Source organism: Opisthocomus hoazin, chromosome 7 (assembly GCF_030867145.1).
Source record: "Opisthocomus hoazin isolate bOpiHoa1 chromosome 7, bOpiHoa1.hap1, whole genome shotgun sequence".
In the NCBI taxonomy this organism is placed as follows: Eukaryota; Metazoa; Chordata; class Aves; order Opisthocomiformes; family Opisthocomidae; genus Opisthocomus; species Opisthocomus hoazin.
In genome coordinates, this window is record NC_134420.1 from 43,263,190 (window position 1) to 43,407,368 (window position 144,179).

Here is a 144,179-nt window from a genome sequence, read left to right on the forward strand (position 1 = left end):
CCTAATGTCAAGTCCAGAAATGACATTAATGCTTGCCATACTGTTTTCACTTACCTTAAGCCAATTTAGCCTCTGAATGGATTTAGCACTGTAATGTTAGACTGACTGTAAACCTTAGCTGGTTAAATGAAGTTTCAGATGGGCACAGAGATGCTATTTCCATTGCATTATCCAGGAAGCTCACTTCCTTGCTTGTTTTCACTGTTCCTACACCCACTGGAAATGTGGAGTGTCTTCATCATTTTCAGGAACTTATAGACAGCATCATGCAAGGACATATGTTGAAGACTGAGATAATAAAGCATACAGCAAAGATTTCAGTTTCTGACCTCTGGGCTACTTCCAAGCTAGCTTTCATCTGAGATGTGTTTTTATTTTTTTAGTTCATTAAATTAACTGACAGTTTATTTCCTGGTGGTAACAAGATCATATTTATAAACAACATGTATCCTGTATATCCTACTTTGCAACCACAGATTTTTAGTAGGAAAACTTGACTATTTCTGGTGGGTGGAAGAAATTAGTCTGGGAGGATCATAGAAACACAGAATGTTTGAGGTTGGAAGGGACCTCTGGAGGTCATTGGTCCCACCCCTTGCTCAGGTAAGGTGAGCTTAGAGCAGGTTGCTGGGGACCATGTCCAGTCAGATGTTGCTTATTTCCACAACCTCAGCACACTAACACACCCGCATTGAAGTTAACTTATATTTATTTCTACATTTTATTTCCTTCTTGAAATGCCTAAGAGTCCTCCATGCTAAATAGTTATACCATTATAATATATCAGGGATTAATATTCATCAGTTTTCATCAACCTCTAACCTACTTCTAGGACAACTACTTTCCTAAGTCGAATGCAAATTAAACACAGTACCTTCCAAATCTGATAATCCTGTAAAACAATAGAAGAAGCAGATCAAAAACTTATAAAATGAAAATCCCAATGATTTTGACTGAATTCAGTTCCTGTTTTTACAGCTTTTCATGCACTGTACAGATTCAAACTCTATAGTCTGCATTTTCTACTCAGGCGCTGAGCCTGCAAACATGTAATGCATGCTTAAACTTAGTGGATTTTATCTCCATTAAATTCCAAAGCATTAGTTTTCCATGTTGTGAAGTTTCCATGTTTCACATGGTTGTTCTGCCATTGCAGAAGAGCTGGTGTTTGTGGTCCGAGAACTGTTTTCTGCAGTTTTGTTGAATATCATCTGTTCTTCCTGAAAATCAAACTTTTGAGCACTTATAATGTATAACCACTTATAAATTGACAATATTCTTGTAATTGTGAAGGGTTGCCAGTTAGTTTCTTTTCAAAGTCTAATATATTTTCCAAGTTGTCATTGGGGAAACTGTTTGGCATGCCTCTTCCATTATTGCTCTAGGCAGGTTTCCTGAAAGATAATGCTTTTGTTACCATTTACTATCTTTTGCTCAAGAACAGATTGAAATTGGGTAATAAAGTGTATGTTCTTATTCCTATATATCTGAGAATTATTGATTCTGATGAAATAGTGTGAAAGATACTGCATTAGTTCAGCAGAAGGTTGGGGAGAATAAAGAGGTAGCAAAGCCTGTTTCTAACTAACACAGGTAACCTCCCTGCATTCAAAATTCATCATTGCCTTTATAGCTATATACTCAGACTTCTCAGTCAGTCAGAGGTAGTACAGGACAGGGGGTACATGTGTGAAGTGTAGGGGTATGGTGAGTTGTGGACTTTGTAATAAAGGAAGGTGAGTTTTCAGTGACAGGAAAAGTTTTCATCTTGGAAGGGAATGTAGGAAAGGAAAGAGAGAAGAGTAGTACCCTGAGCCTCAAAGTATCAGGAGATGGAAATTTCAGCACTGAAGTTTTGGTCCTGAGTGCAAAATGATCAAACAGGAGGAAGAAGAAACTGTAACACAAAATGAGGGAGTATTTCTGAACAGAGAGCTTAAGTTCTCTTAAAGATCTTAAGCTGATGTCTTGAAAATTAGGGGAGATTCTGAGCTAAGAATGGTTGAGTTGTGTTGTCGAAACTGAGTGCAGAAAAAGCAAAATAAATCATGTACAGAATTGGTGGTGTGCATGTTGGCATAAGAGGGCAAGACTTGAGCTAGATTTGAATGAATGAAATCAAGAGGGGAGACGGGAAAGAGGTGACACAGTGATAAAAATTTGTCCCAACCTGTCCTCACCACAAAGTGTCCTAGTTTTCTGTCTTTGCACTGAAAGTGAGAGTAAGAGTGCCCCTTTTTCTTTTCTTTCTTATTTTTTTTTCCTGAATTCCTGGCCAGCTTTCCTTTCCCTGTGCCAGAATGTTTCCCTGAGAACCCCTGAACACAACACCCCAGTTTTTCACTTTAAAAATACTATCGGTCTGCAAGGAGATAGAAAGAATCCACAGATTGCTACTGACTTACCAGTTATTTTGGCATCATTTTCCACATGACCTATCTTGGGAGATATTTTAACTCACATTGTGAGTGACATTTCCGAATGGAAACCTGAGTCTTCAGTGGTTGATTTTGCAGCACCAGCCAGTCTCATAATTTTAATCTGAATTATAGAAGTAACATATTGGTCCGATGTTTATCATATTTGCTGTCTTTGCTTCCAGCTACACCAGTATTCTGTATACTAGTATTCAGCTAAGTGTCTCAGTGAATTGTATAATTCATTCTGAATTTTGGTCTACTGAATCATGAGGGACAGTAGAGGTTCAAAATACTCACCAACTTTCTAGAGTGTAGTTAACCTTTTGGTAACCAGCCACCTTCATTAGCTGAGTTAACATTTAGTACACTTTTCTGACAAATAATTACTGATTTTCAGGCAAAGTGATTCCAAATATCCGTCATCACAGCTAGATTTCTAGAATCTCACCAAAAGTCTCTGGATGTAAAAGCAGATTTGATGGTTTTAGGTTAGAAGAGGTTGGTCAGAAAGTGAAATAAAACAATTGATCTTTGACAGAAAATAGAAACTAAATTCTGACTTCCTCATCCCAACTTATCTAGGAATGACTTGGGAATTCTCTTTCAGCATAAGTTCAGTGGGCAGGAAACAACACAATCTGCATTCTCTTGGATTCTCAAACATTTGCCATCCTACTGGGATGGCGATGCTTCTCCCTCTCTGTGGCAATGGAGGAAAAGGAAGAGAACTTTCCTCATCCGCTTGTGTCAGAGAATATGTTCCACTACCATTTAAAATGCAGTTTTCCCCCCTAATGAGTAAGCCGTAGTATTTAGCTTCCTAAAACAGCCTCTGGATGGAAGTGCAATGTGTTCCAATACAGTTTGCTTTCACATGTGCAATTTGTTTGTGACTCATGAATCCCCATCAATATGCCTTCTGTAGAAGACGTTATAAATGCCATCAGTCCTTTATTTGTATTTGAATCACATGTATAAGGCACTGAGATTTCATAAGATACCAAGCAGATTTTGAGAGGTCAGCAGTTTTCATCTCCAGAACAAAAAAAAAATCATTTATGTGCAAGATTTTAGTGAAAAGTCAATGTGAAAGAGCAACAGAAATTCCTGACAAAGCTTCCCCCCCTTCAATCCCTCCCACTGCCTCTCACTTGCCATCCTTCTTAGCTATCACCTCTCCTTTCCATCAGGACTGGCACTCAAAGATACCAGATGGCAGCCTCAAGATTGTAGCACCCTTTAGTGTCTACCCTTTACTGTCTGGCAAAAGTGTTGACATTTCTGCCTTGAATGAGAACTGAAAACATTTAAAAATATATTCAACATGAACAGTCAGTGTCTAAGATGTTGTTTACACACTGCTAATGGGCTTTGACTTTAATAGAATGCTTCTTAGGTCTGCAGAACCCACAGTCAGGTGTGAACTGGATATTTTCTTCTGTTATTTCCATTACATTAGAGAAATAACCAGCTTTGCTGCCCATGGACATAAGAGTTGCGCATACTATTTATGTCAGCAAATATGAAGGCACTGTGGCAGGTTTTCTTGCAAGCATCAAGCCAGTTATGAGCGTACAATGTCCTCGAACAGCCCCCAGGGAGCTCTGCTTCCTCCTCTGGGAGGAGTTCTTACGTGGGTAGGAGCAGGAAGAGATCAGGCTCGTAAGTTTAAGCGGCAGAAATAAGAAGTTCATGTGCTATTAAACACTGGAGTCTTGAGCAGTTATTGAATTCTAATACTCACCGTCACAGGTTTTGTCTTTAGTTGCGCATTCATGTTCAGGAGGTAAATTGTACAAACACCTCCTCGTCGCTGAAAGTTAAATTAGATTATTTGATTGGCTGAACTGGGTGCAGAAATAATGGATGGAATTGTTCATTTTCAAGAGTAAGTTTCAGGGAAATCTCTGGAATTCTTTTTTCTGAAGGACTCAAAATAGGGACCTGAATCCATCAGAGGACAGGTCTTTTCTGTAAAATGCTAAACAGTCTCACTTTACAGTAGAGCCGAGTTACAAGAAACTCTGAGTATGTCCTGGTATTGGGCACTGGCCGAATGCACCCCTGACACTTGTGAAGAGAGCACTGGTAGTGTGCTGTCTCTCTCCTGCAACTCACCCATAGCACAGTATTATTTATGATGGACATTAAAAAAACTATTTGTCCCCTCTTCATCACAAGCTATCAGGTTGCTCTTACTATAACGTTTTTGAGACAGCATTTCATGTTTTGCGTATTTGCAGAGTTTTCTTTTTTGTTGTTGTTCAATTTGTCTTTAAATTATTCCCAGTTGTTAACAGGCAGAAATTTCCCACTAAAAAGATATGTGGCCCTTTAATTCTCAAATATGTGGAACAATTAAAGGCATATGGGTGACAAAATATGGGACATAATTTACCAACAAATCCCTCGGATTAATGTATACTGCTTAAAGATTTATCACAGAAGGACTACACATGTCTGGGAAATGAATACTGCTTTCTGCTTGCAAACCCTGTGTTTTGACAGGCCATATTGTCTTGAGATAGAACATTAGAAAAAGAATGAATAATTTAATCAGAAATAATTGAGACAAATAGTATATGGGACAGGACATGCATTTCCTCCTTGAAAGCTGAAGTCTATGCATGCTTCACACGACGGGCCAACCATTCCATAGTAAATGGTGAGTTGATCAGAAGCAGGTTTCTTCCTGTTAGTTTCTACTGAGATTGCTAGCAGATGCAGCGAGTTGTTCTGTGGATTTAAGGAGGCACATAGCTTTTATTAAAAGTCCGTAAGGTCATTTTAAGGTTAAGATTGTTACCTGGTTGATCTGAATTTTTTAAATCATTTTTTTTGTTCAACAAAACAAGTAATAGAGTAGGGTTTATTTCCATAAAAATATTTCTTAGATTTACCTTCTGCATCAAAGCTTTTATCTGGAATAATATTCTATACGATTTGTGTGTCTGAAAAAATTAAATACCATTGCACTTCATTAGACACCTCCCTTCTCTTCCTCAGCAGCATGAAGAACTGTAGGACAAGGTTATTTTTAGATGGATTGAGCAGAATGAGAAAATCTGTCTTATTTAGGAAAAAATACGTATATTAAGAACTAAATATGAATGGTCTTTTTTGATCAAGAGGTAGAATAAGCATGTGGGACAAACACAGCTTATGTCAAGGCGTGCTGTTCCTGCATTTCCTCACTGTTCTTTCATATTTTAAATGTTGTTTTATTTCGTCTTCACATTAGAATACGCTGATAGGGTTAGAGAGATCTAGTGGTTTTAGATAAACTCTGTTTATTGGTATTTTGATGACATCTAGTGGTAGTAAAGCCGTTAGCCCATTTTATGCCCTATGCTGATGTAGCAGGATCATTGCATTAAGAAGAATGCTTGTAACCGTGGGTGCAAGGCTAGCATTTCGTAGGCTGCAGAATAAAAGACTCAGCAACAGTTCTCTCTTCTGCTTTCACTGCCTAATCATAGGGAACAGCGAATTTCTGGCACTTTCAAATACAAAGAAACTGTTATTCTTGTAGATTTTAAGATTTCAATGTCAGGTTCCACTGATATTGTCAGGAGCAGTAGCAAAATAGACTACGACCGGGATTAGACAATGCCACAGCAAAACCTTGATAGCCAGTCTGTTCTTCAGTCTCCACCCACTGCCAACAACATAAAAATATTGTGTGCAAATTGTAAGTGCTTATATGTGATATGCCTGGCGCTGACAGAAAGCTGCAGAAAACATGGTGGGTTTACATGTGTCTAAACGAGAGTGAACAAATCTCTGCTGCCCTGCATGTGAATATCAAACCAGTTTTACACATTAGGTGGTTGCCTTTGTTAGAATTCACATCCATATCTGCGAAATCAGTCTCAGGCCCAGTGTATGCAATAAAGTAAAAAGGAAATCAAGCTGTGAGAATTCTCTTTTCTCTCCCTCAAAGAATTAGTCTTGAATGGAGATACTTTGGTTGAACAGCACTATTTTCCACAACACAAACATTTTATTTTTAATAAATATTTATGAGGAGTTGGCAGGGGAGGAAGAGGTTATATTTTGTTGATTAGGAAAAACAGTGATTCAATAAATGACATTAAGCTACTGGCTTTTCTGCTTTTGTTTCAATACTATGAATATGTAATGAGAGAGTGTGTGAGAGAGAGAGTGTGTGTCTGTGTGTCTGTGTGTCTGTGGCTGAAAGAGAGAAAGAGTGTGTGAGACAGGTGGCAGTGGGGTTGCTATAGCAATTACTTGTCACTAATGATAGGAGGGTAATTACTGCAGCAAATTCCCACATAGCTATTCAGCATACAAGTTAGACTATTTCCCATCCTAAAATATTCTTTCTGTTTTTGCAAGATTACCTTTTTCACCAGATGGCTACAGGTTACATATCTCAAATTTACAATAGTGTAAAAACCCAAGTTCATTGATTACGCTGTCACTGGAATCAGAATTTAGTCACCCCGTTAATTTTGAAACAGGCAGTGAAGTTCTGTCTTTTGGGATCTACTTTTCTTGAGACCCAATATAAAATTTTGTTTTTCAGAAAGCTTTTTATAAGTTCAATGTCAAAAACATATTGAGGTCACCTTCAGTGTTGCATTCAAGTAATCGAGATCAGTATGTGATTGAGTCTGACTCATTACTTAATTGCACAAGATGTAAATCAGGTTTTTCTGCAGTGAACTAATAAAATTAAACTATTAATAACTGTGTAAACAACTACAAATCAGGCCATGTTTGAAGGAAAATAGACTCAGGCACTGAGAGGGTCATTGAGAGCACTTCATTGCAACATGCTCTTTAGTATATTCTTTGTTTCCTCTCTTTCCGTTATTTGTAGCTTAACAGTGGCTTATCACCTCATGCAAATCAGAAAAAAATCTACATTGCCTCTCATCTTCAGGCTGGTTCATTCTGCAGTGTTTAAAGTATTTCTAAAGGAATAAATACAGATGCAACTTCTTTGCTGATATGTATAATGAAAATTTTTGTTTCGTGTAATCATCACTAATAAAATGGGCTCAGAAGGTGTGTTTCTCATTTCCAGAAAAACATGGTGTCACCTTGGCTACACTATTTCTTAATGATTCTCTTTTCCGTACTGATTTTCTTTATCCTTTTACCTGTCTTTTACTAATGAAAATATGGGTTACAGACATTACTTTTTAATTAACTGGTGGCAAATATGTGGAATTACAAGCTGCTTTAAAGAGTTCATCTTTTCCCCCCAGCTGGCTGAAATGTGCTGGTTTGAGGGAATACACAACAATTTTTGTCCTTTCAAGAAGACGAAGTAATGGATTTCACAACTACAGGCTGGAAATGTAGCACCTAGGCTTCCTAGGTGGATGAGACTGTTTGCCATGCCATAATTAACAAATGTTTGATGCACTCCAACTTAAGTGTATTTCTTTCTGACTCGTTATAAAATTTAAAACTGTGCATCTCTCTGGTTACTGGTATTAAAAATAGTACAAGTCTGCTTACCTGGGCTTATTTCACTTTCCATCCTTCAGCCAATTCACTGATAAATTCATTTTTCTCACTTTTGTTTCTCTAACACTGCATTTTATTAATGTAAAAAAAAAAACCCACTGTTATTTGGTGTACTAATATTGCTAAAAGAAACCCTTATAAAATGCAACTGTTTGAAGTTCTTTTTCAGTAGAACTGCGTCATTTCAATTCATAGATAAAAACTGGTTAATATGCTGGAAGTTAAAATCCACTTGCCAGCTGGTGACCTTGTACAGTAATTAAAATAATACTTGCTATAACAACATGAATAATTGTATGTTTAAATAAGGTTTTTCACAATTTCCTTTCCTTTGTTTATCCCTCAGGTGAACATTTTGTAAATGGGAAGGTTGATTTATAATCTGCTTTTGATGTGTGAATCAGTAAATCTTATGAATCAGTTTCTCCTCAAAGACAGCACTTGAATTCCCAAGGATTTCATGAAAAGCACTTCCCATTTTTCTCACTAAAAATATATAGCTTGATGCCAATTAAAATTCAGTGCACAGTGTATCCAGTAACCCTGATAATCAGTAAAAACATGTCAGAGAGCAAGATGGTTTCTCCAACTGAAAGGAAATCTCAACAAGCAGTTAACCTACAATAGGAAGAAACTCATTACTGGGATAGCTTGCTGCCTTATAGCACTTGAAAAGCTGATTAAAGAAATAATGACGTGAAACTATATAAGTCCTGGCAAAAGCAGTAGGGAGGGAAATGACAGATATTTCAGCTTGCATCAATACTTATTTTGGCTCAGAACAACAAAAAAAATATTGATCGGACTGCTACATTTTACGTTAATGTACAAGAATGACAATTTCTTCCCCCAAACCCCACATTGTTTTTATTGTTCCAGCTCTTTGACTCTTGATAACTTGAGTTCAAGTCCCAGACGGACTTCTGATCAGCAGGGTAGCTGATTTCAGAATAAAGAGAGAGAAAATGTGTAAACTTGGTGAAGTGCTCCACAAGCTCCAGCTTGCAAACCTCACAGAGACTGCAGCCCATCCAGCTGACAGACTCTCACCTAATACAACATGTTGTAAGTTGTGAAGAAATGTGTTTAAGTGTAAATAGTCTCTACTGGCTTCAGGAAGTAAAACTGTTCCCTTAGTTTAGTCAACACATTGCTTGCTGGGGAAGCTGAGAGGCCAATGTCCTAGACTCACCAGTGATTTCTCCCTGTAAAATGAAAGTTAGCAATAATTGTGTGTATAATATTGTCTATTAGGTAGCACATAAAGGCTTGCATTGTATGTACATACTGTAGTTGTATAGAAAACATTACAGAGTGAGCCTGCTTTTAGCTTGATGCCTCATACAGTGGTAATTAAGGAGAACAGTCTTTTGATTTGCTACTATTTGCAGTTCTGCAGGAAAAACTGAGTTTAGGCTATCTTATGCTGTGCATTGTTGCCATGTTTAATCTTCTGATTCGCTAGGAACAATTACATGCGACACCTATGGGGAATTTAATTGCTTAGCTCCTGCCTCTACAGCAATTGTAATTATGGCGCAGTACTATATGAAGGAAAAAAAAAAAAAAGAGAGAGAGGAAAAAGAAGTGTGGAGTTTTTTAGAACATAGCACTGAATAATACCAAGGTTAGATTTATACAACAGCATAGCTCCAAGAATTAGCTTCCAGAATTAACCCTGTGTTTCTTTTGATGAGAGGCCAGACAAAATAAAGCATTGGTTGTTGTAAATATCCTCATGTAAAGCTTTCCATTCAAGCCTATCAAATGCATTTATCCTCCCAATATATGTGGGAGTTAGCACAGCTTCTTTTTTTTCCTCTCCTTCTCCAGCTGAGGAAACTAAGGCACAGAAATGTGCTGCCTGATTTGTCTTTATGAAAAATCCAAAGGAGAGAAAATTAGTATGTGAGAAATTTTGAATTTCTAGCATTTCCAAGCTCCTTTTACTTTTCATGGATGCAGCTTTGAAAGAAACATAATGGGCAAAAGACGTGTCTTTTTAAGCGATAAGACCTTAAAAAATTCTGTAAAATGGAACATAATAAATAAATGAATAAATGTTGCGATGCCCTATTCTGCTGATAATTCCTGTAGAGCAGAACTGAAGATGTCATTGTCTGAATCATCCTGCACAATCCCAACCAAAGGAAGTTGTAGGCAGGATTATCCCATTGCATTCTGAAGCAAATTTTAAAGAGAATCCAAAGAGCACCACTGTATTAGAATTTCTTTTATTCCTTATAGAAAAGAAAGAACAATCACTGTTCGTTTGCAGTAAGGCATTTTTATTTCTTTCATCATCTAGATGATTTTCAGAACTGATCTTGATGGCAACTGAGCTAGAAATTAAACTCTCATCGGGAAGTCCTCCAGTAGCTTCACGACTTAACACTCTTTAGAAGTGGTGTACAGATCAAAATCAGCACCAATACTCCACAGAACAGAGCCCCTTCCAGCTGAAGAACTCATAACATTTAATAATAAGGGTGAGGTTTATTTGTCTCAAATAAACACTAATCATACAGAAGTGAAATTCACTCACAATTTTCTCTGAGTTACTTGTTCACCTTCAACATCTGCTATAGTCCCCTTTAAATGATATACAACATGGCCAAACATGTGACCTATAGATAGCAAGAAGGCAGCCCACTCCTTTGGTATAATTATACTGTACAAGAAATACACGTTTAAGATAACTACTAGGTTTTTATCTTTGCAGCCTATCAAACATAAGTTTAGTCATGCCAGAGAAGGTATAATGCTATAATTGCCTGTATGAATCTTGATAGCATTTAGACAATGTGCTGCAAAAGTGAAGGTGCAAGGTACATGCCCCTGCAGATGTGCTGCTGTGATTAACCTGAGAAATTTTGTATGAGAAAGAAAGCAAGTAAGAGAAATGTGTTTTCTTCAGATAATTATTAACTTCTTTTGGTACTGACATTAACAGAACTGACAAGATCTCTTTGAAAGTCAAGATTACCTTTCTGGAAGTTTTGCATTCTTTGTCATTAAAAGAAAAAATACTTGCACTGACATTTTAAGCTTTTCCCAAGTTTCATATCAAAAAAGCAATGGATTTGATGGAAGATCCTTTGAAAGCCAAAGGGAACAAATCTCATACAAGATCCACTATAACTTTTTCCACACAGTATATATATATATATATTTTTTTTTTCAGTTAGTAACTCTAACTATATATAGTTATGACAACAGCTAGTCATTTGACTGAGTTAGCAGTTCTGTGTGTGAACTAGCCATATCCATTCTCCTCACCTTTTATCATGTTCTAAAAGACTTCTTCTGGACTGGTACAAGACTGGTCAGGTTTTCCGCTCAGAATATAATCTGTGTGTTCAAAGCCAATATGGTAATCTCACTGAGAAGTCAGTACATGGGATCTCTCATTTGATGACCTGCATTTTGCCACCGTCTGGCCAAACAACATTGGATAAATCACTTGAAGTCTTTGTTCTTTGAATTTATGATCCGTAAAGCAAAGATATTATCAACCAATATTTGCATATTGTTTTGTAAATTCTGTTGTAGGTTTAAAGTCATTCTTGTCTTTACTGTACCTTAAAACCATGTTCTGGCTTTGTTTCCTCCAAATTTACATACCTAACCCTCAACCAACCTCACACTGCACCCCGCATTTTATAATGTGAACAGTGCAGGCATAAGACAGAAGAGAAGAGACTCCAGTGAATCTGAATGCACTTTTAAACATGCTTTTCCACTGCAGATATTTGCAAATGAAACCCTGTGATGCAGCATTTAATTCCCACGAAACGTGCTATTCTCATTATATCTTCTGTCTGTATACAAGATTCTGCTGTGTTACTTGTATTGCCATTTTCAGCAGGGACTCAGAAGAGAGAAAGGATAGGAACTCAGACAGAATTGCTAAACTGTAACACAAAGATAATGAACTCTAATGCAATAGGACAGCAAATTAAAAGACTGGGAAGTTGTTAGCCCATGTAAAAATAGGGAGAAAAAGAGCTTTATTCCATACTTTTGAAGCATTCTTCAAAGCTCAGAGAGCCTGCTAAACGAAGCAGTCCAGTTAATCTGCCTAGAGCTCCTCAGTTCAGCTCTCTTTACAAAAGAAATCCAACCAGACATTTTTAAGAGCAATTATTTTTTTATGAAAAGGAAATAACTAAGACCTAGAAAGGCACATTAGGGGCTAGAAGACACACCAATCAGGAAATGGTTTAAGATCCCCATTCAGCTCAATTTGTTTTAAAGTATTTCAAACCCTCTGAATACAGAAAATTCTGCAAATAGCCAAGTGGCTGGGAGATGTAGTGAATATTGCCAAACAGATTTAAATGCAGAACCAAGACTCTTGTTTCCCAAAGCTGTGGAGGGTGATTATAACACTGTCTAGTCTTAAGGCACGGCTAGTCTCCTCTGTTTTTATGTATTTCCCTACCAAGATTCCTGATGTTCCACTTCTGTGCAAATATACCAACAGAAGAACAAAACCACGCAGAAATTTGGTAGTTCCAAAAATGGCAAGGATAGGGCAATATCATGCCCTGGTTCACAACATTATCAACCACAAGCATTCAAGCACCATAAAACACTCCCCAACTTTTGCTTTGGGACCAAAATCACAATAATTTTAGAATATGCATTAATGATACGTTTTATTTTTCATGTATAACTCTTGTGAAATCCTAAATCATATGTTAATTTTTTTTGAGAAACATGAAGTCTAGAAATGTATGTTTTTATTAAACAAATCCCCAGGTTCTCCTCTATCCAAATAATTTTAGCAGCTGAAACATACAGAAATGCACCAAATATCACAAGACCATGATAAAATCTGAAACACGACAACGCTGGATCCATGCACTGCAGTTTAGTTTTGCTGCTCCAGAAGTTGATGGCTACTGTCACATGAAAGGGTAGAAACCTATTGTAATCCTGATCTATTCAAGTAACTGGCATTCTGCAAATGTTCTGGCACTTCCAATTTATGGAATTGGGTAAATTTTCTGTTTTCTGGGGAAAAAAAAAAAAGCCATCTGAAACTCTTAGTCTGAATAGGAACGTGAGAACTGAAAGAAATAAAGGCAATATTTCCAGATTTTTGTGAAAAAAAACCACTGCCACTCAGGAAATCAGATATTCAACTGTGTCTGGAGCTTATAGAACGCTACGACATAATCTTTCAGCAGAATAAGAGAGACTTGCAAAAAGTCCTTCGCAAGCCTTGCAAGACAGAATAATTCAGAATATTTCTAACAAGACTATTGATTGCAAAAGCATGTTTTCTCTCCACTTACCCATATTTCTGATTTTAAAGGCCTGCATAATAATGGTGAAGTATATGGAGCTGAAAAACCAGTAAAAGCTGCGTACAGAATCCCTGATACCTGGTCGAAGACAAGCTATTTGAGAAATTTCCTAAGCAATTATTTGAAAGATAAATTAAAACAATCTACTGAGAGATAATATGTGAAATATTTTCTATCAAATAAAAATTAATAAATGAGCATTAAACCAGAATATAAATATAGTCAAATGGCAAATACCAGATTTGTTCCTAAGACACATGGAAACAATTTCAGAGATTTTCAGCAAAGCGGCACTGTGTCAGGCACGCAGTGAAAGCAATTGGTTTCCGCGTTTCAGCACAAGTTGCACCACACAATGCAAAGAAAAGCAGAAGTATATTATTAAGCATGTAACTAGAAGGCAAAGCTGTTCTGGCGACCACAGTCATGCAGAAGAAGATTCTTTCTTGGATCTCACAAAAATGCACAAGACAAAAGTTTGTTTCAGATGGCGTATTTGTGATATCAGACACAAATTAACATTAAAGAAGGATTAGGAATTATGATGACCTGGTGGAAAAAAGTATGAATTATGCCTCTTTGATGCATAGGTGCATGTTGCAAATTCACAGTGGCACATTTCTAGAATACTAGCCATCCTTCAGATCGTGAGACAAAAGTTTCCAAACACAAAACTCAAAGGGGGGTTCTCATTATCTGAACAAAAAAATGGAAAAAAAATCCTTAACTAACTTAATGACATCTATAAGTTATGATATATCATAGGTATAATACTGAAAACCCTGTGAAACACCTGTATTATATGTAAGATCTCACAACCATTCAGACTAAGTAAAAGCTGACCATGATGGAGTTCTCTGTCCTGTGACTGGAATGTCAGTGTTTACCACAATAAAGCAAAACTATTTAAGAAGCATTATAGAATAAGAGCTTTAAGCAGGCGAACACAATTCATCTCAGCAGAAGCACTGCTATTAAAGATAAGAGAATAAAACTTCCACCCCAAGAGGTAGAACAAAGTTGCAAGACACTGGTGTGAAAACAGAACTATGGCAAGAACGACAATTGCATGTAGGAGTAATGACCTCAGCCTTTCAAAGTAATGGTTAAGTGAGTCGTTCCATGGTCATGATAGCTATTCTTGCAGATCACATTGCTCACGCTCATTGCTGAGGATTGTTCCAGCAAAAACATCAAAGCTAAAGAAAAACTAAGGCTAACACAGTTTCAGGTTCTTTTGGGATACTCAAAATACAACCATCTACGTTTCTTCACTAATGGGTTCTAATCACTAATCACGAAATTCATTGCACGCACGGCAAACAAATGCTATGATAGAAGCCCAGCTGAATGAATCGTTTGGCTAATAAAGCCCCGGGATTCAATATTTAAATCCTATGAGCAATTGTCCAGTGAGCCAATGTCCAGTGAGCAATTGTCCAGTGAGAATCACCTCAGCTACAAATTTGTCTGTCTCCCAGAGTGTGCTACTAAGCGATTTTATTTGGTATTTGTTGTTATTTTTATTTGGCATTATGTTTTGGTTTCATTTGCATTAAATGGTGAGCAAAATGAAGTCTCAACTTCAATGTTCAATTAGTTTTATTTAAGCATTAAAATAATTCATGGACTCAAGCTTCATTTGAGCCAGATTTTATATCCTTTTTGTCATTATCTTTTCCTATCCTTCAAAGAATGTTTCAAGAAAAATGTTTATAAAAACCTCTTTTTGTTCTGCTAACCCTGCAAACTAAACATGTTCCATTTATTTTTAAATTAAGTGAAAATTAGCCAGGTGTGATAGATAAGCTTTCTATACACAGGTCTAAATATTGACAAAAGGAGACGTGTCACTGGAAAAATCATCAGTCTAGCAATTATCACGTTAGCATGTTAAGTGGAAAAAGATGTGAAACTTCCAAATGTGTCAATACAGATTATTTCATTTCCACCAGCTATCAGCTATACTGTGAACATCAGTGCCTTAATGTATACTCAGCAGCAGGTCGGCTTTTGCAAGAAAATCACATTAATGTGCCATCCAGAATTGTCAGATCTGTGGCAAAATCATGATATCCCCTTCAGAAATGTGCTGCCAAGCAAATATTAGACATTTCTAGCAGGCCAGGCAGTACAGGGACAGAGCCAGAGGACCAGGACAGGAAAAAGCAGTCACCAAGGATTGTCTTTTGCCCAGATGTGGCAGTGACTTTCAGGTCCAAACCCGGGTGGACATGGAACAGAGGGGAAGGAGCTGGTCACCATTTCTCCAGAGAAGAAGCAGCAGCAGAGAACAAAACATGTTAAAGCCCTTTGTAATAGTGGGTCCAGAAACCAGCTGTGATTTTAACAGTTGGTTCTGCCAGACTAAATCCAGTCTCCTTCAGTACAGTCCTGATTCTTATACAATTCCCTGCCCAAAACTGAAACAGGATTGGTAGTTGAAAATGAAAGCCTTTTCCTCACTTTCTTCCAACCTCTGTTACACATTTTAGATCCCTATATATTAATAACTTCTCAGATAAGGAATGTAGTTGTCATTTTCATAATCTAGTCAATGTCACATTACTTGCAAGTCAGTCAACATTTTCTATTGCTGCTGTCCAACAAAGAATTTCTCAAGAAGTTAAACTAAGGTGCCTTCATCAATGAGTAGCAGACAAAGCGAGGAAGACAGAATAATGATCCATGTAGTTGAAAAGGGTGCATTTAAAACATGTATTTTTCTTTGCAATGTAAATAATTTAATTCATTCCAAGAGCCCTGAGCGGACTAGTGCCTACACTAGGTTTGAAGTCTTTCTCTGGTGAATAATAGCACTGGCAATTTTGTGGCAGCTTATGAGAGCCAGAATCACAGGATAATAGCTCTCAGGATATATTATTCTGGAGGGGGAACCTATAGAACATTCTCACCCCCGTGTGACCTAACAGCATGAGACAAATGCCCTTGAGACCAATTAAACTTTCTTTCAAGGATTTCATATAACCTAAGATTTTTTAATACAATTTAAAAATCTTTTATAAAACCACCGTTACATTATGTGTGCTCAAAACATGAGACGCTTTTGGTAGTGATTAATCCGATACATATCAATAAAAGGTTAGCAGCATGGGCAGTGCCTCAAACAAAGCCTGGGGACGTCTGTAGAGAGAATCCCACTGATTTCAGTGACTTCGGATCAGACCATTACTGAAAGACTCTAGGCCACATTGTGAAATTTATATGGGTAGTTTTCTCATGAGCTACAGTATACGACTATTGTATCCTGCCTAAATTATGTCCCACCTTTGCAAACTCCTCCAGGAGGCACTGTAGAAGGCACATGGACAAGACAGAATTTATGATGCAGCTTGATCATAGAAATCCAGGTGCTGAACTTGTTGATAGCAGCATTCACTGTACCGTGGTCTAATGGACCTTTTTATTTGCACTGATTTTTCCTTAGAAGCATCCTTATTTTATATTTTAAGCCTCTTTTACCTCAGAAGTGCATTATGCAGGCTGCTGGTGGGATAGGGCAAACACTATTCAAAGCTTGAAATCACTCTTCCACAGAAACAAATCTGCATACACTAATTTTTAATAAGCACTGCAGATTGCTAAGATGTATTACCTTCCCATCTATTTCCCTCAAGAATTTTACTATTCTTCAACGTACAAGCAAGAATTCCCAAGCACATAAAACAGTGACAAAAGATGTCGTTCGGATAAATACCACAATTTTTATGTAAAACGCCTCTATGAACAAACAGATTTTTCCTATTTTTAATTGCAAATAGTTTGTACGGTATTAAATTTAAGATATCGCAATCACTCCATTCGTCCCTTTTTCAGTGCCCTCAAGGAGTCTATGGCTTGCAATCTTCTGAAACAAATAAGAAGTATTTCAAGATAAAATTCCAAAAGCTAGCAAGAAGGATATTTTAAGATTTCCTTTATGTCTTTTTTTACTCTCCCTTGGTGCTCAGCATCATGCAAGATTTGGCCCCAAGTCATGGAGATTTTAGGCAATAGTTTCCCCATGCTTAAATTTTAAAAGTAGTTGCCATAGCAACTGCCAGACACAGCATATGGTGTGTCTGTTACCTCCAAGATAACAGAGCAATTTCTAAAGAATTTTCTTTACAATATGTTACGAACCTTTGTACTTTTTACAATTTTTCAGAGTGCAGTATAAGGTACTGTTGTTCCCTGACATTCTCTTCAAGTTGAATGCTCATTTTGTAACTCTCTCTTTCATATTAGGCAAATATTTCCCTCTCTTCCTTGTCTTTTTATTCTCCCAATATTCAGCAAAACATGAAAGAACAAAGTGAGAAAAAGAAGACATCTATTAATTTTTATCTAAAGATTTTACTGGTTTTGCTACACTGTTACCTTTCCTTCACAGTGACAATCCAAAAGACAAAAATACAGAAAAAGACAGAATGCAGAAAAAGACAGAACTCTTATTAAAACTTCTTCAAGATATAGGGGCTGGGCAGTCAGGCATATTGCAGAACTATATGCAGCCTTCATCTCTTTGACTCCCAGACTTGCCCAGCTTCTCATCTCCAATGAAGAATTCATATCTGTGCAAAGTGGCCTCAAACAAGACGAACTGAGAGCACACCTGTCACCTCTTCTTTGGTAGGCAGCACAATCTCCTTGAATAGCAAAGATCTGTGTTGCAGACCCTCTTCCGAAAGGGCTTGGCTCTCCCATGTGTAGCTCCTGAAAAGAAACCCCCTGGGAGAGCTTGCGAGCGGGATGACGCTACCTACCTTCCTCCACACACCCGAGCAGATCCCACTGCCCAGTAGAGCTCCCGATAGTTAAGCATTTCCATGCTTGCCTTGCTTTGGAGAATCACATGCAGGTTCGGGAAATAAGGGAAATAGGCCTTCATTCCTCCTTCTGCCCCTCTGTGGTTGTACAGGCTGAGACAGGATTAAAAGAATAGTTACTAGGATACATAATAATGTTCTGCTCTGTAATTCTCTGTCCCCCGAGTCCTTCATTCAGACAACTTTCTGCAGTTAAGGCACCTTCTGCATAAATCTTCTGAAAAATTAAAAAAAAAACCTCCACCAAAACAGGATGTATGAGTGCACATTGAATTCTCCCCCTGAGGAGAAGCTAAGAAAGAGAATGAACCATTTGTTATACACTTAGCTTAGTGCACAATTACAAGGTGCTGACACTACCCTGATGAAGATAGAAGATAGTGTAAGAACAGAATAAAATATTTTAAAGGGGACTTTGCATTTTTGGCATTTATTTCCTTTATTTATTCTTCATTTACCATGGTTACTTCTCAGGGAAGGGGTAATCATTCTGTAATTGGAATTGTATGTGATTACCTTAAAGAAATACTTGGCCAAATGTTTTGCAAAGAAATGCTTATATTTAATTAACATGTTGCATGGTTCATTGCAGCAATTTATAGTGTATATCTATTTTTTGAAATTCTCTTTTGCTGCCTAGGCAAGGGGAGAAAGAGACCAACGAGCATAGCGACAGGTACTATTTCTGGGCAAGCGTAGCTTTCAGTAAAGGCTGAATGACTGCGCTGTGGGAAAAACAGGAGAAATTTTTGCTGCTAAAAGAGACTAGTGACAGCATTTTTTTCCTAGTAATAGCAGTTGAAGTTAACTAATAACCATAGCTACAGGAAAAGCAATGGTAGTAACTTCAGGTTTTAGCTGCTAAATGGCATGTAACAGAAGGAGAGGGAGGGTCATGTGTGAGTTTTACCTCATCTTAGTCATGCATTATCATTTTATTAGCCTGGAGCATTTAGGAGAAGAAAATTACTTACAGTGTCCTGCTTGATTGAAGGATGGTGAGTAAATATGATCAATATGTTAAATTAATAAAAAACACAGTATATTTATTGCATATAATGTAAAAGTTTGGATAGAATGAAAATTCTAGAATGTAGGAAGATATAGTTGTCATATACCATGCCTCACTTTTATTTATGCTGTAGATAGTGTCATAGTACATAAGTAGCTCATGAGTTAAGATCACTTCAATACCCACAAATCTAATGTTTCTCTCAAATCGCAATTTCATAGGTTCTTATGGCTTAGTTTTCCTTGGCAGCTCATGGATGGCATTAGCTGTTGCATTAGACATGCACTTGACATTAGGGACTTCACAAGTCCCTAAAGGAACAGTTGATCTCTCTCCTACTTAGTCACTCCTGCTTCTGAAACAACCTCTTTCCACTTAATCCCGAATTTTTGTAGTTCTGCTCTTAGCAATCAACCACAACCTCCATGGACATTGGTTGTCCGTACCAGCCAGCCACCAGGACACATGGGCTACAAGAAGGGGCTGAAAGAAGTGGACTCATTCAGTCTTAAGAATAAGCAAAGGGGAGATCTTACTGATCTTACTGCTATCTTCAGCTACCTGCTAGGAGGGCATGGAAGAACAGAGCCAAACTCCTTCTAGGGTGCACAATGATAGGGTGAGAGGTGGTGGACACAAACTGCAGCATGAGAAATTCCAATTAGATGTTAGGAAAAATATTTTCACCATAGTCAAACAGTGGAACAGGTTTTCCAGAGAAGCTGTGACACCACCACCACACAAAACTCAATCAGGCAAGGTACTGAGTAACCTATTTAAGTTGGTGTTGCTTTGAGTGGGGCCAGATGACCTCAAAAGGTCTCTTCCAACCTAAATTATGTGGTGATTATGCGATTCTATTCAACTCCAGGAAAGCTCAGCAGGCAGCGTTTGTCATTGAAGAAACTACTCTAATTGAAAATTTGAGTATGCCTAAAAGAATAGGTCCCTCTTCTAAGTGAAAGGGTGTGATTTATCCAAAAGTAGTTTGTGCCACAGAGGGAGGGGGTTGGTATTGTTCTCTTTTGGATGTATTTTTTCTATATTGGCATAGAGCATGTTGAATTTAGCAGAGTTATTCTTGATGAAAATATAAATAGCACAGAATCAACTCCTAAACACAAATGCACCAAAAATGAAATAACTGGTAAGTTTCCTTTCAGTATTACTTATTCTATTTCAGGAAACATAGAACCCTATAAGCTATTTTCAAAGTCTCTCTACAATTAAGTGTAAGTGAAGTATATCGCTACAGTGTATTGGTGACTCCACGTAAACATATTTTCCTCCTGAACAGTTATAAACAGGCACACCATAACCTCATTTTTAGCTTTTTTCCACATTATAAATTCATTTTTCTCTTTGCAAAATGTCTCTTTCTTTCCAGCAGGTTAATCCCAGGAGGTCTGGTAACTACAATTACTCCATTTAAATATACCACATATCTGTCAAGACTCAAAAGAATTCTGTAGTGTCAGTTTAAATATAAATATATATAATTCTAGTTAATAATCATCACTTCAAGTCTGTTATGAAAACTGTATTACTCATTCAGAGTGTGTGTGATGTTGTGTACGTATGCAACATTTGTTGCAGCATTTTCATTGATTTATTGGTTAAAAACACAACTATACTAACTGCAACACATCAATGATCTCATGCAGAAAGTAACGCTCTTCAAAGGTAAACTTCTCTATAAGTTTTTAGTCTAATTCTTTAAGGAAGAAGCATCAGAAATTTCCTAGCTTTTTACACAGAGAAAGCCTAAAATGTATATGACCCTGTAAAAGCAAATGGTAGCAAAACAGATTTGATGCTTTTTATTTCTATATCAATTCCATCTAAAGAGAACCTTTCATTTACCAATGACCAGAACTTTTTTTTTTCTTGTTAGCAGGCACTAGGAGTTTAATGAGTTTAGGGGAGTTGTTAATTTTCTGTCACCTTATAAATGGCCTGAAACACTACAGAATGAAAAGCCAAGCATCCTAATGGCTTAGAAACCAAAACTGTTATGTTGATCAAAAATAGATCACAGTTTATTTTCCTTAAATTGAATGTGCTCATCAGGTCTTTATTTACTTAACTTGCTCAAATAGCCTTTGCAATACAGGTAAAGGTGTAACTGTCTTCACAATGAAAGTTTGAAAGTAGCAGAATGAATATCCTTCTGCCCAGCAAACACAACTAATACCAATGAATAGCATTTCAAAGCTTTTAATCTCCATGACAACCCACCTCAGATTCTTCAATAAAATGCTACTTTACATGCACACAAACATACTCATTTATGCACACCTACCATGTGTTCATAAATATCACCAGTGCTGTGCATCTTAAAACCACGTATTATACCATTGATATCTTTCTCTGGGAAAACTAATCAGTCAGCACTCCAACTAAAAACTTAATTTGTATCCTTCTGCTTATATTAACTGTTGAATAAACAAAAGACAGATACATACAAAATATGGCTCTAACATATAAGGACATACCTTGAGTTTTGGCAAGCATCAGAAGAAATACCTGATATATAAATAAATCGGAAGAAACACTTCAAAGACCTACAAAACAGAATCACAAATTGCATAGCAGAATTATTCACAGTACTTTTTCTGTCTCAGAAAGGAAACAGTTGACTTATAATATTATAAGCAGAGCACTCACGAAGCTGTGTGAGTAAGGATCTAATTATTGATATGAGTCATGTACTGATGTAAATGTGGCTCAAACCCATTGCTAGAAAAATCACGACAAACGGTCCCAAGACCAAAGTTCACTTTAAGCCACTCCAGGAAATGGGACATTACAGAGATCTGCCCACATAAAGGAAACAGATATTTGTTGCCATTTGCCCAGTTTGTGATGTTGTATTCACAAGATTCACTAATTACAGTCCGTTATAGTGGCTGTTTTCTGGTTTTAGGGCTGGTTCCCTGGACTAGCTGTGCTGCCACAGCTGTAACGGACCTGCTGGGGGATGCATCGCATCAGTGCAGAATGCAGTACTGTCATAAACGAAACAGAAATGTATGCTCAGGCCTGGCAGCGGGCCTGCCAAACTTTCACGTGCATGACCTGAACAGATCACCACAGCTGCAACTCATCCTCCTCCAGCCTGTGGCTTCAAAAGGCAGCACAGCCCTCGCCCCAGCCCTCTGGAGCCTCCACTCCAGGAAACCTTGGCAGCATTTCTAAATAACCTGTTTTAACAGTCTCTCATATCTAACGCCCCTATGCAATCACAACGGGTTTTATTAGTCAAGGTTAATTGCACACAGGTTTCAAGTACTATTTGTACCTGTTACGCTACTCTGCAAGGTAATAGCCGACACACTGAGCCTTCTCCCAGGGTGTGTCAAAGGGTAGCCTAGCCATCAGCATCAATTTTGGGAAAAGCACTTTTCTCCCCACATGCACGAAAAGAGAAGAAAGAGTCAGAAGCAGCTTTCAGCTGTGGGAATAGCCTTCTCTGTAGCATCACAGCCCATCCCTCACTTTCTCATCAGTCTGCTCATCACAAGACCTTTTATCCCAGTTAGTATGGTCAGTGCGCAGCAGATGACATAAAACACCTGTGAATCTCACTGCCAGCCTGGAAGCACAGGTGAGAGACTCAGCAGAGAGAACTTTGAAATACCATCAGGAATCTTTTGTGATAGACAGGAACAGAAATTCTCAGCGTTCTCCTTCTTGCCTGTTTCTTTGCACCATCCCTGCACTGACCTCTACTGCAGAATAGCACTATACCCGCGTTTATGGAGGAACAAAGGCCACTTCAGCATACCTCTGTTTGCATGGTATGTCGCAGGACCTTAAGGGCTTAGGAAGGGCTCTCTCTCCAGGGTATGTTGAATGCCTTCCGTGTGTATATGAATGGCCTGGCCCTTAGAAGAGTCTCAGAAGGCATTATGGATGCAGGTTAGCTGGCTCACATACTTTGCTAAAAGATGCGTAACAGGACTGTGTTTCAGAAAATGTGAGGGGGCAGGGCAGGGGGGGCACTCTGCAGGCTTGGAGTAAGCCATGCTGCGCTGTCTGGCTAGTCTGCAGGCATCCTCAAGCAGCAATCTATCAGATGTGTTAACTCTGCCTATTCATTTAAGATTGGCTGTGAAGTCTGTAATAAAAGTGCCAGCTTTAATATCAGCACTAACTTTTGCTGTTGCCTTAGGCGTCCAGGCAAAAAAAAAAAAGAAGCTTCCTGCAGTCCAAGTACATCTCCCATGATGTATCAATACTAATCACATTGTCTGTCCCAAAAGCCTCCATTGTGGCCACCCCTCTTCCTACGACTCTATCAATAATGAAGATACAATGTGCATTCTAAAATGGCATTGCATTATACTACAAAATAAATGTAACTTGCTTAAGTTTTGTGCATAAATGCTGAATTAAATTTATTTTCAAACTTCAGTACATAAACTCTGCAGTCCATTTCACTGCAAGCCAACAAAATGGTCTGTCAAGATGTATTCCTCAAAATTTACTGCTCTGCTCTGTAACTTCTTCATATAATACTTTCCCTGCTTGAGAAACTTCGGTATAAATTCTTATTGAGACAGAAACTCATCTGCTTTTTAATTAGACACTTATGCTCCTTCTGAATCTGGCAAAAGGACAGAAAGTCTAAAAGGCCAAAAATGAATTCTTTCCCCCTAACTTAAAATCTTTTCTCATAGTAAAAAAGTAGAGTTCCAAGGTGACAGACGTATATACAAGAGTTTACAAGGCAAAACAAAACCTTCCTGAAAAAAAATATCCTGAGGTGCTTCCTCTTCTAGCCTTTCTTCACTGATGGCCAGTTTTATCACCTCTAAGTTTTCATTATCCTCGCTCCATTAAAATGACCACCTAAGTCACCAAAAGACAATGTATGGTACATATAATCTCCTCTGACGCATGCTGAAGGCTACACGCAGCCTCGAAATACTAATGCTTGATTGCACTGTCTGTATAGACTGAACATCTCAATTTCATGCCTAGAGCTTCCCTGAAATGCTTTGTTTTGTGAGCTAGTGTTCATGGTGCCAAAAAGAGCTCAGCTACACTATCTAGGTACTCATTACTCAAACACAACAAAAGGTAGAGTTCCTTTTATCTGTATTTCTGAGAGATAGAGAGCCCAAGGTTGGCCTGTCCACCTCTAGAGCACCAATCATTGCAGAACACAAACCTGTAGAGATTAACCTTACAGTTTTCCCACTATTTCTTTAGGGCACTGTTAAAATCAAATAAAAACACAGTGAGTTGGACTTTTCATGGTATCTGGATATAGTTTAGGGTAGATTAAGAAAGTCACAAGTTCAGAGACACTAATTCTTATTAATCATAATTGTATTATTTACACTATACCTACTGCATTGGTAACAGCTTCATTTCAGATAAAGCACCCTGTGAACAGGTAGCAAAAGACTTTCATTGCCACCTGTGTCTCTAATGGAAATCTCATATAGGGACCACAGGTTTTACATGGAATTAGCAGGGCTTTTTTGCTGTCAAGACCCAATGCAGGTTATCAGAAGACACAGCCATGCAACTCAAGTACCTTCTTCCTACTGAATAAGTTTAAGTGTTAAACTAATGCTTCACTTGCAAAAAAAGTTTTATATGTTCATTTTATAACTACTGCATTACGCAGGTGATTCTCAAGTCAAAAATACTGTTTATCTAGGATCCTAGTGACATTTACAGGGCCTCCAATTAAATAAACAAATGATACTTTACCATCTCTCAGTGTCTCATCCCTGTAAAAATGACATACTGTACTTCTACAGAAGCGTATCTTTTCTTCTGCTTAGTTTATAACCTACAGAGAAAAAGTTTTAGGTCTCTTTTTATGTCTTATAGCTGTAGTCTCTAAACTATATGCAATTACTTTCAATAAAAAAGAAAACTATAATGGGAACTGTTTTATTGTCATATTTTTACTAGTGGGTGTGAGAAGTGATTTAACTTACAGGTACTGATTATTTAATTGTATTGATATAGAGCATACAGCCTGCCATGACTAGTGAATCATTCAGACTGACAAGAGGAGGTGTAAAAACTCTTCTTGCTTCTATTCTGCCACATCCTTCCAGTTTTACAAAAGAAAAAGCTTTATTCACAGGTGGGGGTTAGTAAGCCATTAAAGTTCTTGGTAACAGCTATGACTGCACAAAGCAAACACATCCAATCCATACAGTATAATTCTGAAATGAATTGGATAGAGAAACAAACTATTCCAAGAGATGACTATATCATCAGATACACAATATAGCTGACTCTGAGCCTACACATGGTTTTAAAATAATCTTTGTAAAGTTTACAAATCTAAGCTTATATATAAACTGCTTATTCTAATGTGTTCCATTTCATTTGTTAGTGTGTGACCTTTATTCAACACAATTGTTGCATAAACCCACTACTTGTTTAGATGTGAAAAGACACCACAAACTATTAAAGTCTTAGCTACATCATAATGTATGAAAGTAATTGTACTATATATTTTTAAAGCTATGGCCCTTCAGCAGTAGCTGATTAAAAGAACATGAATTTAGTCTGCAAAATAATTGTGTTTTGGACAATATCTGACCAAAAATAATTAGCAGAATTTAGATAAATTCTCACTCTGATTTTCAGCAACCTGAATAGAAAAGGTTACCTATATGTAGGCTTGAATATGACCGAGTTCTATAGTAATATTCTAGAGGAATAATAGGGCTCAGATTTTAGATATACAAAAAAGCAAAAGCTTTTGGCTCAAAAAAAGTCAGTTTTTATTTTCTTCCTCATCAGTTTTATTTATATTTTTCACTAAACACAAGAGGACAACAAGCAACTAATGGATTCACATACATCTCTTAATTTCTTTTCAGTATCACTTTATGACAACGATAATCAAAAATAACTTGCAAGGCACCTGTTTTCTTTAAACAGTTATAATTTTGTATAGTTACAGCAAACAATAGATTTTGAAGTTATACTTTCCTCATTGTTTTTCCTATAGTATTTAATTAATACATATAATTCTGTTTGTGTGTTTTTTTCACTATGGAGTATACATATCCAAAATTGTTATCTTCTATTTTCAGCATCATTAATAATTCTTTTATTAGTATAAATGAATATTCTAAGATGCTGGGTAAAAGTAATATCCTGAAAGCATTAACTAATTTGTCTAGTAACAGAAACATGAAGTGTAAGATGGATATTTCTTTTTATTACTTTTTATATGTTATTAACAGAAGAAACAAAATAAGAGCTGTGTTAGAAAAGATCCAACACTAGTAAAAGAGTTCTGAACTAATGATTATATTCGCTATATAGTAAAAGAGTTGCTTTTAAGTACTGCCACGTGCTTGTTTTGCCACAGATGAAGTGGTTTTCTTCAACAATTTACTAAAAATCTGCCTGGTACTTGTAGTCCAAGAAGAGAAATGTTGTTGAAGGGAAATCTTTTCCCCCTTTTTTGTTCTGTACAAAAGACAACCACAATGGGTCTGCCTGCAGGGCAAATATCTCAGAAAACGAAAAAGTTGAGAACGGCTGTATATTCTGACACATTTGTAATGGCCCATGTGAAGAAAGCTGGCACATCTGGCCAACTCTTTGGTGAAAACAAGTTGTATATTATAGAATAAAAACAAATTACATTTTTGGCAGGCTAGCTATCTTCAGATAAGGAAGCTAGACTATTCTAAGTAATGCATCATGAAAAAAATATTACCGTTTCACTTGGATGACACTTGAAATGAAAATAATCCTGGTCTAAGGTGAAGTCTGCAGATCCTGACAGAAGAATCTTTGTGCTGGTAAATTTAGCACAGCTTACTTTAACAACTGCAATGTCATGACTGTTGACAATTACCGAGTTGTTTTTCAGAACAGCGCATAACTATTTTTATTTAAACATGAATTAAAAATTGTAAGTATGGCAATTCACCCTATTTATCAGTTTATAATTAGTAAAAAGGATGAAACCACTAGAGTAAAACTTACCTTTTGAAATTATAGGATTGAAGAGAATCATAAGAATAACATAGAGACCTGAATAGGGAATGTGAGCATTGATACAGGACGTTGTAAAGTCTGATAAAGAATTCTATTAAAATATTTTTATTCGGCATCAAATTGTAAAAAATATTTTTAGATGAGGTGAAAAATCATAGAATTGTAAAGCTTAAGGAACAGATAATGCAATTATAACAAGATACAGGTGAGCTACTTAAATTATCATATTCCACTTAAAAACTCAGTGATCATAATCATTTTAGAACTCTATTATATCCAGAGCTATGAAGAATAAATTAGAAAATCATTGACTCCATCTAGTGGTGATTTTCTGTGACTTTCACTTGCAACTCTGCTTCAGTAGGGAACTCTATTCCAAGCTTTGATTCTAACTTGTTACACTTCGAGAAACAACAACAGCAATCCACCTGATTGATACATGAAACGTTTTCAGTCTTTTTATGGTATCGAAGTCAATCAGTTTCAAAACCTATGCTTAAGAATTTAAATTTTAATCTTAGGAAAATGAATTAGTAATATAATACCCATATCTCTTCCAAGAATGGTTCTCAAAATGTCTTGCAAAGAAAGTCAACATCATTTTTCATACTCTTGACAAAGGGGGTGTCTCTCAGCTTGGGAGGCTGAGACAGGGGGAAATGAGACAGTTCCAGCCAGTGCCAAAATGCAGAAAATAACCTGTGCTTCCCCAGCCACTCAGCTCAGGGCTCCCCGCAGGGAACCAGGACGAGGGAGGCAGAGTCTGTCTCCTTGGATGTTTTTGGCTCAGATCAAGGACAAAATGGTGGTGACTGGCACTCCGTGATGACGTGACATGAAATGATATTTTTTCATGTTATGACTTTGAAGAGGGAGCCACATCACTGCAGCCACCACCTTAGCCATTACAAGTAAGCACGTCTGCAGCCTGCTGAGACAATATAAAACTCGTTAGACTCCAGAATCTGAGCTGCTTACACAGTCCTCTCTACTGTACAACTGAATCAAAGTGGCAAAATGGCATAAGGAAACTTACACTACCACTCCCAAATGATCTACCTTATTCTATAGAAATAAAAAAAAAAGCAATGTCAAGTCCCCAGGGCAATAATTGTCATTTGTCAAAAGCATTTAATCCAGATGAAGTCATTCTGGATATTCTTGTTTATATAACAACTAAAACATAAGCCTGCTTGCAACGTTTGAGAGGCTTGGAAAGCAGTATGCACCATGCTTCCGCATGTTTATTCAGTGTCAACAAAAGGAAAATGTAGTCCATAGTGATCAGAATTAAAGAAACTACAGACAAAAGTGACTTTAACATTGCAAATGCTGGGGCTTTGGGGGAGCATGGACATCAAACAAGGTTAATTCTTCTTTCTATTTTTACAACAGCACTATTCAAGCAACATGGTGGACCTCAGGAAGGAGGCTGAGTATTCATCTCCAGAGTTTCCATGACAGCATGTCATGGTTTAACCCAGCAGCCAGCAACTCAGCAGCTGGCAGCCGCTCGCCCACCCCTCCTGCTCCCCCCCAGTGGGATGGGGAGGAGAAATGGACAAAAGGGGAAACTCATGGGTTGAGATAAAGACAGTTTCGTAAGACAATGAAGGAAATACTAATAGTACTACTAGTAATAATATTGAATATGCAAAATGAGCTATACACAATAAAATTTTTTCTCACCACCCGGTGACCAGTTGTGTAGCCAGTCCCCAAGCAGTGATCGTGGAACCGGGAACTTGCAGATTTCACGAAACTTTTGAAAAAGACCGAACTCACAGAACCGTTCGAACTCATGGAAAAAGAGAACAGTTAAAACTCTCAGAAAAGAGAAAGAAAAAAAAAAAAAAAGAGGATTTCCTGCCCCCTAGCCAATCCCATTTATAAAGTGAGCATGACAGCTATGGTATGGAATATTTCCATCGGCCAGCTTGGGCTCGCTGCCTGGCTGTGCTCCCTCCCAGCTCCTGCACACCTGCTCATTAGCTGAATATGGGAAACTGGAAAAAGTCCTTGATTTCTCAGCAACATCTAAAAACACCAGTTTTATCAACATTCTTCTTGTACTAAATCAAAAACACAGCAGCTATTGGGAGGAAAATTAACTCTATCCCAGCTGAAACCAGGACACAGGGCAACAAAAATGTCCAAATACTGTTCTATTGTATGTAAAGTCGAATACACAACAATTCACAATTAATAATTTGGAAAGCTATCAATAAATTGTGAACTGGTCCACAGCTATGAGAAAAATATCAATTACTGATACAAATAAACATCATTCCACAAGCAGGATGACTGGGGCTCAACTCCAGCTTGATCTGACTGTCACTACCTTGTCAGTCATAGCCTGCCTTAACACCTAGGACAGTGAATGAAGGATTAGCACTATAGTGAACTGTGCTTCAGAGCTAAAATCTGGTTGTCAAAAGCACTCACTGATGAAATTATCCAACAATTATTTTGAGTGAGTAAACTTGGCAAACAGAGCGCTCTTCCAAAAACAGTATATATAGTTCATGTCAATAAAGAAGCTCACTTACCCTCTGCTGGTTCTGATCAACCACAGTTGATTCACAGAATTTCTACAGCCAAGCTCTCTCCCACTCAAACCTATCTTCCTTTGACAGAAGTACTAATGAAAATTCACTGGATTGAAGGAATTCTTAGCTATTAGCACTCATTCTCCCAAGACATTACCTGTGTTCAGTACACTGCTTCCAGGACAAAGTAGTATTCTACATGCTCTCCTTGTCAACACCTGGGGATGAACAGAGCATCTTTAAATAATTCTCTAGACAACTGAGAGTGACACAGCAGCTAAACAGTTTAAAAACGCTGGAATTTCATAGAATACTTATCTGTCAGACATAATTATCAAAATAAAAAATAGAGGAAAAGTTCTTCTCCAGTTTTCAAGTGATAGAGATACAGGATGACTTCAGGTCTTCATATATGAGCCAACTGCAGCCTAGCAAGAGATCCGTCATTTGGGATATATTACATCCTCTACAGCATCTAACCGACAATTTGATATGAGCAGTTCAATATGAGTAAGAGTTCACTTCTCTTCCGACTGTTCATAAACAAGATGTAGATCAACACAATAAATGCAGAACTTGAAACAAATACAGTACTATATTTTTCACGATAAGTGATGCAGCAAACAGAGTTGTAAGAAACACAGCTTTATCAATGTATTAAAAAGATATATGTTAGGTACTGGCACTTTGCTATTTGCATTTTAAATTATACCCCAGAGCTGGTCCCCAGTGCACAGTTCTAATACCGTGGCCTTATAGCTGTGTACTAGAACCTTCTTCTTCTATTATAGTCATACCCTAGAGAAAGGCAAAATGCCTAAACAGAAGAACAGACTTTTTAATAGGAATGATTTTCCCTGTTTCTTGTTTAAAAACTATCAATTTTATAATAAAATTCCTTATTTGTAATTATTTGCATATTTAAAAAGAATAAAGGCTGTACTCCTTTGATAGTGATCTAACAAAAGAACTAAATAAGCTCCTGCTATTTTTAATCTTTTGTCTAGCCAATTTTCAGATCTTGGGCAATTTGCAGAATGTGAGAAGTCTGGATAATCACGAATTGTGGTAGTGAGTTTCAGCTCTAAATTTCTGCAATGAGATAACACTTAGGACACAACATGTCAGCCAAACTTCTCTGTGTTCTCCAAAGCAGGTCTTTCTCAGCAGAATGGGAAGACAGTCAATTAAACACAGAATGTTTATGTAAGGGTAGCAGAGCTGAATTCACGTGCAGAATCACAGAATGTTAGGGGTTGGAAGGGACCTGCCAAAGCAGGGTCACCCAGAGCAGGCTGCACAGGACCGCAACCAGGAGGGTCTTGAGTATCTTCAGAGAAGGAGATACCTCCCTGGGCAGCCTGTTCCAGGGCTCCGTCACCCTCAGAGGGAAGAAGTTCTTCCTTGTCTTCAGCTGGAACTTCCCATGCTTCAGCTTGTGCCCATTGCCCCTTGTCCTGTCGCCGGGCACCACTGAAAAGAGTCTGGCCCCATCCCCTTGACACCCATCCTTAAGATATTTACAAGCATTTATAAGATCCCCTCTCAGCCTTCTCTTCTTCAGGCTGAACAAGCCCAGCTCCCTCAGCCTTTCCTCATAGGAAAGATGCTCCAGTCCCCTACTCATCTCTGTAGTCCTCTGCCGGACTCTCTCCAGTAGCTCCTCGTCTTTCTTGAAGTGGGGAGCACAGAACTGGACGCAGTACTCCAGATGGGGCCTCACTAGGGCAGAGTAGAGGGGGAGAAGAACCTCCCTCGACCTGCTGGAGACACTCTTCTTAATGCACTCCAGGATACCATTGGCCCTCTTGGCAGCAAGAGCACACTGCTGGCTCATGGTCATGCACCAGGACATCCAGGTCCCTCTCCACAGAGCTGCTCTCCAGCAGGTCAGCCCTGAGCCTGTATCAATCATAGTCACTAAAGAAATTAAGATTTCATGTTGTCTAGCCATTTAAGAGCTGAGAATTTAACCTCATCTCAGCACTTGAGAAGAAATAATAGAGGTTTAACTTCAAATTTCCTTTCTCAGTAAATAAAAAAATCAAGACTCATACTCATTTGTCACCAGTGAATAATGCTTCCTTGGCTGGTGATAGCTCCTCTGGTATTCTGCCTACATGTACTCACGAACTTCATGAGAGCACTGCATAGGCCCTTCCCTCCCAGAGTCTTTAGTGCGGCAGATAAAATGTAGATATCGTAACCCCCTGATACTTTCCTGCTTTTTACCTCAGTGAAGTACAGCCAGCAGAGAGCTCACTGAGGTCATCACTGCTTTTCTTCTGCTTTTGTCAGACTCCAGCGTTAATCTTTCATAGCAAAATTCCTACATCAGCATCAAAGTCTTTTGAAAAGTGATCTAGTGTTACAAACCAACAAACCTTCAACAGGCGTTCTGGATCTTGGAGCTGGGATCTGCATTCATATGTAGTTCAAAGGCATTTGTGCAGCACAGGACAATTACCTACTCAGTGTACACCACCAGTTTCACAGAGGAGTGGACTGTGTTTCTGTTTTGTCTGTGTCTGATGAAAACAGAGGTTTTGCAGTGTGCACTGCAGGATGACCTACCATCGTCTGAGAAGCCAAAATTAGCATCTGAATTTTCACAGTTTAACCCAAAGGTGTCTAAAAAACATGTACTAAAAAACCTCTTCCTTTTGTCAGGGCAGCTTCCTTTTCGGTGTGTGAAGCTTTGTCCCTGCACCTGGAAAAATTATGAGGGTCTTATCCATCTTCATTGTGAATGACGTTCACATCGTCAGTATCAATGGAAAATAAAATATGATTGACTGAATATTAGGCAAAAGGAATTTAAAGTCAATTCTAAATGACAGTCAACCCTCAATGACAATTCAGGGATGTGTTCCCATTGTTTCTAAAATCTGAGGCTCTCTCTGACATCCTCATTAAAGATCAGCAAAAAAATAACAAGTCCTATTTTATTAAGAAGAAACACTAGTGCTCATCACCTCTCCAGTAGGGTTCTCCATGAGCCTTTAGCAGAAGTACCATGCTAAGGAGGAAACAGACAGAAACCCTCCCCAAATAAACAAGCTATCCCCTGATGTACGCTTTTGGTTGATTTTGAGACACCTGAGAAATCCATTTGTGCATCCAGTGACTGCTCCCTCATCTGAGTCTTCCTGGTAACCTGTTTCACTCTGCACTGGCATGGACTTGTTTAGTTATCCCTCGCTAAGTAAGCTGACTACAGTCTATCTGACTGAAGTACTTTGGTTCAACAGATTTCGGTTAAGTTTGCTTATTTATAAAAACGTTAAGATTTCCACAGCAAACTAAACTGAAAACATTAGCCCTTAAAGGAACAACCCCGTCCACCTTTACAATAAGTATTTCATTTAAATGATCAAAGAAAATGTTTTATATTCTACTTAGCCTTTATAGATAAGATTCTTGCCTGAGGTGGGTTAGGAATTTCATAAGCAAGGCTACCTATCTCCCAAATTATGTAAAGTATTTGTATGCTCAAATGAACATCTCAAGAAACCTTAAACTGTTTTAAAGAGATAAGGAAACATAGAATGACTTTGACCTTCAAAGAACTAAGTGGCAGTGGAATACCAAAACATTTTCCCAGCTACCCATTTTCCTTAAAGTTATATACTGTACAAAAATTATACAATTTTCCTTTGGAATTTTTAGAAGTCTCTAAAATAAAGTATTTTTCTTTACAAAAACAAATTCAGAGTGCTGAATTAGCCATATAGAACCTGGCAGTGTTCTCCTGCCCTTTAGAAAACAGGATGTATCTTCCCCTTTGAAGACAATGTGGCTGGGTGTTTGCATCTTCATCAAATACTCCACCAAGTGTCATCAGCACTACCCATAATATGCAATTAATGACTCTGCAAAATGCTTTCTGCAAGGCAAGTATTAACTGACATTTAAATATAACTTTCAAACATAAACCAAAACATAAACTATTCAAGCAAAACAGCACATTTACACCTACAGGCTAGAGTTTGTTCATTTGGACTGGGAGATGATAAGTGGAAGTTCTCCTGCCTCTTCTGGGTAGGATGAAAAAGGAAAAACTTCACAAGTTTTTTAATGAACCTAAAAATCTCAATAAACAAGCAAGTAAAAAACCGTAGATAAATAAACTACAACTGGCCATCGAATGTAGAAAGGTAATTTTAAGTGCTTTCTCTGCTTCTGGAAGGGTGACAGACACAGTCTGTGTAATCACTTTCACCTCAATATCACGGTTGTTGCCCCAGAGTCCATCTACTCAACGCAATTGCCTTGCCCTCGGCAGAGTGCTGATCGTGGATCACAGTGTTCACATACATCGAAAGAGAAGCAACCATTTAAACTTTTAGCTCAGGAAGGAAAAAATACAAGCAATTTAGCTTATGTCCTGTCTGAAAGGCCAAGGAGTGGAACAGAGTGGGATTGCGCTTACATAGACACATTAAGCTCCTGACCCAGAACGAACACAGCAATGCAGGCAGGAGATGAGCTCCGCGGGGTGAAGCCGCACCACCTCACAGCAGGAGAAATATCACCCCTAACCTCTGCTGCTCACATACCTGCTTATTATCTGAGCAACCCGGTACCAGGAGACCTGAAATTGCTGTTTTGTGAGGAAATCCCCGCTGCCAAGAGGTGGTATGTTTGAGTTCAAAAGACACGGAGAACAGTCAGAATTGGTTTCAGATCAAAACATACAAACAAGGACCAGAAAAGATAATAGGAGAGAACTATGAAAAAAAAAACCAAAACTTGTGTTTTGTGGTAAACACTGAGCTAGTACTTTTCCAATGGTTATGTGAAAACAAAGGAACCAAGAGAGTCCCTGATTAAAAAAAAAAAAATTAAGCTGGTCACCTTTCTCCTAAAAACAATTAAAGAACATGGACCTGATTAGTTATTCTTTTATTAATATATAACCATGCAAATCGAGTATAAAATGCTGTCATCATGGTTAGGTCCTAAAAACTTGACAAGCTGTGCCATGACTGAGCATCTCCATGTGTGATTTGAGGTTCTGGGCAGCCTACCATACTTCAGATGTTTAGAGGAGGATGCTACTGCTTGTCGAGTTTTTCATAACTACAGAAAAATGTTTGAGGCTGCCTCATTTAAAAAAAAATCCATTAAAACCAGGAGAACATGCAGGTACATTTAAACGTTAATTGTTTCTTTAGAACTTTTTCACCCTCCTGGGTAGGGCTACGTGAATGACTGATAAAGACTGAAAGAAAAAGATGTTCAGGCTTTTCTGGCTCATAATAATAACTTTAAAAATCTAACAGAGCATATCAGTTGACCCATAATGAAATATTCTGTATTTGGAAATTATCAGCATACAGCAAAGCAAATAATGGTACATATTACAAAAGGTAGAGCAGTCGGCAGCCAGAGAGGGCATGGGCGAGAATGATATTCTACACTTCTTGAAAATGTGGATTCAAATTCACGTAGGAGGACGGAATCTGTTCTGGGTTTTTCATGTGGCAGGTAGGTGCTCGGTTACTGGGTAACATGGGACACCCACCACACTGAGGCACATTTAGGAAAAACAACGTGATTTGTTTGCTTTGCTTTGTGCTTAGCAAACCAGTAGTTACCTATCTACATCTTTCACCCTGTCTCACATCCAGAGACGCTTCTCTTCTCCTTCAGAAGCGCACACTGTGAGGACACGCGCAATAACCATTTTTGGCTGAGGGGAACTGACCAACAGCTGTTTCACACACCAGAAACGGACAAGGGACAGCAGAAGGCCCCGATACACACCCCCAGGAGACCCTGCCGCAGGCCGGAGCCCCAGGCCGCCGGGGGGCCACCGCAGGGACCTCCCGGCGCCCCAGGGGGATTCACGTGGAGCTCGCCAGCCGGCGCAGGGGAAGGCAGGGGGGGTTATCGCGACTCTCGCCAGAGAGAACAAACTTATTGCGGGGTATTTCAGGGCGTTTGTATTGTAACCAAGGTGATGAAATCAGTTAACCATAAACATGAACAATGCTGCTACGTCCCTTGCACAGCCCTACCTATCTGGACATTAGTAGGAACGAACAGTTAAGTTTCCAATCATTAAGTATTAAGCAATGGTAAATAGGAATAACGTTGTTAGCTAACCACAGACGTATTCATGGTACTTATATATTGTAACCACAGATGTATTCATGGTATTTATATTGTGGAAACTAACTGAAGCGAAGAATCATACATCTCCCACCAGAGAAGTCAGTTTTTAGTTAAAACTAGGAGTTGCCTAGAACCGGTCAAGGCGACCCTGCTGCAGGGACAGGAGCCAGAAGGAGACTGAGCTTGCGCAGAAACAGGTGTCAATCAACAGACACCGTGATGAAGAGGATCTGCCTTCATCTTGGGACCCCCGACGACCACCACTAGGAGGCACTGCGCAAGTGCAGCTGGGAGGAGCGTACGGAAATGAACTAAATTTTACTATGAAAGAAATAGGTGATGTAGCCTGATGAATATGTATATTTTGATCTATATAAACTGCACGAAAAAGGTATGAGGTATGCACGTTCGGTGGAATTATCCCCCGTGCATCTGGCGCCGCAATAAAAATGCCTGCCTTTTAACACTACGTTGGTGTTACGAGGTTTTATTCCCGGATTTTCGGTGACAGTATGACCGTGCAGAGCCCACCGTGGGACTCCGAGGGGAAGTGCCAAGCACGGGGAATGGGGCGGGGGAAGGCAGGCTGAGGGCCGAGCACAGGAACACAGGCGGACGGGTCCGGGGCAGGCACCGGGGAGACCCGCCCGGGGGGGGGGGTGTGAGGTGGGAGAGCTGCTGGGCACGCTGCCCGGTGGGTGGGTGGGCGGTACGCCCGCTCAGCCGCCCGCTCAGCCTCTCCCGGGCCCGGGTCCTCCGGTGCCGCACGGCCCCTCCGGGCGCCGACGCAACGGACAGCGCGCGCCGCGGGGGGCGGGGCGCTGGCTCCCCGCTTCCGGGACGGCGGCGGATGTTGGGGTTTGAATCATCTCGTCGGTTAGCGCGGCCGGTGGAGCGCGTCGTTGGCCGGGCTGCCTGCGGGGTGAGTAGCGCCGTGAGGGGCTGGTTGAGCCGGGGGGCGAGTACTGCCTTACAGAGGGCGAGGAGAGGCGGCTGGGCCGCGGGACACCACCCCCCGCCCCGCGTCTCCGTGAGGGGAGGGGAGCGGCGGAGCAGCGCGCTTCCCAGCCCGCTTCCCAGCCCGCCCTCCGGTCGGGGGGCAGAAGGCAGCGGCACGACTAATCCCAGAGGAAACCTTCCCTCCTCGTATCGCGCTTCGGGGAGGAAAACCAGCGGGAGCTGAGCAGCCTTCCGGAGGGCTCGCCCGCTGCCGCCGCAGCCCGCTTCCCGCAGAAGCTGCCACGGCCGTTGTGCCTTTTAAAAAGAAGCCGGTGGGGTTCCGTGGCTGAACCCGTGGGAGGCTCGGCTCGGCCGGTGAGCGGCCTCCGGAGCCGGCGGGGGTTCCTCGAAGTGCGGGGGGAGCTGGGGACCCGGCCGTGTAAACACGGGACACGCAGCGTGGGGGCGGGGTGGATCTGGGAGGCTTCCGCGAAGCCTTTGTTCCTGTGCTGGAGAAAACGCGTGCCTTCTTGGCCCTGCGTTTTGTTTCTTTTCTCATCCTCTAGTTAAAAAAAAAAAAAACACAAAACCAAACACTAAGCCCTCTTTGAAACACCTTATGTTCTGGAGCAGCAAAGAGTTACAGAACTTGGCGAAACCTAAATATCCACTTTTGAGGATTTTTCCAGCCAGTTAAGGCAAAGTAAATAATTTTTATTTACTCTTCGGTTTTTGTAAGCACCGCGTGATAATGTGTTCCTGTCTTGCAAATAGGCTGGTACGGAATTGCTTTGTTCCCGTAGAAAGCCCTGCTGGACTTATGCATGGAGCCTCGATGGCTGGTCTCGCATGTCTTTTAACTTGCAAATTTGAACTCCGGCTTCATTTCAAGAGTTTGAGGAAAAGCAGAAGGAATTTGAGGGGGAGGGGAGGTGGAAATAGCGATTTTTTTTTTTTTTTTTTTTCTTTCTTTCCCTGGAGCCAGAGAAAGGTGGGAAGGTGCTTTTCTTGTTTCCAGCCACATATGTGCTTTCTCCACCATGCAGGGCTTTTTACAAGACACTGAGGTAAAAATCTGGTCTTGTGTGGTAATATTTAGATTGTTTCTTTGTTGTATTACCCTGGTAGATTCAGGACTGTGAAGCTGACAGTAACCATTCTTGGGAAATCCCAAAGAGCAGGGAATGCGTGTGAGCTGTATGCTTGTTTACTGCTCCCCCTGTACCTGATGAAGTATCTTTATTTTCTGTAATTTAGAAAGAGGGTAGTGTGTTTCTGGGAGAACTGGAACGAGTTATTTCATCTGACTGTCAGTGCAGCGTGTGTTTTTAAGAGCCTCTTGACCTAATTGGGTTGCAGCATTGTATATTTTTTGTTTGTTTTCCTTTTAGACCGTTTTCTGGCAAAGGTCTTCTGTGTCCAACTCCTCTGGTTGCCTTATGCCTGAGACTTCTGCCGCCTCTGGTTTGTGTTTTTTTTTTTGTTGTTCTTTCTCAATACAACTCTCTTTCCTAAAACTTCAGTAAAATGGGTGCAGTACTTTAATTGCAATAGTTTGGATTAGCCTGAGGTTTGTTCCTGAAGCCTGTACCTGGCATCATCTAAATTGTAAATACCAAAACTTCGATAGCTCAGCGTCTGTCAGGCTTCTGGTTTGGACGTTGGATTTGTTACCGGCTGCCTCCCTGCTCGCTTGGGCACATGTGAAGGAAGTTGCCCACCTGCCTGTGAGGTCAAGCGTGGATCTGCAGGCAATCACCTGTGATTCTTGTCTTGCAAAACTTATGTAATTCTTTCTTCAGCTTTCTAAGAGAAGGCAGGCCAAAGATCTACAGATACATTCCTAAAAAGGTTCTACTTTTCCTCTAGAGAAAGAATAATCATCTTAATGCTGCAGTGAAGAAACATGTAGCTCTATTTTTTTGTTTCAAGGTGGGCTAGGATGCATGGTGTAGCACACAGCGAAAGCTAGCTCCCTGTATATACATCTTAATGTGTCTTGGGGATCTAATTTTTAGGGGCGTGTGATGAGAAATGTTTCTGAAGAAATTAGTCTCCACTTAGAATGTGGAATACGTAGTTCTAAATGATGTCCCTTCCCCTCTATGCATGTCCCTGTTTTGGATTCCTCACCAACGGTTTTTTTTGTCTTAGATCAGCATTGACTAGGCTAGGATCCTGCATTTTCTCCTAACGATGGAGACTATCTTCATAGTTACACCACTATCCTACACAGTTCGTTTTTTCTTCAAAGTTCCTCATGTTAATACAATCTTTATTTGAGCAGGAGGCACTGCCACTTCCTTGGATTGTAATTTTAGGTGTTTAAAACAACTACAAACTCTTCTGTACAATTAAGCCTATACATAACTAGCTGTTACATTGGACTTTTATTTTCTCTTTTGTAAAGAAAATACCTTGTTTGATAGTTTGGGGAAATAGTTAAAACTTGCTACATGTTTCATTGGTCTGGGAATATATTTTGTGAACACTTGCAGCCTGCTTTCTGAACTCCTGTCTCTCACAATAATAGTTATAATCTTTTGTTCTTGATCCCATTTTTGCTTTACTGAGTTAGGGTTTTTTTCAATGTAAAATAAAATGTGAAATCAGTGTATATAATGGTCATTGTTATTGTTATTCATAGATGTATTTAACCCCTCGTTTGTTTTTCATGACAGCCAGCCAGAAGAACTCATTAGGATGAGTAAAAACAATAATGTTGACATTCAAAGTCCAGGTAAGTAAGGTTTTTATTAGCTAGTCACAGAAATCTTTAATCTGCATATATGAACCAATTATAACTTGCTTTATTTGGGCTCAGAGAACAGGTAATCGAATTGTGTTGGAACCACTTGTCTCAGGGAAGGAAAAACAAATAACCTGTAAACTTACTTGGATTTGTTTGTTGTAGTTGGAATATTTAAAAATAGTCTTTTCTGCAGATGTTTTAAGAAATTAGCCTTGGGAATTCAGCTGCCAAATCACGTGCACAGAGCTGTGTTTGAGATGTATTATTCAGGAATTTCTTGGGCCAAAGCTATACCTCTGTTTTCATGACTCATATGACTGTTCTGGATGTTAGAATATTGAAAGTGTATCTTATGTATCTATTGAAAATGACGGGAAGTTATTAAATGTCTGTGGAAATATGTTAGTGGGCTAAGAACTGCAGAAATAGGGAAATTCTCGAGGCTGTAGTTGGCTCAGTGTTGTCTGAAATCCTTGAATGTTTTGAAACTAGTGTACATTTTAAAAGCACTGGTAGCATGTGGCTTGATACATTCAGGATACCGTTCATACGCTTTTCACAAAGCCTATCACACAGCTATACAAAGAAACAGTTAAGTTGCTTCGTGGATTCTAATATGGCGAAGTCTTTACGTGCAATACTGAAAACAATTAGGTGACATATTTCATACACATCTGGACGTTGTTGTCCATTTGATAGTTATCTTTGAGTGTTTGGGGAAGAACATTTCACTTGGGAGCACAATTGGCTTGTGAATTTAGCTTGGGTGATAGCGCTTTCTTGAATCAGCAGGCAGGTGGAACTGGTGAAGTATTTTCTTTTTAGGAACTAGAGAAGGTACCCTCTTCTGTATTTACTATGGAATTAACATTAAGAAGAAGTGGTATCTACTGTCTTTTATTCAGTAATCTACTTCAAGATGCAGGTGGCTAAAGGAGATTAAAGTTACTGCTTTACAAATGATCCATAGTAATTCCAGTACATTCACTGTGATTATAAATGTGATTCTATATTTCAGCCTGTGTTCTCTGTGGACGGACAGATGACTGCCCTGAAAAGTATGGAGAAAAAAGGACCTATGTGGAATACAGTCTCACAGTTCATTATTACTGTTTGGTAAGTATGTGGTATTGATCTTGGAGCTTGTCTGTTTAACTAAAAAGAAAAGCCCAAAAAAACCCCACAGTAAATGCACCAAGTATTAAATAGTAATAACCTGTCCAAACAGTTGTTGTAACAGTTTTGTTGTTTCAGTTCATGATCCATTTAAATGAATTACTTAGTTAATTCTCCCAACCTGTCATAGCAGCGAGGGTACATGCTAAGAGAAAAGGAACAGATTGCATCTACATATTCACTTCGATAACAAAAGTGTAGTTGCGAAATTTGGAATGTGAAAATTCCACTGCTTGTGGAAAAACTAGAGAAAAGTTGTCATTTTTATTATCGTTACTGATTAGTTTTTGTTTGGCTGTGAATTATTCTCTGACACTACATGAGACATTGTAACACTTAAGAAATAGGCCTGCTTCTCATTTTAGTAATGCGCACCCTACTGATCGTATACAGCTGTAGTATCACTGTTTAATAAAAGCTTATAATTTGAACGAAGCTGTGGATATAAACTAAAGTTGAGTATATTCTGGTTATCACACTTGACGTTTTTCAAGATTCATATTCTTAAATGTATACTTAAACTACCTTTCAAACACTTAAGTTTTGCAGGTCTTTAAAATAATATAACTTCTTTAACAACAACAAAAAAACAGGTTTGTTTGTTAATAAATACAGTTTGGATTTTTTTTTTTCCGAGTTTGAAAAATCAGTCTCAAGAATATCAGGTACGATTTGGGCTTTTTGGTTGGTTATTTTTTTCCTCAGCAAGTGCTTTAAAGATTGTATTGATTGCAGATGGCTTAATAGAGCGAACATTGAATCCTTTAAAGACTGAGCAGAGTGGAGGTTTTCTGCAGTTATATGAAGATTTTTTTTTTTTCTTAAATTTTAAGCAGATGGAAGGAATTTTAGGTCTGTTTGATAATTTTGTCTTCTGCATAAGACCATATGAAATTATTAGAAAAAGTCCTTTCCTGGTGGAGCCGAACAGCTAGGAAAGGGCATGCTTGCAACACTGAATCTTATGAAGGTGCTGAAGCCTCAAATTACTGATTTATAAGATACTTCACTGTGATGAGCTTCCTGCAGTCATCTTTTGGGGTTTGGTCCTTGCTTTTTTTAAAAATGGACAAACAAAATAACCTCCATGATTTTACTTAAATATAGTGAGGAAAGAGATAGATATATATGTGTAAAAAGAGTTCTTCTAGAAAGAGGCCAGTTATGGTACAGTTTCTTTTTTTTGCCAAATGTTTTGCATCTGGAAAAACATGTTCTTAATTGGTTTTGGTATAAAATTTTATATTTATTCAACTAAAATATTGAAAAAACTCTATAGTTAGAAAACAGTGCTGTGTTGAAATTATGAAATGAGAAGTATAAAATGTGACTGTGAAAAATACAGGAACCGTGAAGCTGTGAAACTAGTTATTTCAAGTTTCTGATGTAACTGCCTTACTAAATAACTTTAATCTAAATTATCATCAGGCTCTTCTGACTTGCCTAGTTACTTGATTCTGTTTTTATTTAATTCTCCTCTAAAGTGAATTACTTCTTCTCTTAGGTTGCACTTCAGTATAGATACTTCCTACTGTTCTTCATTATCTCCACAGCACAACTGTCGGGCACATTAACTAAACTAATTTCTTTTTACTTCCTCTGAAGCTTTATTTGTTGAAAGTAATTGTTTGACAATTATCTGAATAGTCAGTATACTTCAAAAAGGAAGGTAAACTACATCATCTTAGGCTCTACAGTATAACATAAGACTGATGTTACAAAATATTTATTTTCATGTTACTGGTTACTATTCCCTATTGTGTCATATCATGAAAAATATATAGATGTTTTGGATCATTCTTTAAGCATTAAAATGTTTGCACACAAGCTTTGTTAGACTAAACTTCTCTCCTACTTGACAAACACAGTGTAGGTAGTTTTAATAGGTAGGTGAGTGTTTTAAGATACTGAATTTGTTTTCCTAGTTGATGTCAAGTGGTATTTGGCAGAGAGGGGAAGAAGGTGAAGGTGTAGATGGATTCTTAATCACGGATATTAGAAAAGAAGTAAACAGAGCTGCAAAACTGGTAAGAATGAAGTCTTTGGTATTTAGAAGTTAAAAAAAAAAAGTTACTTTTAAGTGTACTTAGTATTGCCTGTGGGGTTTGTTTTGTTTTCTTTCTCAATGGGCGGTATGCTGAACCTATTCAAGCATCTGAATTTTACCTTGAAGTAACAAGTATATTGGGTTCATGGAAGCCAGAAGGCACAACAAAGCCTGCACAAGTTTGTTAATATTTTTTTCCTGCGTGTGTTGCAGATGAGTGAATTACATGTGCATGATGCCCCATGACATTGTGCTGAGCCTCAAGCTGACATTATATAATTTTATAGATGCAACTAAACTATGGGTGCTTGGCAAAATAACTTGTATTTTGGCTTATGTGTCACAGTCAACGTGCATATAAAACAATACATAATTGAAGTTTCTTTGAAATGGAGGTAAAACACAATAATCTTGTCACAATTACAGTCTGTTGGCCGATATTCTTTCTTACACTATAATTTTTTTATTGGTTTAATTCCTGTAATTTTATGTGTACTTTACATGTTTTAGAAATAATAGAATATTAATAAATTGTTCCTAGAAATGTAATATCTGTAAGAAAAAGGGTGCTTCAATTGGATGTGTAGCTCCCAAATGCAAACGAAGTTACCATTTTCCTTGTGGGATACAAAAGGAATGTATTTTCCAGTTCATGGAAGACTTCAGGTAAGTTGTGTGGTTTTGTTGCATTTTTGTTTTCAATTCATTATATTTGTATGGGAGGCGATTTGTTTTTTCATGGGTTGTCATTGGATTGGCTGTTAAGAATTATAAATGACAGCCAGGTTATCGAAGGAAAAAATACTTGATTTATGGAAAACATGAAGGCCAAGCGGTTATATTGTGTACCTAGTAAACTAAATTCTCAGCACTTTTAAAGGTGTAATTTAGTGCTTCTACAAGTAGTTGAATTGTCTGTAAAATTGAGCACTAAATTTTAAATGCTGAAATAAACTGCAAAATGGTTTTGGTTTTTTATTTGTCTGCCTTCTTTGTTTGTCTTTGAAATGGCAATGATTTGACTGCCTCTCTATGGGCAGTCAAAACGCACTATGCCATTCTGTCGTGTTTCAAAGCACAAGACTTCTAGATCTGCTGATTAGAGATGGACTGTGGGAGAAAAGGGTTTAATATCAAATGTCTGAAAAATTTTGTTTTCTTTTGTGTCATCTGTTTATCATCTTGGCTGTAGTCAAATACTTTTGAGTGCATTTGATAATGGCTTTATTCTGCCTACTGTAAGCTGAATTTGTAGGGTGGGTGGATTGAAGGAGGCACTTTAACTTCTTAAATGACTTAAGTCAAGCATAAGTGTAAACAATGCATTTTGTTCTAGAGCTGCATTTCTTGGCTGTCTTATTTCTTTGAAAATGTGCTAAATTATAAAATTTATAACACTACCTAGACTCTGCAGAATCATTACGAGAACCCAAAATTGCTCCTTTAACATCACGGTAACATTGAAGTATAAGAAGAACTTAAAGTTCTGAGGACAGGAAACACATTATTTGGACCAAAAGTTTTGAGAGAAAGGGGGTGTATGATCTCTCTTACAGAGCATCAGTCAGCAACATGCTTCTTCCTTACTGCTGTTCTATTGACCTGCTCTGTTAGATACATTGTTTACCTGTGTGTTGTGGTTTAACCCTGATAGGCAAAGCACCACACAGCTGCTGGCTGACAACCCCCAGTGGGATGGGGAAAGAATCAGAAGGATAAAAGAAAGAAAACTCATGGGTTGAGATAAAGACAGTTTAATAGGTAAAGCAAAAGTTGCATGCGCAAGCAAAACAAAATAAGGAATTCATTTACTATTTCCCATCAGTAGGCAGGTGTTCAGCTATTTGCAGGAAAGCGGGGCTTCATCATGCATGACAGTTACTTGGGAAGACAAACACCATCAATCTGAACATGTCCCCTTCCTCCTTCTTTCCCCTAATTCTATTGCTAAACATGAGGTCATGGCGTGGAATACCTCTTTGGTCAGTTGGGGTCAGCTGTCCCTGCTGTGTCCCCTCCCAGCTTCTTGTGCACCCCCAGCCTCCTCGCTGGTGGGGTGGGGTTGAGAAGCAGAAAAGGCCTTGGCTCTGTGTGAGCATTGCTCGGCAGTAACTGAAACATCCCTCGGTTATCAACACTGTTTTCATCACAGATCCAAAACATAGCATCATACAAGCTACTATGAAGAAAATTAACTCTATCCCAGCCAAAACCAGCACGTGCTTGCCTTTTTAGCTTTTTGCACAGCATTTATTAATGAAAAACAGGTATAACAGGGAATTCATTTTGCTGTCTTCAGAATATCTAGAGGAAAATTCTTAATATATTGTTTTGATAAGGGAACCTTAAATTATTATTTTTAGATCTTACTGTTGGGAACATAAACCAGTCCAAAATTTTCCGGATAATGCATCTAGAGGAACTTCACAGTGCACAATATGCCTGGATTTGGTTGAACAGCTTCCAGCGTATACTGTATTGAAAAGTCCTTGCTGTAAAAATGCTTGGTTTCATCGAGAATGCTTGCAGGTAACACAGGTTCTCCCTTTCCTTTGCATCCATGGAGATCACATTTTGTTGTGTTTAAAAATAATGGAACAGTTGCTTAAAATTGTGTAAAATTGCTTAGGGTTAACGTAGGCAGTAAGTATAGAAATATACCAGGTTTGAAGCATAATGCTAAAGTTGTGTCTTGGAGATGAGTGTCTCAAAGAAGGATTTTATTTTATGCTATTAATTTCCACCCCACCTCTGCCATGTTTCTGCATGTGTGATGCACATCATGCCTTTAGTTATTTTTAGGAGCTGAAGTCCAGCCCTGGTAGTTGCTTTCTTGCAAGTCGTTATGTGCAGAATCTGAATGCGAAAAATGTCGTTTATGCATTGTCAGCTCTCTTTGCTTAAGTCCAGAGCCGCAAAAAGTTGTGAGGTTCCTTTTGTAACCTCTCTCCAGATTCTAGATCTGGAGAGGTTGACTAAAAAGGGTTTGTCTAAGAACTTGATTCTAGCATATGAACTCGAGTAAGTCACTTGTCCTTTCAAGGAAGAGAAAATGGTCGCCATTTGCTTCAATGTCTAGTGAAGTCATGGTTGATGTCAGCTTTAAATTCCATGTCAGGACGCTATCCATGAATGTAATGGTTAGAGATATTAAGACATTATTTTTTTTGCATCCTAAGGATGGTTGTAATTCAATAATTGGTTTGTTTTTTGTTGTGTGTTTTTCTTGACACAGTATCAAGCTTTGAGTGCTGGGATATTTTTCTTTAGGTGCACAGTATGTAATAACAAGGACAAATTTCAGGAAGAAATGTTGAGAATGGGCATACACATCCCAGAAAAGTAAGTAATTTTGTAAATAATTAGTTTTCTATAAGAACTTCGATAAAACCGATTCTTATTTAATTCTCTAGAACTGCATCTATTAGTATGAAACCTCAGTTCTACCTTCAATGGTAGAATTGTTTGGTTTGGTAAGGAGCAGACTTTTCCTTTTAGTTACACATCAAAATTACCAAAGGCCAAATTAATCCTCTCACACATAAAGCAGGAAGCTCTGAAAAGTCATTTTTAATGCTATGATTCAACCAGGGACCTATTTAAAACATCAAAACAATTCTTAAAACAATAATTTTGTGTTAACATAGAGGTTGCTGAGAAGTATATTTTCTGTGTCCAGGTTTTTAAATTACCTGAATTTATGTCCAGACAGTATTGTAATGGACTGATTACTCAGCTGTACAGCTTCCGTCTCTCCCAAGGGATTGCTAATGATATGTTTAATGTAATGACTGCTTCTAAAATTCTGAGCTGTTTTTCAGAAGTTTCCAGTTTTTGATGGGGCTCATAATAGGATAAAGTTATAACAATGATTCTTTGTTAGAAGTATTGTTCTTTCATGTCTATTAGTCTTTGCAGAGACTACCATTAATTAATTCCTTCTGGAGATAAAAGCTCAAGATTTTGTAGAGGAAGAAGAGTCAAAATACTTGATGAACTTTGTCGTACTGGCCTGGAAAATTCTGAGTTATTTTTCACAAGACCGTTTTCGGTGGTAACTTGAGTAGACTGCCAAAACAAATATCCACATCCACTGTGAGAGAGAGAAAGCAGAATAATATGAAACAGAGCAAAATGCACTGAGGTCATGTGAAAAACAATAAATACTTTAACTACACAAGAAAAAAGTCTGTATTTTATAATATTTTTGTTCCTAGACATTTTTCTTTCCCCTTCCCGTTGTCTAGCTGTTGCCTAGAATATTACATGGTGGAAATATCTTCATGTGGTTATTACATCTTTTCCAGAGACAGAATAACCCATTTAAACAATCAGAAATGCAGTTGTAATAAGAGATCTTCTGCCTTTTTTATAGGGATGCATCTTGGGAACTTGAGGAGAACGCGTATCAAGACCTGCTGCAATGTTATCAACACTGTGACATTAAAAGATGTCTCTGCAGGAATGGAAGAGACTATAATGAGCCTGACAGGTAGGACACTTGCAGGAAGGTATAACCTAGGATGGAAGAGTTCTTTGGTTTTAATGTCAAGCCAAGACACAGGGTCCAGATAAAATGTTTGTTTTACTCCCTGTAATCATAATGTTTCACTACTAATTTTCTCTAATTTTGTCAGGTTATAAAATCCAAGAAAACCAAACCTATCAATTATCTTGTCCTTACTTGATAGAACCGAAGGAGAATTTGTACATCCATGTAACATGTAGAATAGCATGTACCTAAACTAGATGTTGTGTATCTTTCATTCAAAGATTAATTCAACAATTTAATAATTGTTAGAATACTTAATGCCTTTATAAGAAAACTATTAAAGCAGTAGACTTAACTGAAAATTAGCTAGCTCTGTAAAATCAATCTAGCTGTGAGCTATCCATCTGCATGCAAACGGTGGCTAGAATATTGCCGACAGCTCAATTAGAGGCTTGTGTGATCATGTAAAAGGCTTTATTCTGCTCCATCACTTGCTTAATTTTTGAATAACAGGTTCATTTTCTGCATTCTTTCTTGTTTTATTTGTGTGCTTATGAAATGTGTGTCTTCCATTGGATGAGTATACTCAAAGCTGTCAGACAGAGCCTCTACTTTAAATACTTGTTTCTGTAATGGAGTGGTAGGTTACTCCCTGTAAATGTTAACTTTGCTTTGTATGGATTTGACCAAACATAGCTGTCGTGGTTTAACCTGGCAGGTGAGCACCAGACAGCTGCCTGCTCAGTCCTCCCCCTACCCACCAGTGGCATGAGGAGAATGGACAAAAAGTAAAACTCGTGGGCTGAGAGAAAGGCAGTTTAGTAAGACAACAAAGGAAGGAATAATAATAAAGAATATGCAAAATAAGCAATACAGAATACAATTTTTCTCACTGCCCAATGACCGATTGCACAGCCTGTCCCCAAGCGGTGACTGCAGAACACAGATTCCTGCCCCCCCCAACCCAAATGCCATTTATATACTAAGCATGATGTCTGTGATACGGAACATTTCTGCTGGCCGACTTCGGCTCACTGCCTGGCTGTGCTCCCTCCCAGCTCCTGCACACCTGCTTCTTAGTGGAACGTGGGAGACTGAAAAAAAAGTCCTTGATTTCTTACCAACAACTGAAAACATCAGTGTTATCAACATTCTTCTCATACTAAATCCAAAACACAGCAGCTGCTGGGAAGAAAATTAGCTCTATTCCAGCCAAAACCAGGACAGTAGCTTTGTTCATTCATGGTATGTGCGTGCTCAGGATTTACTTTGCCTTCAGGAGTTGTAGCTTAGGCTTCCAGTATTTGAACTAGTATTAGTCATGTTGTTCCATTGTACGTTTGAGCGAAATTGAAGAAATCTAGACAAAAACTTAACAGATAATTAAACACTGTCATTAATGAAGAGTCTTTTTCAGAATGTGTAAGAATAATCAGATATGCTCCTTTAAAAAATTTACCATTTGGAAAAGCTGGATGGTGGATACCCGTAAAATACAGAAGATGTTGCTGGCTAGCAACATGAGGAGAAAATATTGTGTGTAAGCTATTGACTTCACGGCAGGGGAGCACACTAACACGTAGCTTCTTTCAATACAAGGTGCTGGAACATGGGTAGCTTTTTTTCTCCTTGTTGCAGCCACGAATTGTGAATACATCTTGCCTGACAAAAGTTCCGCTTGATTATATACAGTCCTACCAGACTGATAAAATTATGCTTTGTTAGTTTAGTGTTGGATTATACTTGCTGTTGAATATTCTGTGTTTTAACTAGCCTCATTCTTCTGTCTAACTCTAAATTTTTAATTTCAGTAAATGGGAAATAAAGCGTTGTCAGTGGTGCGGTTCCCGTGGAACTCATTTGGCCTGTTCATCTATGAAGTCAGGGGAGCAAAACTGGGAGTGCACGGAATGCAGAAGTATCCTTGGGAAAAAAGGTAAAATTATGGATGTGACAGGGACTTCCTAAAATTATAAATTTTAATACTATGTATTTTACAGCTATCAAATTCACTAACTTTATATAATTTAATCATACAGGGAACTATGGCAAACAGAAAAAGCGTTCTTTGGCTGCCTCTGAAAAAACAGATGGCACAACTTGTTTGCTGGAAGAGCCATCTCCGAAGTGCCCTCGGCAGTCACCTGGATCTCAACCCAATTTTGTTCTCCAGTGTGTAATTTTCTGTTTTCAAGCAGAAACTGATTATAGCATAAAATACTACTTAAACATGAGGAGGTGATGGCTTATTCAGTAGGAGAAACTTCTTACACTGAATTGCAAATTGAATAAAATTGATGTAAAGTTTAATGATTGAAGTTTTCTGAGTAAGCCATTAACTCTGTAAATCTGCTATAGTGTTTTGCATTCACTGGCATGTAAAACAGTTTTTAGTTCTATAAAATTAGATTCTTCTAAAAGAAATCTTAACAGAGGTATTTTTGAATGTACAAATGGCAAAACTTCAAGCTAAGGTTGCTTATCAGTACTTTTTCCATGTTAACAGTGTGGTAGAAATCTAGCTTAGAGATGTTTATATAAATAGTGTTTTCCTCTGCTCTAATAAAAACTTCCCAAGTCTGTAGAAACTGGTATTTTAGGTCTTACTTATTGTATCAGTCAGGACTTCCATTTCATGTGGGATGCAACTAAAACCAGATCCTAGAACAACAAAGTAATAAAATACTGAATTATTCTTCTTAAAATTGTAGTTCAGGCACTGATGGACTTCATGTAACTGAAAATACAAATGAGATTCAGTACTGAAATGAGGGGAAAGTATATTGCTGCCTTCAAATAAGAAGTGATTACGCATTCTTCAATTGTATGTCTTCTTAAAATACTGTTTTTGCGTATAGATCACCAAAGATAATGTGCCAGAACAACTTGTCATCCTGCTCACACCTAGAATTTCCAGCATCCAACAGAGTGAGGATGTCCTTGTCTCCACTGATGTCAAACAGGAACCAGTCCCTGAGGAAAAAGTATTTTCTTCCATTTTTCTTACGTTGAAGAGTAATCTAGCGCATGGCTTTATACCATATTTCCTACAGAACATGGTGTGTGTGTGTGTATATATGTATAGTGACTATATATAGCTCTGTGTCTGTGTATATATAGTCACTGGAAAAATGGAATGAGTATGCTGAAGAGCTGAAGTCATAACTTTATAAAGGCTGCTGCTGTTTGTAAATGCTAGAGGAGTCAGGAGAAAAGAATGATACCTATTGAGAATTTTTAGGTTAGGTAGTGAGGGGATCGTAAGACAGAAAACACATATTTGTCCTTACTGAAGCATGGCTAGCCTTTCTTTAGAAAAGGGAGAATAAAAAGAATCCTGATTACTTTCTTCAAATTAGACATGTCACGGATTTTCAATGTTTTTTGCATTTGTACCACAGGAATAGTTCATGATTATGCTAAAATAAGTGGTAAAATAACAGGTTTTAATATAGAATATTCAGTTTAAGGATACAAAATTCTTTGTCATGTTGCGAGTACTTAATTTGTGAATTTTGCCTGTAATACGTGCTAAAAACCATCATTGTGATGAGAGAATTAGTTACTTCTAGTAGGTAGGGTGTTTGAAATAGTTTTGGTTGCAAGTCACAAACCAAAAAAGGGGTCTTTAGATTAGGGTCTTATTTTTTTAAATGAGAACTGTAACATTTCTGACTGCTCAAATGTACTTTTGATTATAGTGACAAAGATTAAATATTAGTAAATAACTGACAATGTGTTCTATCTTGGTTGTAAAACATCTCTTTAACATGAACATAGTGAGCTCTTCAATTTTTCACTTGTTTCACATCGTTCAAATGTAGAATGATGGTATGAGAGTTGTTCGGCACAGTTGGTGTAATTGAATTAAGAAAATATTCATTTTATGCCAGGGTAGTTATTTCTGCTTGCTTTTTTGTAGTTCTTCAAGGTACTTTAAAATTTGCCATTACAGAGTTAAAATTTGAAGAATCTACACGAAATATTTTACTGATAGAATTTAGGCAATAACCTAAATGTACCAAAGTGTTTAAAGAGATGTTCTTAATAGATTTCAGGATGTTTCCTTTATAACTGTTGCTAATTATGAATCATAGATGTCATCTGAAAATGCATGCAATTTTCTTGTAGGCATTTAAGAAGGCAAAGTAGTGAAGCTTCTAGTATACTGAATGAGTTAAAGCTACAAGTTAATACAAAAACTACAAGGCTTAACATCAATGCAGAAAATATCTGGAATAGTGCTTTAAAAGGATTTAGACAGCGCAGCTTCAGTCCTACAAACACCATTGAAATAAAGTTCACAAACTGCAAAAATACATCAAAGACAGATACTTCTGCTGCATCAAAACACCGTTTCTTCCAATTATTAATGCTTCACCTTCAGAATTCATCATTGTTTGAGGGCTCTTCTGCAAAGAACTTGTCCCTTGATTTTCAAGGTAATTAAATGTTTTGTTCAAAAGTACATTAAGAACTATGTAACTTGAAAGGTTTTTAAATTTTCAGCCAGCATGATTGTCTGTTCACAATTATAGCCCTGATGGATAGAAATTGTTTTCTGAATTTTTTTTCTTTTCAATTCTAAAGGGGGGTGGGGGGGTGGAAATTCATAATAACAAAAAAAAAGTGATTTAGTTGTAAAAGTTGATGATGACCAGGGTAGAAATACAGCGTATAATTAAACTTGGTATTTCTAATTAATGTATTTCTTTTCTACAAGTGAATTTCTTTATTTCAGACTCTCTTTCTGTTACTTATTTTCCTTTCCTCAAATTTCAAGAACATTACCTCTGATAGCATGCTCCCTAAAGAACCCATAGTTAGCTTCTTTTGAGTTCTTATGCTTCAAAATTCAGTGAGCACTGGGTATGAAGTAGAAGAGAAAGTCACATCTCCTGCCAAACCTTGATAGTGGCTGAAGAGTTGGAGTGTAAAAGAATATGGTACTTCTATGTTAAAAGAAAAAAACAACAAACCCACCCACCGGTCTTATTGTTTCAACCAGCAAGAGATGGCAAACCTTATTGTTGCATTTCCTAAAGTAAGAATTAATTGCATTACAAGATTTTCTATAAAAAATTGATGATCACAAATTATTTTTATGCGTATATAGTCATTATATCTTTTCATTTGCAGCTGTAAAAGAGAATCTTTATTTTGAAGCTGGTAAAATGATTGCAGTTTCTCTGGTTCACGGTGGCCCATCTCCTGGTTTCTTTTCCAAAACACTGTTCAATTGTCTTGTTTATGGTCCGGAGAATGTGAAACCAGCTTTGGAAGATGTTGCTGATGTTGATGTAGCACAAACAATAAAAATGGTAAATGAAACTAAACTTACTGGCAAATTCTTGTTAAAGACTATATTTGGAGATAGTTATTCAAGTTATTGATTATAACTTCAGTTCAAATTTAAAAGCTTGTTTTTATATATGTACATGTGCATGTAGTAAACAAATTCCTAACTTTTATCTTCTGATACAGATAAAATATGCAAATAGTCTGTCCAGCCTACAGTCTACAGTACGTAATTGTTGCGAATTCCTTGCTGCTGCTGGATGTTTAAGACCTGTAACAGCTTTATGTGATAAGAATATGCTGGTGAATGACATACTGATCCATCACGTAATCAAGCGAATTATTTCACCCTTAGACAGGTTTGTTTTGTTTGAGTTTTCAGTCTTTCTGGATTTATTCCTCACTGAAATAATAAATAATGTGTTGCAAAAACTAGCTTTCACATGTTCTTACTTCTTCTCCATTTAAACCAATGAAATATACTGTAATTTTCAGTGTATTAAGTAGCAACTGTTAACTAGTTAAACTGAAAGACCGAAATTATTTCTCTATGTATCTGCTCCGTTCCACTTCTCCTTGGTCACATTTGTTTTTCAACCTTATGAAGAGGGAGGATTCACAGTTGTGAACTATAGCATGAAAGACCTTTGCACTACAGAATTTCTCTAGCTTATATTCATTTTTAATTCAGAATTGCTTGAATTTGGAATCTTGAAATTTTAGAAGTGTTAAATATATGTTTAGAATTTAAGTTTCCAGAGTTCTAGTTAGGGAATTTGTGTCTCCCATTAGGAGGGTGATAATGTGCACAAGTGTAAGTTGGCCTACTTGGAATGTAAGCGTTGCATTGGTGTTTCTTTCCATGAGGTAGCGATGGCTTTAAATAGCTGGGAAAGTTTCAGCTATTGACCTTTTATTGACTCCTGACCTGACTTCCAATTTGTGTTCTTCATCTGCTCAGTAAAAAGGCATTGGATGCTAATTTTTCCAGCAAGTGTAGCTGGATTTACAGTTAAGATATTTATGGTGTAATCCTTGACAAATTTGAATCAACTGAATCTCCCAGAGCTTTGAAAAACTCATTTCGAATGCGAGGATTTTTTTAACAAAGTTGAGAGCAATCAGTCTTTCAGTCAAGGCCTTCTGTGGCACATTTAACTGACCTATATAATATTTTAAACTAGTCAGTTAAAAAGTAAAAGGTAGTAAGTAGCCTGTATGTTCATGGGAAAGTGTGGTTTGTGCATTTTTGGAGGTGGGCTTAAAATGTGCAAAAGTGAGTAGAGCAAGAATGTGCTTGTCGATATCAAAGACTGAGAGTAAGTAGTTAGTCACTTTAGCTAGTGTGCTACACCACTGACTGTACACAAATGCAGAGTACAACTAGTTCCCTGCTGGCTTTCTGATGCATGCTTGCTCTTTTTTTCCCCTCCTAGTTTTAGGCAAGGTTTGAAAACTCTTGGTGTGCTAGAGAAAATGCAGATACATCCGGATGCATTCTCTAGTATTTTGTGCCACATACCCGAAAGACTTTCAGCAGAAACTGTTTGTGATCTCTTTACAATCCATTCCTCGTCAGATGTAAATAAAGTTGAAAGTGCTGACTTTTGGATGGGTTATTTGCAAGATGTGGAAAGTAAGTATTTTTTTTTTCTTTGCCTGCTTCCTTGTTCAGGGTATTTAGCTGCTGTTATACATCCAGTGTTTGGTTTTTAGAGTTCAGTGGGGTAAATAAATGAAGGTTTGGAGGTCACTGTCAGTTCCTGATAGTTCCTTCTGCCACCTCTTCCTTACTCATAATTTCTGAAACTATTGCCCAATCAATATAATCAGACTTGAGGGGGGTAAATATCTGAAAGATTGATACTAGAACTCCTGTGAGTTTAAAAAAAAAAAAAACACAACACATACACAAAAACCCCCACAAACCTCAGAAGTACAGAAATCCTCTCTCTTCAACTTTGCTGTGAACTTCCTAGTGTTTGTCCCAAAACCAATAGGAAAACAGTGGTCTCTTCTTGCAGAAGAGTTGGTTTTTTTCTGTTCAATTAAGACTTTTTAGAATTAACCCAAGTTGATTTTTCTTGCTAAAATTTTTCTTTTTTGGGCATATAACTGCATATTCATTCAGCGTATTGATCTGGGGTTTCATTATTTCAGGATTGCTTTCTTCTAACACTTAACATGCAGGATAATTGTTTATGGGTAACGGGCAATGAATGATACAACATAATCCTATTTTTTTAGGTGGTGAGTCTGTGGTGACATTGGAGGATATTCTGCTCTTCGTAACAGGCTTTTCTTCTATACCGCCCAGTGGTTTTGATCCTGAACCTAGTATTAAACTCTTGCATATAAGATATCCCATTGGAAACAGACTCCTTAATTGCTTAGAGCTCCCTATAACAAAGACATATGAGCAGTTTAAAAATAAAATGGAATTCACCATCAGAAACACACTAAAAGTTGAAAGAGAATAAATATTTTTGCTATGAAACTGGACGTTGAAAACTTCCATTTTCGGCAGGAGTGTCTGCTTGCAAGTTGCTACTGTGTTTTTGGACAGCATGCTCTTGGCCTTCTCCCACTTTCCCCCACAGATATGCTAAAAGTAGTAATCTTGTAAGATGGAAAACAATTTTCAAATGAAAATATGCTTTATCTGTTGAATCATTTTCCTGTTTGAAGTTGGTTTTAAGAGTCAGCAACCTCTTCCAGAAGTACTTTAAATGTCTACTTTTGCTGTAGACACGAATGAAGTGTTACCAAACTCTGTAACATTCTAGCTACTTCCCACAGGTAATGTTGATTGTATTACATCAGTAACTTCTTTATCAAAGTCATCAGGTACATTTTGAAGATAACTGCTGTAGAGCTTTGCCTTGAGTAAAACTGTGATGCAGTTCTTCAGTTGTTCAATGTATGTTTTTTCAGTAATTGTTTTTATATTGATGATTCATTTACATTTTGATTCATACACAGATATGAAAGTCAAAAAACTCAGTTTTAAGGTCGTTGTGGTTAGTGCATTAAAATATAGCTAAGGTCTGGAGAAAACCTAGGCAAAATAATAGGTGCAAGAACAAAATCTGGTTGAACTTGAGTTTCTGTTGAACAAAATCTTTGGCATTTGTACATGTTTCTGCATTCTACTGTTATACATTAGTTTTTAATGATACATATAGCTGAAATAGTAAAAATTAAATCTTGAATATGCAACAATAAGTGGTCTTTCAAAATGAAATATAAGTTATAATATAATGATGTTGAGTATGAAAGTGTAAGAATTTTTTGCTCATTAGAACGTATTACTTCGTCTTCCATGGAAGTCAGTATTTTCATAGGAATACGCACTAAAACTATTTGATAAAGGCAGTCTCACCATCAGCTTGTTCAGTGCCTGACACTTTTCTAGCTTTTAGTCTAAACTCTTCCTGTTCCAACTGTAGCTGCATTCTGAGAAACTTCAATGTATAAAATATATTTAAACTATGCAGTATTTGGATAAATACCATTAAGCTATAAAAGATTAAGTAGTGAAATTCCTACATGGTAACACTTTAATGTTGCTAGTACTAAAACTATGAAACTAAACATTAAGTACATTTTTTTAAAAGGTATGCAGGTTGTGCTATAGAGAGATCTTTATCTATATACATCTGTATATATCCACATATATCCACATTCTTCAAAATACTGAAAAGTAATAATCACTTTTTTATTAATATAGCTTGTTTTTCATTGAAAATACAAGCATGATTGCTTTACTTTCTGATACTTTGGCAAGAAAGTTCATCCACAGTAAATTATAAATGGATAGGTGCTTCTAAAAAAAGTAGTAATCCAGACTAATCTGGTTTCAGGTTCTGGTTTATGTTTTATTGGAAGTATTCCTCTAATTAACAAATTATATTACTAAATACTAATTACATAGCAGTGTACTGCAACTCAAGAACTGTGGAAGTGGCAATCAAGACTCACTAAATTTGAGACCATGCTATAAACTGTTAAAGACAGAGGCAGATGATACAGTTCATATAACAATATGCAAGTATTTTGAAATCCTTCTTAAACTGCTACCACTTCTCTTTCTTGATCTTGGGAAAGGTGCTAATCTTTTTTTATACAGACCTATTTCCGTTACTGGGTAACAAAAGCGTGCGTGCCACTTTTTAATATTTTTTTTTTATTATTACTTCAAAGTCTCTACGTAAATTATTGGAAGGCTTAGATCAGGAATTCCTTGCTACTTACAAATAGCTAAAGCAATCTACTCTCATCAATATCCTATCATTAGAAATCTAAGAATATTTGAAATTAAGACAGAGTTAGTGATGTTTTCCTGCTTCTGAGCCAAAAGCATATTGAAGTCCCCTTTAAAATAAATATATGAGCTCTTGGAGAATATCATTTGACTTGATTATATACTAAGCATTGTCTTATTCTCTTCTGATTTTTTTCTCCAATAATATTCCATGTTTTTCATCTTTGCATAATTTTTGAATGTCATACTGTCAGTAACTTCTTTGTATTCTTACCATTCAGAACTGTCACCATTATAAGGAAGGTGGTTTGCAAATTTATTTGCATAATAAGAATTCATGTTGTATGTTTGACTTTTTAAAATACAGCAGTAAGTCCCCTGCAGATAGAGTATTATACTTTAAAAATGAGTTGTGTACACAGTGCAGTATTCTTCCTTCTTGCCTAGTTAGAGGTGTCTTCTGTAATATTATGTTATTTTTCTGTATGGGAAGTACAGACTTTACAGAAGTAGTAAGCAGAGTGTGGATGACTTTAAAGGACAATTTTTGGACTTTTGGTACCTGCAGTGGCACGGGAAATGGTTTAGAACTTGAAACAAACTGTATTTTATAACCTTCAATGGAGAAAGAGATAATAAGGTAATGTGAATATAAGGCTTCAAAAAGTACCAGAGAGAAAAATAGTGCTCACACCTTTTATTGCTTATTTGTTTTGCATTCAACAGCTGATGGGTTTTATATAAAGGGTAGAACTAACTTTGTCAGCTGTAAGAGAAATCTTAAGTTAACTTTTAAACTATCTGCTATACAATGCTACATCAGGACACGTAATTTGCAAAATGCTCTGGTCTCTTAATACTGCTTGAAAAGATTTTTCTTATTAGGAAATTGGAACACGTTCTGTAGACTGATGTACACATTCAGGAGAATTTGTCTTTCCTTGCTTGTTGGTTTGATCAGCTCTGTCTAGACACTCTGGTATAATCCTTGATATATTCAAGTTGTATTTCTAAATGCTACTGTGGAGAGGAACTTCCTCTCTTCTGCTCATTGAATTTACTCTGACTGTTCCTTAAAATTCCATTGAATAAGCTGACTTCCAATCTATAAAAACACAGGCAAGTCTCTTTTGTCTGGAAGCCGTAAGAGCAATTTCTGTAGCTATAATGACTATCAGGTTTTCAATTGCGATAGCAGGTCACTGAAGTGCAATATTCTTGGGTAGTTTTGATATAAACTGTAACCTGAGGTGCATCTGGAGATGAGGGAAGTTGCTTACTTTCAATATTTCTGTAACACAAGGAGAATAATTGCACATACTTTGTCTGTGTATTAAATATATTTTTATAGAAGTTATATCTTTGGTTGGTATTGGGACCAGTGCTGTTAACAACTTTGTCGATGGCATGGGCAGTGGGACTGAGTGCACCTGCAGTAAGTTTGCCGATTACACCAAGCTGGCTGGTGCAGTCGACACACTGGAGGGAAGGGATGCCATCCACAGGGGCCTGGACAGGCTTGAGAGGTGGGCCCGTGTGAACCTCATGAAGTTCAGCAAGGCCAAGTGCAAGGTCCTGAACCAGGGTCATTGCAGTCCCAAGCACAAATACAGGCTGGGTGGAGAATGGATTGAGAGCAGCCCTGAGGTAAAGGACTTGGGGGTGTTGGTTGACGAGAAGCTCAATATGACCTGGCAATGTGCCCTTACAGTCCAGGAAGCCAACTGTATCGTGGGCTGCATCAAAAGCAGCATGTCCAGCAGGGCGAGGGAGGTGATTCTGCCCCTCTACTCTGCTCTTGTGAGACCCCACCTCGAGTCTTGTGTCCAGCTCTTGGTCCCCCAACATAAGAAGGACATGGATCTGTTGGAGCAAGTCCAGAGGAAGGGCCATGAAGATGATCCGAGGGCTGGAGCACCTCTCTTATGAAGACGGCTGAGAGACTTGGGGTTGTTCAGCCTGGAGAAGGTTGCCTGAAGGGGGCCCACAAGAAAGCTGCAGAGTGACTTTTTACAGGGGCATGTAGTGACAAGACAAGGGGTAATGGCTTTGAACTGAAAGAGGGTAGACTTAGATTAGATACAAGAAAGAAATTCTTTGTTGTGATGGTGGTGAGGCACTGGAACAGGTTGCCCAGAGAAGTTGTGGATGTCCCTTCCTGGCAGTGTTCAAGGCCAGGCGGGATGAGGCTTTGAGCAACCCCGTCCAGTGGAAGGTGTCCCTGCCCATGGTGGGTGGAGGGGGGGTGGGGGTGGGGAGGTGGGGGGGGGTGTTGGTGTTGGTGGTGTAACTAGATGACTGATAAGGTCTCTCCCAACCCAAACTATTCTATGATTCTACGATTTGTCACGGCCACAGAAGAGCAACTGCAGTCCTCTTTGTGTTTGGCCAGAGAACTTCACCCCACAGTTTCTGCATCAAACCCTAAGCTTCCCTCTGGAGTTAGCACATCAAATAAGCTATTTTCTGGAGTGATCACTTTCTAGTAAACAATAGTGGATTGGTATTGGTGGTTTTAGTATGGTCTTCTTCATAAAGCATATATATAATTTAAAAAAACCCCACAAGTATTTTAGATCTATGTTTGAAAAACCAAGGGGTAAGAAATTTCTGTGATTTGTTTTCACCCATGCAAAGGATGTTTACTGGAAAAAGCTGTTAGCATTTTTAACAGGTTTATGAGTGAAATATAGTCAAAAGGAGAAGAAATTAAGATAAGTTTATACTTAAGGTCTAAATCATTGTGTGCTGCAGGTTTGGCTGTTTTTCGTTAAGGTGTTCAGTATTGGGATTGGAAGACTTGAGGATTTTGAGACATATATTTAAAGTGTAGAGCAGAGAATTGGACATTAATTCACACACATTCTGCATGTGCATGTGGAAAAAATGTCCAAAAGATTTCTTTCAAATGGAAGGAAATGCAACTCTGGAGGCTACAAAATATGCTCTTAAAGTTTATCTTGATTCTGTATTATATGGTAAAGCATTTTAAAGCTCAGGCTTTACTGTGTTTTACTTAAAGGGAATTGCTAGTTGGGTGAAAGAAAAAATGCAGAAACTTCTGAAATGTCAAATCGTGTACACAGAAGATCATTGTCAAAATATTGTTTGGAAGAAAAAACAACTAATTTTGTGTTGTATAAACAATGTTCTTTTTAAATTTATGATACACTATTATGCAAGAAAGTATAATTTTGTAAATACTTTTAGCTCTAACTTGAATTGTAGGATCAGTGCCTGAAACATTGCCTCTTCAAGCAACGTCGTACTTGATAGATGTGGCATCAGTGTTGGAGTGATCAGTAACTGTGGGAAAGAACTGTCCTGTCTATGTTCAAAGTGCAATAAAGGATTACATTTCTGTTGGAATGAGTATGTAATTTTCTTCAGTGTTTTTATTTTGATTACCAGGCCGAGCAAACCACCTCTCTTCCCCTCCAGTAACTCACTGCAAGGTGATGGCTTTACTGGGCCCTGGCCGCCTGGTTTTGAAACACCTGCCCTTCCCCTGTGGTTACTCGAAGGGCCGCAGGGCTGGCCTGGCCGCGTTTAAGCCACTCTCCAGGGAGCGTTTCGGTTCTCTCTTCTCAACAGTTCAGCCCGGAAGGAGAGCAACACCCGTCACTGCGGCGGCGAAGGGCCGGGCCCCGCCGGCGGACACATCTCGGCCCGCTCTCGCGGCTGCGGCAGAGCACAGGCCCCCAGCTCGAGGCGGAAGATGCCGTTTCGTAACCGCCGCTCGCGCGAGAGCCGGGGCTCCTCGGGGGGGAGGCGCCGGGCCTTCCGGAGCGCAGAGCTGCGCCGGGCCCGAAGCCCTCACCTGCCAGCGCCCGGGCGGGGGCGGGTCGGCCGGGCCCGCCTCCCGCCGCCGTAGGGGCCGCCACGTCGTCCGGCAGCTGCGTACGCGGCGGTGGGCGGGGCGCCGGGCGGCGGCCGGGCTGGGGGGGAAGGAAAATGGCGGCCGGGATCCGGGAGAAGCAGACCGGTAAGCGTCTTTCCGCCGTCTCCGCGGCGCGGCAGCTGTCCCTCCCGGGGCTCGGCGGAGGGAGGAAGCGAGGTCAGCCTCACGCTGCGGCCGGGCTCCTGCCTCCGTGCCTCCGGCCGGCGCGGCCCCGCGGCGCTGTGGGGGCGTCTCTTCCCGCCCGGCTTGGGTCTCCCGGCAGCGAGGCGGCGGCCCTCTGCCCCCCGCTCGGCGGGCCCGGGGGAGCGGGGCTGCGGGGCCTCCGGCCGCGGGGGCTCGGCCCGGCTGTGGGGCACAGGGCCGTGGGCGCCCAGCCCCGGGGCCGTGGCCGCAGGTGCCGCCGTGGTGTGGCGGTCGTCCCCGGGGAGGGTCTTGCGGGGGCCCGGGACGTGACCGGTGCCCTTCTCCCGTGGCCCTGGGGAGCGGGGTGCGCTCCCCCTCTGTTTCGGCTGCCTTTCTGCCTGTGGCAAGCAGCGTTTGGCGGCGCAGAAGCAAAGCTGCGGTTGTGATGCTGCTGTGTAGGCAGCAGAGGGGCCTCGGGGTGCGTACTGACCCTCAGGAAACTGAGAGTATGATATTAACAACAACAGCTAATTATGCAGGAGGTTTTCTGTCTGGTAAAGCGTTTGCTATTCACTCCCTCCTTGCACGTCCTGCCTTGCTGCTGCTTCGTGGAGCCTTGAGCCACCGGTTTGGACGTACTCCGAAAGCACCGAGCAGGTCACCGCCAGAGTCCTCCGCTTGCCCTGCCTGGCAAAGCTGTTGTCACCTTCTCCTTGACAACTGCACTATCTTACTGGTGGTATAGAGGATTCCGTGTGCATTTATTTGACATGAAATTTCTAAAATCATCTGCCTAAAAATCTCAGCCTGAGTCTCTGTGTGGACCTGAAATATTTACTAGTACTCTCCATCTTCTTTTTGTACCAGAAGTCTGCTTTCTTTAATCTCATTCTTGTAGTCATCTACTGTCAATAGTGCTATTTGATATTCGTTTGCAATCCTTTACTTTTCTTCTGTCTGCTGCCTCGCTAGTAAAGCCCGTTGTCTTTGAGCTATTATTCTGTACAGCTTTATTCTTTTCTGTTTTGCTTCACCTTGTTACTTTATTATTTCAGTCAACCTTTACCACTGATCCCATGTTCTCTTCCATTGGTGAGGTCCTTTGCAAGGAAGTAGACTGAACAATTAAAAGATTCTCAGAAATAGGAAGATACTTATTATCATTTAGTGTTTGTATTGCCATGTGTGTGCACGATTTGCTGCGACCTTTATCCTGGTTCATAACCAGTCAAAGCGTGTCGTTGTGCAGGCGCAGTAAAAACCTGATCCTTGCCCCAGAGAGTATTCAGCCTAAATGTAAATGCAATGGCAATAAAAATACAAAAAAGAAACCCGGAGACCTGCTGAATGTTCGTCATGATTGTCACAGTACATCACTGCTCTGATTGTGGGCTTCCTTCATGGAGAGCTTATGCCAAGTGTTAATTCAAACAGTAAACTCTGCAAAGCAGCTGCTTCAGATCCAGTAGTACCAAAACACGTAACCATGCAGCTTTATACAAAATTGCTCGTGTGGCTAAAACGTATGGAAGGTGTCACGGGCAGTGAGGGAGCGAAGGCTCCAGGAGCAGGCTGTAATCAACTTTCAGGATCACTCCATGGAGTTAAAAAAAGAAAAAGAAAGAAAAATACAAAAATGTTAAGCAAGTGGAAGGCTGGGTTCCAGTGAGACCCAGCGCTCGCTGCTCGCCTGCTCCCTCCCATGGTCAAGTTTCACTACTGGTAATGGGGTTTGAAAAGGCAGTACACAGGAGGAGGAAGCAGGGACAGACAGCGAAAGAGAACTTCAGAAACGTCACCTGGGCATGGATGGATGCTGTTAGGAAAGCCAAAGTTTAATCGGAGTTGAGACTTGCAGCAGATGTCAAGAGCAATGAGAAGAGCTTCTGCTGTGACATTAGTAGTGAAAATATGAATAAGTGTTGGATCATTGCTACATGGAGCTGGTCATTTAGTGGTGATGGGCGCAGATAAGGCTAAAGTACCCAATGCCTGCTTTGCCTCAGTCATCACCAGCAAACTCTCCCAGGCCTTTGTGTCACTTTGGAGTCAAGCATGATGTGAATCCTCTTGGAAGATGTTTCTTATCATGTGAAGGAGAGGGCAAGCATGGATTTATGTATGGTAACTCGTGCCTGACCAGCCCAGTTGCCTTCAGTGATAAAATGGCTGGGTTTGTAGGCAGTGGGGGAGCGGACTATGCCATTTACCTTGACTTCAGCGAGGCTTTTGACATTGTATTCTTGTATCCAAGTTAGGATGTTATGGGCTGGAGAGATGGGCAAGTAGATATGTAAAAAAATGGTTGGATGGTCAGGCTCAGAGGGTTGTGATCAGTCAGTTGTACTATACCTGGAGGCTGGTAACCACTGGAGCACTGCATGGGTCTATCCTGAGACCTGTCCTATTTAAAATCTCTGTCAGTGACCTGGAGGAAGTGTCAATGTGCTCTCTCATTAAGTGTACAGATGACAGCAAACTAGGGGGAATCTGTTAATATACTCAAGGGCAGAGCTGCCACTCAGAGGGACCTAGATGAGCAGGAAGAAAGGGCCAGCAGGGACCTTACGAAATTAAGCAGTGACGAGTGTAGATTCCCGCACCTGGAAAAGAAGAACCCCTTGCAACACACAGACAGCAGTGCAGGGGACTGTTAGACTGGAGAGCAGCTCTGCCAAAAAAGGCCCACGAGGGCTCTCGGTGGGCAGCGAGCTGAACATCAGCCCGCAGCGTGCCTGCCCCCACATAGCGGCATCCCAAGCCGTATTCCCAGGAGCACAGCCAGCTGATCGAGGGGAGTGAATGTCTCCCCAACTCAGCCCCAGGAGACCACATCTAGATGCCGTGTCCAGTTCGTGTTTGCCACTACAGGACAGGTTCTCATCAGTCGAAGGGAGCACAGAAAAGGGCCACCAGGATGGCCAGGGGCTGGAGCACTTGCTCGGTGCGGTGAGGCTGTAGGGCCAGGACTTGTTCAGCCTGGAGAAAAGGCAGCTTCGCAGGGGGACCTCACAGCAGCTCGCCAGTACTAACGGGGAGGGCATTGAGGAGATGGAGCCGGGCTCCTTGGGGTGGTGTACGGCAGGAGGGTGAGGAACAACAGGCATAAATTGAAACGAGATATTCATACTGGATATAAGCAAAAACGTTCACCGCAAGGACAATCAGTGCCACAGGTTGTTCAGGGTGATTGTGGCATCTCCATTCCTGGAGGTTTTCAAGACTTGGCTGGATAAATCCCTGAGCAGCGTGGCCTGGCCTCACACCCCACCCTGCTTGAGCAAGAGGTTGGACTGGAGATCTCCTGAGGTCCTCTCCAGCCTGAGCTGTCCTGTGGTACTGTAAACCCCAGGGGAACTGCGCTGAGTACACTCACAAGCCTCATTCAGCCAAAGGTTAGAAGTTAACCATTTCTGCTGCTCTCCATTTATGAGCAAAGTGGTGTACATTGCCCTGATTTCTGAAAGTTTGTCCTCTTTGCAAAGCTTTGTGATGGTTTTGTTTGTGAGTTTGAAGAGAGTAGCCACTAACATATTGATGCAGAGTCTTTTGCTTCTAGTTAAAGATGGGAGAACAGCACATAATGTATTGTTTAATCAGATAAATGAGGAAGGACTCCTTACTTAATAGATTTACAAGTTAGAGGTAGGTGAAGGAATCTGCTTTGGTTTCTGTGTTGAATGGGAAGTTAAATGAACTCATTCCTGTCTCAGAGAGTTTTGCTGCTGCAGATTAGGGATAGTGTTCTACCCTTTAAAGCAGCAGTTTCTTCCTGTGAGTTTTCAAAATGTTTATCAGTTTTAGTCAGATGAAAAAGTATTTTTTCCTTTGTATACAGTAGTTCCTGTGGGGTAGGAAAAGCAGATCAGGGGAATAAAGCAAACTAGTTCCTACTAGTAAAGTATGCACCTTCAGGAAGATACTGGAAATATTTTTAAGGCAAGCTGCAACACAATACAGCCCATGGAACTAAGGAGAGAGGTTCTTTCTTCGTGTTTTGGGACTTGCTTCTTCTCCTTTTGCAGTGTCTTCCAGAGCCCATGAATTCTAGCTGATGTGTGCCACTTGTCAGTTAAAGCTGCATAAAAATAATGAAAATGTAACTTGTTGCATTTATATTTTGTGGAGGTTTTCCTCTCAAACGAAACACATAATAAAATCCTGGTAAACTGTTTAATCCCGATTGTTGAAGTGTAAAGAGAGTAAAGCATTATTCTGCTTTGTTTTCCAGTGGCTTTGAAACGTATGCTGAACTTCAATGTTCCTCCTGTTAAAAACAGCACAGGAGAACCAGTGTGGAAGGTAAGAACTATTTGAGGAGGAACAAGAGAATTTTAAAGTGTGCAAAACAGTTCAGATTTTCAAATTTTAACTAACTCGAGTATCTGCTCTGTGTTCTTAAATTGTATGAAATATATTTGCCTGTGTGTTATGAATATACAGAATTGAATATCAGAATTGCTGAGATAAATATATATTTGAGATATTGGCTGCTTGAAGACCCGATGACTGATTCTTTAGGCAATATTTTAATGAGCAACTGAAGAGGACATTTTTCAAATATACCTGTTGGAAGAAACGTACACGATACCTTACAGGTGAACTCGCAGAGTCAGAAAGAAGCCCATAGAAAGGGAAGAACTATTAATAGCCTTAAATTTAGAACAAGCTGAGCTCAAGCTACCTTTATTAACTTTAAAAAGGAAGTAATTTCTGAGAAGTTTTTACTGCCACAAAGCATATATTCTGTCTCTTCATCCATTCTGTTCACAGAATCACAGAATCACAGAATAGTAGGGGTTGGAAGGGACCTCTGTGGGTCATCTAGTCCAACCCTCCTGCTGAAGCAGGGTCACCTACAGCAGGCTGCACAGGACCTTGTCCAGGGCGGTCTTGAATATCTCCAGAGAAGGAGACTCCACAACCTCCCTGGGCAGCCTGTTCCAGTGCTCCGTCACCCTCAGAGGGAAGAAGTTCTTCCTCACGTTCAGACGGAACTTCCTGTGCTTCAGTTTATGCCCATTGCCCCTTGTCCTGTCACTGGGCACCACTGAAAAGAGCTTGGCCCCATCCTCCTGACACCCACCCTTGAGATATTTATAAGCATTTATTAGGTCCCCTCGCAGCCTTCTCTTCTTCAGGCTGAACAAGCCCAGCTCCCTCAGCCTCTCCTCGTAGGGGAGATGTTCCAGTCCCCACACCATCCTTGTAGCCCTCCGCTGGACTCTCTCCAGTAGCTCTTCATCTTTCTTGAACTGGGGAGCCCAGAACTGGACACAGTACTCCACATGAGGCCTCACCAGGGCAGTGTAGAGGGGAAGGAGAACCTCCCTCGTCCTGCTGGCCACACTCTTCTTGATGCACCCCAGGATTCCATTGGCTTTCTTGGCAGCCAGGGCACACTGCTGGCTCATGGTTAACCTGTCGTCCACCAGGACACCCAGGTCCCTCTCCGCAGAGCTGCTCTCCAGCAGGTCCGCCCCAAGCCTGTACTGGTGCATGGGGTTGTTCCTCCCCAGGTGCAGGACCCTGCATTTGCCTTTGTTGAACCTCATCAGGTTCCTCTCTGCCCAGCTTTCCAGCCTATCCAGGTCACGCTGAATGGCAGCACAGCCTTCCGGTGTGTCTACCACACCTCCCAGTTTGGTGTCATCAGCAAACTTGCTGAGGGTACATTCTAACTCTTCATCCAGGTCGTTGATGAAGAAGTTAAACAAGACTGGGCCCAGTACTGACCCCTGAGGGACACCACTTGTTACCAGCCTCCAACTAGACTCAGAGCCGCTGATGACAACCCTCTGAGTTCTGCCATTGAGCCAGTTCTCTATCCACTTCACCGACCACTCATCCAGCCCACACTTCCTCAGCTTCCCTAGGAGGATATCATGGGAGACTGTGTCGAAAGCCTTGCTGAAGTCAAGGTAGACAACATCCACGGCTCTCGCTTCGTCTACCCAGCCAGTCATGTCATTGTAGAAAGCTATTAGATTGGTCAGGCATGATTTCCCCTTGGTGAATCCATGCTGACTACTCCTGATAACCTTCTTTTCTTCCACTTGCTTGATGATGGCCTCCAGGATAAGCTGCTCCATCACCTTTCCCAGGATGCAGGTGAGGCTGACCGGCCTGTAGTTCCCTGGGTCCTCCTTCTTGCCCTTTTTGAAGATTGGAGTGACACTGGCCTTTCTCCAGTCCTCGGGCACCTCTCCTGTCCTCCAGGACCTCTCAAAGATGATGGAGAGTGGCTCAGCAATGACATCCGCCAGCTCCCTCAGCACTCGTGGGTGCATTCCATCGGGGCCCATGGATTTGTGGGCGTCCAGATCGCTTAAGCGATCCCTCACACAGTCCTCCTCGACCAAGGGAAAGTCGTCCTCTTTGTAGGCTTCTTCTCTTACCTCCGGGGCCTGGGATTTCTGAGGGCCAGTCTTAGCACTGAAGACTGAAGCAAAGAAGGCATTCATTAGCTCTGCCTTCTCCGCATCCTTCGTCACCAGGACACCCGCCTCATTCAGCAGCGGCCCCACATTGTCCCTAGCCTTCCTTTGGCTGCTGATGTAGTTGAAGAAGCCCTTCTTGTTGTTTTTGACATCCCTTGCCAGCTTCAATTCCAGGTGGGCCTTGGCCTTCCTCGTCGCATCCCTGCATGCTCTCACCACGTTTCTGTACTCTTCCCAAGTGGCCTGCCCCTCTTTCCACATTCCATGGACTTCTGTTGTCTTTTTTTTCGCTAAGTCCTTTTTTTCTTTTCTGCTTCTCAGTTTGTGTCCGGCCAAATCACAGAATCACAGAATGTTTGGGGTTGGAAGGGACCTCTGTGGGTCATCTAGTCCAACCCCCCTGCTGAAGCAGGGTCACCTACAGCAGGCTGCACAGGACCTCGTCCAGGCCGGTCTTGAATATCTCCAGAGAAGGAGACTCCACAACCTCCCTGGGTAGCCTGTTCCAGTGCTCCATCACCCTCAGAGGGAAGAAGTTCTTCCTCATGTTCAGACGGAACTTCCTGTGCTTCAGTTTGTGCCTGTTGCCCCTTGTCCTGTTGCTGGGCACCACTGAAAAGAGCTTGGCCCCATCCTCCTGACACCCACCCTTGAGATATTTATAAGCATTGATTAGGTCCCCTCGCAGCCTTCTCTTCTCCAGGCTGAACAAGCCCAGCTCCCTCAGCCTCTCCTCATAGGAGACATGCTCCGGTCCCCTCACCATCCTTGTAGCCCTCCACTGGACTCTCTCCAGTAGCTCCTCATCTTTCTTGAACTGGGGAGCCCAGAACTGGACACAGTACTCCAGATGGGGCCTCACCAGGGCAGAGTAGAGGGGGAGGAGAACCTCCCTCGACCTGCTGACCACACTCTTCTTAATGCACCCCAGGATACCATTGGCCTTCTTGGCAGCCAGGGCTGGCTCATGGTTAACCTGTCATCCACCAGCACTCCCAGGTCCCTCTCCACAGAGCTGCTCTCCAGCAGGTCCGCCCCAAGCCTGTACTGGTGCATGGGGTTGCTCCTCCCCAGGTGCAGTCAGAGAAATTCTGCACTTACAATAACAAATTTCTGACAGCAGATTCCTGTTTCACTGACACTTTTCAGGAGACAGAAGTGATGAATTTGTTTCCCTTTGTCAATGAGTTCCTTTTTCTGTTTTTTTTCTATTAGCAACCACAAATGGAGGTCCATGACAAATTACTGGTGTATTATGCATTGGTAAATGTTAGCAATTTTCAGATTAGGACAGTAGTTCCTTAAACCTGAATTCTTGTATCCGCTGTACCCTGTATTCTGCTGTATCCACTTGTTACACCGCTTTGTAAAAAGATGCATATCTATTTCAGGTTCTCATTTATGACAGATTTGGCCAAGATATAATCTCACCTTTACTGTCAGTGAAAGAACTGAGAGATATGGGGATCACTTTGCATCTGTAAGTAAAAAAATTAGCTGGTTTTTTTTTTCCTAAAAAGAACTTTATTTAATATTCCCCCAAAATCACAAACAAAACACTCAAAGTCATTTCATGAATAACTACTAAAGTAAAGATTATAGCCTGACTTGTTTCTGAAATCAGGTGGTATTATTCAGAATCAGGGAGTGGAAACGTCATTCCAAACAGTAGGATTTCCTACTAAGTAGAGGAGACCCCTGCTGAAAAAGAAGAATTATCCAATACGTGTTTTGGGGAATCTGTCTGTACAATTACCTCTTTATTCATACATCTTAAAATTACTTTGGCACAAACTGTTTCATAGGACTGTGTGTATTCTCTGCTAGTCTTTTTGCACATACATTTTAATTGTCCCCTGTCAAAGGTACGAATCTTTAAGTATTATTTTACGAGATTTCCCATTTCTCTTTCTCCAGATTACGTTTATTTAGTTCATTGTCATTCCTTATCTGTGGTTATAGTCATGGAGGATCTTCGAAGATACAATTATATTTTTCAGAAGTTTATTAACTATTATTAAGTGAAGACTAGAAATGTAAACACAGTTTAACATGTCGTTATATCAGCAGAAATGTGAGAGAAATGTGTAAGCACCTGGACTGTCTTTGTTTTAATGAGTAGTATGAGGTATGCAGGTATTTTGTTATCATGTCAACAATTAATAATTGGTACGTGAACTTTGCGGATGCAGTGTTTTACCTTCCTCTGAATGGGTTAATGTATTTTTGAAGATTTGTGAAGCCTTTTGTCAAGCTTTGAACAAACTTCAGAGACCTCTATTAATATATTCAGCCAAAAATTATAGAAATATGATTTTGCTATTTTTTCACTTTTTGTTCTTGCTAAAATCTAGCTAAATATAGGGAGAAATTGTAGGAAATTAAATGTGTCTGTGTAAGTAAATACTTCCTAATTTTGCACAAATCAGAGGAGGAATACATTAGAGATGTATTTTTTCTTCCTTTCAGGCTTTTGCATTCAGATCGGGATGCTATTCCAGATGTTCCAGCTGTTTACTTTGTAATGCCAACAGAAGAAAATATTGACAGAATGTGCCAGGTAACTTGCTTACTTAATGTTTCAAAGGAGTGGACACAGCAGAGGTAGAGTGTGTGAAGTAATCCCGCACTCACCAGGGCGTGACCGTTCTGTGTGTGGTTCTTATGCATGTCTGAACACCTTTGCTTGCGTTTTTTATATGTTAGCACGTATTTGTCATAAAAATAATACCCAAAATTTTTACATACAAAACTTGAATTTCCCAGCAAGTAGAAGGGTAAATATGTCTTCTGTCTTTCAGAGAGAGATTTTTGGGAGTGAAAAGAAAAGAGCCAGTGGGTACAAACCAAAAGACAGGCAATTCCATTTAAATATAAGAAAAGGCTATTTTAATGGGGGTGGCTGAATGCAGGAAAAGATTGCCTGGAGAATTTGTGGAGTCTCCGTCCTTGGAGATGTTCAGAACTCGGCTGGACACAATCCGGAGCCACGTGCTCGATTTGACTCTGCTTTGAGCAGGGGATTGGACTAGGCTAAGCTCAGATTTTCACGTTCTCTGGGAGGAATTGGTGGAAGGGTAGCACCTTCACCAAAGGGAGGAGGAAGAGCAAAGGGTATTTTTGGTCAGTGGTAAAGCGTGGAGTTGTAGTTGCTGTTTGGTAGCTTCAATTTCATTTCCTGGTTTTTGTAGTTCTGTGTTAGGTTGGTTATATCTAGTTATGTAGTCAGAACACTGCATACGGGGCTATATGAACAGACAGCTAAGCAGTGCCAAAAATTTAGTTTGACTGTGGATAATTGGAACATCATATAGTAAAAGTAAGAATGTTTTTTAGTTAGTCAGAAATATATTAGTACTTACTCGGGAAAAAGGTTGTGGTTTTCCTTCCTTTTAGGATCTTCGAAACCAGCTTTATGAATCTTATTATTTAAACTTTATTTCTGCCATTTCAAGAAGTAAACTGGAAGATATTGCAAATGCTGCCATAGGTGCTAATGCAGTAACTCAAGTGGCTAAGGTAAGAAAATCTCCCAGTCTCTAATATTAAAGATACTGCCATTACAGGTGTTACTCACTCTAACATGGCCACTTCAGTGCCGTACACAGCTTTTCTGACTGAATAATGAACAAAATAAATCTTTAGCTAGATTCAGTGTCAGGCATAGATTTACCGTGGGGGAAAAAAAGGGGATCTACAGTCGTCTCAGTAGTGCAGCTTATTAGTCCAGCTTAGTCAGAAGTCCAGGCACTGCAAGCCCTTTAGTGCTGAATGATAAGAGGGGAAATACAGTGGTTCTAGAGTATTCCAGATTTCATTAGCTCAAGCAGCGCATCCAGTGCATATATAATGGGGTGGGGTTTTTAGCTCCTAAATACATAAAAAGTGCAGTATGAGTGCAGTTGTCATTTTAAACAAGCAGTGTACTGTAGAGGTGGGTGTTTCCTACATACACACTGTTCTTCAGTACACTCCTGTGCCTTTATGATTTAAAGGCAGGTGTCAGGTCTGTACCCTCTTATTTTTGTTGAATGTCTGTACCAAAACCTGCTAACTGTTAACTAGTTATTTTCATATGTACTTAAATACATTCCCTTTTTCTCACTCCTGTTAGGGAGTACTACTGGCATGAGAGAAAGAAACTGTTGTGAAATGAAAACTACTAGTATTGTTTAAGCCTTAGGTCTTCAGCAGGAGTAAATTGGTGTAGCACTGTGAACTAACTTTCTTACATCTGTTTTTCTGTTCTTATGTCCCATTAACGGTTTATGCTATAGAAAGGTTTAGTATTTTTTGTGAATGTGCAGGTATATTACAGAAAAATCAGAATTCATGAGCTATGCTATAATCTCTCATTGTGTAGATATCACTCCCTTTCTCTCTCCTGCCTGAGAGCTCAGCACTGCTTGTGTTGTAGTCCTTCATATTAACAAAAAATAAATCTATGATATTATAATGTCCTCCATATGTGTTTTTTCAGTGGTGATTTGCTACTAAAAATTTGTCCACAGAAATACTTGAAGTTGGACTGTTTTGTTTTAGCACTTTTCGGGTGCTCTAGTGTTTTGTGTTGTAACTCAATCCTTACACGGCTTTTTAATTCATACATTATATCTTGCATTTGTTTCTTTGAATAAGTAGTTCTGTAAAAGATTCAAAAAGAAGTAGCAATAAATCACAGATGGGTTTTTTTATGCTTCACTCTGAACTGTTCTGACCATTATTCCTTGATTTCCAGGTGTTTGATCAATACCTTAATTTTATTACTTTAGAAGATGACATGTTCATATTGTGTAACCAAAACAAAGAACTTGTTTCATATCGTGGTAAGTAAAATTTGTGTAAGCATTATGCCGGAATGTCTAAAGTTGAAATTTACTTATGAATTTGTAGCTAACACCAAACAATTATTTTCTCTTGCTTTGGTCTGCTCAGAATCCAGGATAATCTGTTAGATGTGTAGTTTCAAGTCACGAGGGAAGCAGTTGTTAGATTCAGCATCTTTACTACACAGCTATTGTAATATTGAAAAATAATTATGTATTTTTAAATAACAAATTTAGTAAAGCAAAACTGCAGTATACACGTATGGATAGTAGGGCTTTTTATATATGAAATAATGTAGGTAAAATTTCATATTGTATACGCATGTAGATAGACACTGTGGGTGGCTGATGTGGTTAGACACCACTGTTTGGTCATAATCCCTTCTGCAGTTCTTAAGGAATATAGTATTTTGTTTCCTCGTGAACAGTCAGTTGGAAAGTTACTGTAAGGAATCCAAAGCAGGAAAGATGACTTTAACTGATAGAGTTTCTCGTGTCTTCTGGACAGTGACCAGTCCGTAACTCCTTTTCTTATGCAAGACATGAAAATGTGGGGGTGTGCAAGGGGAGGTGATTAGGATCAGGGGCTGCAGTAGCGCAGAGAAGAATCTGGGAAAGGGCATTCTAGAAAATAAATTGGTGATTGCTGCTGCAAGCATGTGAGCCAAGCATGGCAGCTTCTTCGTAAAGTCTCAGAGTTGCAAGTGAAGTCAGCCTCATGGAATTCTTTTTTTCTTTTCTTGGGACTTTTGTTGGACCTGTTTTGGAACCTAGCAGGAAAACCATGTGTAGTTACCTCTACAGCTGTGGTGCTATGGCAGCTCAAGTCAGCATATATACTAGTTGTCATAATTGCCCACATTGATTTCCTCCCTCCTTTGGTCTGATTTTTGTGCTCCCCTGACCTATTCAATAGGCTAAATCAGTAGAGAACTATCACTCTACCTCTCCTGCCCCTCTTACTCAAATGGCTAGCTGTTACAGGGTGAGCTGTCTTGCTGCCCCTGCTGTAGGAGAAGATGAGGGAACCAGTAATCTTGGAGCTGTGGAGTGTTTGTTCAGTTGACTCACTCCATAGAAAATACCAGCTCATTTGTGTGATCTACAAATCCAATGCAAGGGAAGTGTGTAAGTCGAATGCAAGATAGCCCTTTTTTAGCAGCAGCTCCTTGTTACTGGAGTGTAGTCACAGTGTCTACACACAGTGTCACACAGTTAATTCCTGGTTTATCTGGATGCACAGAATACTCACTAGTGACCAGGTAGAGACAAGAAGTCTCCATATGCCTAATATTTAGCAGTGAGATTTTTCTCCTCTGTTGCCCAATTTCTAGAGTCAGTACCTTTCATTAAAACTGGATCCATAATACAGAGTTCTGTCTCACTCAGGAGATTGATTCCACTGTCAGAATGAAAGGCATTTTTGTGTGACATGCAGATTTGTATTTTTTTTTCTAAAACCTGCATTAAGAGTTTTAGTAAAAATGGTTTTGTGATGTGTTTGTGTGTACGTAAAGATACGTGACCGGCTCTCATACAATTCCTGCTAGGTAACGAGGACTTTGAATTAAAATGACTGAGAATGTATTGCACCCGTGAGTTTCTGTGTGGTTTGTTTTCATCTCCCGGGCCGCTGAAATTTGCCACAAGACACGTGGTTTCACACTATGTTTAAACCAATCTAGAAGTGGGCTGTTTCCAAAAGCTGAGTGAACAGCAGTCTGATGTCCCGCAGAGTGTGATTAGTTTTCCATTAGAGCACTGAGCCGAACCATCTCACCGAGCGAGTTCTAGATCTGACACAGGCAGGCAGTAGGAGTGCAGGGGCGAAGAAGCAGCAGGGGTCTTTTTTGCCTTGGGAGAGTAACCCTAGCAGGAAACTGACTGTATATAGTTTCGGAATCTACATAAGTCAGTGTAAATCTGGTGGTGATGAAAGACGGCTGCTGTTCTTGCAGCAGCACTGCCGTGTGTGGCCATGCATGTAGCTGAATGGGTGAACTAAGAACAAATGCAACAAAAAAGGTTAATTTTCAGTTTCCTGATCTCTTGGCTGTGTGACTGCGTTTACAGAGAGGTATAGGACAAATAAGCATGACAACGTTCTTCAATCATGCAGAAGGCTTTCACAGACAGAAAGTGGATAACACATTCTGTGTGTGTGTGTAGTCATGGACAAGAAGTGGTGAGCTTAAATTGCAACAAAAAAGTTTCTGGTCAGATGTTAGGAACACTTTCTAACACTGCAGATAGTGAAATATGAGAATAGATTGCCTATAAATGTTATGGCATTGTCATGAGTGGGAGGCTTTGGGAATTGTTTTAAACACAATAATAGCATGGGTTTAACTCAACTTTGGGCAAGAGGACTTACTAGATAATCCCTCAGGCTCCCTCTGGTTCTGTTTTTCTATGACTGTAGAAGGAAGAGTAAATGGGTAATACTGGTATAAAGTCGGTGTTCCTGGCATCCTGTGTGAAGCTATTTGAATGCTTCTTTACCAATTTTGGATCAATTTTTTAAAAGAACAAGAAAATGGAGGAGATCTGAGCTTACTTTTCTGTAATAGATGCATTCCCCATAAGCTTGTTATGGTGTAGAGAGGAATATATAGAAAACATGATAGAACATTTTACTGAAAGATAATTACTGGAGTTTCTTAAAGGTTGAGGAGCAGTAATATTGAATATTTGTGTTGATTGCTATGGTACAAAAAAGGAATGCACTCATAAAATGTACATGTTACACAAAATTAGAAGGCACTGACACTGTGCAGAGTACAGGAACATCATAAATGAGTACATTAAACATAATAATAGGGAGGGAATTAAATTTTAAAATTGAGAAAGGCAAGGGAGTAAAAATAAGATTATTTCCCTCCTGTAAACTGGGAGACCATTAGTTAGAGACAACTACAGAACAATAGCCTCAGTTAATTTTAAAGCTTTATCATTACAGAAGAATATAGGTATTGGGAACAGTCTCTCTTTCTTGGTGCTGATATTCCAGAAACTTGAACTCAGAATAAAAAAGCTGCTGAGGGAGGCGCTTTTATTGCTGCTGTCATCCTAGCAGCCTGGTAAAAAGTTTGACTTACTAAGTGTAGCTGCTGATAGAAATGGCTAATATAATCCATCTCTCTAAAGTTCTTAGGGGACAAAAGCTGGGGAAAAAAAGCACCTTTAAAGTTAGAGTGGTCATGGCTGGGCATACATAAATTTGGGATGGAAGGCTTATTAATGTTCAGAGCTTTGAGGTTTGTTTTTGAAGAAAGAGTGTAAGACAAGTAATTATGTGAGAAATTTATTTAAAAGGTAAATTGAAACAAAAGAGGATGGGATTGTGGCATGAGTCCTGAGATAGTGCTCGACTTGAGACCTGTGGTAAGATTAGGTTTGGTGTTTCCTGTTGGCTATTATATTCTTGTCAGTGTTAATTATTTAGTACAAATGTTGCTACGTGTCTCTTGTTCTGACCTAAATATGTGAGGGAAAACTTTCTGACTGTAGTGTGAAATGTGTTAGAACTTGGGAATTACCCCTAACCTAGAGACTGACAGTAAATTTATTAAAGGAAGAAACAAAAAGAATTTCCATTACAAGAGGTGGTATTTAGAATCTTCAGATATATGTAACTGCATACCGTAATTATCTTTAAATTACACAAGTAATTCTTGAGGATTTTATATCTGAAAAAGGGTCTCCAAGTGGATGACCATTTCTGTTCGATAATGTTTGGTTTTCTAGAAGGTTTTTAATCATGCAATACTAACACAATCCAGAAGTAACAGTGTGCATTGTCAGAGATAATTGGAAAAGATTGTGTAGTGTTTGACCTTATACAGTGAGCAATAATGAAGTTCTCCCAATTTTCTTCTCAAAAAAATTTTAAAAAAGGCAAAAACTAACAGATGTGCTAAGAGGGGCATTTCACAATTTGATCTCTTCTGCAACAAAAGCGGTTGGCTATTAAGAGCCATTAGGTAAAAAGAGGATCGTTTTCTTGGTATTAAAGTGGCATAAACTTCTTTAACCCTATTCTTAACTCTTTTCCACACTACTTTAGCCATTAACAGACCAGATATAACGGACACAGAAATGGAAACTATAATGGACACTATTGTCGATAGTCTCTTCTGTTTTTTTGTTACACTTGGTAAGTTTTCAAATTCTAGCATATTTTCTAAATGTTTTCCTTTTAGAAAAGATCCATATTCAGTGAGATACCTGGAAGTTTAGTGATTTCATATAGCAAATTAAAGGCAGAATTAGATCTGTGACAGAAATCTTGATAGTTTGCAGGGTGGATTAATGATCTTGCTCAAACTTGCTATACATCACTTAAAAGACAATAAAGGCTGTCCTACGTGGGAGTTAGTCTTCAGTATGAATGGGACAAGAGTACTGAAATGCAAAGATTTGGATTCACTGTTTTTACAAAACCCTAGTTTGTAGTGAAAATCAATAGTGCTTTGAGTTCGGATTTGTAGCTCTCGAAAAAAAACACAGAAAAAGAAGAAAAAGCACCCCTCACACAAACCCTACAAAGATCTAACTGCAATAACTCAAAGAGTAGGAAGATATATTAAATTTACTTAATTTGTTGTGAGTTTTCTTGATGCCTAGCTCATACATTTTTCATAGTCATGACATTTAATCGAAGTTCTCACTGAAATCAGTCAGTCTGAGATAGCATTCCTACAAGGGGAGCTGGGGATTGCTATGAGTCAGTCTGTTCAAGAGAGATTCTAGTGATTTCTTTCAAGTGTTAGTGTGATGAAAATTAAATCACTTTTACTCAGTCACTTAAACTCTATGGTATTGGAATTTTCCTGTTTATGTAGATAAGTGAGAAGCAGTAGCTAAAGATTTTGAAACTTAAAAGCCAATGGAAGATGTGCTTTTGAAAATAACGTTACCCTGCAGTGAGATGTGACTGATACATTGTGGTGATGGTGGTGTGACAGTGCTTGTTATTACTGTTTTCAAGGGACTTCTAACCTTCAGAAACGAAGTTTTAATGTTTCTGTATGAGATAGTTTGTCCCCTCCACAGTACATTAGCTACCTTTCTAGTGTACAGTACACTTCTCATAACTTCATGTGTGAGGTATTCACTTTTGTAAAATACTATTTATAAATATTTCTATATGGTATTTTTTGTTTCATAGATAAAGACAGCATGGGACAAATTTAAGTTTGTATTGTCCCCTTGAGAAATTTCATCTCAGAGTGTTACTAAAAATTTGTTTTATGAAAAGTACACTAATTTATAATCTGAAAATTATAATGCAAGTAGAAGTCAATATGTCTTTTATTAGGAGCTATTCCTATAATCAGATGCTCAAGAGGAACTGCAGCTGAAATGGTGGCAGTGGTAAGAAACTATCTTCTAAACAAGTATCATTGTTTTAAAACTTTCCTAACACCCTATTTACTTTTCTCAGTACTAGGCAGAGATCTAGTGTCATTATATCCTTTTCCTTATGAAGGAAATAAAACTGGAGAGGAGGTGTACCAGTTTTCGTTTCTGATTTCAGTTCCATGGAACTCATCTGTAGAAGCTGTAATATTATGGAATGAGCTCATGAGAAACTTAAACATGCACGATCATCCCTAATCTGAAGTTTATCAAGGTTTTCTGATAGGCATTATAGTTACAACCATAAGTTATATGTACACAGTTTAGAAAAATGGCTGTCTGGCCTGGGTTTTAATGTGTGTCTTAGTAAGAAATTTTTATCTATCTTGCTGGGAATCCCTGTAAGTACAAGACATTTTTACTATATCAAATTAATCTGTCACTGAACTTCATCATCAAGTAGGGATGAAATTACCAAACTAAATCACGGTTGAAAATCTCCACAGCACTGTCTTCTTTACAAGTCACTGTGCTTCATTCCTTCCTTCTTCCTCACTTCTTTCTTTGTCCGTGAAGCCTTAATACTAATTAAACCTAAGCATTCAGTGTGCATGCATTCATATTGAAGGTAATCTTATTTTTATGAAACAGTGTGGCAGTGTCTAACAGCCCAATTTACTGGTTCTGCTGTGGTTCCCTCTTGGTGCCTTCTACTGGTATTTGCATGTTTGGGGAGAGGGTGCTGATTTCTTGGGAGGAGATCAGTGAACCTAATGGAAAAAACTTCTGTGTAGTCCTGGGTATAGATACAAATGCTGGAGGGAGAAAATAGAAGGAAGAGATTTCTTTCTTTCCTGTGTGCAGTGGACCTAGACTACCTGCAGCTAAAACATACATAAACTACAAACACAGCACAATAAATATTTAAACGTTGATCATTTAAAGAAGTTAGGAAACCATTAGTTGGTTAAAAGCTGTTTTGTTTTTTTCTTCCCTCAGAAATTAGATAAGAAGCTCAGAGAGAATCTAAGAGATGCCAGAAACAGTCTTTTTACAGGTGACACACTTGGAGCTGGCCAGTTCAGGTATGATGTTAGTAATAACAGTGTATTTTTATTTTTCATATTTCAGTTGTCTGAAATATCTCATTAGGATAAGTCTGAAAACTGCATGTATGAGAATTTGGTTCTATTTCTATATTAAAAAAAATCTAAATACTCTTAAGGGAGTTTTCCAATCTTATAGCATAACCAGTTTGAAAACTTTTATAGCTAATACGTATGCAGTTCTAAGAAAGTGAGACAAAAATTATTGGAAGAACTAGGTAATTTTGTTCAACCTCTAAACCCAGCAAGAACCAAGCACCTGCAAATACACTCAGTGTATAGGACCATGATATGCAGTAGATGTCTGAACATATCTGTTAGCAACCTTTAGTCCTTTACAAAGAAAGAAACACCCATTTTCTCACTTGTGAGCACTATTATCAGTTGTAGTTATGTCAAAAGCAAGTGTTTCTCAGCTGTTCCCTATATCTACCAAAGGAGGACTGCTTAAGGACTACCACTTGGATAATTAGGTAGTTAAGGACTGTGAAGTCATGACCATTTGAATCCTTTGAGGGGAAAGAGGGATTAGAAAAGATGTTGTGGATGCTTGCATGCATTTGATAAGGCATTCTCAGTAGCCTTCCATGTGTACAGTTTCCCCCAGATAGTTCAATACTCCACAGGCTGCCTTAGGAAAGCGTATTGCAGGAGTTTATGCTGTACATGAAAAGGTGAGGAGATGTACTGGGAAGACAATAGCTGAAGGAAACAGTTATGGTCTCCTAACAGGATATAAAACAGTCACTGTGTTTTTATCTCAAATTAAGAGCAGAACTTGGATAAAAGGCACAAAAAACATCCAAGTTGGCAAAATGGAGTGAGATTGAAAGGTATTAGGAGAAAGAATAGCTGTGAAACACCAGTTACCTCATTTTCGTGGGAACTGAATTGTAACTACTGGTTTTCCTTCAGAGGGGTGGCTTGTTTTCCAGATAATGTAGTTACCATTACCCTCAGAGAATCAAAATGCAAGGAAAGGGAAATATGGGAACCTTTAACCAGTTAAATGGCTTCAGATCTTTAGTTTGGTTTCCAGAATCAGGTGACTAAGGCTCTTGAGATTATATATCTACGTGAAAATACTTACTGCAAGGAAGTCCAGAGCATGGAATTAACATGCTTTTGCTCTATACAAATGCACTGTAATTTAGCAATCACATTTACTGTAAGGTTAGTGTGCTTAAAGGAGATGGTTACAATAATGTTCTGTCAATTCACAGTGTTCCTGTCTTCATTATAAATTTTGCATGTAGCCATAACCCAAGACATTTAGGCATGTCTGCATTCTTTTTCCACAAAATTGAGTATAAATGGAATTACCACGATGTGTCTCAGAAGTTCATAATTTTTCCTTTATGGACTTCATATACAAGCAAAAAGAAAAATGAAATTAAAAACCCTTGAGAAAGATTTTATGTTTGAGGTTCATAATGGGAACTAAGGTCGAATATCACCCACTCAAACAGTTGTTTGGAACTGAAGTGTGTATCCACACAGAGATACTAGTTAATACCTGAAAGGGTCAATATCTGTGCATTGGTGATTCACTTAGTATAAAATAAAATAGTCTTTTTATCATTACTAAGACAGTGGTTTCTGGAATTTCTGGCAGTGGTCAGCCCCATATGCTTCAGGGAAGGCTGGAGGAACTCTGCAGGAGGCAGTTTTGCTTTTAACTTGAAATATGATGTAGAAGGGGGCTGATCTCACTCGGGATGTTACTGGAGTGTTCTAAACATGTTTAAAAAAGTACTAATACAGTGTCATCTTTTCAGCTTCCAAAGGCCCCTATTAGTCCTTGTTGACAGAAACATAGATTTAGCAACTCCTCTACATCATACTTGGACATACCAAGCTTTAGTGCATGATGTTCTGGTAAGAATGAATCTGATTTTGTTACCGAAAATTTTTTTTTCACTCAGTTCGTTGTTAAACTTAATACCAGATTCTCTCTTAATCCAAAAACTGTTTAGTGTGTTTTATTTGGAAGTTGTTTAGTAAAGAACAACTTGGAAAATTTTCTGTAGAAGTTTTATTTAGCAATAACTGCTAAAATAGATAAAAAGTTGATATCTTGATATTATCAAAAGATAGGTAATCCAGCAGTCATAGCTTTTTTCAGTAGTTCATGATCTTGTATGTTATGAAACAAAATCCATTAAGTGCAATTCAGTTTTGAAAAATAAATGCTTTTAATGAATCTTTAAACAGATTTTAGTATTAGTTGGAATTTCTAAAAATGCCTATTTCTGGTTTTCTCCACAAGGTGGTGTAGGCGCTCAATATAGAGATACCAAGTGATATGCCACCCTACTGTGAGGAATCTTAACACAGATTTTCTTTTTAATATTTTTTTTGAAATTCACCTAGCCTTAAACCACTTTTATTTCCTGCAGTTGATTTCATAAACCAGTAGTAGAAATCTACTTGAATGAAAGGAATCACAGAATCACAGAATCACAGAACAGTAGGGGTTGGAAGGGACCTCTGTGGGTCATCTAGTCCAACACCCCCGCCGAAGCAGGGTCACCTACAGCAGGCTGCACAGGACCTTGTCCAGGCGGGTCTTGAATATCTCCAGAGAAGGAGACTCCACAACCTCCCTGGGCAGCCTGTTCCAGTGCTCCGTCACCCTCAGAGAGAAGAAGTTCCTCCTCATGTTCAGACGGAACTTCCTGTGCCTCAGTTTGTGCCCATTACCCCTTGTCCTGTCACTGGGCACCACTGAAAAGAGCTTGGCCCCATCCTCCTGACACCCACCCTTCAGATATTTGTAGGCATTTATAAGGTCCCGTCGCAGCCTTCTCTTCTTCAGGCTGAACAAGCCCAGTTCCCTCAACCTCTCCTTGTAGTGCAGATGCTCCAGTCCCCTCACCATCCTTGTAGCCCTCCGCTGGACTCTCTCCAGTAGCTCTTCATCCTTCTTGAACTGGGGAGCCCAGAACTGGACACAGTACTCCAGATGAGGCCTCACCAGGGTAGTGTAGAGGGGAAGGAGAACCTCCCTTGTCCTGCTGGCCACACTCTTCTTGATGCACCCCAGGATCCCATTGGCCTTCTTGGCAGCCAGGGCACACTGCTGGCTCATAGTTAACCTGTCGTCCACCAGGACACCCAGGTCCCTCTCCGCAGAGCTGCTCTCCAGCAGGTCCACCCCAAGCCTGTACTGGTGCATGGGGTTGTTCCTCCCCAGGTGCAGGACCCTGCACTTGCCCTTGTTGAACCTCATCAGGTTCCTCTCTGCCCAGCTCTCCAGCCTATCCAGGTCACGCTGAATGGCAGCACAGCCTTCTGGTGTATCTACCACACCTCCCAGTTTGGTGTCGTCAGCAAACTTGCTGAGGGTACATTCTAACTCTTCATCCAGGTCGTTGATGAAGAAGTTAAACAAGACTGGGCCCAGTACTGACCCCTGAGGGACACCACTTGTCACCAGCCTCCAACTAGACTCAGCGCCGCTGATGACAACCCTCTGAGTTCTGCCATTCAGCCAGTTCTCTATCCACTTCACCGACCACTCATCCAGCCCACACTTCCTCAGCTTCCCCAGGAGGATATCATGGGAGACTGTGTCAAAAGCCTTGCTGAAGTCAAGGTAGATAACATCCACAGCTCTCCCTTCATCTACCCAGCCAGTCATGTCATCGTAGAAAGCTATCAGATTGGTCAGGCATGATTTCCCCTTGGTGAATCCATGCTGACTAACTAGGAAATACTATTTACCTAAAATTTACATATTTTGTATATAGTTACAGAGTAAATAATAAAAGATAATATGAGTAAGAATAATTAGTGTCTGGAGTCTTTTTTATACAGTAGAGTTAGTCGTGCAGATCATTTCAATATCTAGCTTTGAGAAATATTTTGGTTTTATTATTGAGACTGAATTAGAGGAATTCATAAAAGATACACGTACACATATGGGTTTGTATACAAAGTTGGTTGTTAAGTGTATAGTCACACATGCAGTGTCATCCAGAAACTTGCATTCCTCTGACGAAAATATTTTAGCACTGATGGGATGTTTTAGGACACTTAAATTCTATTTTTTATAATTAATTCCTTATGAAAAATCCCCTCCTCTTAAACTGAAGGGTGCTTTTTACAAACAAACAGTTTTTTGGCCTTGTTTCTTTAGGAGAGGCGTATATGAAAAAAACACGGTTTGCACCGTGTTTTCTTTAATTACTGTTGAGGTGGCTGGAGACTTGCAAATAGAAGTACTGAACTGCTACAGGTTCCTTTTGAAAATCAGTCAAAAAGTGGGGCATGGAAACCTGAATTAGAATTTTTACAGGTGTCAATGCTATTGCACAAGGTCTAGACTTAATTCAGTTTGTTACCTGCCAACCATTTAATCAGCAAATGCTCGCTTACTAGATAGTGAGTCCACACAAAGCTCCGTGTACTTGCCTTCTACTCAGCTGCTAGGTGGAGAAGGTAGCGTCGGGTGGCCTTAGGCATTTGTTGGGGTAGGACTTCGGTGTGCAAGATGCAGAGGGGTGAAAGATGTAGTGGAAGCTGAGGACAACGAGTGCTACAAATATGGAGGAGCATTAGAATAACGCTAGAAGAATGATTTGAGGATCCTTGGGTATTTCTCTGTACTGCATCAGGCTTCGGTAGTTTCTATGGACCAACTTGTTAAATGTTGCATGTAATTTTTGACGGAGTTGATAGGATTATGAATTTGTCTAGTGAAATTGTAACCAAGTGGCCTGTGATTCCATGTCAAGGGCAAAAGTTTAATTGCAAAACCAGGAAAGTTATTCATCTTAAAGGCAAGCATGCCAGGTTCTTCATGTACTGAGCATAATATTTCATGAAATAACCACAATGACCTTTTAAAAAGCCATAAATTGTAACTGTGAAAGTGTTACCAAGGTGATGATTATGTAAACTGCACTTTCAGATAAAATGATTTTTAAGCTCTCAGTTACAGTAGTCTAGGAATTCTGTGGGGTGTTGAACTAAATGCTAACCCAGCCTCAAAGTTGTGTGCTGCATCCATTTAGATGATAATGATGGTGTTTCTACACATAAGCAGGCTTGTATGAAGAGATTCCCATTTCTGCATAAAAAAACCTTTCAGGAGTGAATACAGAGAAATGGGAGGCATAGATAGAAAGTCTTATAAAGGCAAAATGGGGAGGTGAAAGAAGGAACACTAATAGAGAAGAATCATTGTTGTAAATGCCAAAACTAACTTGGAAATTCAGGTCACTGGTGAGTTAAATTGAACCAAAACATAGATGTCCATTAAAAATGACAGCTGAATTTGCAATCAAATTATTTTTTTTCCTTCAAGATTTTATTGAGCATAAGTACTTCAAAAATACTCTTTTTTTAGCTGAAACGTTACACGTCTTGCAAGATGAAGTTTGTGCTCATTAACTGCATGCGCTTCATTTGAGTAGCTGCTTGGTTTTGTTTCTGTTCTGGCATGGATCATTTGTAGTATTTCCTTTTAAGCGTGAACTCTACCAAGGGGTAATGAGAAACATATAAAAATTTTATTTCACAGTTTCATTTACAGTGATCTAGTTCTTTATACTGTAGTGAACATAATAAAGTGGAGTTTTATTTCTGGAAAAAATACCTATTCTAGAAGATTCATGGCAGATTCTGTATAGTTGGAGATTTGGCTCTCTTTATCATTATTTGCCAAGCAAAGAGCACCTTCTCAATTTTAAATGTTCTTGAAAATGGTTAGAATAAAGTTGACAAGTGGAGTACTTGATAATCTTTGTTGAAAATGGGAGGGAATATGTATGCTGCAGAAAACAGAGAGCTGTCCTTGGCCAAAGTAATGGGGGAAAGAACCCGGACACATACATGGAGCAGTGTGCTGACGTATTATGTGAGCATAACTCTGTCATTTAGCAAAAAGATGTAGTTTTTAGGTTCGTGCATCTGTAGAAGAAGAAAAGCTATATGGAGAAATAGCAGCTTTGTTGCAAACTGTTTATCGCTAGAGTTTAAAAAAGTAGAGAAAGAGCTGTGAAGGTGCAGCTGAATAGTCCTCACAGTGGATATTCCTGTTGCTGATGTCGTGAGCTTCTTTGCAGCTTTGATATGTTTGGTGTAGTTGTGTAATTCAGCCTTAGAAACACTTTTTCCCTGCAACACAGAAACTTTTATTACTTCAAAGTTTTGGTCAGTTGTTAGAGCTCAGTTATTGCTAAAGAATTTATTTTCCATATAGGAATCAGTGTGCAGAGTTCAGTGTCAGAAGATAGCTTGCATGTGAGACAGTCAGATGTCTTTACTTAACATTTGTTGCTTTGTTTGCTCTTTTTGCAGGACGTGTGAGTAATTTTGGAGTTCTGACATTGCTGCTGTTATTATCTAGTTAGTTAGTAAATGGTTTCCTGCCTTGCTATGAAATTCTAATAAATAGCTGTGTTAATATGTTTTTTAGAAAATATTCTAGAAGGTAATCTGTTGAGTATAGAAGACTGATCTAAATAATAAAAAACTGGTAAATAGTTACATAAGATTCCTCTTTTTTCAGGATTTCCGTTTGAATAGAGTTAACTTGGAAGAATCAACAGGAATGGAAAGTTCTCCAGCAGGTGCTAGACCTAAGAAAAAAAATAAGAAGTCCTATGATTTAACTGCATCTGATAAATTCTGGCAAAAGCATAAGGGCAGGTAAGCTGTGTAGGTACAGAGTTTATATTAATGTAATCAATATAAATTCTAGGTATTCTTTCGTATTATGGTAGTTCTATTTTTAAGCTTATTTGAAAATATTTTTGATGTTTGTAGTTTTTTTAAGGAATGATGAGGTTGATATTTATTGTACATTAGCTTTTTGTTACAAAGCACAAAATTGTTCATATCAAAATTATATTAAAATATCAAAAGCAATGAATATGTCTTAGAAAGTTTGAGTAAACATACAGTAAGATGTCGTATTTTCGCTGATTTGGTACTGCTGCATGATTTGTGTATTGAAATTTCTGAAAACGTTTTCGTGATCATCTTGGTCATGCAACCTGTCTAGTTCTAGTGTTTCAATTTGTTGATTTAACTGAGCCTAATGCATACTATTGCATTAGTCCTTTTCCAGAGGTAGCTGAGTCTGTTCAGCAAGAACTGGAATCCTACAGAGCCCAAGAAGATGAAGTCAAGAGACTTAAAAGTATCATGGTAAGTTTTATCCCCTATATGTGATTCGTGTAAAGCGTAATAGGACTTGTGTCACACCACCTGCTCCCCCACTCCCCCAAATTATCAGCACAGGCTGAATTTTAGACATAATACAATCTTCAAAGTAGGACTAGAAGTACCATATTTCCTGAGAAGGTTCAATTTCTTGTGTTTATTTGCATTATATTTATATATATATTTATATCTATAACTTCAATATTAACTGTAAAACACAATCCAGACATTAATACCATTATGAGAAAATAGATTCTAAAGGTACTGATTGTATTTGCATGTGTGATTTTTGTATTTATTGTGACTATTTTTATTCCTGTTTCCAAACCCTTCCCCAAAACCCAGGGTATAGAAGGGGAGGATGAAGGAGCAATAAGTATGCTTTCTGATAATACAGCTAAGCTAACTTCAGCTGTCAGGTAAGTAATCAGTAATGCATTATTTTTTCATTAATTGGGAACCATTTCTGATTCTTTCTGTCGTTTCACTTTTAATATCCTTTGAAATAAGTAGCTTTAGAAGTAGGCTATTCAGCTCAATAATAGAGTTTAAATGCTTTATAATTATGGTAGAGTTTAATGCAATGTTCCAGGCAAGTACTTGCACATATAACTTCTACAGCATGTGTGTGTGAGCCCTCTACACATGGCTTTGGAGTGTTGCCTGAGCAAAGCTGAATAATCTAAATGCACCGTAGATTTGGTTACGCCCATCCACCAGAAAAACCCAACTGCCAACGTCTGCATTCCTTCCTTAAAAAAAATGTTTAGTGAAATTCACTTCCCAAAGCATCTGCTTGCTTTGCACAGTGTGTAATTAATTACATTTTAATTAATGTAGTTACTGTAACATCTGTTGGCAAGGTTATAGTCATTAAGAACTCTGCATGGGAAATTCACTCTCCTGCTTTTGGGCACCTAGCAACCATGGATGACACTGAAAGTCTGGGATTTAGACTTCTTCCTCATTGTAAATCCATTTTTCATTCCACTGATGCCTTGGAGAAGTGAGACGTTTGGTTTGCTGCCTTTCACTAAGACCACAGTCAAAAGGAAGAAGGAACGATAACTATTCTGAGTATAGATGGGTGATATGCCCAGTGTCCTGTGAAATCCAGCATGTGTCTGCATTAGTTAGTTGTCTCTTTGTGAGTTTCAAAAGTTGTTTTGTATGCTATGCCCTAGTTAGAATTTGATTGAAATTACAAAGAGTGTGTGATGGATCAGACAGTTTCAGAAAAGCGAAACATATGTTTCCAAGCTCGATCTGTAAAATTCTGAAGTTTTGTACTTCCCAGGATGCTGGTTTTGGGGTTAAGGCAGCAAAGTGTGAAAGTGACAAGCATCAAAAGCTTTAAACTGATAGCAAAAAAAACCCAAAAAATATCATATGACTAAAGCTTCATCAGGAGGTTCTGCTGCTCCATTAGCCTCTATATTTGCTGATGACACAAAACTGGGAGGAGTGGTGGATACACCAGCAGGCTGTGCTGCTGTTCAGCGAGACCTGGAGGGGCTGGAGAGTTGGGCGCAGAGGAACCTGATGAAGTTTAACAAGGGCAAGTGCAGGGTCCTGCACCTGGGGAGGAACAACCCCATGCACCAGTACAGGCTTGGGGCGGACCTGCTGGAGAGCAGCTCTGTGGAGAGGGACCTGGGAGTGCTGGTGGATGACAAGTTGACCATGAGCCAGCAGTGTGCCCTGGCTGCCAAGAAGGCCAATGGGATCCTGGGGTGCATTAAGAAGAGTGTGGCTAGCAGCTTGAGGGAGGTTCTCCTCCCCCTCTACTCTGCCCTAGTGAGGCCCCGTCTGGAGTACTGTGTCCAGTTCTGGGCTCCCCACTTCAAGAAAGATGAGGAGCTACTAGAGAGAGCCCACTGGAGGGCTACGAGGATGATGAGGGGACTGGAACTTCTCCCCTGCGAGGAGAGGCTGAGGGAGCTGGGCTTGTTTAGCCTGGAGAAGAGAAGGCTGCGAAGGGACCTAATATATATTTACAAATATCTCAAGGGTGGGTGTCAGGAGGATGGGGCCAGACTCTTTTCAGTGGTGCCCGGTGACAGGACAAGGGGCAACGAGCACAAACTGAAGCATAGGAAGTTCCGTCTGAACATGAGGAAGAACTTCTTCCCTCTGAGGGTGATGGAGCCCTGGAACAGGCTGCCCAGGGAGGTTGTGGAGTCTCCTTCTCTGGAGATATTCAAGACCCGCCTGGACAAGGTCCTGTGCAGCCTGCTGTAGGTGACCCTGCTTTGGCAGGGGGGTTGGACTAGATGACCCACAGAGGTCCCTTCCAACCCCAAACATTCTGTGATTCTGTGATACGACTGCTTTCTGTAATCTGGCATTATTAAGGAAAAACTTTCCCTCTTCAGAAAAGTGTATAACACAGTAAATGCTCCTGTTGCAATGTTTTGGCTCTAATCTTTAGGATTATGCTGAGAACTCCAAATATCATTAAGATCTTCCATTTAGTCGTTATTCTGCTGGAAAAATTAAACTAGGCTTTGCTGTTTTGTTGTCCATCATCTGCTAGCAAGAAGAAGATACCCTTCACAGTTGCCTTAGGCTTTACAATTTCTCCTGTCTTTTTTTGTTCCTTTCTTTCTATTTTTAAATGCAGTCCTTTACAAATGCAGTACTAATCACCTTTCAGCTAATGTCATTAATGGCCAATCGTTGTGGGTAACATTGATTTTATAATTGCTTAAAGGAAGAAAGAAAGTATGGTTACTTAACTTCATGGTTCTTCAGGATGTGCAGTCAAAGTCATTAAGTGCCTTTTCATGCACTTATTATTAAGCTGAGTAAGACACTGACTGTCTGGGGTGCTTTTGGATCTGAAAGCTTGTAGACCCTGAGGAGTCTTTTATATGTGTGATGCCTAAGTACCACCAGTGAAAACCATGTAGATCACGACACATTAAACAACAAATTGTCTACGAGGTAAACTTAACCATTCAGTTTCCCATTTCACTAAAGACAAGATTTCAATCATGAATCCTGCATAGAGACTGGTGTTCTGTTCAGAAGCACCTGTGACAGATTCCAGGACATCCAAAGACTCTGTGTTTATTTGACAGTTTTTATTATCATTTAAATTTATTTGATAATTATTTGCCATTATTTGGTATTCTTTGACAGATACTATTATTTGGCAGATACTGACACTTTTATATGTATCAGAGATGACCTAAATGTTGATTGTATAAGCCATAATTCTAGTAGATTATTCCTTTAGTTAAGTAGGGCATATGTCGGTTGTTGATAACGAGCTTTCAATAGGAATATTAGATTACCCACATTATGTGTGGGTTTTGCTAGTCAAGGTGAAAACCTGTTTTACTACATTACATGTGGATAATGTCCTTCTGTTGTGAGAATCATTACATCTGTACTTTGTAATTTTTTAGTTCCAGTCCTACTGAATTCTATAATTTTAGATTTTAATAATCTTTAAAGGTCCCTTCCAACTCAGACAGTTCTGTGATTCTCTGATTCTATAAATTTTTTTCTACCAACTATATCCAATACACAATTCAACTAACTGTGCAACTCAGCAGGTTAGTTTGTATTTAATCTCTTCAGCTCTCTTCCAGAACTTCTGGAAAAGAAGAGGCTCATTGATCTTCATACAAATGTTGCAACAGCCGTTTTGGAGCATATAAAGGTATGATTGCTCTCCCATTCCAGTTTTCTATCAGTGGTGCTCCTTACCTGGAGAAATATATTTGAGCAGGTGAAGTAAGATAAGAAAGTGAGCCTTTTCAGTTGTGCTACATTCTGCAGAAATCACTGTATAATGTTACTTAGTGTTGAAGAGTGAGAGGGAGTGAATTTTGAATGCCTCTGCTTGGAAAGTGAAGTAAACATAACATATCCACTCTTTTCTTATCAGAATTTACTAGTATGCTCTCTGTGGTTTTTATGATGGCCACAACCTTTATTGTGGGTTGGAGTCTTTCTGAAATAAATTTATGATGGAAGTGTTTTATTTACTTTAGAGGTGTCATGGCAAGTTATGACTTCAGTCTAAGCAGTTTTCTGTTCTGTATGTGTTTATCAGAAGGGCACTGTTTACTGTTCACCAGCAAAAATGATACCCAGAGAAGTGGCAATAATCATGCAAGTTAGAAAGTTGGTCTTTCAGCAGTGTTTGTGTTAGATGTCTTGTGTGTAATTTAAGCACTTCAGAAGGGTGCTTGTCCTCTTTTCTGTTTACGTCTGCTGCTCTTGTATCAGAGGACTTGCAGGTGGTTTCAGTATCAAGTAAAGACCATGGCTGCGAGTAGGATGACTTGGAAGATGGATCTGTTTCACAGTATGAGAACACAGATTACAGATGAGGCTTTCAGAAAAACTGAGATTCTGTTTTTGAAAATGATACAACCACCAAGTCCCACTGAAAAAACAGTAGTTAGAAAACTTTACCCCATACTATTTATAACTCAAGGAAGACGGTGTGTTTTAAAGCTAACTTTGACATTTGTGAAGTGCATAAGATCTGTCCTCAGTTACTGCTACTGATAATTTTTTTTAAACTAAGTACTATGAATGAGCAAAGGATTCGTTCTGATTTTAATGAATAAATTCATTTGACATTTGTAAGATTGGTGAAGAGATAGAATTGTTTCTGGCTTATTACTGTGGGGCCAGTTTATGTGCTTTTGCAGTATTAGGCATGTCAGTTTTCATATCTGGCAATTCAAAAGCAATACATTAATACCACTGAAAAATAAAATAGAAGTTTTACAATGTTAGTATTTTATTTAATGCCTTGTCTGTAAATTGACTTTTCTAAGAAAGATACTGAGACGGTGATGGCAGGCCTACACCAGCGGTATTTTATGTATTCCTTGTTGGACAGAAGCCAGGTTTCAGAGCAGGATGTGGAATGGCAATAACATCAGTTTGGATCGCCAGCGTCCTCTGGGCAATGGACTGGAGTCAGATGCGCTTGTTTGTTCACCATTTGGTGATAGTGACACACTTCTCCGGTGCCTGAAGGTGGAAGGAATTACCTTAGGGATCCTCTGCTGTAGCCCTCTCCTAGCCCTTGGGCGCTCTCCTTTGACAGGACGCCTGCTGTTAGAGAGTTCCCGGGGAGTGGAGATCCTTTTCTCCATACGTGGTTCTTCATTCTGGTATTGCGAAGTGCTCAGGCTCCTTACCTTCTTATGGTACAGCTGTCGAAGAAGACCAGGAGACAGCATCTTTTAATTTGGAAAGAATCAATTCCTTCATCTCCAGATATTTAGGAAAATATCTTAAACTCAAACTAATGCAAAAGCATGTGTTTCCTCTACTGGAATTTACCTACACTAAAGCCATTTCACTGAGTGAATGTAAAGTTTCTTCCAGCTGCTTTGTCCTGTCCATTTTTTCCCGTCTTTTTACTCTCCAGTGTTACAAAAATATCTTTCTGTCTCAAGCTGTGGAATTTTTAATGTGCAGGATGATATGCTACCCAACAGTTTCCTCAAAAATACTCTCAAAAAGGACAGTATCTCAGCCAGTACTATTGAAAGAAATTCTGATGGCACGATGAGGCTGTGATTAATACGTTTTATTTACAGTTAAATAATTAAACCAGATTAGGATAAGAGAAGGTTCTTGGCAAGTGCCCTGTCACGAGGAGCTAGTGAGGCACCATGCTCTTCTTCAGATTACTACATTTTGACTTTTAAAATAATCTGAAAGCACATTCATACTTTAAAATAGGCTGCTTACATTCTCTGTTAGGTTTTTTTGCTACTTTAAGTATCTGAGTGTTCTTCTCCACATATATATGAGAATCAGTGCAAAGAATGCTACAAGACCTGCTTTAGATATGCTGAGTGAATATTGTTTTTCTTGTGGTCAAATTTTAATGTTTACAGTTGACAGCTGCTTTCCACATTCTCTGGGATCATTTTCTAAGACACAGCAAGAGGAAACCAGAAATCAATCACGTACTCAGGGGTCCTGGCAGTTTTTTGGCGTATCCAAGTGTTTAGTGCAGTACTGGAAAGAATGCATCACTTTTTTCACGAAGTCAGCCATCAAGTATTTATTGCCATTGCTTAGAACAAATGCATCCTTGTTTTGCACAGATTGTTTTTTCTCTGAAGAAGCTGGTGACTGAAGGGCTGTACCTGACAGATAACTAGAATTATGGATATCTCTCTAGCTGCTTTAGAGTTTCAAGTAATGCGTATCTGTGTATGTCATTCTATGAATGCTAGGATTACTGAAGTGTGTTAAATCGGGCATATAAAAAGGTGTACATGTACACTTCTCTGAAGTGATTAATTGGAGAGAGGATAGATTAGGTAACATCTTGCTAGATTTCTATACATATGAATTTAAGTGGCAGATTTTTGTGTGAATTATTATCTGTCTTAGATTACTTACACTTGCTTGGTTTAGGGTTTTTTTTTTATTCCTACTGAATTTTCTTATCGTCTGTCTCCGATTTGCTTGATCTGAAGGCCTGATACTTTGAATGATTCCATTACTGGGATTGCCAGTAGCCTTTCAAATTATCAAATTCCTATTTTGCAAAGGAATTCCACTGTTTTAATGACTCAGTTTTAAATGAGGTTACATTTCTCTCTTACCATGTGAACAGAAACGGTGTTTGTGAAATGTATGTGTCATGGTGGTCCAGGCTGTTTTTCTGTAGTTCAAAACTGATAACTGAGTAACTTTCCGGTAAACAACATCTTTTTGTGAGTTCAGTTACAGTGACATTTCCAGCATCATCTGTGCAGTTCGCTCAGAGGGAACTGGCTGTAGCTGCCCCTTTCAGCCTTCTCCCAGAGACTCTCTTCCTATTGATAGCAGCACACAATAATTACCTGACCAGCCTTGCTCATTCTGGGGGTTACTATTTCTGGTTGTTTTCTGTCAACATCTTTGAGAAATTCCTCCAGTAATTTCTTAGCAAGTTTCTTTTCTCTTCTACATGTTCTCTCTCTCTCTGAATGAACAGCCTTTGTACTGTAAAGACGATGGGAGAGTCTCCAACAAGTCCTTATAGAAATGATCCTCTAAGAGATTTCAGTGGGTCCTGCTTCCACTTCTGTGCTTAAAAAGGAAGGATTATTGTGTTTGCTTTGAAGTACAGTGCTCAGGTAGAGATTCCCATGCACTTCAGTGATTTTCCCTAAAATAAGTTTTGGCTTACATACAGCCTGTTTCTAAAGATACTGATTTAAAAGCTTTCACAAATAATATTTAAAAAAAAAAAGGACAAAGCAAGCCAAAGTGTAGCACTTTAACTGCTGTACAGATCCTGCCCCTGAATTGGCAGCCAGAAGGGTCTCCTGAATGAGGTTGGTGTGGAACAAGATGTCATAGTAGGAAATCAAGAGCAGGAGGCAGAAAGGGAACAACTGTAAATGTAAATGCATCTCGATTTTACTGTTGATTTTTGTTATTAGTTTTTTTCACCTTGCTTGCCAGTTTGGCACCCACAAGAACCTGCTCTTTGCTATCTTTTTTTATTGAATCTACAGGATGGTTTAGCTCCTAATCACCAGCTTTCCCTCTTGGCATGTCTGTAAGTTTGCCAATGACTGAGCAAAATTGTACTTACTTAAATTAAATGGGACATTTGCTTCTTATCAGCACTTACTAGACAAGTTGGCTCTTTGGGAAGTGACTGTCTCATTGGTGTGGTATATGTGGGAAATCTATTAAAAGGTAACTAGTAGTGTTTAAGGCTATTCAGTAACCTGTATGAAATGTGGTTAGATGTCCATCTAATTCCTAGCGAACCAATATAAGAAAAATATTGCCCTAATTAGCATCTTTGCTAGTAACCCTCAGTTATCTAGTGAAGAAGCAGCTGAATAGACTCATCCTATTGATCCATCACTTCAGTTCCTGCTTTTGTCACATCAGAAAGAGAGTCTTGAAAGTTTTACATTGCTGCTTACCTCTGATGTCCCTGTTGTGGATAGAAACAAAGGACCTGAGGTTTTAGGATTTTCAGTTTGTTGTGTTTTGGGTTTTTTTTCCCCCAAAGAGTGCTAAGTTCACACTTCAAAAGTAGGTGTCCGAAATTTTTTAAGCGAGTGAGTGTACATGTACCATTAATGTTTCAGTGTAAAGCATAGCAAGTATATGCAACCAGTGAGTTCTCTGCTGCGGTTACTCTGTTTTGTTCGGCAGTCTTAGTCAAACAGCCATGGAGTTGCACATGGTTGAGAAGAATTTTACCTACTCTGTGCTCCAAGTAAGTTAACAACTGTAAATCTGTTCTTACAATTGAAACTATCTCATGTTTGCATTACATAATTGTATTTAAAAGTTGATCTGTAAACACATATAATGAGTTAGTGAATCTTTTTTTTATGTTGTAAATTTTTACATGCTATCTGAATAAATTTGTCTTAAACAGATCACCAGCTGTGATAATACGGGCATTGCCAAATTCAACAATAATGTATTTATCTTAATAAGATGAAGTTTCCACATTTCAAGTCATCCTTTGTTTGTTGGATGCCTTTTGTCTGGGAAAAACATTTTAAACTTAAAAACATTGTATTTAGCTCCATGCAAGAAGATACAAATGTAGTTAAACCACAAAAAGCAAGTGAATGTAATGGAAAGACTAGAAGAACAGTAGTAGTTCCTTAGCAATTGTTATATCTCTCTAGAGAGATTTAAGGAAACTCTAACACAGATAGTCTCCAAGATGCCGTGGAATTGAAGTCACAGAACATGTCTGGCATGCTGGATACCACGTTGCTTCTGAAGAAAGGACTTGGAAAAAGGCTGGTAGTTCGGTTCTATTCAGACTTGAAAGTAGTGTAACATAAACACTGATAATCACTTTAACCTTGGCTAAATACAGGATTAATGCAAGGTTTTACAGTAGCGTAACTACAAAAAATTTGCTGTGACTACTCTTCTAACATGAGCTCAAGGTAAATATAGCTTGAAAGAAGATCTAGGTCTTTTTTTTTTTGTCACTTTGTACGCCTGATAGGTAGTCATAGTCACAATGGCAAACGACAGAATACATCTTTCTGCCTCTAAAAGTAGTAAGTGGTCATTTTTTTGAGCACGCTTCGTGGTAATTTATTTTGTGAGCTGTAATTACAAGCTTCCACAAAGGCTTTAAGTTACTGTTCTGCAAGTAACTGCTCTTCTCTGTGAGTAAAGTAGATGGTGAATGAGAAATAGAAGTGCTGTATAGCTACCTGCATCATAAACTGATTGCCAAAGGCTTTCAATATTAAAATATTCTTGTGACTTACCTCTTTCATTTTCTATTCCCGTCTCAAATTCTTTTTTGACGGACCTACAATACTCAGAAGGTGAAATATCCTAACACCCTTAGGCTAGAGAAATAGCTTTTTTTTTCATTGTCGTCTTCTTTTTTGTTGTTGTTTTTTTGGGGGGTGGGTGGGGTGGTGAAATAACATTTTAAAAATTCCATTTCCTTCTTTGTGATCTCAGGAATAATTTTAGTAGAATTAAAAAACATGTGAAAACCAGACTTCTAAAGTTTTTCCGTTGCTGTCATTACAACCCCCACTGCACTGGGTTAGAAGGTGCCATAGCTGTTTTGCATGCCTTGGCGTTAGCAGGCAAAATTTCCTGAATCTCTGAACCCAGGAGAAGCCCCGGAGCCTCTTGCCTCGCTCCTGCAGTACCATTTCACTCCCCAGCGGGTATGATGGGGAGCTGAAACACTTCCAAGGCAACGAGATGGAGATCCACTCTGCTGGTCTCCTCTGTCAGCCAGTGCATAGCAGAATGTGTCCGAACGCCAGGATTTAGTTAGTTACCAGATAGTAAGGTTTTGTACGCTGAGTAGTTGTAACGTGTTGTAATGCTATGTTTTAGTGTTCAAACGCTTATAATGATCTGTGATGTAACAGAATTTTTTTAAAGAAGTTTTGGAATGCATTTTTCTGTCTTTAGATTGTAAGTTCATGATATGATGGTGGAGAAGTGCAAAGTTTGGTTGTTTGCACAGATGTATTGCATGCAGTCATTAGTTGCATGGTCATCTGGTGTCTTCCATAAAGCTTTTGCCTCATTATTTTTGTGTGGTCCCAGTGCCATCCTCCCTTAAAAAGGATTTTTGCAACTTGATCTGCATGTGTCTTTTCCAGTGTTAGCAAGATAATCTAATTATGAAGTCTTCCATCTTTGTTGTGAATGAATTATTGCAAGCCTTTGATCTGAGGTGGTTATTTCAGTACCAGCCCAAGGTGGCAGTTGCCAACTTTTCTCTGGGATGATGCTTTAATGTATTTAGGAATTTCCCACATCAATCTGCGTTGAGTAATTGCGTTGATGACTGAGAGACTGGAGATTCAGCATGAATTTGACATAATATGCACTTGAACATTATTTTTTCATGTTACGGTATAACACCACAAGTGATGGCATGTAATTTTAAGCTATGGCAAAACCATAGTTGGAAACAAAGCTCCTCTTCCCATTTAATATTTGCATGTCAGACAACCCTTGCTTAACTTGCATTTTCACCCTTAACTTGAGAATTACGTAAGCGTCAATTTTTCTGAGAGTTAATAAAAGCATATTATAATGCAAGCATTAGTTATTTTTACTGATAATTTATTTAAAAGTATATTTTTAAAAACAGTCATGTTAAGTAAAACTATATACCTTTTTAAAGAGGAAATAAATATTCTTTCGTAGTGTTAAGATGTTAACCCTAACACTTATTCTTAAATAGAGTCGAAAGCTGGATGTGTATTTTGAATATGAGGAAAAAATAATGAGCAAATCCACTCTGGATAAATCTCTTCTGGACATGATTTCTGACCCAGACGGTGAGTACTTTAAATCTGAACTCGGTATAAAATTTGTTAGATATGCAGTAAATCTGTACCTGCTGAGACTTCAGGGTTGGTAAAGAGCTTATGTGCAAGCTGTGCAAAACTTGTAAAGAAAACAGCTTTTTATTGATTTTTAGTAGCAGTTTAGAGAGTTTACTATTTTGGTTGAGTAATATCCAAAATATTGGCAACTTTTGCAGCTCCACTCTAAAATCCTTTCCTAACTCCTTCTTTCTGAAGGTCAAAGTATTTTAACTTTTTGTGCTTCATCAGTATTTATTAGTGTAGCATGAAATTGTGTGGTCTGAACAATACTGATTCTTTAAAATCCTACTGCATGTCTGACAACGCATACACACCTCGCAAACAGAACGACAAAGGGCATTTCATAGAACTCGGTTAGATCAAGGCATTGTAATGTGCACAGCTCTTGCTTGTGTGAGGAAGAATATGGCTGGGAGAAGGTGGAGAGAAGTGAAGCAAAACATGGGTGGGCCAGTTTGCTGAGGGACTCGCCTGACGTTCTGCATGCGTTGATCCAGCTGTGGCCTGTCTCTTTTCATTGCCCGAGAGCAGTGCACCCCAGCTTCTGCTTCATACGTGGTTCGTACATGGCAAAGCCTTACACACCGGGTGATGCTCAGATTCTCTGGTAGCAGGAGTCGCTAGGGGTCTTTCTCTAAAAGGCTGAGACCAGGATGGGTTCTCAGCTTTTCGTAGTGTCGTAGCATCAACTCTCGTTTCAACCTCTCACAAACTGAGGTATGTCAAAGCCCTCTGACGGGTTTTAATGAGATCTGACACAAGTTGGCTGGAACAAAATAACCTGCAGAGCAAGATTGTAAAACTGAATTTATGACCACTGGCCTGTCTGCATATTGGCAAGTATATTGGCAAACTTCGAGCGTTTAGAGACCCAGGGTTCCTGCTCTGTTCCCAGTATGCTCTTGAAGAAAATGTTTTGTTACTGCATGCTTATGTGTGTAGTCTTGTAGCTCCATGCTGGACATGATGTCTGCTTGGAGTTTGTATAACAATTCATATTTATAGAAAGAGTATATATAAATCCTGCTGACTTTCTTAAAAAATCTTTTATTAGTGTGTGTGGTATAGAATCGAAAGGCAGTAGAAGAAATAGTACGTGGTTGGTAGAAGTCTGAAGCTAAGATTTTACAGATGTCATGTTGTATCAAGTCTAGAAACTAACAGACTTTCAGAAAATCTCATCTCAGGTGTCAATCTGTAATTCAGTAGACATTCATTGTTAATATGAAACTAATAAGAGTATGTACAATCTGTACTTTTAATAAGCAGCAATACAAGCTAGTCTTTTTCTGCGTTCAGAATGAACTGTGCAGGTACTATTTTGATTTCGGCTTTTATGTTTGCGTGAGCTTACATATGAAAACAGAAATTGCTATGCTTGCTAGCGTTTCCTACTGGATCGATTACTTTTTACCTGAATCCACACATGCGGTTTTAGATTGCAGTATAAAGCAAATTGTTTACCAAGCCTGATGTATCATACCAGCATTCCTAGTAGCAAAGTTCCTGGGTTTTACGCAAGAGAGAGATGAGATTTCCAAGCTAGAGTTTACCTTCATAAGCTAAGTATTCAGGTGTTCACAGTAGCACATTAGCATTTCATATGCGTCACCTAGGTTTAAGGTACGTTTGTATCACAAAAGGATTTTGAGTTAAATCACGGTGATGATTTCCAGGCATGCTATCTGGTAACACTGGCCAGCTTCCTATTGTGTGATTCACTGAGAGATACCAGCGGAAAACAATCTGAAGGAATAACGCATCGAGTCTTCCAGTGCTTTCAGTGGTGAATGACTCGTTTGCGTTGCCTGCGGGGATATCTGTCTTGTGGCAGTGGTACCTGCAGAGCTGTTCGCAGAAGCACTGAGCCTCGACCGCTCAGCAGCTTCAGGCTTCAGCCTCCAGTTGCCTGCTGGGTTGTACTGGTCTACTAGTCAGGGCTGTTAGCTGCCTCCCAGTTCAGTCGGTATTACTATATCCTGGCATAGTGATGAAATAGGAATTTCTGGTGTTGCTTTGCGCTAGTAGGTCATCAGTAGCCCTAAAGGCTGCCTGCTGGTTTTTGAATGGAAAATGGAATTGTTCTGTTCTAGGTTCACCAAGTGAAGTTTTCTTCAGAACGTGTAACGCTCCCTCTCCCTACTGTGCTGCCGCAGACCATAGCCTAGAAACAAACACTGGAGATCTCACAGGCAGCTGACCTGGGTCTCAGCTGTTTATCACAGCTGTGGTTGTCTTCAGCAGTATGTCAGGAGTAAAGTACTTTTGCCAAACAAAGGGGTTTTCCGCAGATTTAGTAAAGTGTATATAATACAGTCAGAGGTTTTTTTGTTCTGTTTTGGTTTTAATTTATTATCTTTTAGCAAGACAAAATATCACTTAAGCTTATATGAGCACAAATCTTCTAGGAGTTTTGTAGGCATAGTAAATAGGCCTGGCGAGGGAAGTGCTGTCGGCTGCCACAGGAGTCCAGTTGGAACTGAAACTCAGTGATCAGCAAAGTGCTGAAACAAGCTATGAACTGGCAAGCTGGAAACCAAGTTTCCAAGTCAGTTACAGAAACCAAAGTCAGTTACACTGTATATTTGGAATGTTTAAGTGCTTTATTTACCCAAGTGAACTCTAGGTGGGATGTCTACCTTGAAAGCTGCCTTTTGGTTTAGATAATACAAAGTTTCTTCAGATCTTGATCTTCTGGCTTACTGGTATTTGGTAAAGGTTAATAAAACTTATTTCCCAGAAAAAATTGTACCAAGTCATAAATGTTCATTATGACAGCGCTTACTCTTAACTTCTGCCAAACTAAATATAAGCTCACATACAAACAACAGTTGCAGATTAGATTAGGTGATCCCCCCCTGACACGATCCACATTCCATAGTGGGGGCGGAGGGGGAACCCCAAAACAAAAAAACAGAAACAATTGTCTTTTTTGCTTACCCACAAGTACAAGAAAGTGCATTTTATTAAAATACTGTACTATAGCTAAAGGTATCAGCCTTTTTAAATGACGGATTATGAATTTGAAATGTTTGTTTTGAGAACTTGTACTTCTGAAATCTTCATTTGAAACTGTGGTGTTTACTAATAGTGACTGTCTTCTAGAAAAAAGCAGATGGTGTTCAGAATCTGCTGCAGTAGGTTATAGTCTAAGTAGCACGGGGATGGCCACATCATGGTTTTGATCTGGCGGAGATTAATTTTGATTGCTGTTGTTAATGCTTCCTGAGATCTGTAGCAGTGTTTTTCTCTAACGAGTGGTGTGACAAAAGATGTTTCAGGAGGTGAAATCCTTCCTGAAAGCAAGTTGGACATTCAGGATTTTTTTCCTGACCAAAAGTTCACATAAGCGCTTTTGCAGCCCTCAAGTGTTTCAGTGCAGTCAACCATAAAGCTGCATAAACAAATTGTAGAGCTAAAAAACAATGTGCTGCGGCTTTTAATTTTGTGATTTTTCTTCAGTCTCCCCTCATGGATCTACTTCCTGCTTGTAACTCTTTCATAAAATAGACATAATGCTGCTACATAACTTATTTATTATGTTATTTGAAGAATAATATTTGCTGTAAGCAAAAGGGGGAAGTGTAAGTAAGCTTTCAGAATCAATGAGCCAGTCTAACCCAACTTTTAATAAAATTGCTACATGTCTTTCTACCATTTTATACGCTGAACAAGGCCATGGTTATAGATAACAATTATTGTCATACCTAAAGGTCTGAATGTACATATATATTATTAATGAAGAGCATTTAGCATGGCAACATAGTTACAATTGTAGGTTTTTAATTTTTCTTTTTTTTTTTTTTTCACTGCAGCTGGAACTCCAGAAGACAAAATGCGATTATTTCTTATCTATTACATAAGCTCAGCTCAGGCACCTTCGGAGGTACATATGTTCTTTTCAGCTTCCAACACCAAATTCTGCCACACAGGATTTTTCTGTATCGTTTCAGCACTGAATAGGTATTTCTGCTTCTCTTTGAAGCAAAGTATGAAATGCCTAGGAAATATTAAAACTTTAAATAGATTTTCTAGTATTATCAGGGAATCTGCTCACAAAGCTTTAGCCACTGTTTCAAAGGATATTAATGGCTAGTAAGGAGCAAGATTATCTTTTTAAATATTTAGTTCAGAGTTACTGCAGGACACATCTTGGCATGGTTTCTATTATTCTGCTCCACTGCTCAATAGAAGAAGTAGATAAAACAAAATGTTAATATGGCTCTTCACTCTGTCCTTGAGTATGCAAGAATAATTGTATCAGTTGACTAGCAGATGAATAAAGGAGAAAAACTTCTTGTGCCAATATTTGAATAATTCAGGAAACAATTTCTTAATATTTCTTTTGAACTTATTGTTAATTTCAAGAAATATTGTTATATGGTAGAAATATTATGTGGTAGAGAAAATACATTGGGTTAGGCAAAGAGAAGATATTCTTATAAATGTGTATTAACTTCTCTTCAGTTTTATTATTTGCTGTTCTGACATTTTACAGACACCAGTATTCTGTCAGGTTGTTTAAAGATGCTGATATGACTCTTCCCGTATCTGAAAGTGCACAGGATTTAATTTCATAAACACAAGTTTAATGAGAGCTGCTCGTAGCGAGTTGTGTTTGAAGTTATATTTTCATACTTGGTAGGAAGTGGGATTAAGACTCATAACTACTTTTTAACTTTGGTTAATGCTATAACTTTACTTATTTAATGTTTAGATAAGGATATCTCATCTTTGCACATAAAGAGAGTTAAGAGTAGTTTCAACCTTTTGCAATTCTCCATTTCATAATTTCAGATTGATTTGGAGCAGTATAAAAAAGCATTGACGGATGCAGGTTGTAATCTTGCTCCTTTGAGCTACATAAAACAATGGAAGTAAGTAACTCAGCATTGTCATGAAAGAATTATGTGTTACTTCTCATACATCATAAATTATCCTTAAATATTCATTCTGGCATATTTTTTTGCTCTCAATGTGTAATGGTCATATATGCAAATCTTATTTTAAAACTAAACCCCAGTAATGCAAGAACAGTATTGAACATGACACGTAGTAGCTTACTTAATGATCCAAGACAGAAACAGTTTACTGACTTAAATGAAAAGTTATGCTAGTTCAGACTCCGGGTTTTTTTGGCTGATACCAAAGGGCCATGCTGCCTATCAGTTACTCTAGTTTTACAGGGTATCAGAATAAAGTCTTTGTCTTGTAAGTATAAAATCTAATTCCTTTCAGTTCCTGAACTCCTGTATTTCTAGACAAGGCGGATGTATGTAATAAATAGTAACTTCCTGAAAGAGTTTGAGAAGCAGAAGTTTTTTCACTTGCACATGACCAGAGCGGAACATTCTACAGCGGTTTGTGCCATGAGATAAGCATTTGATTTCTATCCCTGCTTTCACAGGGCTTTCACTAAGATGGCTTCAGCTCCAACCAGCTATGGAAGCACTACGCCTAAACCTTTGGGGTATGCTTTTGATTAATTTTCTGTAAGCCTTTCGGTTCTTTAGCTTATTTTAATAGTACTGAAAGTGTGATTAGTGCTATATGAGGCCCGGAATAAAACATTTCCTTATTTGTAAGAAGTTTTAAGTTCCACATAATTGCAAGCACTCATCTCCCCTTAACAGTGCATGGGACTTACACACAGGAAAATAAATGGATCTGTGACTGAATCTACAGAGTAACTTAAGATAGTGATACCTACACCTGCACATTCAATGTACAGGCTCACATAGGAGAAGAATTCAGCACCAGGAAATGGATCTGTGACAGCCATCATTTTGAGCCGTATTTAGTCAATGGCAGAAGATAAGAACAGCCCTGTGTATTCAAAACTGGTTCTCTCCAGGGCTTGGAGACTGTCTGGGATGCAAGAACACGCTGCTTTTTCATTAGGATGTCCTGGGATGGGTGTCTGTCTGCTTGTTCAAAGGTGTAGTTACTGGTTTCTAGACACGAATAGAAAAGATAATGACACACGCTAAGGGTACGTATAACCCATACAGGATGCAGGGTATGGGACTTGGGTCTTTCCATGCTTGAGAGGATTGGAATCCTCATTACCAGCTTAACTTTCAGGAATGCACTGTCACTGTCATAACGGAACTGTGGCGCAGTATGTTTAGAGAGAATTCCGGTGCTGCTTCACTTTGGAAAGTTACTGGTTGGTTGGTTGGAGACACTGATCATCTCTGTTAACTGTGGTGATTAGGACGCCCACCTGAAAGGAGTGCTCAAATCCTGCGTTACCAAAGTTGTAAAATAAACCATTCCATGGATAAAAGACTAGAACTCAAGCCTCCTATTGATAGTTGAGGATCTGACTGCGAGATTATAGGCATATTCCCATAGACTTGGTTGCTCTGTGAATGAAGGATATAGTTCATCACAAATTGAATGACTTGGTACTTAAGTCCCTTCAACTTCAATGGGAATTGGATGTCAGCATAAAGCTTAAGAATGCAAATTTAAAAAATAATATTTTACACGTCATCTTTATTTTGTTTTTCAGTCTGTTTTCACGTGTTATGAATACAGGATCACAGTTTGTAATGGAAGGAGTGAAGAACTTGGTACTGAAGCAACAAGTGAGTTTAAAAACCAATTTAAAAAAGGTCTATCACATGAGCACTGTGAACATTCAGAAAATCAACTTTCAATATCTCTGTCATATTAATAAAATCAGTTGTACAGTAAAAAAACAAACATCAGCATTTGCTGGTGGATAGTTCTATCACTTTGTAGCTTCCAGTTTTTAGGCAAGTGACGAATAATGCTCAGATTTTCTTTGAATACCCCCATTAGTAAGGAATTAGATTCCAGCATGTGTGATTTCAGCATTATAAAAAGAGCAGCTATGGAATACTCAAAATAGGCTAGACCTTCATAAACAAAAAACCCCCTCCTTGTCTTTACTTAGACCAACATGTATAAAATGCATGTGTTACAGAGTGATTGAACAGCTGAAAGCATTCGTTCCCTGTTCAGTTGCAATTGAAGCATTTCTAGTTTTCACACAGAAGTGATGTAAGCAACCATAATCTTGAAATGTGCTTGAAAATCGAAGTGTGTTTATAATGACAGGGCCACTTTCAGATATTCACTTAACTTTAGAAAATATTTCCGAGCATAACTTACATGCAAATTTCAATGTACACCCCCCAAAAAAGAGAAGAAACAACAAAAAATAGACACTGGTTGTATAACTCGTTATAGCTGAAATTTTGAATTGCGGTTCCCAGAAACGTGCTTCCCTGTAGAGGATGCGTTATTTTCTCCAATATGCATTTTTATCACATGGCAATAAATAAGTATTTACAGTTACAAATCTTAATTCTGTAATATTTTGACATGAGGATTTCTAAGAAGAAAATCAGGCATCATATTGTAATTCTTAGTGAAGAACCAGAATTTAATTTAGAAATACAGCGTATCTGAACTAAGTAAAATGAAATTTCACCTCTAATTAAATGTGCATCTTTTTGACATCGTTGATGTTGTCATAGCTGTTGTTTGTTTAGTCATCCTGTTATACACAGAAGTTATGCATGAAAAGTATTGGCTATCACATAAAATTCTTGAAAAATTGTTTCTGTGGCTTTTGTAGCGTAGTCAATGAAATTAATTCTGCGGGAATTCCACTATAACTAGACACGATCAGTTGCGTTGCACAGTGACAAATCAGCGGTATGTCACGAAATACAGTTGAGGAAACTGTGGTAAATACTCAGCTTGCCTGTACGTTGTATTTTATAGAGAGATCTTCAGATAAACTGTTACTTGTAGCAATAGATAATAATTATCTTCTAAATGAGACTTCCTATTCTTCTTGTAGTAAACATTTTGGTTTTGTTTTTTTAACATATGTGGCTTTAAAAAGTTAGTATTATTCTTGATAAAATGGCTTGCTTTGTTCTGTGTTCTGAGTGAGTAAGAAGCCACAATGCCAATGTTTTCAGGATATTTTTTTCCTGGCTTTTAATTCTTTCTCCAGGTGTTTTGCAGTAGCTCAGTACGATGCTATTCTTCCTCATATTTTTAAGCCTGGTGTAGGTCTGTGGTGTTTCTGTTAAAGTTAACTTTTTATTTCTCATGCGGTCATTTGGGGATTTACATTGTTTTTTTACTAAGCTTTTTTTAGTGTTATTTGTAGATCATCCTTTGGAATGTGCTTTTTTGATATATTCTGTCAAGAAGACATATTTCCAATCCTGTTGCTATGTAAACTCTCCCTCAGTTTATTATAACTAAAGTGGTTTGACTGTTTAATACTTCAGATCTTTTGTCCAAGCTAACATTTCCCATCTTAAATAAGGAAAAATCATCTTGAATCTCACCTCAGTTTGTTCCTTTCCAGTTCTTCCAAACATTTGTGTCCAGGATTGCTTTTTTTACCCATTTCTTCGACAATATCACGTCTTTTTTAGAATCACACCCTTATTCCCATCCTCACCTTTAATATTCTTTCCTTAAACTGCGAAGTATTCTTTTCATAAGAATTCATACATCATCACGTCCGCTTACATTGGTAACACCCAAATACAAGTCTGTTCCTGTCTTCACACTTCTTTTGCACTGTCTGTTCATCCCTAACTAGATGCTCCTCAGATGTTTGCATTCTCTGTACGAATGGGTAATTTAAGTGATGGTAAAAGTGCTCAGCCTTTACAAAAAGTAAGAGGAGAACGGTTAAAAGCAGTATTTCAAATGCTCTGTAAATTATTCCATAAACAATAGTGTGCCTGTGAATAATTCTTAGTAAGCATTTCAGCATTCCATTAATTTGACATTATGTTTTACAGAATCTACCGGTCACACGTATATTGGACAACCTTATGGAGATGAAGTCAAACCCTGTGAGTATAACTACCCTCGCCTCGAAGGAGATGGAACAGATGAGATCTTGAGGCTGTGATATGTAATATGTTATGGCTATTTTTCTTCATGATAATGCAATTAAATCTAATCATGCTGTGTCTCTAGAACCATTTTCATAACCATTTCATAAGATTTTTTGCAGAAAAAGTAGTTTCTAACAATGAGGATTTATTGTGTCTCATTCGAACTAGTGTTTTTGAGGTTTTTTTCCTATTCTGAGCTTCTATTACTCTTGTATAGAGTAATATACCAAGTTTCTGTTGCTCCTAGATTTCTGAAAGTTAAATAGTGGGCTGAGATTTTCTTTGCGTCACTTTTTTTTTTTTTTAAGAGCAGAATTTCAGAAGTAAAGTAGTTACAGAGGTATGTTAGAGCCAGTTTTGTTTCCCACATCTTTAAAGCTTTGCTATTTAGAGGAAAATATTTTAGCCCTCATGCAGTCTTCCAGTTTTCAAGGAGAGTTGTTCTTATGTCAGAAAAGTCCTCTTTTCCCCTTGTTTCTGTGAAATTGAAGTCAGACTTACAGAATTTACAAACTTTTAAAATGCTTAAACGTTAGCTAGATAGTCAAGACTGAAAACAGCTCTGAGTCTTTCTATGCGCAGTGCCTAGTCAAAGCAGTCGGTATTGCGTTCCTTCAGGACTCTTACGTATGGCCGTCCTTCGCACAAGCTCGTTCTGAGAAAAACACCCGTTAGAAGTCATTTAGAAAGCTTCAGTGTGTTTGCCACGTCATGTCAGTCTTCCTGGTTTAGTGACGTCTCAGCATCAGACAGAGAGATGCAATTGTAATCTCTCACACAGGTCAGTAGATGAGAAACATTCTTAGTCCACTTTCACCTTCAGGTATTAACTACACGTAGAGGGAGAGAAATAATGGTAAAATATGAAGATGTTCCACATGCAGGTAATCCTGACTTTTCTTAACCTGTCCTTCATAGGTAGTGTATGTCATGAATGCTAGCACAAGCTTTGCTTTCTCTTACAAACAAAGAGACTGGCGCTGGTTTCAGTGAATTGTTGTCCCGAAATGCAAGACCCGGAAAAGACATATAGGGCTAATTTTGTCTAGTCAGCCAGCAGAGGTCACTCAGAACACTTAATACAGAAAGCTGAAATTAAAAACTACACATAACATACAAGTAGGTGAAAAATGAAACTTTTTTTTTTTTAAGTAAACACTAGCTTCCTCAGCCTGCAAATTTAGGAATTGATCTGGAAAAGTTTACAGGTCATGTGGGTTTTTTTTACTGACTGGATATTGTCGCGTTTCACTTAGTAGAAAACAGCCATGATCACTTTGGTAATTTGGAGAAAACATTGATCTTTTCACTTGAAAAAGCAGAGAATGAGCCAGTCTGTCAGACAGCAGCTTCGTGTTTCACTGCCGTGCCAGAGCCTCGAGTTCATGGCCCAAAACAGGGAGCCCTACTTTTCAGGTCGTAGGAGACCAGGCAAACCCTGAAGAATGATTCTGCTAACCTGCAGGAAAACTGACAGCGACTTTCTGAGTAAGTTTCAGCTGACAGAAGCAAGCCAGAGAGTCATTGTGGAATACGTGTAGGCTTGCTGTACTATGAAGTGAAGTTGTATCTGGAAAAGAACCACGTGTAGAAATACACCACTGTGGCCTCTGTTCATCTTCTGATGTTTGAGGTCCTTTTCTATTCCCCAGAATAGAAAACTGTTGCACTACAGGCAAAATACAAAGGGAGGGGAAAAAAAGCTGAAGATTTGATTTTTTTTTTTTTACAACACAGGAAAAATCTCCTTTATACTAACTACAGTGCTCAGTGTATGAAACGTGCATGCAGATAAAAGTTGTAATGCAAAATCAGAACAGATTATTAAGAAGTCAAAGAATTATTGCAATTAATTTAAATTATTTTCTAAATACAAAATGCAACAATAAAATAAATATATTAAAAGTACAAGTTGTGCCATCAGCATCTGCAAGTTTTATCATCAGTTGAAATTTTAAACCTGTTCAGAATGATGTGCTGTGCACAGCTCTGTGGAGTTGTCTGTAAACACCTCTGTGTTCTCCTTGTCGCTGCGGCATCTCTTGCCTTGCAAGGTCAGCTGGCAGGAAGAAGTGAGGCTGCACCTGGGTTTTCCAAGTGTTTCAGAAGCAGGAACAGATAGAACCCTTCTTATGGGCAGTAATACCATCCTGTAATTTTTGAAACTTATCTAGATTGTTTAACTGTAGCTATACTTTTTCTTGCCATTTTTATTCAGAAACATTCATTGATGAGCTTCACATAATCCATTACTTGGATTTTGTTTGGATTTTTTTAATAGTAACATTTATTGGTCAAAACAGGTTTTTAAGTGATTGCTTTTGGGATTATGTTTTCATAAAGGAATATTCTGTTCAGAAATCTAATAACATAGTTGCTTTGTTTTGGTATTACTAAATAGAGATGGATTAAAACCTTAGATCTTCCTAACACAAAAGAAATAATGTTGTCAAGCGTACACATATTTTAATGCACCAATATGAAATTGACCACCACTTACCATAGAATTGTGGAGGTTCTTTTAAATGTTTTCCAGTTGGTTTTCCATTCCAAAATGTTTTGGTTCTTGAGTAAGGACAATCTTTGATAAGTAAACCTTTAATATTTTTATGACAAATCCCAAAGAAGTTTAGTCTCTGTCAATACAGTACATGCATTGTATTGACTTGAGAGGTAGATACATCTTATTTATGATATGTATGAATGAAACTCTATTTTGGTTAATATCTGTTTCGGTGAATATGGTGTCTTTCAGGCTTAGAATATACCTATATGGTTTTCTTTCATGCATTACAACAAAAAATTCTAAAAATGAGGGATTTCCTTAGGACAAACTAGTCATGTTAGCTTCTGCAGAAAAACAAATACAGACTGAAAGTCAAGGATATTTCCATGGGTCTTTTTCCATTTTAATTTGAAATCTTGAAAATGAAGTCTATAAATTTCGGAAGTATGAATTTTATTCTTGAATTGCTTAGGGAAGTCGCAAATTCAGTTGTGTGTAAGGAAACCGCTATACAGTTGGTTTTTTTGGCAGACTATTTCTTAAGGCGAATAAAATCTAGTAGGATTTCTTTCCCTACACCCTCAGAACTTATTTCAGCAGGAATGGTGTGTTTAAACAACAACAAGAAAAAAAGGTAGCTTCTCACGTTTCTGTTACTTTACTGCTTTTCGTGTGTCTCCTTACACAGGCCCACAGCAAAAAAACACAGCAGTAATACGTTCAGGAGGAAATGTCTGTAATAGTGGGTTTTTAAGTCTGATTTTAGTTCTGGCATTAGTCTGTCATTCCTTCTAACAAGCAGGGAAGCTGCAGCTCTTTATCCGAGTGATCGGTTTCTCAGATACCTCTCCGTTTTAGTGCAGCAATACCCATCCATTCCCAGCTCGCTCACTGCTGCAGAGCGGCTGTACCACCTTTGTGTGCGAGGCTGCCAAAATCGTGAATGCTGGCAGACTTTACAGATATAGCTGAAATTCCCAGTGGAGCATATAAAAGCATTTTACAGAGATTCAGTGTGAAATTAGATCTAAATTAAATTTTTTAAAAGCCAAACTTGAGGCTAAGAGACTTATTTTATGTAATTGTATAGAAGTCTTTAATATCAAATAGATTTATTCTCTGTGTGTAACCACCACATGTATACAAAGTATTTTGTAGTGTTAGAGATAGATATGCTTTGTGAGCTCTAATAAATTCCCCAGATAATCTGTCTGCAACTCAAGAAGAATTATTTCTGCTCTACAGAATCATCAAAACACAAAGATCTTGCATGTAAGCACCCAGACAAAATCAGCTGTATCCCTGCATGCAGTTTATCCACAAACTGAACTTCACAGTACCTGGATGAAAATGTAGTATAGAGACAGAAGAAAGCCAAGTAGTTGTCAGAAGGAGTTACTGAGAATTCTGTTTTTCACCCGTAATAATTGGCAAAAATCCTGCTTGTTGCCAGTAAAAATATTGGAAACGCCTCAGTGTTTTGTGTGAAGAAAAAAATTTTTTGTGTCGTTTAGACAGTCAGACTTTTCAAATTCTTGTGGAACTCATTTCTTCTTCAAGAGCTTAATTTTGATTTAATAGGAGTCATAAATCATGAAATGAAAAGGGTAAGTTACATAACAGTAGCAGATTTTGATCTATGTTGTATGTAGCATTCATTGCCATGGCACTGTTTGGGTTTGTAACGTGAAGTCAATGGCAGATCTCTGTAACATGGCAAATGTTAGCGTTTATGACTAACCGTGTGATGTTCCTCTAAAGCTGGTAACACCACGGATTTTCTTTCTTCATACTGCCTTTCTGTCGGGATTGATTATGCAACCAGTGTATTTTTTGGAAAGTATGTAATAGTCAATTTTAGATGAACCAGAAGCAAAAAGCTCAATAGCACCCTTCATAGCTCTCGCACTATTTGTTTTCTGTACTGGTTCCGTTATGTACAAACACTATGAATATTAGTGGACATCACAATTAATTTTGAATGATGTTCCTGCTAAATAGGAAATGACTTTGGTTTGAATGATGTTTAATGTAATAGATACGAGCAGAAATTCATAAGCCAAAATTCCAGTCTTTTGAGATAAAAACCTACTTTTTAACAGGAAACAGACGACTACCGGTATTTTGACCCCAAGATGCTACGAGGCAGTGACAGGTGAGTTTACTGTGAGTTTTACTTCTTTCCTTGCACTCTGTGAAAAGGCTAACTTAAGAAATACGATTTTATTTTACTTGCTGACTACAAGCAAGTAATTTTAATCATTAATTCTGAGTCAAGACAGTTGGGGTTGAAGGAATTCACAATGGGAACTTGGGTCAATCAGATAAGTTTTTATTATAACACTGCAAAAAATGTCTTTGTTCCAGTGACTGAACGCGCAGCTGACATGTCCATCGGTTCAGTCGCAGGAATTTGTGCTAATATTTAGCAATAATAAATGTGAGAATTCTTTATAATTCTACTGCTTGGTTTCTTCAAATCTTTGTGGGTTTTCACTGTTACATTAAAAAGTCATCGGATAGTGCACCAAAGTTTCTGTATCACTTTTTAAACTTAAAATTTTGAGTATGACCCTTCTTTAGCAATTTGTTAATATCTTTGCAAAAAAAAAAAATCATTAAAAATCGACTGCATTTGCTCTTGTATAGACAGGTGCACATTTTATATTCATATGCAAATGGAGAGGTGGATATAATTATTTTGCCAATAAGAGAGGAAGAGTAGTTACACTAGAAGTTTATATCTTTTGCTTTATGTCTTTGACCAAGAACTGTAGCTGCTAATCTCACCTCTAATATCCTAGAAACAGAGAAGATACTTAATTTTAACATACCTTCTAAAATTAATTTTCATCTGAGCTGTGAGAAGACAATCAGCTCGTTTAATTGCAGGGGTTGATTACGGGATGAATGTGGATCAGGTAGATCCAGACTTGGTTTCAGTTATTTACATTAAAGTCTGTCCCTGCTTCCTCTGTTCTTGAAACTTGGAAAGTGTATTTCTGACAGCAGGAGTAGTAATAGGAAACAAATTTCAGATAATATACGTGTTTTATTGGGAAGTATTATTACAGACTATATCATTTCAAAGATAAGCAGATTTTTTGAAAGCATCAAAGAAAAAAATTGCCAGTATTCTATGTTTCATTTTAATTGAAGCTTTCGTTGTTCTGTTATGCTTTTATAGAATTTTTGGAGATTTTGTGCAAAAGTGCAAAGATTGGTTTTATTAAAGCCAAAGGGTTTTTCTCATGTAAATATGCATTTTTTTACCCCCTCCATGTATTTCTTATGTTGCTTTAAACAATGTAAAGATGAGTATTTCCAGTAGTTCATAAATGTGCCGTTCTGTGTAGTTATAATAATCACCATAGGGAAAAACTTCTAATTTTTGGTTTGGGTTTGTTTGGATTTTTTACATAAACTCAAATTATATTCCTTAAATAATATTTAAGCATGGCAAGAAAATTCTACTATAGCCATATTGGGGTTTGTCTAAGTCTCCCTTCAAATATTTATGTAGATGATAAAAAAAATAGGTTAGCTGGCTTGACAAAATATTACTAGTTTAAAATAACAGTATAAAATAGTATAATTAATGGGATTATATTAAAAAGTGATTTATTTTTTTTTTTACTTTTTCCTGTTTTAAGAAATACTGGCATTTCTACCTATTATTTTTTAAATAGAGTAGGAACTGCATTACTGTAATTCAGTCTAAGCCAAACAGTGTCTTTATGTCCTGTGTGAAGCCTATGTCAAGTATAAACCGGTCCTGCCGTCTGAAAGGATGGCACAAAACGTCAGGTCATGTTCAAATACCAAGACAACTGGGCTAACAGTTCTGCTTGGGCGGTCTGAAGTATTCGTGACAGATCAAAAAAGCGTATTAGACATAGCCGTTCCCTCTGAAAACCTGTTTTTCTGACACGCTGGAACCTGTGTTGAGCCAATTGTTGGTCACTCAGAGCAAACTTCTTGAAATAAGGAAAAAGCTAAATTGAAGGGAAAAACGCGGTGTACTCAGTCTGTGGTAGAGCGTAAGATGTGCTTGGCTGCCTGGGGCTGCAGGCCAGGGCAGGGCAAGAAGGCGGTGACAGCGTGCGAGTGATGAGCAGGGGAGCAGGCTGAGCCCACACAGCTTCCTCTGTGCTTTTCCCCTGCCTCCTGAAGGGCCCAGGTGAGGCAGGAGAAGAGGTTTTTCCCCCCCTCTCCCTGCTACCCCCCAGGGGCTAGGACTTCGTGTGCAAGTGGAGAGGAGGAGTCTGCACACCCACACTGCAACCTGCCTCTTCCTCCTGAAATCAGTTTAACCCCAACGTTGCTGTGATGCCTGAGAGCAGAGCACAGACCTGCTGCCTGTGGCAGTTTGTGAGACTGAGGCATCAAGAAGTCTACATGCAGACACTGCAGACTGACTAGCTTACCTGGTGAAGATTCTGGTAGGCAGGGTTTGTAAATGTCATGAACTGTGCTAATGCTGATGAAATTTTTTACTCGTTGTATTTGCTCCTAGCTAGCAGCACTACAGCTAGAGCTTTTAAGCCCTAGGAGAAGTGCTGTCATAAAGCTTATGATTCAAACAGCAACCTGAAAACTGATGAAGCGGAACTCCCATTTACTCATGTATTCATTCCTGTGGAGTGAATGATTTTCCATAATAAATCATTGAACTAAAATGCAGAATGAGTGCAGAAAAGCAATTGTTCTGTTTTATATCTTTGTCTAATGTCACATAGTATTACATAAACATGATGTGTACATGATATTTATTTTGCATATTTGTATTAGTGTCTAATAAAATGTAAGTTGCAGTTTGTTTGTGTTTCCATAGCTCAGTTCCAAGAAACAAAAATCCATTCCAGGAGGTAAGTCACTTAGAAATTATTTTTCAATGCTCATATGTTAAAAGAAAATAAATCCTGAAGTCCCAGTCATTTTTGATGATGATGACTAAGGAAACAAGAGGTCTTGTTCGCAAAAACCACTTAGACTAATTACAGCTAGTATTAATTGTAATTAGCTGCTGTTCTGAAGAAGTCTTTTCATCTTCAAGGGACTATGTAAGCATTAACTAATACTGGAGATAAAAAATCTAGAAAAATCTTCTGGAGGTAATTACAGGGATTTTTTAATATCATAATTGGGTACGCAGCAATTCAAATCCCCCATTTTTATACCAGGTCTTTAAAATGCTCTCTAGATTTAATCCTTTGTCCAGCCTTAAACAGCAGTGTTGACCACTGCTTTGACTGACCGTATTTTAAACAGTCTCTCCAATTCAAGGAAAAAAGCAGAACAACAAACCTTGTGATTTTATACAAATGCCAGTAACTTTCAGTATTTTTCAACATAATTATTTGTAAATAGTACGAGTCTTACTTATCTGATCTTACTACGGAGTTTCACAGGCAAAATCTTTGCCTTGGTGATACACAAATGTCTCTGAAGTGTCCTAGCCGCCCTCCTGAACGAAAGAGATTCCGTGTGGTAGCGTATGTATGGCTAGCAGATGGCCGCAGCAACAATGGCAGTAGTAACGTAAAGTCTATGTAAAATTCACGTGGTATAGTCAAACAATTTTGGATAGTGAATGTTAACAAAAATGATGCAACTACTAAGTCTCCTTTTTCTATTCATTAATTGTTTTCTTTTAAACACAACCCAGAAAATGCTGATGGCCTTTACATGTAACATTATAGATTATTACCAGTTGTAAGTGGAGGGGGGGGGGAAATAATGAGAAAGTGTATTCCTTTATAACAGAAGTATTTTATATGTGTCCCAAATTAATTCTTACGCATCCATGGAAATATTTTACCTGTTCCTATGGACACTGGAGACATCTCCACACAAAAAAGTAACACGTTGCAACTGCCTATGTTTCAAATGTTGTTTAGTAGAAGATAGTGACATGTTAAAAGCTCTCAGCTTGCTATTCTGCATCCTAGTAAAACTCTTCTGTTGTCTTCTTTCAGGTAGGAAGCTAGTGGTTCTGTATCCAGTTCTTCTTAGACTGCAGTGTGATTAGGATGATTTTTTCTGTAGGTTTAATGATTTGGTATATATTTTACTGCTGAAATGTTAGGAATTTGAATGCATACTCTGATTATGTGTCTGTTGTTGCCTTTTAGGCAATAGTGTTTGTAGTTGGAGGAGGCAACTATATCGAATATCAAAATCTTATTGACTACATAAAGGTATGTGCACTTCTGCCAGTTGTGGTCTGTAAGTTACTGGTGGAAACCAGTTTTAGCAGGTTTTCTGTAACATTTGGTGTTTAGAAGATGAGGTCTATGAAATTAGCCGTAACATCCTTATAATATACAGGGTCTGCAAAAAAAGTATGTAAGAAATCAGTAGAAAATGTGGATTGTTAACTCAGACCAACAAAGAGTTGCTGTTTATGGAATTTTTGCTCATGTTGCACTTTTGAATTGAGTAAGTAAACTGCATTGTGCTTTATTTCATCTTCATACACACGAAGGTGGTTGAAAACTGTCAGCAGATGTAGCCAACTGAATTAACCTGTCTTCTGTACTGATACATCAAATGCTGCCAGCTTGGCTGTTCATAGTGTTTGAGAGTCCTGTTACTAGTTTTGTTTGCAGTTGTTAAATAAAGCAGCTGTAGCGTATCATGCTCGTGGAAGTAAAGAACTGCTCAGGATTCTGTAGTTTTCATAAGTCTCACAAAAGAGATACTGCAGTGTTTTTTCATATGCAACTTCGCAATATGAGGTCAGTTCAAAACAAGGCCTGCAGATAACAATATCTTATTTTACAACAATCCTACTTGAGCATAATGTCTGTTGTTTCAGAAACCAACATAATACAAATACTATGCTATCTGTCAAAGCAGAGATCAGATGGGCATCGGTATCTGAGCATTTATTACTTACCGACATTTAGAAATTTTTGCTGATGAGTTAATGGAAGCTTGTTCTTGATGTGCTGGACGATTTGACTCTGAGTAGAAATCGCAAGAGGTGTCATAGGCACGAAGAGGAAAATAGGTAACCAACTATGTAATGCTGGTGTTACTCTGGTTCAGCTGCCGAGCCTAGCAGCACACATGTATACCAAAAATCAGTGGATGGAGAAAAGTAACGACATCGTTACAGTCCTTGGGGTGCAGGGGTGGGATTCAGGCACTTTCCAGGAATAAAAAAAAAATACAAAAGGAACCTTGATGAAATTTTGAAGTAGGTAATAAATCATTTAAGAGCAGCAGCATACCCTTCTTCCTTCCTGATCTTGACCTTGTTCATGGTACAGTCGTCCTGTCCCATGGTGGACTAGATTGAGGCTTTTCACACAAATGAACAAATATCCAGCATCAATCACTGAAAAACAAGCATTTGAGAGTTTTACGTGCAGGTAAATCCTGAAGAACGTAAGCTCAGAATGTGTGTGCTGGGTTGTTTGCTCCCTCTAACAGACAGCCATTTTGGAACAGAGCTGGTCTGGATAGGGGAAAGGAGAGGAAGACGAATGTAAGCTAAAGAAATTATTTAGGCTCACCTTAGCACTTACCACTATTCTTGATAACAAATTACAGCATTCAGTGGGGCATCTGCCTGTAGCAGGGTGCCTTGTCAAACTTTTGGCTTGCTCCCTAGTTTACCCGAAGCCACTTCAGGTGCCATATCAGTTCAAAGGATGCCCAGCAACCTGTGTATTTGTGATGTATATTTGTTACTTCTTAGTAAAATAAAACTCTGACTCCCCTAGAGGCTAATGCATGTCTCTGATACGTAGCTGCACGCCAACAGAACTGAGGTTTGCTGGGTGTGCCTGTATGTATACGTGTGCATAGCCAGGGCATTTGTATGACGACAAGTTAAACACTCAGCGCTACGTACAAAGTGGCAGGAGGCTGAAGTTTCCAAGGAATAAAAGGGCAAAGAGGACGTCATTCGGTACACGGAGAGGGCAGAAGGAACCAAGAACTGCAAGAATGGCAGTGTTCGGTCTTGCGGCGAGTCAGAGGCTGGGTGTAGTTTTATTTCTTCTGGCACCTGTGGGCAGAGGTTTCTTTGTCATGAGCTGAAGGGTGCTGTGTGTTTCCCCAGTCAGCTGCATGCCTGGGCCCTGGGAGATGACCTCCTGGGGGGAAGACTCCCTCGTCGTTATTCTGCTTACCCATTTGCACTTGAAAAAACAAGAAAGGTTAATGAAAGCCTTAATTCCAGCTCCCATCCCTGGAGACTGGTCTGCCTCTCCCAGGTGACTCTTACAGGCTTATCCAACAATATTTGCTTTGCCGTGTGGTACGCTTCCAGCATCTGTTCTTTCAACGGATGCAGCTTATTAATTATTCTAATATGCAGTTGGTCTTCCTCCAGAATAAAAAAGAGAAAAGGCAACAGCTCTGTTCTTGCAAGGAGATACCACAAAGATTTTATTCACTGCTTTATTTTTCTAAGCACTATCTGTTTTGCTAGTTTGCCTCTGAAAGCACAGAGAAAGTATTTTAAAACTTTCCAAAATGGGAAGCAATGTTCATTCAGCTTTGACATTCTGGGGTGTTTTTGTAGGAGCACTGAGAGGAACCCTCAAGTCCAATTATTTGCAGTTCTGTGCTAGAGTGGACTATCTCACGTGGTCAAAAAGCAAGTATTTATCATGTCAATAAGGCAGATTTTGCCTTAAAATAGATACATCGGCCAAGTTCAGTTCAACGTGCTGCAAAACGTGTCATCAGAATTGCAAGCCATAGGGAGCCTCTAAGAGGAGACTAGTGAATGCTTTGTGCAGAAGAATTTTGCATGTCCTTTTTAATTTCCTTTTTTAGATGGTTAGAAAGGTACTGCTTGATAATCTGTTCCAGTGTGCCTGTGCTTGGCATTGTCATTTACCACAATAGAATTAAATCCAGCATAGTTGTTCAGTCATTAAAAAATACTGGACTTTGAAGAGTACCAAGTTTAATGGTAGGGGGTTTTTTTGACGTGAAGTGGTCTCTACTTGGCACTAATAATTATTTGGAGATACATCTCTGTTCGAATGGATGAAGTAATGGACTTGTAAGATGTGTATGCTTTTATTTAAGATTACACTTTTCAAAGAATATATCTGACAGGCTAGAAGTGTACATGAAGGTGTATTTTAGAGTTGCATGGAAGACAGCAGTCCCATTTCACAATGATTTGTGTCATTTAAGATTTTTGGTTGGTACTAGACAGAAACAAATGCTATTCAGTCGTACTACTGAGAGTGGAATCTGTCAAAATACCAATCGAGATCAAACCCAGACCTGTTTGGGCACCAAGAAGTAATGGACTATCGAACAAATACTGTTAAACCATTCACTGCAAACTAGGTTTATTCTGCATCTGATTGATATCAACACAATGTTTTGTTTCAGAATCCCTTTACAAAAACCGCTGGTTTTATCATCGTCATCATTATATGGAAATGAAACACAGATAGAAGTTTTCAGGCTCCAACACAACAGAAACAGTAAATGTGTTGTTACTGTTCATGGAGCAGTGCCCGGCTGCTTCCAGGGGTAGGGTTTGCCCAGGTGAGGTGTTACCTTCCCCAAGCCCTTCACAGACACAGCAAAGAGCCCAGCACACCAGTGAGTTAAAATGTGTCGAGTGCCCCATTTTTTTCCCCACTTTCTGTCTGCCTCTAGGCTCTCGTTTTCCACTTCAATTTAATTACAGGGTTTTTTCCTCTGATGGAACAACTATTCTTTTTCCAGGCAAAAGCACAGGACTTAAACATCATCAAGATTTTTTTTTTTTTTTTTTTTTTTTGTATAAAATTTCTTCCTGTCTTTTCTTTTTGTAGGGTAAACAAGGCAAACATGTCCTGTATGGCTGCAGTGAACTGTTTAATGCTACACAGTTTATAAAACAGGTGGGTACCTTTGATATCCTCTGTAATATTCTCTAATTGTGTTTTGACTTATTTACCTTTACATCTCTCCATGAATTTAAAATTAAATTGAAAGATTAATACAAGTTACTTTTATCTGTTTTCTCTTGATTGAAATGGGGATTTGGGGTCATTATTTTTAATTACCTTTTGAAGGCCGGTATTGTCAATGGGAGTTGACAGGTAATGCAGGTAAAGGAGTTTGTAATAATTACCTTAACATAAATCCTAATGAAAAAATATGACTCAGTTCTTGGTACTTTCCACAAACAGCATGTCTATCCGGCTACTCTACTGAGTTTTTTACAGGTTAAAAACTGCTATTCAACCATGATCTTGAACCATTGGTCTGAAATTTTGCTATTTTTAAATACTGGCCTAGGAGGAGCTTGAGGTTGTCCATACTTATATTAAAATCAATCTTGTAGTGCTGTTAAAAACATTATCGTTGCCATTGCTTCTCTATGCCTCATTTCAATACAAATGCAAAATGAAAATTACTCACAGCGGTCAGCAAATAATAGCCCTTCAGGACCTGTCACCGCCTATGGTTTTACTTCCTACTATGATGAGAATAAATTGCTATTCAACACTGGATTTTACAGGACTTAATTTATTCTTGTTGCACTTGAAGGAGACAAATTGGACTTAGCAGCTTATAACTTTTCAATGAGCTTAATCAACTTTTATTGACTTGACTGTGTATGTTGCATCTTTACCTCTAAAATTTGTTTAAATCTTGAGATGTGAAGCTTAGGTCCTCTCCCTTGAGGGTATGCGTTAAATATTCTATTACCAGCATGCTTTGGGTTGTAAGAAACAACCAAAGCTTATAGGACAGAAATGTTTACTGTATGAACTGGGTAGTAGTTTGACTGAAAGAATAAGATCAGCAGCCTAACGGTTTTCTGTCTCCTCATGTTTAGCTGTCCCAACTCGGCCAGAAATAAGACTGAAACACCATTACCTGGATGGCAACGTGACAACAAAGAATTGTTACAACATTCAGATATCTTCATATCTACAATTTAGTCAGTATATTAAAACTTAAACCCGTTTCATTAATACAACTTTAAAAAAAAAAATCTGTAATTAATACAGTGTATATGAACATTTCGGAAATAAACCTTAAAACCTGCTATATTTTTGGTGGGGGTCAGTTTCACATTATTACATTTTAAAGACAGTAGTAGCTACGGTATATGACAGAGCTGGCTGAAAAGCATAGTATTTTCAGGTTCCTATATATAGTTTCTGTTACAGTAAACAAAGCAATAGCTTACAGAAAAGGTCAAGGCTGCCTTCAGGAGATGTGTTCTTCTTGAAAGCCAGACGATCTTTATTTAACAAAATTGGTACCCGTAAATGTAAAATTTCCACGTCCTAGAGTAATTAAACTAAAGTAGATCCTTGCTGTTTTGAGAAGACAGGAAAGCTCTAAGACAAAGAGGCTCCTAAATAATGCTACTTAGACAAGCTTGACTTGCTGTTTTGAGGGGGACAGGAAAGCTCTAAGATAGAGAGACTCCTAAATGATGTTATTTAGACAGCTCGGCCTTGGGAGGGCAGATGCACCAAGCCACAGAGATAAAGAGGCACCAAAAGGGCAACAAGACCGGAGCAAAACACCCTGGAAGGACACGGTATACGTGATCTTAGCACTGAGTTTGCGCAGAAACAAAGGTCAACCAGCGGACACTGTGATGAAGAGTAGAAGTCTTCATCTGAAGACCCCTGACGACCACTCGAGGACGCTAACAGACATGCGTGAGAGACATTAACATAGGCTAATTAGTTCTTGGAAAAGTCATGAATATGCTAAGCATTTCTCGGAAATATAATGAATATACATATTGTGATTGTATTTAACCTGACGTGACAGGGTGTTTGGCGCGCACGTTTGGAGGAGAGATCCGCCGTGTGCCCGGCACCGCAATAAAGAATACCTGCTTAGTAGTCTTCCAACTATTAAGTCTTCGACTCCGGCTTTTCAAGGCATCAAATTGAAGAGGACAAAACTGCCTGTCAGGGCCACAAACAACCAGCTTTAGTGCAAGAGAACTACTGCTTCTAGTTCTTAACCCTTTTCTTTTGCTAAAGTCATCAGACTTGTACTCAGATTTGTGCAGTCTTTGCCTGGTGGTCCAAAAATGTACTGGAAGTTACCTTCAGTACACTTTTCTGATATGGTAATTTAGGTTTTCTCTTAAGGTTAAGCAAAAACTGCTTGCCTACACAGTCACAGGTTCCAACTGTAAAATGGTAAAATCTTTAAGAATTTTATTCTGCACTTTTTATTGCAACTGCTTTGGAGTGTAACATGTGGGAAGAAACCGAGTCATACTCACAGAACAGCTTTAACTGTTTTATAAGAACAGATTTAAAATACACTTTTTAACAATTGCATTAGGTAGGGGCGGTGTAGTAGTTCAAAGAGTCTCCTGCTAGAATTCAGCTTTGCCAGTAGTGCTAGCTCTGGAACGTGCGTGTGGGAATTGAGAGAAGATAGCAAAGCCTCTGTAGGGCTGTGCCTCTGGAAACAGCACGGCTCCTGGTGAAGCAATAATGGGGCTTTGGAGGGAGGCCGAACGTATGCAAACAGTGGAAAGAAAACACTTACCGTGGGTTTATTAACAAACTGCAAGATCTTAACAATTGCTGGCTTACTATAAATTCTTCAGCAGTGTTTTTTGCACTGTTCTTCAATGTCGAATGTTAATTTTGCTCTATAAAGGCAGTACTCTTTCCGAAACCGGATTTTTTTCAGAACATCTATACAAGAAATGAAGTTGATCTATTCCTTAAAAGTATCACAATAAAAATACACATAATGTAGACCATGTTATCACAAAGTAATAACATTATTTTTGTTACCTCAGATGAGTGTTGTAAGCTCCTCCACTCTACTACTATAAACTTCTGACTTTGCCAAGTCAATAAATACGTTTATTGTGGTGTTAATTATGGTTGTTGTATGTGAGCACTCCCCCACAGTTCAATCAGCGAGGACTCTCAGTGTCAAATGCAGTTTGTTATTCTAATTCCCTATATATATTATAGTTGTTAGTAAAAGCAAGGTCAAAGTGCATTTGGAAGAGAAAATTACATTTAAGGTGTTTATTGCTTCCTGTGGGAGTTTGTTCCAGGAGCTTGAAATCATCCATCCCCAAGAAAGCCGTGCTTCCTATGTCAGGAGTTTTAACCTTGCAGCTGACAACCAGCTGCTGAAAAATCTGCTGACTGCTTGTTGTCCAGCTCCTGTGGCAGCCTGCGATATGATGGACCCTGCTGGTTTAAGCCAGGAGCGCTCCTAAATCACAGCCTGCAGAATTTGCTGTTTCAGTAAACTATGTAAAGATACCAGAAATTACTTTGGTTCAAAAACTGAATTTGCAGTCTTTACATCGCCTCTGGAGACAGGTTTCATCTGTGCCCAGTTTAGAGCTGGATCTTCAGGTCTGTTGTGCGAGCGAGCACTGGTCAATTGGGGTTTTGTTTTTTTAAAAAAAATGAATAAATATGTCAATAATTCAAGCAGTCTTTCCTGTCAAAACTAGTTTTCTGGTTGTGTTGTATTAGCAGTCCTACAGCTCTCTGTTACCATTAAAACCTCAGATTTACCACTCGCGCTCTCTCTCGTTACAGCGTGCTCATCGTGCTGCTTCCCTTCTGACGCAACTCAAGTCGTGACATGCTGGGTTTTGCTGTGTCGCCCTTTTCCCGAAACACCTCTTGTGGAATGAGGAGTGTAGAAGGCTGCACAAGAAGTCTCTGTGGTTAATCAAGAGGCAAACGTTTGCTCTGTGGCAAGCTTCTTCAGTTTACAGCCCATCACTATGCCCTTCGCGTCCTCAAGAGTCCCCAGAGGCCTGGGCGTAGAGGAGAGACTCTGCCTGGCTCGGCAAGTCTGTGTAGTAAAATAGTACCAGCAGCATTCGTGTGCTAATATTTTAAGTGGCTGCATGTAGGACCAGGGAGTTTTGGAACTTTTCTAGCCTCTGCTTTTTTAACAAACCTCAGGCAGGGCTGGGCAGCGGGGCAGCGCCAGCTTCTGCCTCTCGGGACTGGCAGATCTTTACTGGGATCCACCTCCCTGTTCAGGGAAGCAACAGCAGAACAAGGCTGAGTTTCAAGTGCTGTCCTTGTTCTCGGGAAGAAAATAAGTGTTCTTGTCTTCAGCTGTGGAAATCGGACCCGTCTGTCTTTCAGGAAGCATAGGCAACTCTTACAAATGGTTGCGCATACTCTTCACTTCAGAATTAGTTTGTAGTTCGAAAAGATAACCCTTCACTTGCTTGCTTGTTGTAATTTGAAGGTTTTAGAATATCTGGATGGATATTTTGCAACTTCATGATGAATGTAGTGTCTTTGTTTTTTAAAACTGTCTAATTTGGACAAAGAAAAAATAACAATTAAAAAAAGGAAACAATCAGAAAGAGGAAAAGAAACCTTTGAAGACCACCACTAGATTTAAATGCCCTTACTAGTATAATGCTATCTGACACAAATCCGGATTTCTTTCCTGTGTCAGAAGAAAATTTTGTGAAGATTGATTGTTTACATCAAACTGTATGGAATGTAAGAAAGAGCAGCTTCTTCCCAAGTCACATCAGACTTCTTGAAGTAAACATCAGTACTTCAGATAGCAGGGACACTGCTGTCATTCACAGCTACAGATCCAGCACCGCTCTGCATGCGAAGCTCCCTGACCAGAGTTGAAGAAAAGTGCAGCACTTCTCTTTTCACTTAGATGATACAGTCCGAAATGGAATTGCTTAATGGCGAGTCCCCTGTGTCGGCTGGAGTAATCCTCAGAGTAGAAATGTTTACAAGTAGGTACATAGGAACTAACTTCACAACTATCACATCTAAGTTCTTCAGATCTGAAATGAAAGGTGGTGGGCCAAAACAGCTTCCTATCCCTTGTTTACTGACAGCAGTCAGTGGGGAGACCTCCTCGTTGTTACTCATTGCTGACAGATGGCTCTGGCTCACAAAGTCACACTTGATCTGTGTTCTAGTGTTATGGAAAAATTAGCCACGGTGGCAATGATTTCTGTGTAACTTCAGAGATCAGAGAAAATGTTCATAATTTTCTTGCAGTTAATCAGTAGATTTGACCTACTCCTGTTTTGTTTGGAAACGGTCTAGTGACCCTACTCAATGTAGAGATCTCAGTCATTTTCAGCAACATTCAAATATATTCTGCTCCTCAACATGGGCACGTGTCACTGAGAAACACATGCGCTCCTTCAAAAGCATCCAAAAATCTGCCTATTTAATCTACCAATGCATCATAATTTGTCTTCTAAAATTATAAAACCTTAGGTAGTTCCATTGCCACAAGAATTTGAAACTCTAATTACAAACTTTGTAGCTTTCCCTTTATCTGTCAGTGTCTTTCCCCTTCTGAAAAGCAAGCAAGGCCAAATTTTACGTTTTTACATTTTTAAAATGTTATATTGAAATTATCCCAGCTCTATCTCATAATTGCATAGGTTAGCTTTCATGGTTTGGCAATGGAGGAGTCATCTTTATCCTGTGAAACCAGACACATCCCCAAGAGCTTCAGGACTGTCAGTCCCGAGTCCTACTTCAGTCTTCCCATCTCATGCGCGTGCGTTCCTGGTTTTGGCAATCTAAGGGGTAGGTGATACACATAATGCTTTTAAAGAAAATTGTTTCTTGACAACTCAGCGTGGACATGCAATGTGACTACTATTTACTGCTCCAGATTCTTACTTGTATTATCCATGCATCGTGAAAATACATGGATGAACATTAACGTGGATGAAAATGAAGTGCCAGAGCGGTGTGTAAGCTTCCCTTCACAAGAATGGGTGTGGATTCTTTCCGTATTTGCTGGGAGGCTTTGTTCTGGATTTAGTAGCAATGACCTCATACGAATACAATTTACCATAGTGTTTCCTATAGCTAAAACCATTCCCCCCTCCTTTTTCTCGCTCCCCTAAAATAAATTTATAATAACTTCCCTCTACATATAGACTTCAAAGATTTTAAAATTATACCGAAGATTTCGTTTTAACAAATAATGGGATTATTCCCACTTCATATGGGGGAGTAAAATTACACAGGTCAGCTCAAATAATTTTTTGTGGTGGACTTCACAGAGCTGTTTAATTTACTCCCTGAAAGGAACTAGGACCATTTGTACATTCAGCTGCAATGGCAAAGCTTTCTCGATTCTTACTGCACCTGTAACAAGGAGAATAATTGCAACACCAAATCTGGCACCTTATACATGAATGACATCAAGAGCTCTGCACTCAAATGGTCACCACAATGCACGCATAGCATTAAATTGATTTTAAAGTAGAATCCAAGCATTCGATCTGATATATGCCTCTCAAAAGTCTTTTTAAACCATAAATCAACACGTACAGTTTTTATCAGTTTCAAATGCAAATAACTGTGCTTATACACTTTTTCTAGACCACAAGTATGCACCATACGAAACAGATTCAATTAGGGCTTTTTCTTCCATGTATAAATCTCACATGATTGGTGTCTTCCTACTTGGTTTGTTCTTTTATGCATCGGTGTTTTCTGTTATGTGTCCATAACAAAGCCTATCAGGTCGGGTGATGAAACCGTACGAGGCAGAGATACCAGCCAAAGATGACAGATTACGACACAACATGTTTCACAGGCAAGCACCTGATTCTGTGTGTAGAGTTTATATATTAGCAAAGCTCATTGTTGTGTTGCCCATTCTGCTAGCACTGAAATCAATCCTCTTTTTTATGTGCGAATGAAGTAAAACACTGCCGGTGCAGTATTTTCTTCAGAATGCCTTCCGTTCCAATCTTCTAGGAAGATCTCTTTTGGTTAATTTTCCTGGGACTGTGGACAGCTAAACTGCTGAGCTCCAGCTGGGATGTGAATTCCCTCTTGAACTAGAGCATCAATCCATTTCCCATAGATCGCTGATCAGCCATGGGCCCTGTTCCTTCAGATATATTTGGAATCGGTAACTTGCAGGGAAAGACTCCTAAACATCATAGTCCGTCCAGCTGCAGTACTGAGGATATTCTTTTCTTCCCTGTGAAAAAAGCTTTGGCTAGGCAGCCTTCCCTCAGTGTAACTGTGCTCTGATGAGTTCTTTGAAAGCAAACAACATCATGATAAGCACTAAAGCGCGAGGAAAGTAACTATATAAATCTACCTTGTGTGGGCTTTATACCTCCATCAGCCTAGAAGTCACCTCTATCATATGAGGGATATGTGGCAGTTTGAAGGACAAGAGGAAGGAAAGATGAACAAATGGCTGGAAACCCTCTAGGAGGAAGTCTCAAAGAAGACAAACACACTTGCTTTGTAGACCCTCACTGTATGCCAGGATTGTTCTGCAACTCTTCTTGGGAAATTGTACAAGTGTCCTCTAGCCACGTCACCAGCTTCCTGATGGTTCTGCAGACCATGTTTCTCCCCAGGGCAGGAATGAGGTCCCTTAACCTTGCCTTGCATAGGGCAAGAAAAGCAGTGTGATTATCAGCCCAGGGCTCTCAGGGAGAAGAGTGCTCGTGTCCTAAGCCACACTCACTCACCGCTGGAAAAGTTGGATTTCTTCAGGCTCAGGGCCTGACATGAGAACAGGCAAACCAAAAATAGAGGTCACCCTCTGCAGAGCAAGTTTGGTTTTTTGTTTGTTTGGTTTGTTTTTTTTTTAATGATAAAATCTCTCAATGATTAGTTAGAGTTAAGTTTCTGTCTTTTTTTCCTTACCTCTCCCCCTCAATTCACTGCAATACCAATGATCAAAAGAGTCCCTGTACTTCAGGATAGGATCCAGCTTAGTCAAACACAGTGAAAACCTGATGAAAACTGATGCAGTTTTGTAATTGTGGCAGTCGAACCATGAACACCAAATCCGTGATGTTTTCCAAATTCTTTTTCCTCCTTTAGGTGTCATTAGTAATTTGTTCCGCTGTTCTCCTGGCCTGGCCTCCCTGTGTGCAGTCTCTATCTGGTCAGGATCTGAGCTTCAAGTCCAAGCTCACCAGTATCCCAGCCAGGCTTTCTACAAAGCCTGACAGTTTTTAAAGTCCATTCATCAACACTGGCGTGAGCCCTAAATTCCATAAGGGCCTTAGAAACCTGTTCCAGTGTCCCAGCAGAGACAAGCATTTAGCCCCAAAATGCTCGTATTGATACCTCAAAAGAAGCAGCTTGTTCCCTTCCCAAAGCCACAGAAATATTTGTACATCTAAAGTTCCTGAAGCAAAAACACATCTGACTTAGAAGAATCTTTTGGCACAGAATGACCTTGCTTTCTGTTACCTATTTCTAATAAACACTCATTTCGGGAATGAAAACAGTGCTAAGAAAATAAATGCAACTCTGGCTGACTTAGATCCGGAAAGGATGAAATCTGGACTGCATTCTTTGGATATTGTCACAGTAAGAATGCAAGGACAAGTGTCACTATCATTTAGTTAGTGTTTCACATTTTGATGCTGTTCAGTTATATGTACGTATATATATTTTCACTATGACAATAGAAAAGCTAAATGACCTCAAAGGGTATTCAATGAAAGGCAATCTTAATCTGGTCTCCTCCTTTCTTTTACTTAAAATTATTACAATAATGTTATTCCATTTTTACTTATTCCCCAAAATTTAACCCTTGTATACACAGTATTCCAATTTTTCTGATCATGCGCAGTGCTCCTAAATGTGAGGCAACTTCCACTTCTGCGGCATCCAGAAGCCTGTAGGTGAGCAGTCACTGTGTCCAAGCCCAACTTCTGAAACAAGTTTGTTGCTTTGGGTTTCAGTTTTTCCCCTCCTCACAGTGGAGGTAAAACTGGAGAGGGGTGGCAGGGCTGACTGATTGCAATTTGCAGATGCACCTTGACTGCCATCTTAGTTTCCCTTGCTCACTGGAGAGCAATTTTGGCTGTGACCTCGTGACTGCCAGAGCTGCAAGGCTCCACAGAGCACAGCCTGGACCTCCGCTCGGCAGCACGCAGGTTGTCCGCCATCAGGACTCCGCAGCTGCTCCAACTCCAGCGCATCCAAAGCTTGAGGAGCAGTATTCAGCAAGGCCCAGTGCCACGGCCTGAGCCGGGTGACACAGAAAGCGTTGCTGCCTGGGCAGGGAGCTTGGCTGGCATCAGTGAGGGCCAGGAGGGACCGTGAAAGAGGCAGGTCCAGATGAGTCGCTTTTCTTCTCCCAACTGAAGGCCCAGATCAGCAGGCATTGGGGTGGCACAAGCAGGAAGAGGGGTTCGTGGGACTGGCAGGGCTTGGGGCCAACTTACTGGGTTTACAGAAAGCTCTGGAACAGTCAGATATTAAATGCTCATTGCTCAGTGTGACCATAGATAAGGATTGGTAACCAAAGGGGTTTCAGCCAATCTTACAAAGGGAAAATGGAGAATCTGGCCCTTCCCAAGGCATCACTCAGGCAGCAGTGTGGGAAGGGAACATAAAAGGACTCCAGCACAAGTCACCTAAAATGAAAGGCAAGGACAGAAAGTAATGCTGTCTGTCAGCAAGCCTACGGAGACACACCACACAGGCTCCCACACGCTTTCCACGGTATCCATGGCAATAACAGTGGGCCCCATCCCAGGGGATGGTCCAAGGACAGGCATCATCTCTGTGTCTCTCCATTCCTCCTCTCTGACCGCAACAGGATGGCCAGGACAAGAGCAGGGTACTGAGCCACGAACCTCTAGTGACCAGATACGGTTGGTAGCATCCGCCACCAAACAGAGCCTGGAGAGAGACCCCAGCATCCAAAAACCACATCCCACTGAGCCGGGGAGGAGACTGGGAACACACTGGCATTCTTCACTAGAAGAATGGGCTACCAAGGAACTAGTGAATGTATTCACACTTTTAGGCACAGTACTGAACACCAGGAAAAATGAATGCTGCCACCCCAAAGAGTATTTGCAGATCTGTTGTCAACAGAAGCAATAAGCACAAAGAAAACGCAGTTCAAGTGACTACAGGTGGCTCTGAGATCTTGCACCTTGTTTGGTGCCACAGCTACTGTTCTGTTGTATAAAACTTTGCCGGTAAACAACAGATTTAGTGGTTTGGCAAGAAATTGCCAAAAAAAAGATGGAGATTAAAAACGTTAGGTTGGTCCTGCTGTTCTTTTATCAGAAAGTTTGGATTGGAAAGGAAACAAAATCCTAACCAGGCCCGGGTATCAGACAAAGGTTGGCTGTAAACTAAAATCACCTTTTGCTACAAATACTGCTACAGCTATTTTGACAGGTAGCACAAGAAAACATCGGTTTATGCCAACAGGCTGCCTTGCAATGCATACAATCAGGTTCCCAAGCCTTTTGGAGAGACTGGTGCTCCGACAAGAATACGCAACTCTGTGTGAATCGAATTCTTGAAAAATAATGAAAGATGAATGGTCGAGAAGTATCTACCTGCAGTATCTTGCACTGTTTTGTGTGTTGTTTTGTTCACCCCCGGATTCATCAAAACTCATCAGAAATGCCAGTACCTTATGTACAACGATGGCAGACACACAATATATATTTCCACAAACATAAGGGCAGAAGCAAATTTCATGATTAAACACAAAATGCGATTTTAGGAATCTTAACATTTTCCGTGTCAGTCATGATTAGATGAATGTGTTGCCTTCCTTATGCAACTACTTTTATTGTATTTGGTACCTGAAAGGTCTGAACATGTCTAAATTTAAGAAGTCAGTAAGTCAGTTGTTTTGAAATGGGAAAAGAGTTGACATGATAATGTGAATTAAAATAAAATCATTACTAATCAAATGACATCAAGTTATTTTACTTGCTATTTACATTAAACCTTACTGGTAGGTGGGTATTATGAGCCACACTTAAAATGGAATGCAATTAACTTGAAATAGATTTTTGTTATTATTCTTATTTCAATAAAAATGTTTTTCATAACTCGGTGTTCCTTTTTCCTTTCCCCACTGCGATCAGAATTTAACAGTCTGAAAGTTCAGCTGGCAGCGGAAATGTTATTTCCAGTTTGCCTACAGATACAGTCATTTCTCAGGGGCTGGCTCGTAGCAGACGCTTTTGTAGATGGTCTTTAAACTTTGCCATTTCAGAGGCAAACACTCTTAATCAAAGGATGAATAAAAAGAAAGGCCTCAGGAGATTCCTTCTCTGCTGACTAACTCCAAAGGGTCTTCTCAAGTTACGAGCTCTCTGAATCTCAAAGTTACTTTTAGTTTCTAGTTTTATCTTCTAAACTTCTAGACCTGTAGACCTAAAAGCAACTACAAAGTTCCTTCCTTCATCTGATTTCACACGCTACTTTCAAGGAGAGGGGAGTTGTGGACAGAAGCCAATGCCATAGCGTAGGCAGTCAATTGATCTGGTCACCTCCTCCACAGCGCAGTGTTGTTGCTCCACGGACCGCAGAAGAGGGTATGTTTGTAGGAGAAATACATCGTACTTGCTTTGAGGGCCGTGGATGAAGAACAGAATCTAGAGAGCAGCAGACACTTGCCGTGACAGCACAAAGAGCAGAGGGAAAATGCACCACAGCCACACACGTGAGCACCGTCCTTTTTCAGAGAGTGAGGCGAGAGCATGGGTGGCACTGAAGGCACGGGAGGGAAGTAGGGAGACTTAGGCACAGTAGGAAAGAAATGACTAAGAGGGGTAAACAGCCACCATTTGAGTTAGATTAGCTCTTTATTGGAGTCTCTTGAAAGAAAAGATGTAAAAAAGTACAGGCACGCACACATACACAATTACCCTTGTAGGAGGAAAGTTTCTCCTACTGCAAGAGAAAAGGGCTCTATTCTACTGAAATGAAATACAGGCTATTTAACAAGACTTAACAAAAAGAAAAAAGAGCATCTGAGAACAATGTATCTATTATAGCCTTGTTTTCCAGCAGATGTTTTGAGGTGACACAGAACAGCTTAGTAGCTGGGTGTTCTGTTTTGAAGACCATGCTGTGAGTCGTTCCAGAACAGAGCTATTTTGGCTATACGGGGCTTTTAAATTACCATTTTTAAAGTGTACTTAAGCTGGTAAGTTGTGTGTAGCTAAAGACTTTCTTTTGAGGAAGAAGAACGGGCGGCCAAGAAAGGTACCTCCAAAAGGAAAATGGGCTTTATTAAACCAAAATGCACAAACAGTACTAATCTTCTCTGTTTTTCATACATCGCTCTGCAGCCTTAGTAAAATAATGAGTTTCGCTTGAATTCAAAACTAACATTTCTAGCATGCAGAGAAAGAGCTTTTGCTTTGCAAAAATATTTTTGCAACAATCAGGTGTCCGAATGGACTTCCCAAAGAACGAGCACACGAGGTGAATAATGATGCTATAAACTACGTTTGACCTTTAAACATCTTTCATTTTGAAACAGGCCTTTGCTGAAGCAATGGCATTATTCATAACGAAAAATTAAACAAAGTTGTTCAGCATGAACTTAGTTTCCAGAAGTTCAAATAATGAACCGCTATTTAAGTAGAGAGAAACTCAAGAATTTCCCCCATCTCATTAATTCTTCCTATGTGACAGGAGGCTTGGGAGCGGTGGCGCGGCCGGTCTGTGGGTACCTCCGCAGTGCTCGGGCTGGAGGCAGTCGGGGTCCTCCCTGTACCCACGGCTTACGCGGGTTTGTGGGCAGCAAAACACAACATCATTTTACTCCTGCCCCACTGTAAGTACATTGCTGCCAAGCCTCTGTGCATGACCAGCACCTTGCACATAAATACGATTGAATTATTTCCAGTGCTTATCCTGCCCATCACAGCCTGGAAAGCCCTTGCCCCCAAAAAACTTCTCCTAACGCTGCTTCACCATCAATGTTTTTAGAGGATGAAATTAAAATAATATAACTTCAAACCTCTCTTCAGCACCAGCAGCAGTGGAATATTCAAATACATACACTGTATTTTAAAATGCAGATATGTGTTTATGAAGGAAATATTTGCTGTCGTACTATTATTTCTGCCCACAGTAAACATTTGAAAAAGAGCACTTTCATTCTGAGGTTGAACACACAAAGCTGTGTCCTGTTCAAGCAGTGCCCTGACCAGGCCCATTCAGAAGCTGCAGAGCTGCCTCTGGAGATGCTTGGTTTATCTGAAGTCCTGAACTAATACCACGAGTTTCTAGAATGCGTTGTGCTTCTAGTAAAAAGTGCAAACATTTGAGAATAATCAGCTGAGTTAGATCTATTTAAACCCCCACAAATTACAGTGCAAGCCACAGCAGGAAGAGGATTTCTGTCATTCCTGTCTAACGGGTGAAGCAGCCCTGACACGGACAGGACGAAGCAGCCCCCGACGCGGACGGGATGCTGCCCAGCTGCGCATCCCCTTGCCATGCCCAAGCTCCCGAGGAGAGGCCGCTGCCAGCAGCACCCCTGGCAAGCACCTGCGCACGCACTGCAACAAGCTGAGGCGCAGGAAGCCACCCTGTTCTGCTGTCCAGAAACTACACAAGTACATAAATTTCTGCAACTATTAAAACCTTGGATGATCAGTGTAATTATTTCCATTGATAATGAAGAAATCACAGACACCACCACTTCCAAAAAAAACCCCTAAACTATTGGTATTTTTACAAATAGTTCGCTAAGAAGATTTTAGCAACCTTAAACGTTTAATAATAACATAGCCCACTTAAAACTGTTTTCAACCAGGTCTGTTGCACGTTTATATTGCTTGTCAGCAGGTATCCTGCTCTGGAGGCTTGCAAGTTGAGGTCAAAGTTAGATATTTGCAAACTACTTTGATTTTACTGAACATCCACATGCTTTATATACAAACAGATAGATTTTTTGAAAGTGCTCATTATGATCTAAATTCTGCTGCAGCTTAAGTCAGCAAAACACAGGGAACAGAAACAAGTCATATTAGCAACACCAGGCAATCCTCCAGCAAGGTCAGTACCAGCAGCTTCAGAGACAAAACATTTCTACAGCCCATGACTTGCATCTAATGCAGATTTCCATCCACTATTGACTGGTGGCAACAGATTAGTCCAAGCCATCAATATTTCAAAAGCCTTAATCAAAAACCTTGTCATTACAATTACTGTATTTGAGCATTTGATCTCACTGACACTTTGCAGATATGACATCTGTGGCCTAGCTTGCTTGAGTTGTTTGTTTTTAATCACAATTTTAATGGTAACAGCCCAACTTGTGCCCTGCTTGAAAATTCCTAATATACACACATCAACCACACAAACATTTTCTCCAAGTAAAACTGCAATGCCAGCTGCGAGTTCAGGGTTATGTATCTCCCAACACCGACAGTACAATATATATCTCTACCCATGCAACAAGGTAGTGGGAGATCAACACCACAAAATCCCAGTCACCTCTTGAGCGTCCTCACAGTTCAATAAAAGAGCAGAAATAATATGAGTCTTCTAAAAAAAAAAAATCAAATGCTTCAACAGCTGTGGGAAACCAACCCAAAATTTAAAAGGCTGGCTGATGCTGCTAATGGGTCCTTGACCTGTTGCTCACCACCATGATAGACAGAAGAGATATGCAATTTAAATGCAAGTAAGTATTTAGTGCCTTTTTATTTTCTTGATAGTGCAAACTGCATATGCTTGTTATTCCTAACTGTGGCTTTTATCATTTCAGCACTTATCATGTTACTTCTGGGAAACTAAGGAGACATACTAAAATTATTCCACTGTTAATGCTAAGGGTATCACCCATTGCTGACTTGCTATTTTTCTCCAGACAAATGACGCCACCAAGTTCTCTTTTCTGCTTTAATTTCTTTTCTCTGCTCACCCCCCAGACATTTTTCACACACAGATTTTCTTTCTCACTTACAAATCTCCATTTGGCATTCACTAAAATACTACAGGACATAGTTAAAAGCCAGAGGATTAAAACCTGTTTAAACCAGCTCTATAAAAAAGCAAGAACCTGGTGGGATGGGGGAAGACACTGAACTGTTCTCTACTGACCTAACGGCAAGTGTCTTCCCCTCAGAAGTCCTACAGATTTCAGGTAGAAAATCCTCCCCCCACCTTTTAAAAATCAACCTCTATGTATGGGAATATTTTTATTTAAATCTTTACTAGTGTCTTAGACAATTCAGTCACATGACATAGGAACCATTAGACAGGACAATCTTAAAATACACGCTCTGCCGTCAGTTACGTCTCTCAAGCAAGCAGAGGTAACGATGCATTTCTCTGCAGCTATTCTTTGCACAGCCGTTGAAAGAGATACCCATCTGCCGTCAGACAAAGGCACTAGTCTATGCCATACCAAAAGAATTTGTTCCAATTAAATTTTCATTAAGGTTAAAGCAAAACTGGTTTGAGACCACTACAGTTTGAAGAGCGTTAAGTACCAGAAAGGCAAGGATTTCTGCGCTTTCTGAAGCCTGAAAATCAGCAATGCAATGAAGCCATAAAGGGGGACAGGAGAAGGGAATGCTTGAAAACTTTGTCCCTCCTCAAACCACTTAAATATTGAAAAGGCCAAGAGATTCACTTTGAAGTTATACTTTAAAACCTTAAACGTAAGAAAGCAGGTAAAGGTAAAAGTCTAGTGGTAAAACACTTTCATTTCTTGCTGACCCTCACATAATCCTGCTTCTTGCACTGGGTCAATAATGCCCTCTGGGTTTTACAAGCTGCATTCCTGGCACTTCACAGCTGTGCCATTGCCACAAAACTCATCTTTACTGAAGATGAACAGGCAGGGCAACTGACATTTGCTTTGTGCGCAAAAGCTTACAGCACATCCGAAAAATTTAAAGTAAGGGTAGTATTCCCAAATTCAAAATTGGAAGATAAAAGGTTCATAGTCTAGAATGAAAATGAATAATTAAAAACTATACTGAAACAAAATTATTTGACATTTGCACAGAATTTCCAGAATTTCTACATAATGCCACAAAACTGAGTCACATTACCGTTACTACCCATGGCTTTGTTTATTTATGAGCCTTTCAGAGCCTTTTACGTATGTGGAAACTCTTCTAACAACAAAATAATTTCAACCACAACTGCTTAACCATTATCAGTGAGAACAGAGTCTACTCAACACTACTAGTAGTTGCCAAAGCTAACAGATTAAGTCAATGTACTCATCTGGAAGTTCCATACTGAGCTATTTTGGAGATACAGTGAGCCAAGAGAGCTCGGAAAGTGTTCAAGCAGTGAGTTAATTTTATTTTTCTGAAGCAGGAAAATTTCCCAAATGCCTTTTCTAATTTGTCTCAATTGTCCTAAAATAAAATAAAAAGGAACCCTAATGAAAGATTGCAGATGTATCAGGTTAATTATTTTGGTCATGGTGAAGCCAGTGAATAAGAAAAGTGAAAAGCTAATTTTAAATATGGAGGTAAGGTCAGTCCCAGCAAAGCGAATGTGGAAGGAAAACAAAAGCAAAATTATTTAGAAGCCTAAAATACTGTTCTACAGAAATTTTTCATACCTACTACCCTGAACCACATGAGAGAAAAAAGAAGATTAACTTCCTAGCAGGTAGGCTACTGGAAATACTACAAGAATCAGGTACTCTCTCCTTCTTGACTGGCAAAAGCTTGAGCTTACAGGAAATTCAGGCTGGGAAAAGGTGAGAAATGAAAGGCCTGCATGTTGCTGGTGGAGGAAATCCATGTTCTCCTCTTCCAGAGACATACAGCATCTGACTTTTGGTGAGCCCTGTGGCAAGGAAGATTCAGCTCAGAGTAAGTATAGAACAAATAATGCAAGAGCTAACAAAAAAGGAAAGGTAAAATTCAGTGGGCAGAACAAATATGAGCAGAAATTTATATGGAGAAGAAAAGGGACAGGTCTGGGCACTAAGGAGAAAAATCAATTTTTTAGTTAACAAGGAAAGATCGCTTCCATAACACCTGACAAACAGATGTTAAACTTGAATCATGCTTAAAATAAAGCAAAAGTGGTTTGAGGACTAAGACTCAGAATAACATTATTACTAGATATTGAGCAAACTAAATAGCATTCCTAAATTTCATTTGAAAATACTCAGTAGATATCCATCACAATAAAAGGAAAGAATTTTGCTCAGCTCTTGATGGAAGATCAGTTGCTATTGAGACTGTCAGGTAAGAAGTATCTTCACAACTTGTTTGAATAGGATAGAGTTTATCAGCAATTTAATTATAATAATCTGGACCAACTTAATTTAAAAATTCAAACAAACTGTCACTGAGAAATGAGACAAAAATCAGATAAACAGTGCAATGAAATAAGCATGGGGGGCCACCTACATTTTTCCTGAAACATAATGTTTTTTCAATGTCCATTTTTTTCTGGCTGCTCATGAATTTGGAGTTATCCACATCCTAAATTCGCTCTGTTTTCTATTAGAGCTTACTGAGGCATAACAGTAACAGTAAGTTTTTAATAACAAGCACACTGAACATCGCAGCCGCAAACAGTCAGTGAAGTTACTTGCCATTATGAGAGATATTAAAACCAGAATATAAAAAATAACTTAATTTGCACAAACGGATTTTCTTCAACCCCATCTAAATTTTTTTCATGAGCCAGTTAGGAGATTGTTGAACATGTGGGGAAGATATAAGAAGAAACGGGAATTTAATTCCACTGTTACCAAAGGGCAATGCTGGTATTAGTACACAGTAAAATCTGATGTTTTCACATTGCTTCTGTTTCCAGACAAACTCTGTTGCAGCTGTTCTTCAACACACCCTGCAAAGTGCTATCCTTTTTCCTATAGCTCCTGTATCTTTCTTCTGCCTGATTTAACACAGAAGCCATCAAAAGCATGTGTACTTCCAGGCACTGCAAAGGATTTTCCTTGTGCCACATTCTACATTGATTCTCTATTCTCCCACTGCTGTAGCTGACAACCACTCAGAAGATGGCTGGTGTCAACTAGGACTTAGACCCTACAAAAAAAGCTTTTGGGAAAAAAAGCCAGAGCTGAACTGAGCTAATCGATGCAGGGCAAGGACATCTCCCTTCAGTGTCTAGGGTTAAGGAGAGACCAGTGATCCTGCACTCCAGGCCATCAATCACCCGGACCCTTTGCTCTGCAGGGTGTCAGCAGCTCTGAGACATGCTCCGTTGTGCATTTCACACTGTAGTAACCAGCTGCAACAACAGAAGGATGCACCAGATGCGAAGAAGAGTCTGGAAAACTGCAAGGCTTAATGCCTTATGTCAGGCTGCTGCGGCCACAGGGCACAAAAAAGGCAGGAAAGTGAATGCTAAACCAGGCTTTGTTGTTAAGATGAGGAGCTGTGGGACCACTAGTTCACTGTGGAATCCTTCCATCTGCACTAAAAGACTTTCCAAGCAGGGTATAAACTAATCCAAAGCACTTACCTCAGAAACTGGAGCATTTTTCAGAGCATGTACCAAAACCCAGTAGACTTCAGGGCTACCTCTACATTAACTAGAGTAGATCTGGTGACATGGTAGTCTAGAGATCCCTCCAGAAGACAACTCTCAGAGCCAAAGATCTGAAAGGACTTTGGCTTTCATTTAGCTCCTGGACCTCTGAAAACTGTAATTTTCATTTTTTCCTCTCCCTCAGTCCCACTGGTCTTAGATTTGTATTATGTTCTTATCTTTTTTACTCAAAGAGTAAAATTTCCTCTATCAAATACTTTAAGTAAGTAGGTTGACTGAAGGATGTAATTGCAGCAAAATGCCACGTATAACTACCAATGTCATAGTATAACCCAGACCAATCTTGTGAAAAATCAAACAAACATTCCTTCGGTTGAATTGCACAAAAAATGAATCCTGTTAAAATATGGTCTTTGTAATGGCTTTATTTTTATTTCAACATAATCACTTTCAAACAGGAAGCCCTTTGGAGGTGTGTGGCTCAATAGCATTTTGACCAACAGCATGATATCTGGTGACAAAGAAGTTGAAGATGATAGTAATTGAAAAGTGGCTGATAGATCACAGGTAAAGCTGATTTGTAACAGCTGGGTCACTTATGTGCCACATGATGCAGATCTCACCTTTCTCTCTAATCAGTGAAGACTTACAACTGCATGCCTCTCCCCCTCCATCTAAGCAAAATCTGGTATGCCAGCTCTGTCGATACCTGACTAGGTCCCAGCAGAGCTCGCATTCAGCGAGAGTTGAAGATTGTGTGCTAGGTATGTTTTTCAAAATTGGTACAGTTTAATAAAATCCTTTAAATCCTTTAATCTTAAAAATAACCCAAGAATGTTTCTTGGATGGTTCCCCAACTTCTCTACAAAAAATGAAATGGCTCTTTTTACACCCTCTTCTTATTTACAAGCAGCCATTTCTCCACAATGTCATTTATTCCTGTCTTCCCAGATATCACAGCCCAAGACTTTTTCCTTGCATAGAAGACAGTAGTCAATAATACTAACTACTACTTAGCTGAAATGCTAAAACATCACTAGAAACAAAGCTTTATATAAGAGAATATTTCATAGAAAACCACATTAGCACTTTGGTAACTGAAATCAGCAAAACAAGTGACTTGGTGCTACGTTCTAATCGCACAGCTTTTCCCACTGTTCTTTTCCTCTAGGCTGCCTTATTATTCTGCCATGTTACTCCTTCTCAACCCTTTTTCTAAAATACTTAAATGTGCTTTTTCTAAGCGTATGATTTCTAGCCTCCATGGACTGAAGCATTTTGGGGTAATCAGATTAGCTATGGAAATTTTTAAGCACCAGAAGACCTAAACACTCAGATAAACAGATCTATCACAGTCATGAATGCCAGTTTTCCACGTTGGAATTTTTTTACCCAAGCTTATGGATGTTGCAAAATTAACATTTAAAAATAAAAGACTTTTTTTCTATAGTATCTACCAAAATTAACTTCCAATTATTCTAAGAATATTACATGATTAAAACAGAAATAGCATGAAAGAACACTACAGCTTTTCACTGCATAGCCTAACGGGGGGGGGAACCCCCAAGCATCACTTGTATTTATTTATTCTAGCTATACTATTTCACTGAAATACACCAAAATACATAAGAAGTTCTCATACTTGGCTACATGTTTTACACCTTCTGCTTGCATAAAAAGTGCATTTGGAATGACTAAATGTCAACAGATTTAGTGCAATATGATATAAAACAAGTAAAACAGGCGTTGACTTACTGTGAGGTGCTTACATCCAAATCTTCAAAATATCCTTAGATACAGTGATTATTTCAACAGAGATTTTGCAGGAAAAAAAAAAATTTGTTTGAGCCACAAGGCTTTAGTTTGAGCTGAGATATTTTTACTTAGCTGAAAAGAAAAAGAAACTAATTAGCCAAACGAGAGAAAGAGTGATGGAACAAACTAGCAGACAAATAGGATCCTCAGCTGAAGTAAATTGCTAGAACTTCATTAATGTCAATCTTTACCAGCTGAGGCTGTGTGCCCTGGGATGAAGCAGTCTGCAGTCCCTTCTGCCGGGCAAGGATCAGCTACTATCTCTGCACACTGGGGTGCCTGAATTGAAGAGAAAAAATGGGCAATGAGTTCAAGTTCAGAAGTGAAGAAGTGAGGTAAATCACCACCATGATACAGCTCTCGCTGGCTGTATCTGTAAGCTAAGGCAGTTCTGCTCCGCAGTGCGTTGCTTAGTCCTGGTCTTAGGTGTTCAGTGTAGGCAGCACAGCCCAGCATTAGGGCAAGGGGCTTTCTGCAGTCCTGGTTCACTGACTATTCAGGGGAATCAATTAGGGAGGATTTTATCTTCCTCCATGTTGACACGTTTCCAGTTCCTTCTGCAGGAAAACAGAACGTGTGATGCAATTGTGCACGTGCTCGAAATTTGCCTGAGCCACAGGCAGGACACATCAGAGGTCAAACCTGCAAAGACTAACAACTCTACGGTACAGGTGCAGCCATGCCCTTCCTCCTGCCCCCCTCCCCCCAAAGCAGGAAATATTTGTGTTAGTACTCAAAAAGGTAGCAAAGTGTCATAGCTCTGCATACTGTCCCGTTTCAAGCACTACAGACCTTTCATTTTCTAGTGTATTTTTAAACTAAGCCTTCTATATCCCTATTTGTAATGTTATATTCTTAGGCTACCGCACTAATGTTTTACATTTCTACAGTGTTATTACTGGATAATCTCAATGTAGCATGAAGGTCTATTTGTGCTTTATTTCTGTTTGTCCTGTACCCAGACTTACTCCAACACTGATTGAGAGAAGGAAGCAAAACATATCTTGTATCTACTTGTCTGGCATAGGTGAGTAAAAATTGCTAAAACAAAGTGAACAGTACCCAGTCCACAACTATCAGAAGGAATGGGAGAACTGGCACACAGTCTGCCAGCAGGCGTCACTGCTCTGAACAAGCTGGAGTAGGCTAGCACCCGAGCCGTGGCACCCAGCTGGTAACACGTCCCTTGACACACCAGAACGGAGGCTGATGTGTGGAAGGGGTAAACAGTCCTTTGGACCAGACAGATCTTAACCCACAGAAAAGTGTAGATAAACATCAGTGATACACCATGGAGCTCAGGAACGCTTAAAACTTCTCTCAGGGAAAAGCTCTTGAGCCTAGCCAGCTCGGTCTCAGAGGAAAGAACCACCAAAGCCACCAGACCCAGCGATGTGACATCAGACTTGCACCATTGTATGCATAAGGACTGACTAATAAATTGTTTAATGTCTGGTTTTTAACAGTTAACAAAAAAATTACCTATTATCTGAGCACAAATAAATGTTTGAAGTTTTGAGGTTTTGCCTGGTCCCTAAGTCTCTCAGAGTACTCTCATGGTGCCGGTCCCAAACTCACAAATAATAACAGAAGCAACATGTGCAAGCACTGATGTCTTACAGCAACCTCACCAAACAGAGAATTATTACCCCTATTTTAGATATGAGGAAACTGATGTGTAGAGAGGTTAGTTGACTTTTTTTCCAAGACTATCAAAGCTAGCAACACAGCCCCCATCTCCCAAGAGCAGGCTGCATGGTTCAGTAGAGAGGACTGATGCAAGCTTTGCAAGATATCAAGGCCAACGAGAGTAGAGGCCTCTGTACTGCTGACGAGGATCTGTGCTGCCAGTCCAGACCGCAGCTCCATCTGGCCCTGTCAGAAATCATAGTTTGTCCTGATGATCCGAAAACCACAGAAACTACTCATTTTCAGTATTCTTGCAGATAAATTGTTTCATCTCTTGCTTTGTACCTCTCACCAATGCATGAGAAACATAACCGTTGACCTTTCGTTCTCTAATGTTTTGTGAATTATTTCTAATTTCTGTGGTGGAATGTATCTACATTATAATTCAAGAGTTTCTTAGTAACATTTCATAAACCTTCAAGCATCACTTTTTTTCCAGACCACAGAGTAACATGATGGCAGAATGTTCTGTAAACCTATATATATACGTATGTATGTCTGCATGTATGTCTTGCTCTGCCAAGTCTTGTAGCTGTTGGGCGAAGTTCTGGCAGTTTGGCAGACACAGGGCTCTAGGATTAGTTACAAGATGACATTTGCATATAAATCTGTCTCTACTGATGAAGCCTGAAGGAAGAGAAGTGTCATTGGATTTTACTTTTGAGAACAAAGTATGAAAATCTTCATATAAGCTGAGAAAGTTAAACCTTCTTCTCTTAAGTTAAAAGTCTCCACTAGGTTTGAGTTAGGTTTCTAGACCTATAGACTATATCCATGATTTTAATAACCTGTGTTCACATAGGTACTCAGATTGTTTCTATGGACAGGAACACAGCCATGTCTGTGTACGCTGTGAAGCTTGAATCTGAACCAGACCCATTCTGTTCCCCTTCTCCCTTTTCTCCAGATCGATTTTCACTCCTTACTGATCCAGCTGGCTTGCTTCAGGAGTGGTGTGTGGTGGGTAGTTTGGATTTGACTGCAAGCATCTAGATACACTTATAGTCACCTATTCTTACACTTAGTCACCTCTTTCCAGGAGGGAAACTGGGACAAGAGAGGCGCATGCAACTAAGGAAGATGAGCCACAGGTTTTAGCAAAGTAAGGTGCAGTATGACATTGAGATTCAGGGTATAATGAATCATGACGATGAGCTGCATTAAAAGGCAGTTTGCCTTATGTGACCAGAAACTCAACACTTCTGCTGAAGCACCCCAACATTACTGCAGAGCTTCCTTCTGAGATGCTCTTGCGAACCAGGATTGTCATTTAGGATAAAAAAGGCAAAATATTTTAAACTGATATTTGGTATCATCTCCTACCATTGCAGTAAATGGTCTCAGAACTCAAAGCCATTCCCAATCACTAGCACTCCTTTTGTGAAGTTTTCTCTTCTTGATCTTGGAAGCTAAATTGAAAGTTTCTTTCTTCCAAGTAATTCTCAGTATCAGAATCGATCTCAGATGAGCTTAGCCTTTGCTGCTGTTTTGAATGAACAGATCAGTGTTAGAAATGTGTTTTTAGAAGCAGTATTTTGTAAATGATTGTTGGCTTCTTTCTATTCATTTTTGTGACTCCTTGTCAACAGCTTATTTTTGCAGAGTTCACTGGCACTGTAACTGCCTCACCAAAAGGGCAACATCATAGACCTCTCTGATAATACTTGTAAGACGCTTAACTGTCCCCTTTTGGCCCATTATCCTCTTTTATAAAAAAATGATCCTTCTATTAATGTATACTTAAAAGTCTATGGAAATGTAACTTCCTGTATCTCTGCTCCCTCTGTGAAATAGCATCTGCAGTAAGAAAAGTGGCAAACTTTCCCACTGCTGAAGCTATATGTATCCTAGTACCAATAATGAGAAAACAGCAAAATGAACCCTATATCTACTGGAATGTCAGTTAACATTTTTCCAAGCGTAATAAAACACATCAACTGCAACTTTAATGATTTTATCAGCAGTTTTTTGTTTGAATTTACTTTTAGTATAGCTTTAAAATAATTTTCTGATTAAACATTGCTGAAATGCAATAGAAGCAACGCAGAAATTATTTTGATACCCACACAGATACCCAGTCAGTTTTGCAGCGTAAGGAACAAGTTTTCTATCAGCATCTCAACTTTTCTGCACACGACTTTGCAGACTGGTAGCAGTTTGCACGGGGAAGTTCCCACCTGACAACCCCTTTTTACAAATTGCGCTCATTATTCCTGTGCCAAATCCTGTAAGGTTTGTTAACTCCCATGGCACTTGCTGTGAATGACAGGTGGTCAGAGGGTTGGAAATTCGTCCCCGTGTAGGTCGGCACCTATTAAACAAAAGACCTACTGTTTTCTAATCCCCAGGATCAGTTTCTGCCTGCTCTATACATATCACCAGGAGGATACAGCTGTTGCAGATCGGACAGGGCAGACATGAGCAACCTGATGCCAATGTGGAGAGACAAGGGAATTTCTCCCTCCACGGAGCAGAGGCTGCTGTGCAATAAATGTGAAACAGGTCAACATGGAGGAGACAGCCGATGCGACCACAAAGAGGATATTTCCTCTCCTTGGATCCGAGTGCTGGATGCGTCTGTCTCAAGGGTGGGTGTCAGGAGGATGGGGCCAAACCCTTTTCAGTGGTGCCCAGCGACAGGACAAGGGGCAATGGACACAAACTGAAGCAGAGGAAGTTCCAGCTGAACATGAGGAAGAACTTCTTCCCTCTGAGGGTGACAGAGCACTGGCACAGGCTGCCCAGGGAGGTTGTGGAGTCTCCTTCTCTGGAGATATTCAAGACCTGCCCAGACAAGGTCCTGTGCAGCCTGCTGTAGGTGACCCTGCTTTGGCAGGGGGGTTGGACTAGATGACCCACAGAGGTCCCTTCCAACCCCGAACATTCTGTGATTCTGTGATTCCTCCACAACAGCAGATGGAGGGCAGAGAGCAGAGGAAGGGGTCTGATGATACTAAAATGATTCAGGAGAGTGTTATGAATTGATGCTCAAGAGTTAATACAGTTGAAGTCCAGAAGAGAAGGTGTAACCAGACCTAGTAACGACAAGATTATGAGACAGGGAAGAGCTGGAAGTTATGGCACTTCTTATTAATAACAAGATAAATACAAGCAGTATTTTCATACTAAATAACAGAGCAGGTAAAAATTAAAAGACTTCACATTTTTTAATACTCCTAATGAAATGAGATACATCTCCCTTCGCTTCTTTTTCTTTGGGCCCAAAGCTTTTGATCTGTACGGTGGTTTCTAAATCTGTCCAGCTGGTCAGGTCGGAGGGCAGGCATTGCCTACTAAGGGCCCACTCAAACTGGGTGAATTCCTGTTTCCTGTTCTCACACACCTTCACAAGCTTTCTATTCCCAGCCAAGTAGACTATACATGATTATTTCTGATTTTAACACTACAAAAATACTCTCTCATGTGACACTTAGGTGATATGCAATACACAAGAGTCCCAGCTCAAGAGAACAAACATTTCAAAATACAGATTCAGTTAATCTAAAAGTGACTGAGTGAATATGCCCAAAAGCTATATTTTTAAAATTTTAAATTTAAAAATAGTAAATTAAAAACTATCTTAAAAAATAATTTTGTAAATTATTTTTATCTAGTCAATTTTGTGATTCAGAAACAGGAAAAAAATTATTGACATAGAAAACCTACTCAGCTGAGATTTCAAACATCTTAAACACATCCAAAAAATTTCTATTAATTTTTAAAGACACCCGCTTTAGTTATGCACTCAAATCACAAGTGAATTTTGTGTTGGTTTATGATAGAATATTCTCAGTTGCTGATTTTTCACTGCAGATTTCTGATTTTACGCACTAATATGCAACTGACACAAACAATCCAATACGCAAATGTGAGGAAGAGTGGTTTGTGTAAGATATTTGTAGAACTACTAACTATGAGAGATACAGCAAAGTCTTCTCAGAGAAAAAAATCCAACAACAAACAAACTTTGCAGTTTTAGTGAGTTGAGGTGAGGAGAAGACCACCTCCTTCATGTCCCTGGTTAACACCGGTGGAAAGAAGCTTATTGTTTTCAGCAAGGATGGGATCAAACTTGTAGCTGCAAAGGTGTGAAAGGCAGCGGAGTCCATCCCACAGTTGGGACTGCCAGCACCGGGCCACAAGACGTTGTCACCAGCTGCTCCTGCCCACCTCCGGCTGCGTGGTCCTGCTCTTCCGCTGCACCTTCCCCCCTTCAGCTATGCCACAACAACTGCTGGTGGGAGCACAGGGCAAGCCGGATTGCTGAAAATAACCCTTGCAGAGAGTTATTTTTAACCTGGATCCCTTCAGGTTGCGCCAGGGTGGCCTCACAAGCCATTGTGCACGTGGGGGTGCATGGTAGTACAGGATAACAGGTTGCCAACAGCTCGGAGCAGGGGGAAACACAGAGGACCCTTTAATCTGGATTTGCCCCTAAAGGCAGAGTATTGTGAAACTACGTCCATGTTTAACAACTGTGTGTACGATACACGCAGCAGAGAGAATACAGGTCTTTCTGCCTTACCCCTGAGAGAACAATGAAATTTGAA

At 39.3% G+C, this 144,179-nt stretch overlaps 2 protein-coding genes across 3 annotated transcripts; both read left to right on the top strand.

The window, feature by feature from the left end:
• The first annotated feature begins 36,585 nt into the window (after positions 1-36,585).
• G2E3 (G2/M-phase specific E3 ubiquitin protein ligase) lies at positions 36,586-58,067 on the top strand. 2 transcript variants are annotated; one of them, XM_075425699.1, is made up of 17 exons: positions 36,586-36,664; positions 38,073-38,149; positions 39,363-39,421; positions 40,452-40,549; positions 42,535-42,636; positions 43,198-43,322; positions 45,020-45,185; positions 45,892-45,998; positions 47,032-47,148; positions 48,960-49,084; positions 49,188-49,320; positions 50,007-50,132; positions 51,280-51,590; positions 52,288-52,469; positions 52,633-52,805; positions 53,883-54,082; positions 54,694-58,067. In XM_075425699.1, the coding sequence occupies exons 1-17, from the start codon at positions 36,593-36,595 to the stop codon at positions 54,924-54,926; spliced, it is 2,406 nt and encodes an 801-aa protein (XP_075281814.1). In that variant the 5' UTR covers positions 36,586-36,592; the 3' UTR covers positions 54,927-58,067. The 2 variants fall into 2 exon arrangements, with proteins under 2 accessions (XP_075281814.1, XP_009942456.1); XM_009944154.2 differs by lacking the exon at positions 36,586-36,664 and having other exon boundaries at positions 38,072-38,145.
• A 2,553-nt stretch (positions 58,068-60,620) lies between these two features.
• SCFD1 (sec1 family domain containing 1) lies at positions 60,621-120,750 on the top strand. Its single transcript, XM_075425143.1, has 25 exons — positions 60,621-60,695; positions 64,966-65,036; positions 68,566-68,654; positions 69,644-69,734; positions 70,571-70,693; positions 71,913-72,000; positions 76,067-76,156; positions 77,321-77,376; positions 78,361-78,446; positions 80,246-80,345; positions 84,985-85,124; positions 85,535-85,625; positions 85,986-86,059; positions 89,229-89,310; positions 96,343-96,439; positions 100,306-100,376; positions 101,288-101,367; positions 101,898-101,960; positions 103,008-103,083; positions 105,298-105,351; positions 110,005-110,057; positions 112,737-112,770; positions 114,037-114,102; positions 117,703-117,771; positions 118,716-120,750. The coding sequence occupies exons 1-25, from the start codon at positions 60,665-60,667 to the stop codon at positions 118,737-118,739; spliced, it is 1,899 nt and encodes a 632-aa protein (XP_075281258.1). The 5' UTR covers positions 60,621-60,664; the 3' UTR covers positions 118,740-120,750.
• The last annotated feature ends 23,429 nt before the right edge of the window (positions 120,751-144,179 follow it).

Excerpts from the sequence above, each read along its gene's own strand:
- G2E3 (XM_075425699.1), top strand. The coding sequence starts at position 36,593 with ATGTTGGGGTTTGAATCATCTCGTCGGTTAGCGCGGCCGGTGGAGCGC. Across the intron at positions 50,133-51,279 it reads AACCAGTCCCTGAGGAAAAA|GCATTTAAGAAGGCAAAGTA; the intron begins GTATTTTCTTCC and ends ATTTTCTTGTAG. Across the intron at positions 51,591-52,287 it reads CTTGTCCCTTGATTTTCAAG|CTGTAAAAGAGAATCTTTAT; the intron begins GTAATTAAATGT and ends TTTCATTTGCAG.
- SCFD1 (XM_075425143.1), top strand. The coding sequence starts at position 60,665 with ATGGCGGCCGGGATCCGGGAGAAGCAGACCG. Across the intron at positions 60,696-64,965 it reads GATCCGGGAGAAGCAGACCG|TGGCTTTGAAACGTATGCTG; the intron begins GTAAGCGTCTTT and ends TTTGTTTTCCAG. Across the intron at positions 96,440-100,305 it reads CATGATTTCTGACCCAGACG|CTGGAACTCCAGAAGACAAA; the intron begins GTGAGTACTTTA and ends TTTTCACTGCAG.